General features: G+C 42.4%; 1 protein-coding gene and 1 long non-coding RNA gene across 4 annotated transcripts; one reads left to right on the top strand and one right to left on the bottom strand.

Annotated features, from left to right (window-relative positions):
* The first annotated feature begins 24,813 nt into the window (after window positions 1-24,813).
* On the top strand, window positions 24,814-120,841 carry serpinh2 (serine (or cysteine) peptidase inhibitor, clade H, member 2). 3 transcript variants are annotated; one of them, XM_063900794.1, is made up of 5 exons: window positions 24,814-24,932; window positions 107,289-107,908; window positions 112,350-112,442; window positions 112,963-113,195; window positions 119,647-120,841. In XM_063900794.1, exons 2-5 carry the CDS (start codon window positions 107,296-107,298, stop codon window positions 119,947-119,949), a joined length of 1,242 nt encoding a protein of 413 aa, XP_063756864.1. In that variant the 5' UTR covers window positions 24,814-24,932; window positions 107,289-107,295; the 3' UTR covers window positions 119,950-120,841. The 3 variants fall into 3 exon arrangements, with proteins under 3 accessions (XP_063756864.1, XP_063756861.1, XP_063756862.1); XM_063900791.1 differs by lacking the exon at window positions 24,814-24,932 and adding an exon at window positions 106,609-106,740; XM_063900792.1 differs by lacking the exon at window positions 24,814-24,932 and adding an exon at window positions 106,891-106,971.
* On the bottom strand, window positions 74,664-81,611 carry LOC134875624 (uncharacterized). Its single transcript, XR_010167250.1, has 4 exons — window positions 81,450-81,611; window positions 81,063-81,121; window positions 79,330-79,399; window positions 74,664-75,375 (listed from the first exon to the last, which is right to left on the bottom strand). It is a non-coding gene; the product is annotated as an uncharacterized LOC134875624 (long non-coding RNA).
* Window positions 120,842-134,467: the final 13,626 nt, after the last annotated feature.

Below are 134,467 nucleotides of genomic sequence, written 5' to 3'. Positions count from 1 at the left end.
CGGTTGTTTATTTTGACTTCGGTTTGATATTGGGAAGGTTTCTAATTAGAGCAGGGCCAAATTTAAACTACTTCCTGTCATTTCAAGCAGCCTCTGTAGGCCTTTTGACTTCAGTCTATGAGAAGCACAGGTGTTCATTATAACGTTAACAATGCTCTGTTCTTTCAAAGTGTCTCAGTTGGCTTCGACAGCATGACAGTCAGCCCGTGTGCAAAATACCATGACCCTGAAACTGACGCAGGTAAATGGAATCCAACACCATTCCTTTTATCATTTACACCTGGGGCTTTCCTACTGTGACACGTCAAAATGGCTAGTCCAAAATATTTATCCAACACTTCTGCACACTGAAAACTTCTCAACTACTGTTCACCTCGCACAGGTGTTTTCACTCTGCCTGATTAGACCTCTTTCCAAGACTGTGCAGCGTGTATACAAACCAGAATGATTGACATCTACTTTCACTCTCCTGTTAGTTAAGTTGCACCTGTTTTCGGGAACACCTTTATGATGTGTAGTATGTATGTGGTTAAGTGACCTCACATAAAACTCAGCGTAACTTCACCCAGCTTCAACCTAAACAGAAATTTAACACATAGCAGTAACTAAAAACACTTGTGGGGGTGTGCAGGGCCACACAGCAAGAGGCACTTTTCAGCTATTTTTATATTTGTTGAAATGGTATTACCAGACACTTACTGAAGTTGCTTAAAACAAATATTTCACACAAGAATACTGTAGCTAGTACATTTATTTACGAGACCAAAAGCTAGTCTTTTTTCTTCAAAAATTGTGCGAAATGGTGCTTAAGGAGTCAACTCATAAAATCGATTTAGGGTGGTGGTGAATGTTGTTAGTTGTTATGGTGACAGCAAAGGTCAGATCGTAAAACGTGTCACACTCACTAGTTTGAGAACTCTGTTCTTCCGTCTCCTCTAAACTTGCGTCACCCTTGTCTGACTCTTGTTGGTGCTCATCATGAACCCCGGGTCTATAATCATATTTGTAATGATCAGTTATGAAGTCGGTTTATACGGAAGGTAGCCCGGTACAACCGCGGCTACATCTGTTTTTTGCTAAGGCAACGGTACATAATAAAATGGCTGCCACTGTGACCTTTCTACTATTGTTTTTGTGGTGAAACCCATCTAGGCCAGAGAAATAAGTAACCTGCATTGCTGGTCCTTTATAGCAAGTGTACAATTTAAGGCTTGTACTCCTACAGTTTGTGGTAATCCTATTCTACTTATATTCAACCCGTTATATTCCCACAGCCTTTCTGTATTCAGAATGAAGGCCAGTGGGAGAGTCGATTAGTTACTTGAGTACCTGGGTTATTGGTATGTATTTCTAATCTGCCAAAACCATCCCTCACTGGATAGCAATAAGGATTAAGTAGCATTGGAAAGGCTAGTAGCTGCCAACAAATCATAACTCTGCCATACCAGTGGTGATAATGTTCCATGAGTGGCTCACCACTGTTGTTAATCCATGGAAACCAACAGCAATATTCCCTTCAAAGAGGAACTAATGCTAATCTAATGGCTGTTAAGCCGTAATGAGTTTGCTTGCTTCTTTCCAGTCGGGTTTAAAGGAGGCCTGTTCAGACTATCGGGACTGCCGTGGTCCCCTTATCATTACATGCTCATCATTACTCCTGCTAATCTGTTCTGCTCAATGCACACACAGATGAATATTAATGCCATAGAGGATGATAGCCGTGTGTGTGCCGCATGAACACACACAGACAGATGCAGATAGGCGGGAAAAGTTGGAACGACACACGCGGAAGCATACAAAGACGAAAACACGCGCAATCTTGCGTGCTCTGTGCTTTGTCAAGTGAGACGGCTGAGCCTCCTCTCTAACTCCGTGGAGGAAGGAAAGCTTGATACGTCGCACACACTGAAACACACCCGCCGCTTCCTTCCCTGATACTTTATCACAGAAGCAGAAGGATGGAAAGAGAAAATAATCAGTTTTAAGTGAAATCAATAGAGAGATAATCCCCTAAATTAGATTTTGAAAAGCTTCGCCGCTGATGCGCAACTTAAAACCTAAGGATTGGCCCACTTGACTTAGCCCACGAAACAATCCTCGAGTAAGACGCAGTTACCATGGGAATGAACGAAGGTCAAGGATAAGAGGAGAGTGAGGGAGAAGTGGGGAATGAGGGAGACAAGGCTCTAAATCAAAGAACCATACCCAGGAATCTGCATACTAAATCAGGGTAAAACTGCTGTGATTACAATGTCACTGTGATTAATGTAGTGTAGCGCCTTAGCACCCTGAGGACGAGAGCTGCCGCAGAGTGCGCCGTGATGGCTCGCACCTGACAGACCTGAAATGCCATGTCATGATTGGAGAGGAGCTGAAGGGTTAAAAGGTCAAGCTCTTTGATTGGATGCAAAGGCCTTTTCTGTGTGTGGCCAGACCTGGAGGCGGACAGATAGCTCTGGCAGAGGGTAATTAAAGCTCAGCAGAAGAGGAATTATCGGGAGGAAATGCATGATTTTACAGCACTGATACTGGCAGCTATTTCTCTGTACCACAAGATTGCTATTTTTGCCCTCATCTCTCCTTTCCTCTTTCTCTGCTCTCATTCTAACTCAATATTTCTGCTCTTTAGCCACCTGTCTCTCACCCGTCATTTATCTTTTTTTCTTCTCCCACTCTTTTGCCCCTCCTCCCTGAGTCTTTCTGTACCTTTCCCTCCATCTCAGAGTGAGAAAAAAGTTTCAGTTAATAACAGGCCTGATGACAAGTGCAGCTGCGATCTGCAATTGCAGAGCTGATGGAGAGAGTACTGTGAAGGATGGAAAAAACGGTTAGAAAATAGCTTGGTTGCTCAGTGGGGGGTATGGGGGGACATGTTGTACAATATGTGTTAGGCTTGAGGATATAACGGCATTAATTTCAGATGATTAACTTGTGAATATTCCTGAGTGGATAGCGCCACTGCAGACGTCGTTGCTGGAGACAAGCTAAAGTTTTGTAATGCCTCTGCTTGTCACGCAAACAGCTCCCCCCTATGGCCCCCACCCCCTCCACCACACACACACACACACACACACACCAGACACACACACACACACACACACACACACACACACACACACACACACACACACTATTATCCATGCACACAACTGAGGCCGCAGGAAATAAACAAATGAGGTTGTATTCAATTAAAAAGCTTTTCCTCTAAATTTGATCCTTAGCTTCTTTGGAAAGGGCTGATCAATATTCTGACTGCTTTCATATCATTTAAAAAAAAAATCTATTTGCATATAGTTATAAGGAATAAAATAAAATGCAAAGTATAATGTTCAGTTTTAGAGCGTAATGAAATGCAATTGTTCGTTTCCATAACCTCTTTGGAATTGTGTTTCCATAGTTAATCAATCGGGCTGCCGGCTGGTGATGCATTGGGTTTTTTCACATGTTCAAGCAGTGTGCCTGAAGCTCAAATAAGAACAATATAATCTGTTTCTAACGTTTTGAAGATTGCTGTCTTTTAAATTGCATATCCAAAACCAAAATCACAATGGCAAAAGTATAAGTAACACAGTTTCAAAGTAAGCTGCAGAATCAGGCTAACTAGCTTGCAACATACTGTAGAATTGGTATTTGAAGGCGTATTAGCTTTAGCATCATCAACTCTTTTTATGGTGTTTCTGTCAGGGTTTGGGGAAATAGGACCCAAGTGCATGGGTACAAGTGCAAGGTATGGGTACAAACAAAAGGCGAGCTTTATTCCAAAGCTGTTTTACAAAAATCCAAAGTTAGGTAAAGTCCAGGGCATGAAAAACACTTGACTTGAACACATGAAGACGATAATGAACTGACAGAGAACACAAGGGCAAGCAGGACTAAATACAAAGACACTAATCACAACACAAGCCACAGCTGGGGAGGGGAGGCAGAAACATGAGGGCAACAGGTGACAACAATCAGGGGCGGGGCAGACGCTGACAATGGCGGGAAAACACACAAAGACAGAAAGTAACAGGGCCTGCAATGAGAAACAAGTACAAGTAGTGCAAGTACAAAATAAAACAGGAAATGGAAAACGAGACACAACATGAAACACAGGGGCTTGACTAGACATGACATGACGTGAATACATGAACACCTCACTTGGTATGACATAAATAGTTGTTTAAACATGAAATGACAGACATAATAAATAAACATAACTAACAGATTTGACGAGGCATAACAGTACCCCCCCCCTCTAGGGGTGGATTCCAGACGTCCCAACAGAGTCCCAAAAAATCCAACAGGGTGGGTGGAGGGGGTCCGGAGGAGGGACGCATGACCAAGGCCACAAGGGTGGGTGGAGGGGGTCCGGAGGCGGGATTCGGGCGGACAACCCGGGGGCAAGGCAGAGGATGAGAAGGGTGTCTCGGGCCGACGGCCCACGGGCAAGGCAGAGCATGAGACAAAGCACGGACAGGCCTTGTGGCAAGGGAACTCCGGAGGCCGGAGACATGGGCGGAGACAGGGGCGGAGGCAAGGGTGTAGACCATGGCGAGGGAACTCTGGAGGACGACCTGGAGGACAGTGGAATAGCTCCGGAGGGTGGCGAGACAGTTCCGGAGGACGGCCTGGAAGGTGGCGAGACAGCTCCGGAGGACGGCCTGGAAGACAGCGGGATAGCTCCGGAGGGCAGCGAGAAACTTCCGGAGGACGGCCTGGAAGGCGGCGAGACAGCTGTGGAGGACGGTCTGGAAGGTGACGAGACGCCTCTGGACGACGGGCTGTAGGACAGGCTGGAGGACGGCGAGACGCCTCTGGACGACGGGCTGTAGGACGGCGAGACGCCTCTGAATGACGGGCTGTAGGACGGCGAGACGCCTCTGAATGACGGGCTGTAGGACGGCAAGACGCCTCTGAATGACGGGCTGTAGGACGGCGAGACGCCTCTGAACGACGGGCTGTAGGACAGGCTGGAGGACGGCGAGACGCCTCTGGACGACTGGCTGTAGGACGGCGAGACGCCTCTGGACGACTGGCTGTAGGACGGCGAGACGCCTCTGGACGACGGGCTGTAGGACGGCGAGACGCCTCTGGACGACGGGCTGTAGGACGGCGAGACGCCTCTGGAGGAAAGTAAGGAGCACCTGGAGCGGGAGGCGGCAGGGCCACCGAGGAGACAGGAGCACCAGTCGGAGGGACCCCCGACGGGACATGAGCTGTTGTCGGCGGGACCCCAGTTGGTACTGGCAAACATAGGAGTTTAATAGACGTAGCATGTTGCTAAGGAAGGGGTGCAACCTCTATTCCGACATCCCCCTATTCCGACATGCCCCTATTCCGACATACCCCTATTGCGAAATCCCTATATTCCGACTTGCCCCTATTCCGACATACCCCTATTACGACACAATTTTAGTACCGCCATTCCGACAGTTTAGTACCGCCATTCCGACAGTCTACCCACGCGCGTCGGGGCATCGTCTTCCTTTCATTTTTGTTTGTGTGTCTTTTTAACATGTACTCTTTTAACATATTCAGTTTATTTTGTATAGTATAATAGCCACTCAAAGAAAGTTAAAGCTATGCAAGCCATCGAGGCCGCTCCCAATTCTGCGGAGCTGTAGACCGGAGCCGATGGGATGACGATGGGGAGTCTTGGAGGAGCAGTGGAGGTGGATTCGGGAGGGCTATCAGAAGCGTCCATGAGGGAGGAGGGGGGCCCTGGGTGTCTTGACAGTGTCAACTACCGCTCCGAATGCTTCCACTTAAGTGGAGCTATGCAGACCCAACGCCATAGCCGTGGGAAGTAGGGGTGCTGGGGGTGCTGCAGCACCCCCTGCTGGAGGTCTGGTCCCGACAGTTGGAATATCGTAGCAGCCCCGCCAGTTGACAAAAAAAAACTAACGATAAAATACATAAACTATTAAATGCATAAAATGTCTAAAATTTAAAATTATGTTGTGTAATATGGTTTAATACAGTTTCTTAATTATTACAAAAATAATCTTCAAAACGTTTTCGATAGCGCTGTGCATTCTGGTTATATCAGATGTCATATGAAGTAGCCACGGGATTGTTTAAGCTAAAATGGCAGCCTGAACGTTAAAATGGCACAGAAACGAATTTCAGATTTTTTCAGTGGATTACCAATACCAGTGTCTAAAACCAGTAGGCTAGGTCTACACCACCAGAGTGTCTCCAGATTGGAGAAACGGAAACAAATCCAGCTAGCAGCAGCAGTTCATCCTCTGTTTCAGAAGATGCAGAGATCACTGACACAAATGATGACGGTAATAACGGCCCTCCAAAGCCCGCCACGTTTCTGCACAATGCTGCTGCCACTGACAGTGGATGTGTACCCACTGAGCCTTTCCAACCGTTGAACTTTAATTTTCCTGGTCGACGTTGTGGTTTAACAGGTGGAAGTGGCTACATTATGTTCCAGAGATAGATCGTGTCTTGTGTTTTGCTTGCCTGAGAGCCAAAGAAAAAAGACTGATCAATGCTGATAGTGTTCGTGCAGACAACCCATTTCTGTCGGGTGGTTTCGGAAACTGGCGTAAGGCTACCTCAAAATTCAACGAACATGAAAAATCTAAACTGCACACAGACTCCATTCAGAGACTTGCTGCACTGGAAGGCACACCGATTAACGCTCTCTTATCTGATGCGGTTTGCAAACAACAGGCGACTGCTCGTCATGTTTTGGAACTACTGTTCAGAAGTATTCGTTTTTTGGGCAGCAAAGGTATTCCGTTCAGGGGAGACACTACACGTGATGGTATACTGTTTGGATACATGCTGGAGCGAACATATGATCTTCCGAAGGAAAGAGAGTGGATTATGAGACGAGACAATTGGATGTCAAACACCATACAGAACGAGATCATTCAACAGTTCGCGCATGCAATTCAGAGGAACATTGTCGCCAATTCTTCCGAATCCATGTTTTATGGACTAGTTGCTGATGGCACTACTGACATTAGCACCACAGAACAGTTCTCATGTTGTTTGCAGTTTGTTGACAGCAGCCTGGAGGCGCATTGCTTGTTTTTGGGTTTTTATAATGCTCCTGACTCTACCGGACAAACTTTATTTTCTTGCATCAAGGATGTGTTTTTGAGACTGAACATTCCGATTGAAAGACTTATTGCTTATTGTTTTGATGGCGCTAGTAATATGTCCGGCTGTTTCTCAGGAGTCCAGGCCCGTCTGAAAGAACTGTGCCCTCTGTCCATGTACGTTCACTGCAACAACCACGCACTTGATTTAGTTCTCCAAGAAGTCGCCTGCGAAGTTGGCCTAGTGGCCGATACATTAAACTTTGTGCGGGGTGTTGCTGGTGTGATACGAGAGTCGTCAAAGCGTAAACAGCTTTATGAATCGCTTTTCAGTAGTTGCGACGAGGTTGCAGTTAACATCCTAGGCCTGTGCCCAACCAGGTGGTGTGTGCGGGCCACAGCCATCAGGCGCATATGTTCATCTTACAACACTCTGCTGGCCACACTAACGTTGTTGAAAGATGACAAAACCACAAGAGGTGACAGCAGAGCAAAGATTGTCGGGCTGTGGAAGCAAGCCCGTAAAGGCAGAACTCTCTTCGGCCTGCTCTGTTGCCAGGCACTGTTTGAACCGTGTGAGGCTGTGGCACGGAAGCTGCAGAGCTCCACAATGAGTGCGCTTGGCACACTTGAGTGCGCAAATGTACTGAAAAACAGCATTGCGGCCCTTCGAGACGACCCAAATGTTGTGCAGATGTTTCAGAAGGTGGAAGAACATTCCTCAAGAATGGATCTCAAAATGCCAGAAACGAGAGAGAGCAGAACCCCGGCACGATTTAGGCAAACTGCAGAGCCAGAAGCACTCACTCGCAGCGCACCAACAGCCTCTTGGAAACGGGAATTCTATGAGGCTGTCGATCTAGTTTCAGGGGAGCTTCAAAGAAGGTTCGACCAAGAGACTTTGACGCTAGCGGGGAAAAGAGAGGGCAGTTATAGCAGCAGCACAGGGAGAAACAGTGGACTTGGACAGCCTTCAGCTTCCTATGGAGCTGGACAACTGCCGCCTTGATCTCCAGCTTAAAATGCTGAACACTGTCACCAAGGAGTCTCAGTGCACCACAGTTAAAGATGTAGCAGCACGTCTTTGTAATCTCCATCCACAGACGAGAGCTCTCTTTTCTGAGGTTGAGAAAGTCATCCAGTTATGTCTGGCTCTGCCAATATCAGTGGCCTCATCGGAACGATCATTCTCCACTTTGAGAAGGTTAAAGACTTGGTTAAGGTCCACAATGACACAGAAGAGGCTGACGCATCTTTCATTGATGAATGTCCACAAAGACATTATGGACGATGTGGACATGAATGCGCTCATGAGAGATTTTATTTCCATGACGCCTGAGCGTCAGTCCGTGTTTGGAGTAGTACTGTGAAAGGCCCAACGGTAAGCGCTTGATTTGATCAGCTCAGCTGCCGCCGAGCAGTGTACTGTAAATAGTTCGACGCTGACTTTTTTGTTTTTCATGTCAGTTGAGATTGTTGAGATATAATAACTGTTCTCAGTTGTGTGCGATTCTAAGGTACAGCCTATAAAAGGTTGAACTAAATGCTTGTTCAGTAGTAGTTGATGCCGTAGTAGCTCTGACCGTGAGACTGATGTGTCAGAGCACACCGAATAAATACGCCAAGTACGGCTAAAGATAATTCACTCTCCGTGTATGCTTTTCCTCCGAATGCAACGTTATCTGTGCAACAGTAGTGCACCACAGCTCAACAGATACTAATAGACATATTGTGCATTCTTCCCTGCCCCTGAGAACACTGCAGGTTTCTGTTGATGCTTGTTTGGTTTAATGTTTTTTCGGAATTCGCTCATTTACAATACCGTCTTTAAAGCTGTAAACATTTTTTTATTGAAATAAGTAGCCTTTTGTTTTAGTGTTCACATCACAGTAGCCTATCTGGTTTACAATGAAATACATCGTGTGGTGTTTAAATATTGCGCACACGTATGCCTGTCTTTTATTTAGCCTATCGGAACACCTCTCAGTCTTCAGCACCCCCAACCCAAATCATCTTCCCACGGCTATGCCCAACGCACCATGTCAGAATGGCGGAATGTTTGAAAAAAAATTAAAGTGCCGCTACTCCGACAATGGAAAAAATGTTGTCGGAGTAGTGGCACGTTTAAAAAAAAAAGGAAATGCCGCTACTCCGACAACTAGACGTCAATGTCGGAGTAGAGGTATGTCGGAATAGCAGCATGTAACCACTAGGGAGGTGCGCATAGTAATTTGTTTAAATGCTATATATCTAATGCTGTAGTAGACAATGCTTCTTCTTTATTTGTCGTTAGTTAAACAATATATAGCCTAATAACCCATATAGGCATAGTCTTTCTGTGAGAGATCGTTGAAGGTAGGCCCTCAATTAAAATAATTCATTAAATTTAAAAAAAAAAGAGTTATGTCCTGGAGATTTCAATTGGCAGCTGTAAGAGTTAGCTGGTAATAATAAACAGATATATTATTCCCCCATTATCCAGTTTAAATAACCTAAACTGTGAACGTTTTCCCGTCATCAGTTTCTCCTACACTCACACACAAGAGCAATACACATCTCCAGCACAACCAAATATAATATACAATACATTCCACACTCCTACACAGACACTCAGAGCAGACAAACAAATCCAAGTAAACTTTTTATCACATTCTCAAAGACATTCCTATACAATCCAGCAAAACAAACCCTTCATATTTGTGTGCCTATTCGTCATGATTGAAGTTTATTTAAAAAACACCCGTCTTGTTTCATCTACCAGTATACCAGGAACCTAATTTTTAAAAATGTTGTTTTAAATCTGCTTAGATTTGAACTCCATTGTGAAACTGAAGTAGTACGCTTTCTGACAAAGAAGCTGTGTTACTGGCATCAGGGTGGTCTTGTGGTCTGAGAATCCTAGCTGAAGGATTGTGGGTTCTTTGTTCACAAACATGTAGCCTACCCTGCTGAAGTGTCCTTGAGCAAGATGTGGTAGCTTGGAGTCAGTGGTGCAAGGAGGACTAACAAAATGACCTAATCATAACGTATGGAGGAACTGTATTTGCATCCTTTGTGAAGACTTTCTTTCACAGTGTTACATGACTATTGCACAAACCCGTGAGAAGAATTCCAGCTTGTAGTTGGTCTTACAGCTCCATACACCGCTGCTGCTGTAATCTTTCAAAGGAGGAAATTTATGTGAAGGGACACAAAGCCCTAGGCACTGCCAGTCAAGTAATGATGAAACAATCACAGCATATTGAGCACAGTTAAAGATTTAATGTACAAAAATAAACATTTGTATTACTAACTGTGCGTTACCATGAAACAGCTATTGGAAAGCGTTTGATTTCATGGACATTCCTTTGAAGCAGTCACAAGTCTCTACTACCTTAACTCCAAACAGTGTTTTATATTGTGCCAGCTTATTGTTTGTTATCTATTAAACCCATATAATAAAATTGTGGATTAATGTAAAACAATATATATAATAAAATATAGATTTGTCCAATTTACAACTAAATGTTATTGTTAAAAATGTGCACAGTGACTTTAGACCTGTAAGTATCTACTTGTACTTTTACAATTCAGATTTTGACACTTCTTTCATAGCAAACCTACATCAGAAATATTTGTAGAATAGTTGGAAAGGGGCTTCCATCTTAGAACCTCAACAGAAAAAGCTCCAGTTGCGCAGGGGCTTTAGAGTGTACGGATGCCAGACTTGCTGGATTAGTCTTAACAGCTGAAGCACGCAATTTGCTTTTGCAATTGGTGATGAAGGGGGCTTTTTGGATGAGCACTAGGGCTTGTTTGTGCCACAACTTGATTTGCATATATTTCTCAGACTGCTATGATAAATCTCCACTTATAGTTCAAGCAACTGAAGCGCAAAAAATATGCAGATAGCCCTCGCAAAGCATTCTGGACGTGAATCTTTACTTCCCTGTTCTGCAGCAGAACTGACTTTTGACCTCCCTGCAATGGACTTGCTTATCAGAATCACCCTCTGTATCTTTCTGTGTTTCATTTCAAGTATCTCAGGAATTTGATAGGAATTAGTTGGAACTGTATGCACTGTAAATCCAGACTAATTAGCAACGAAAGACTCACTGTTTTGCAAAAGGAGTGTGCAATATGCAAGATACAGAACAGTTTTCATCATACCACCTGGTGCATGTCACACCTATTTCATGTCTTTAATGCATCATCATTGCAGTGAGGAAGTGTGAGCATCACAAGATGAGAGGCTGCACGAAAAAGCAGGGGAAGTTTTTCATGTTAAGTTCAAAGTTTAGGACTAACCACAGGGAGGCGGATTTCCACCTGCACACATTTCCCCGATCAAATTGTGTCATGAGACTTTTCTCTAAATGATGCCTGGCCAGAGTTCAAAGCAATTCCTGTTCAAAGGAAATCTGATTTAATTTTCACTCAGTCAAGTCTAAATGTGATCATGCCAAAGTCATCCTGGTTAGCACCACACGCTTTGAGATGCTCAAGAAGGCGAGCTTTTGGATCCCTTAAGACACTTTTCAATCCATCAAGAAGGATTTCACACCACTTGTGCTATGGCAGCCTCCCATTAGCTTCTCCAGGTGCTAGCAGTCTGTGAGAGTACAATTTTATTCATAAAGTCAGCCTCTCTCTCTTCACAGTTGTGTGACTCATTCCCTGGTTTTTGAAACTCAATGTCCAACTGTGATCCATAGCTTGGTATTTTGAAAGATATTGAATTTGATATATTTTACCTTCAGTCGCATCCCACTGTGTTTGTGATATGAAATGTATCAATCATTGTGTAAGAGTGGCATTTATGAAAAGGTTAACGTGTTATTTTAAAATGTCCACAGACAGGCATCTGTCCCTTTAGCAATTATTTTTGTATTAAGAAATGCTTCAGCAAGATTTTTGTCCAAATATTATAGAATAGATCCAAAATGACCTGCATTTCATTCTAAGTGAAAAAGGAGACTTGTAGCGATCGATTGTACTTTTTCTCGAATCGGGTGTCTGAAAAACAGCAATCTTTGAACTTTGGTAGAGCAGGGCATGTATACATAGAGATTAGAGGGTCAGGACTGATGTCATGGATTTGGGGACGTGTCTGCCTTGTAATGCAACACCTCCCTGTAGTGCAACATGCCAGAAATGTTGAATTTCCACAGTAGGAAAAGCAAAGGTGTTACTAATAACATTTACAATGGCTCTGTTCTATCTCAGTGTCCCAGTAGGACATGACAGTGTGACAGTAAGCTGTCTTGCACTGTATGCACTGTACCAGGACCATGAAACTGTTATGATTTAAACATATGCTTTACATACTGTGGCATCTTTACAACGGTAAATGCATATGGATAAGTTACATGGTGCCTTTTCAGAACATTCTATACTCTCTCAGAGTAAGACAGACCTCCTATCATCTTTTTATTGCCCACCTTAAACTCAACACTCAAACCACAACTAATGAAATTGCTTAAAGACACCCACCACGTTTATTTAATTAAAAAGAAACTTCAGTATAAAGAGGATTAAGGCACAGACAACATAGAATTTGCAGGTTTTTTATTTGCCTCTCGAGCCATACAGTCAAATAGACATTTCCATCAAATTAAAGGTAGATGGCAGGACCAGTTGCTATCTGATATTATAGGGAAAGCCAATGTTAGTCCCACAAAGGAGTTCACCGCAAAAACACGGCCAGCAGTGGAGGCTTTTATCCATTAACCCGACAGCAGATCCAGCATGTTAGCCGCCATAAATACAAAGTAGACATGGCCAAGACTCCTTTCTGGTAAATAGCTGTAACCAAACGTTTGTGTTTACATCTGCTGCAGCCAAAGAGAGTAAACAGAGTGTTAGAAAGAGGTACAACAGCCACTATTAAAAACGCTGCGAAACATGCCAAAAAACGAGCCAACCCCCACTCAAAACACCCCCCAACCCTGATGCTCTAACTCTCTTTCTGTCCATTGCAGAAAGGGAGGAAAGTGAATGAGTCACCCACCATCTCCATCTCTCCCCCTTTCTCCCTCCCCCATCTCTTTATTGAGGCAGCTGCACCCTTTGACCTTTACGCTTGTGGAATGTGTGTGTGAGTGTGTGTATGTGTGTGTGTGGACCAGTGGCTGTGAGGGCCTATGGTAAAAGGGGAGTAGAGGGGCGAAGGCAGGCAGGCAGGGAGGAGAGGAGGGGGAGGAGGGGAGTTGGTGAATTTGGGTGATGGAGGGAGCAGGGGAGAGGTCGCTTTTTCTCCCCTACTACAAAAGCTGTCAGGAGGAACAATAAGCATGGAGAATGGTGTGTGTCCAGGGAGGCACTGAGCCGTGTTAGTGTGTGAACCGGGCAGAGAGAGGGCATAGGAGAGAGTGAGAAAGACAGGAAGAGGAGACAAACGAAGGAGATTGAAACTAGATGAGACTACGGAGGAGCGAGGAAGATGATGAGATGGAGAAAGATATACAGAGACATAAGGAAGGCGGGAGGGTGAGAACGAGAGGGAAAATGATGGGAGGGAGAGACAGGGGAGAGCAGAAGGGTGTTTGTTTTGTCTAGCAGCTCTCTTAAATACTGGACTTCCGTTGCCAAAGGAAACAGAACACAAGGCTCAGTATCGGGACGTGTGTGTGTGTGTGTGTGTGTGTGTGTGTGTGTGTGTGTGTGTGTGTGTGTGTGTGTGTGTGGCCAGCATACCAAAGGGGGCCCAGCTCCTCACTGTACCAATGACAACAGCATGGTTAGTGCTTTACATTCACCAAGTCCTCATTAAGTTTATCTGTGCCAGTGAGTGTGTGTGTCGCCCCGTGTTCAGACTACACACCGCGCAGCTGGCTGCAGACAAAGGTGTTCGAGGCGCTTTGTTTCAAAGATGCGGGTGCAAGAGTGTGTGTTTGTCTGTGTGTGTGTGTGTGTGTTTGAACAGTTGCAGGGGCAGAAGAGATAGGGGGTGTGGGTGGAGATTTTGGACGTTATGTGTGTGTGTGTGTGTGTGTGTGTGTGTGTGTGTGTGTGTGTGTGTGTGTGTGTGTGTGTGTGTGTGTGTGTGTGTGTGTGTGTGTGTGTGTGTGTGTGTGTGTGTGTGTGTGTGTGTGTGTGTGTGTGTGTCTGTGTTAGGGGGGTTCAATGATAGGGTGTTTTGCTTTGAAAACAAACTGGGGAGATGGCAAGAAACACACACACACACACACACACACACACACACACACACACACACACACACACACACACACACACACACACACACACACACACACACATACAGTGAAAGTATACATTTTCTAGTGCTGTGTGAGGTGTGGTAAGTGGTAGGTAATAGCAGGAGAAGAGTTTTGTGAAGTGGTGCAGGTTAAGAAGTTGGGCTGCTCGGTAGAGATTTTATCTCTGGGATAGGGGCAGCGATGATGGGGTGAAATTGACTGGGGTCAACACACTCCAGTAGCTCTAAATGGGGAAGAGAGATTTGAAAGTCCACTAAAACCACCGAAGCAAAGCATCTCCAAAGGCGCACTATTTAAAACACACAAATGCATGCATGTAGGGCTTTGATGATGGAATAACAGAATTTCACACGTATTTTCTTTGTCACTATAAACATGCCTGTATTGCACATCAACATACTGTATATACAGAGCATTTAGCGCGTACATAATAATAGAACTTACACGCCTCCACAAAGTACTTATGCATACTTACATACACTGTAGTACACTTGATGTTGGTGAATTCACACAAACATGTCAGAATGTACACACATGATACACAGTTCAAGCAAGGGAAGGCTGTTTTGCTTTCAATACATTATGCATACACATGAACGCATAAATAAAGACACTAAGGTGCAAAGTACTTGCATAATTGCCCAGACACACCTGTAAATACACATAACATTTTATTACACTGAACACGTGGCAGTAAGTGCTTCTACATGTAACCATGTTGGCAGATACATTATGCAATTATTCCTTGAGCAAATTACATGCAAGGCAAATTACATATATAATACACACCAGGATGTATTTTCAAGTGATGTACTGTATATCCTTCAGAGACAAGGACTAGGCCTGAACAACACAAGAATCTTCAATAGGTGGCATGGAATTGCAATCTACACATGCATTATCGCATCTTTTTATAAAATGCATTCATATTAAACCACAGATATATGGGTACATTGTTCAAAAGGGGTACCCAATTTTTTGCATCATGGTAGTAGTAAAAGAAAAACAATTGAGTTGGGGCTGCCTTGTGTTGTATGCTTGTCTTAGTTACTAGAAAGATAATGAAATCAGATTCAGGAATTGAAGTTATATGTTTGTGAGTTTGAAGGTTTATTAACTGCAAAATAGTGCACAGTGTTTTACAATTACATGTTTTTCATGACATTTAACCCATCATCATGATGTTCAGTAGGTAAATAGCAGAAATGTGTATTTACGTTACAAAGTCATCTACCAGGAGTGTGCCCTATCCTCTCGGCTGGCATTAATACTTGTGGCCTTGTTTGAATAAACATTGGGCCTGTATTATTTTTTATGTTGGTTTGAACGCAACTTGTATACTGCCTCCACATCCAAAATAAGCGATCATGCAGACAGTTGGAGGTGAAACCTGGCTTAGTGTGGTGTTGTGTTAAGTTTACATTTGTATTTTATAAAGGTTTCTCCTGTCCACACTGAGTTCATCCACTGTGGAGAGCCTTTTTGAAAATAAATGTTTTTTACGAGGTAGAAAATGCCAGCTGAGCAATTGTGGAAGGCCTTATTCAACAGACCTGCTGCCAGCAGTATTGAAATGCTGTCTATAAGCACAGAGAGGAATAACATCCTTAAGACCTGTGAAATCCTCTGCTGCTTCCGTCCTTGTTTGCCGACATGTTCGATCTATGTTTTTGTTTTCCTCTGATGAAACAGGTGGTCTCTGTATAGATCCAACAGCCGTCACCCCCTCCCTACACACACACACACACACACACACACACACACACACGCTCATACATCCTTTAGGTTTGCTTCATAATGGCTAAAGGTTGCTTTTCCTCCCCAATGCTTTCATGGCATCTCCCCCAATCGCTCCTTTGCCCGTCCCTTAATGCTCCTCACCCCTCACCATTACACGCTACAGCTGCCAGTGAAGGAAAAATGATTGGTGTCCAAAACAACAGATTTCTCTCTCCCCTTCTCCTTCATTCTCCTTCTGTGCCCCCACCTCCCCTTGTCTATCGACCAGTTACTCCCTACGATCACCACCTCAGCCACCCCCTTCCCCCTTGCTCTCTCTTCCTCTCTTTGCAGTTGACGCATGTACCACATTACATTCAGGCCGGCAGAGAACAGTGGTGATGGGAGATTTCCTGTCTGCCAGGCGTGCACATGTGAGGGTCCCCGGTTACCTTATCATCTAGCCTGACAGATACACTGATAGCTGCGTGAAAGCCCAGACTTTCTCCCGCTCACACACACACACGACCGGGGTCATAAGATGCTCATTCGAGAGCAGATTCAACTGAATGACCCGGTCAGTGTGATGAGATTCTTTTTTTTTTTTCTCGAGACAAATTGTAAGGTTGGTTGTGCTCCTCTTTCCATGAAAGAATCAACCGCACACACACACACATCACAAAAGCTATTCTCATGCAGTTCTAGAGAGGAGTGCAAATCAGGATAGCATTGTGGTTATTGTTGCAGAAGAGAAGAGACACACTCAAACACACAAAACAGGGCACTGGTAGCAACAGTGACAAACTCTTGCAAGGCTTGAGGTACAATCAGAGGTCTTAAGTGTGTGTGGTGTGAGTGTGTGTGTGTGTGTGTGAGTGAGTGTGTGTTTGGGGGGGGGCACTTTTGTTGTATTCACCTAGGTGTTTAAAGGGTTTGTTAAGGGGTCTTGTTTTATTTTGTCCTCTGCGGCGGTGCGATAGGGAGAATTTCATTATGCAAATCTGTGTCTCTGCTGATGAGCATGCCCTCAGGCTTCTGTCTCATACACAATAGCTCTGACACACACACCCGCAAACACCATCCCTGCCACACACACACACAAGCTAACGCACACAAATACTCTCATCCATGCAGTCTGTGTCTCCTTCAGCCACACACACTCAGGCTCAGACACTCATGAAAACATGCGTGACTGCGTTTGTGTGGCACAGTCACGCATGTTTTCATATCACGTCTGAGACTGCAGGCACAGTAGGGGTGTGTGTGTGTGTGTGTGTGTGTGTGTGTGTGTGTGTGTGTGTGTGTGTGTGTGTGTGTGTGTGTGTGTGTGTGTGTGTGTGGAAGCTGGAAGGAGTTGCTTAAGGTTACAATCCATTTCCCCTAAATTCCCCTGTACATGGCAACAAAGGAGACCCCTCTACACACAAACAACCACACACATATGTAAGTGATATGCTCACTTGCATTATATGAAACAATACACACATTAGAAAATAAAAACAAACACACAAACTTGTAGGTTTGCAAACACACACATGAAAAATAAGACACTAATACATGTGTGTATGCAAAAGGTCAAATTACACACAGACAAAAGGGGAGCCCTGCCCCATGTGGATGTGACCCAATGACCCTGCTGTCACACACAGTGCCCATCTGCCACAGAGAGGCACAGAGGGAGGGGACAGGGGAGGGGGTTTCTTGAAGGATAGGGGGGGTAAGTAAGTGCTTGGGGGGGTTTGGGCACCGGAGCAACTTAGGAAGGAACAGAGCAAAGGAAGAATGTGTCTTCACGGTAGATTTTGAGTTCACTTTTGCACAGATGTGCTTTTTGGAGCCTGGAGAAGTTTTTAGTGGTTATAGACCCCCCTCTCTATTCTTTCTAAATGCCCCCAACACACACACACTAGCTAAGGAACAAAATCTATGCAGAGCCTTCCGTCTGCTGTCTCCATAAAACTGGAGCCGTTTCAGGCTTCCTATGGTAAATAAAGAAAATACTCAGAGAAGCAGGCTGACTACTGTCCTGAATGTAGAACAGATGAGGAACAAAGACGTCAGAAGCAAGGGAGGGCTGATGGGGGAAGGAGAAACTCGCTGTTGCCATGTAGAAAACTCAATCTCTTCTTTTGTTGGTTTATTTTATTAACTACCCCTGATGGTATTATATCAGCCTAATTCTGCAGGCTTCTCAAATCATTGCAAAAACTGCTCATTAAACAAGGAAATTAAATTTGGCTTAATGGATTTTTTTATGAAAAAGTTTTGGAGCACAGGCACAGCCACCAAACAGAGAGAGGAGGACAGGGAGGATAAGTGGTGTAGTGTTGCAAATCTGGTTAGAGTTATACGATGATGTAAGATCTGCAGTTACATCAGGCAGTAATTGCTTTTTTATTATATCATATATTGGCAATATGAGGGCAGTTGCTCTCTGATCCAACCTGCCTGAAAAAAACAGCCTTTAAAACCTGCAGTCAAGTTTTATTTTAAGCAACTATGTTTCATTACTTTGTTCTATATAACAACGTTAATTTTAAACACCACCTATAATCACACAAGATATTAGACCGTGACAACTTTAGTCTCAAAATATCAGTCCTGGCCTATGCCAACATATACAGTATGCAGTGGTGTAAAGTAACCAAATACATGTACTCAAGTACTGTACTTACTGTACAATTTAGAGAGACTTTCATTCTGTACATTCTATATTTATTCTATTTAATATTCCACACCTTCACACTTATTGTACATATAATATCCTGCTTTATATTTTGTGTACATTTTTACTACATTTTTAGTCCAAAATGTATACTTTTTATTTTCTTTTTAAATGCTATTTTATTTTATTGTAATTGTATTGCCTTTTTTTTTATGCGGCTGCAATGGAAAAAAATCCGTTGTCTGTCTGTCTGTCTGTCTGTCTGTCTGTCTGTCTGTCTGTCTGTCTGTCTGTCTGTCTGTCTGTCTGTCTGTCTGTCTGTCTGTCTGTCTGTCTGTCTGTCTGTCTGTCTGTCTGTCTGTCTGTCTGTCTGTCTATCTATCTACTTGTACTTTACTTCAGTATTTAAATGTGATGCTTCTTTGTACTTCTACTCCACTACAATTCAAAGGTAAATAATGTACTTTTACTCCATTATTTATTTAATATATTACTTTGCAGATTGGGATTAATGATATTAAATATGTGAAGTAGTAAATCCACAATCTACCCTTCAGTATACAAATTATCTCCCATTTACCAGCTGGGATGAACATATTAATTCATAGATAAATAGAATCAAAACATATGTTGTTTTTTTTATTTGGTACTTAAAGTATATTCGGACCCCAATACTTTGTACTTTTACTTAATTATCAGTTAAGTTAGTTCTGTCCCAGTCAGACTTTTACTTGTAACAGAGTATTCCTACATTGTGGTATTCCTATTTTTACTCACACAACATATGAATACTTCTTCCACTTCTACATTTATGCAGAATCTGGAGGAAGTCATTGAGCAGGAGGAATAAAGTAGATGAAAAGTGTGAAGATAGCGTCCTCTTTCTCCGGAAGAGAGGAGGAGGAGAGGGCAGGTTGTGGCGCAGAGGAGCAGGGGGTGCGAAGGATATCCAGAGGGGACCAACTGTAGTGGTGTCAGACGGCTCTGCTGCCAGCACACGTCCTGCCAACACACACCAGGAGTCACACACTCACACACATGCACACACCCCCTCAGGCCTGGCCCTAAGTGTGCGAATAAACCCTGCCAACTGTACCCCATCACCCATCCACCACCCACAGACCCTGGAGACCCAATCTGGAATCGGTCTGCAGCGACAACTGTGGTGCCAAGCTTGCCCTGCTGCCGGCCCTGCTCGTGTATGTTTCACTGAGTTATAGACGCGGGTTGACTGAGTTCTAGACACAAAGACTGATTACACATCACAGCGCTTGGAGGGTTGAAACTGGAGCTGTGAATTGTTTGAGAAAATGTGTATTCTTCTGAAACACTGGAGTTAAAAATCTAGCCGGATATTGCATAACGCTGGGAGCAGTGGGAAGAGATTGTTTTCCATAGGCAGCCATTAACCTTCCAGAACCTTTGTGTACACACCCGCAATTTATTTACTCCCAAGGGCGAAGTTGTGGTTCTGCTGACACATGTAGCACCATTTACAGCTTCTTGTTGTGGATTCAAACCTTTGTTGCATGACATCCCTGCTCTTAGATTTCCCCTCAAATGCATGCTTCCTCAGGAGAAATACCTCGCAAATCATTGTTGAAAATCCCATAATGCATCTTTAAACCTCTTCTCAGCCCAACCCCCCGCCTCCAAGCAGCACTAACCCCTAACCCTCTTAATTCCCTAATCATGTTTATGCAAATTCTGCTTGGATGTAATATGTGTACATAATGGATGCTGCTATCACCTATGGGACAGACTTGCCTTATATATATTTAAATATATATGTACATGCGTGTTTTGCTATTACAGGGAGGCTGATAAAGATTATAGGCAGTCTGCAGACGGGAGAAATTGGTTTTTTGATATTTAGACAAGTCAGGCTTCTAAATCTGATTATGTAAATACTGTACTGTAACCTGAGGTGCAGTGTAGATCCATAAAGATAGTTCAGCGAAATAATCATCCTCCAAAAGATTTGGTTTAAGCATTGCCCCTGCAATCACTCACAGCTGACAACGTTTTTTCCCCTCAAATGATGGTCTGAGGAGTGTTGAGTCTTTGCACAGATAACAACCAGGCAACGATGATAAGACACGAGTTTGCAGCCATGCTAGCAGCTCTGTGAAGCTGTATCTATCCTTAGCATGACACACAATGCTCATTGCTAACCCTAATCCCAATGCTCACAATGACAATACTAACCTGTTGTTGTTTAGCAGGTTTATTGTTTAACATGTTTACTTACTTAGTTGTCATGTTAGCATGCTAACACTTTCTAATTGGCATTAAAACAGTACAGCTGAGGCTGATTAGAATGAGTTTTTGCAAAGTGTTTGACTTAATTAATATTTTAACATGATGTTGGTGTTAAATGGGAATTCAGGGTCTCTCAAGTGATTAAAAATCATATTTAATGGGGGGGTGGATATCTGTTGAACAATTTTGAACAATCCATCTGGTGGATACATATTGAGATGTTTTACTGGAAGTGACTTTTGATCTGCCGAAGGTAACTAGATGAAAACTGAAATAGCAATCTGTCCCACCAGGAACTAACTGGCAGACAAACATTCAGAGACATGCTGCTAGTGAGGCATAAACAATAACAATACAAAAAAAGGAGTTCAGATGTTAAAAAAAACATTTCAGATTATATTATAAATAAAGTTGTGATAAAAAAAACAGATGTTCAATGACCTGAAATTCATCCTGAAATGAAAGCGTTAGAATGGATACTAAAGAAATGTCCTTGTGCTTGTTAGTCCATACAAAGTTAAAACATTTTTACATTTTATTTCAGGCTCTTTTGACACATAGTTTTGAACTTTAAAAGTCCCATGTAAGCAAACTGGATGCTGGGAACCTAGTTAGAAGTGGTTTGTCTTAAAGGCCGTGTCTACTCATCTGGTGGTCCATTACTGGGTAAAATGTATTGCATTCACAGGAGTTCATGATATTGTTGAATAAACTGTTCTCCTACAAGCCAGGGATGTTTACATTGAGCTGTCTTAAAATCAAGACAAACAAAACCGTAACTGCTTTGACTCTGAAGCTAACATCGGAGCAGGCATCCTACAATTTGCTAAACAAACTCCATCCTTTTGCCTGTAAACGATTTCCTATTATAAACACATGTTGGAGATGAATCACTCTTTAGTTCAACTCTCAGAGAGGACATTTCAGACAAGTTCCCCCTCCTGTTTTCCATTTGGCTGTTTAATTGTCTCCACGCTGTCAACAGACTATCAAGGTAATTAGCCATGACTGCACAACAACACAATCAGACAGACAGGAATGAACTGCAGCCTCTGAACATGATACTTAGAGAGGGAATGGGTGGGAACGACTTAATGTGGGCGCATGTATGCACACACACGGGTATGCACACACACGGGTATGCACACATCCGGGCGCACATATCCACCGACACACACAACCTCCCGTGCACAGTCATTACCGTACCCTGAGTACATAGTTCCATGCCACACATTATATTTCCTTCGCCAACCATAACCCTCCACCCACCTCCTCTTTAATCCCTCTACCTCTTACAACTCTCTCTCCCCCTCTCACACACACACACAGTTACAAAACCAAAACCTCATTTCCTCTGTGCCCCGAGCTATAGGAGCAGTGTTAATTGCGAGAAGGTGGGGAGTGAGCAAGGGTGTGCTTTTGTGTGTGTCAGGAACATGAGCTTTATAGGTGTGTGTAAGCCGTTGTAACTGTATACTTGTGCGTTTCTATATGTGTGGCTCATTTCTTTTAAGTGTGGAGGCAGTCTCTCCTGTGCCAGTCTGGGCGTAGCTCCAGGGTTTCCTGCACCACCTGGGCATCTGTGAGTCCTAGTGCCTGTCATTGGGTATCGTCCCAGCTGGAGTGTGTGTTTCTCTGCGTGTATTTGTTTGTGTTTGTGTGCATCAGCTAAGGAGGGGCCGCCCATGATGAGCTTTTAGTGCCAGCAGCAAACACCATTGTCTTACCCATGTCTTATCCCTTGAGCCACTGGGCCTCCGAACACTCACATTCAGAGTGTACATCTGGTTCCCACCTCCGCCTTCTTCTCTACACACTGAGTGGATTCTTCCCTTTCAGAGCCATTTCCAATAAAAAAAAAAGACACAAGGAATTAAGAGGGGGAAAAGGAATTTGATTAAACAGCCACCATTAAGTAGCCAATGAAGCTCTCGGTGCCAGCCTGCTTAGACTACACATACACCATTAGTTGTCCAGGCCATGGCAGACTTAACAGTACCCTGTCTCAAAGGTCATCTACCTCCATTGAGCAGAGCTAATATTAGATTATCTGCAAAGCACTATGTGAGTAAAAAAAAAAAAAAAAAAGGAAGAGCATTCAGGGCAGATTGAAAAGGAAGAGATTATATTGACTGCGGTGGCCATTGTCTCTGCTCTGTTGAAACACAAGTGAATTTACAGCGATGATTTATGTTTACGACCGCGTTTGGTAAAAAGATGTAACAATAAAGGCTGTGAGGGGAGGTTAACCAAGCACAACTTAGTGAAACTGCCATTATATTCTAAGGAAATAAGTAATTGCACATTGTGTGGTTGATGCATGGAATATTTTATGGCTTTACCGTCATTAATGCAGTCGATGGCAAAAAGCTTCAAGGTGATTCCATTCAATCTAAATTCAATCTTTTCGTAACCACAATGTTATTTGGAATTGGTAGCTGAATAAGAAGTGAAGTGTGAAATGATAAGGTAACAAAGTTAAGAGACAATAGAGCTAATACATTATAAAGTGTTAATATTGCTGTCAGCATGGGCATAAGTAACAGGGACAAAATTAATGATAACAACAACATAGAGGAGAGAGAAATAAAAGTGTAATAGCACAGCGTCCTTGGTCCTATCTGTCGGTGAAATTGCCCTCAAAATGATGCATTCTCTCTAGGTGATTACGGGAAAGTGTTCCAAAGCTTTGGTGGTGAAAACAATTTTAAGAGCATTCAGGTAGGGGTCAACAGATTGCTGTGTACAGAAACACTTTAGGGTTGAAACAATACACCCACAACACACAATAACACTTCTGACCTCAGGCACCACACACACACACACACACACACACACACACACACACACACACACACACACACACACACACACACACACACACACACACACACACACACACACACACACACACACACACACACACACACACACAAACAAACAAACAAACGTACACTCCTATGTTCCCTGCCCACAGTTGCCCCAAGGTTGAAACTCTAAACCAAATCTCTCTGTACTCAGAGGAGGCTACACCACCGACCTAATCCCTGCACACATTTCCTTTGTGTGTGAGTGTGGGTGTTTGTGTGCATCTTTGCGTATAAGCAGATGCCCTGTACCTTTAGAGGAGCATGTCTGTGTGCTTGGGTAATTTCTCATTTCTTTTCTATCTCCCGCTCTTGCATGAAGATATTAGAGCCGTGGTGTAGTGAAGCATCAAAGTAAAGTGCGTGAGTGTGCTGCTGAAATACTACATGTGCTTTCATGTGGGTTGTTTGTATATAGTCCTTATCTGTGGGTACATAGACTGAAGATAAGAAAGTAAAACATAGAGCAATATTGAGAAATGTTATCATAATGGGTAAAGAAAATCATATAATAATCATTATCAAATCAAACAAAAAAACATGCACAAACTATAATATAATAAGAACTGTATCTTAGGTCTGTTTATGTTTGATAATTTTTCACATACTCCCAAATATTATTGGAATTATTATTTTCAACTTGAATAATCGTATATTCTTTTTATTAACACATTTTATATTTAACATACATTGTCTGTTTAAACTAACATTTAAATAATAACAAATACAAAACAATGAATCCGATCAATTAAATATAGAGAAATATAGAAAATATACAGAAATATAGTTCTTATTTGTTATAAAATGGACAGACTAATTAAAAACAATTCAAACGATGTTTTTGTGTAATTTGACTTGCATTATAATGACCTTTTGTTGATTGGCTGGTTTGCTAATTAAATCATGCTGTTGTGCTAATGTTTTGAGGAAGCTAGCTGCTGTCGTAACGGGGATATTAAAACAAACAATATAGCGTAGCGAAATAAATAAAACAACAAACATAATGCAAAAGCGAGGGGCAAAGAACAGCAACACCTAAAATGATTTGTATTGTTTTTTCAGCAGCTTTCATGTCGGAAAAAGATGCCTTAACACACTGACGTCGCGAGGGACTAGCTTCAGAAAGTGGCTGTCAACGTTGCTGCTAAGGCTATCCAGCTAACGCCATTTCTAAAAGGTAATTCATCTTTTTTCATTTACGTTATTTGGACTGTTGCTGTCATTACTGGCGTGTAATGTATCTGTGGTGTTTGGGAGTGTTTCCCATTCATCGAAGTGGCATCCCTGTATAGTTCATTGTGCTTTTTCTATCCCTCTGTGAGCGTGGGCCCGCACGCATTCTTCTTTACAGAGCTCGCTTGGTTACTCCCACCTCTCTGAAGCCCAGAATCTATTAAGTGCACTGTTTTTTGAATGTGTATACCCTTTACTGAGGGATTACTTAATCATGACGAGTACTCGTGCTGTGAGGCTTGATGGGTTTTAATTCCAGCCTAATTTTGTGCATCTCTGTGATCCTGTTGTTGGCATGCCATTTCTCTTTAGGTAGGGCCTATAATGACTTAAATCCCAGGGGCCCCAGGCATCTCAAGGCCCCCCTCCCACTTCCCCCACAGTGAGTCGGTTCATTGTATACAGTATGTGCACTTAAGCCTTTTGGAGGACAGTTCCAAGTAGGTTTTTGCATTAAATAGATACAAAACATATACACAGTAAATACATACATACTCCGTCTTTGTGTGTGCTTGTGTCCTTGTATGCATTGAGGTCTTGTGTATAGGTGGCAGATCTTAAAGTATACATTTTTCTTTGTAGTGGTAGTGTGGGTTGGGTGTGGGTGTGGGTTGGGCGGTTGTGTGTGCGTGCATGCAATAGGTTTTGGGAGACAACAGGGGTCTTGTGAGGCTGATTAGTGGACCCTACCAAATGTCATTAGGGTGTAATGAAAAAAGCAGCTTTGGTTCTAATGCATAATAAAGTGAATGGGCTGTTACATTACCGCAGTGTCCAGACAAAGCTTGTTGGCACACCAGCACTTCATTGGTTTGCCTGTGTGTATGTGTGAAGCAGCCCTACATGAAATATCTGAGGAAAAGATGACGGAAACAGAGTGAGCGCTGACCAAAATGTATATGTGTGTGTGAGAGAAAAACAAATGAATGGGGGCTTTAAGTTTGTTAGAGATGTCATGTGTGTGTATCTATGCACTAATCAACAAATTAGAGCCTGCATAAAAGTCTGAAAGTTAGCGTCCATTCATCTTAAACTTATTTTATCACAGTTTCCTTGCCTCTATTTGAGCGCATCCGTGTGTTTGCGTGCCCTAAAGTGTTTGCAAACTGCGTGTGCGTGTCTGTGTATTAGTTCTGTGACCTCATCTACTTTTTCCAAGAGCAATATTAGTGGCAAGGCCAGAGGAAGTGCTTTCATTCAGTGGTTGATACAGTAATCACAGCGAGGGAGAAGTAATAACTGTCTACTACGCCGCTACTTAACTACTGTGGCCTTGACTTCCCTGTTGACTGAATTTGAGGCGTCACATTCAGCTGCGTTACACACTTTTGTGCGCCTTTGTGTGTGTGTGTTATGGCCCTATGAGTGGTGCCGTGGAGTGCAGTGACTGGTTTCTTATTGTGAAGGCAGTTAAATATAAAAAGTGTTTAAAAAAGCCCCGCGATGCTCTGAAACGTTAAACGGCTGTCTGTCTTCCTTTTTTTTCTTAGACAGGGACCTCTGTGAAGGGCATACGAGGATGCGTTTGTAATCCACCCCCCCCCCCTCCATCTCTGTCACAGCATCATCTCTTTCTTTTTTCTAAGTCCCTTCAGAATCATTGAGTATTTACTCTCGTTTAATGTTACTGTCCAAAAGACATCGGGCAACAGAGACCCACACATACACACATCAACACACTCACACTGTAGTCTACCCATTTAATTAAGCACTCTATGAATAATTCAGTTTGAGCCTCTGGGCTGAAGATAATTATAACGATCAGGATAATAATGTTTATTTTGCTTTTTATTGTATTAAGACATCAATATCTCTGCAGTGCAGTGTGGACACTCTGCAGCTATACTTCTAACGCCGGAAGCACCACCTCTGATATCACAGTGTCTGTTGCAAAGGCTGCTACTTAAATATGAGTGAGATAGGAAAGTTTTTAGAGTTGGCCTCCTTTATGATGGCACACAGAAATGTATGTAGCTGCTTTATATCCCGGATCTAACATCTCTGCTTCAGTGCCAGCTCTGCGTCTGACCTTGAAAATTGTGACTTCTCATTCCCAGTAGAAATATCAGAACCCATAATCCTCAGTTGCGTCGATCAATGATATATAATGTGATTACAGTTGGATCACTGGGCACAGCAGCTGTTCACCACCCTATGTGGCCTCTATCAAGTTCTGATTAGTCAATGATTGTCTATTCTTTCCCGGGCATATGGAATCAGCAGTCTATTCGCTGTTACTGTATAGTCATTGATTAACTCTGGCAACAGATGTAGGAACAGTGATTGTGCTGTATTGTTGCTCTGCACCCCGGCATTTGTAACACACACTGAGCAGTCTTTTCCAAATGGCTGCAATTTGCTATTCTTTCTGAAACTTATTGTAAATACTTTGTTCTTTATTCTGCAGCCGAGCGGTTGGAAATTGAAATGACACAGAACTGAATCATGAGCTACATTCGATCCCATGACCGACTTGTGCTGTAGTCTTCTGTAACTGCAGTTGTTCGTTATTGTTCATCACCATACATGTAATGCTTTTTTTAAAGTAGCAATTATCTTCATCTTCTCGTTTTTGCTGTAAGCATCATTGTTATTTATCTATACATCCTATCCTTCCATCCATACCTATTCTCATCCATCATCAGCTATCCCCCATGAACACAGAAACGCCCATCGCATCCATTCTATTAGGCCTGAGATCCTGAAAGTGTGCCATTGATCGTTCCCTCTGTCACCCTCAAAAGCTCCAGGGCTTCTGTCCAGACACCCAGTCGCGCTGAGATGCCTGGCCCAGTGAAGGCTTCTCCCTGTGGGCCTCAGCAGCAGGGGAAAAGTCCATCTGCGGACCTGCTGGAGTTAACCCATCAGTCACTGGGGTAGATGGATGGCCCAGACAGACAGGGAGGCTGTTTTGGTATATGGAGACACACACACACACACACACACACACACACACACACACACACACACACACACACACACACACACACACACACACACACACACACACACACACACACACACACACACACACACACACACACACACACAAGAAGGCAAAAGGAACAGCAGATTGATAGAATTTCTGTGTATATGTCTGTGTGTGTGTGTGTGTGCATGTCTGGGTTGTGTACAAGTCTGAGAAACTTGAGAAACTTTCAAGTGCCTCTCTTGTGTCCCCTCAGCGTCCGCCTCATTTGATTAGTGGCCTGAGGGGCCCAGTGGATCAATAACTGACTTGAGTTGCCCCTTCAAGCTTTACACACACACTCACACACACACACACACACACACACACACACACACACACACACACACACACACACACACACACACACACACACACACACACACACACACACACACACACACACACACACACACACACACACATACACATACATACATACATACATACATACATACATACACAATCAAAAGTACACACATGCACCAAGCTCTACAAGCAGTTCATTTAGGCCAAGCCGTCAATCGTCAGAATGTGGACGGGTCCACTCTATCCCAGCCTGTCTGGGACACTGGAAGGGGGCTTATGTTCATGTGTGTTTATGCGGATGAGATATTATGTGTCTGCTCGGTCCATCTGTCTTGTGCATGTGTGTGTGTGTACCAATTAGTTCATGTTCCTTGTTATCCCCGCCAATAATGGTACACCAGTTTAAGCAGGTGGGTGGATGTCAGTAATCCAGTCAGACAGATTGTATCGCTTTAATCTTTATTTAATTTGCCATGATAACTTCAGAAACACACTTTTTGACTTGTAGGTCAACTACACACAGGCTGCATGATGTCACCACACAGTATGACCACAACCCCCAACCACAGAGTTTTTGGTTAACTGCTGTTTTCAAGGGCACTTTGACGTTAATTGTGGAGGGAGGTTAGATCATTTTATCATCCAAATTTTCCCATGTGGTCCAGTAATTGGAATGGTTGGAACAAAAGAACCATTAGACGACCACCCGCAGCTTTATAAAGAGGATAAAAGACATAAAAATGTTTGAACATAGTCTTTGTACATGTTGAATAAACACAACAAAGGCTTAAGTTTAATCATCCAACAAGTGATGAGTCCACTTCTATAGGTAGTTTGAAACCTCTAAGTAGAATGTTTAACATCAATAAATCATTAGGACTAGTTGAGTCATGCCCCGCTTGATCAAGTTAGCAATCTGCTTTAAGGCACAAATAAGGGACGTCTTTCACCATATAAAACTTGTTTCTGATTGACTGCAGTGGCTTCATTTCTCGCAATGTAGTACGGTTTTTGCTTGTTATTATTCTTTTTGCTTTGTCCTGTGACAGGAAGTGTCAGTGTATGAGCTTGTGGCTTATTTATAGGTCTGCAACATGTTATTGATAGATAGAAAACGTATAAATAGTTGGTAGCAAATTTTATGTATTTTTTTTAGGCCAGTGTTAGAGACAAGGTAACAAATGAGGTGAGAAATCTCAACAAAAGGTGCAAATGAATCCAGACTGAAGCTGACCTCGGGCCTGGCATGTCACAGGAGGCTCAGCACTCAGTCCCTGTGGTCATTTTAGTGCCCTTTGTGATCCACTTGTCCAAGCTAAATGGAAACGCTGTTCGACAAACAGCCTGTCCACCCACGTGTGTCTTTAGCCGAGAACCTTGTAGACGCCACCGCAGTCGCCCGCGTTGCTACACACTCAATTCTCACACACACACACACACACACACACACACACACACGCACACACACACACACACACACATACACACACAAACTGTCGCCTTCCCTGGGGTGCTCTCTGGCCAGCGAAACACAGCCCAACGCCCACGCCACTGTCACTCACCCGTAGCTCCGCCTGTCCACTTTGCCTTCCCACACACACACACACACACACACACACACACACACACACACACACACACACACACACACACACACACACACACACACACACACACACACACATAAACACAGTCATTGGCCACCCACACGTGCCAGTTAACCTCATAATGAGGCGGCATAGGTCGTGGCGTGTTCCGCTGCCCCCACGGGGCCGACCGACCTGTCTGCACGTCAGTTTTATTCCCACCCACGCCTACTGTCTGATGGACTGCCTTGCCTAATTGACTGACTGAATTACAGACTGAATGACTGACTGGATGAACATGTTGCATGCTGGGATAGCGTGGGCGTGGGAATCTAAAGCGATGGCAGTGGGTGTAGACTGAGGTGCGAAGTGACTCTGTAGCTGTGAAAGACTTTGGATCAGACAATCATCAAAAGATTCTTCTAACATTCCTCTATGGATTCATAGTGTTGTTATTGTTGCTGATAAGTGGCTTTTGCCCCCGACATACCAATTGGAGTGCTTCTGATGTTTTTCAATCACACTTGAATATTTCCTTGACATTCCTGTAGGGCACAGTTCTGCTGCAGAGTTTAATACTCGTAAACGATCAGACTCTCTAAACCATTTATAATATTCATTATACCCAATTTAAAAGTTCTTTTTTTTTTTTCTTGAGAATGAGAAATATTCAGTTTCCGTGTCAACAAAGAGGATTTAGAACATAATTTTATAGATGTGAATGTTATAAGCCCCGAGCTGTGTGTTCCTCTGGTCCATATTCACCTATTGAAGTGTTGGCAGAGTGTTGGTTTGCTCTCTGGTTTAAGTGTGATAGTGAACACATTGTCAGCAGAATGAAATAGATCTGTGCAGGAGGAGTTTATTCTATTAATTTTCCTCACATTAAACATGTTACACACCTCCTGTTTCCACACTGTCAGAATAATTGCTGGGAGTACTCAGGCTTAGCTGTAACAATTAAAACCAAATGGAAGTGGGGTCCTTTCTCCGCAGAACTGATGGACAGTTATTTTAGTACCAATTGATATGCAGCACCTGTTTTGCTTTCCCTTTGAGCGAGTGTATGGTGTCATGTGTTTCTGTCTGTATGGGTGTGTGTGTGTGTGGGTGACTCATGCCAGTCCCTGGTTGATGATCATCCATTGTGAGCATGGCAGCAGCCCGAACACTTGACTGCACAACTGTTAATTTCTCTCTCAGAGCATAAATTAATAGTTCATAAATAAGTGAATAAATTAAAGAATGGATGGGAGGAGAGAGAGGGAGGATAGGAATGGGGGCAGGAAAAACTTTCTCATCAGAAAAATTTAATTTCTCACTCCGACACCCACGAGAATGGGGGGAGGGAGGCGGGGAGTGGATGTGAGTGTGCACGTGTGTATGCGTGCAAAAGGGATTCAATTTCAGCCTTCCTATCACACCCCTCTGAGCACTGACATGCTGGCATGTTTGTTTTTTCTTTTCCCGAGATCCACATTGGACTAACATCTGTGCTTATTACACACACAACTAAAAGGCTTCTCTTTATTATTGTTAGGAGCCACAATGTACTTTTACAGGAGATTGTAAAGCAAAGTTGGTCAGAGAAAATTGTAGATGAAATGCAGAGCGTGTCATACCTCTCTGACAGTTGAAGAACTTACGTTTATTTAATTTTTTTATGTACAGCCCCCGAAAAAAAACGAGACCTCTTCAGCATTATCAGTTTCTCTTGTTTTATTATTTATAGCTTTGTCTTTGAGTTAAATTATTTATTCATTTTTTATTGTATTCTATAAACTACTGACAAATGTTCTCTGTGTTGGAATTCAACAGACACTGGAATGGCTGCCATACATGTAGAGATAAAGATTTACAAAACATTTGGAGTGGTCTGTTAATTTTTTCCAGAGCTATAGAAAACACAAGAAGAAAGTGTTGTTGCAGTCTAAAGTGTGCTGCTGCCTGAACTTTAGCTTTAAGCTCCATTTTTGGTAGGTAGTCGTTAAAGAAAATTGCTGAGAGGATAAACATTAAGACATATCAGCCCAAGTTCTGATCAATGTTTGATTAGCAAACGTAGCATTCAGCTGCTTGATCTAGTCTTCGCCAGACATCAGTGAACTTTAAAAAGTTGTTGCACAAGGTTAAAGTGGCGTGGCAGGCTCTTTAGGATAAAAAATGGGTGACATTGGTGTTTAGCATTGCCCTTGTTGAAAAATCATCTTATATAGGCTCAGAATAGACTATGTGCAAGGCTCTGAGCCACTTTTAATATTTGTTATGTACCCTACATCCATTGTATGTCTGTAGTTCCAGATGAAAGAATGTTGGGCAACAGCAGCAAGACATTTGATTAGCTGTGTACCATAAAACAACGTGTCCGCAACATGAGATAATGTCTGTAGTTCATCATTTGTAATATGCGAAAGCTGATTTCCCTTGCTAGTCATGAGTGTTTCCAATAAACAGGGGATTGGCCCAGTGCAGATACTTGGCCAGCTATTCAGGCTTACGGACGACTCCTTTGGGTTGGAACGTGGCCCGCTGGTGAACAGCTATGTTGGTTTGTTTGTTTTGATCCACTCCTCAACACAGCATGCTTGGAAGACTTTTCCCAGGATTACATATACTATGAAAAGTAGTTCACTACACACACTGGATTTGGACCAAAGACTGCGAAGAGATGAGGCCTGCTGAGGACTGCTATTCTGATTCAATTATTTATTTTTGCGCCCAGCTTTTGGAAGTAGGAGTGAATTCCTGAGACGGCTCTTTCACTTTTCTTTGTCTGGAACCCAAAAATGATCATACGCTTGGTGGAAAAGAACAGAATAAATACCTTGAATCAATTACAAAGACACAAGGAAGAAGCTGAATCCACTTAGATAGATTACTGTGGAAGAAAATACTAAAAATAGTTTTAATGTCTTAGCAACAGCAGGAGTCGAAGGCGTTTTGGTTTGTCTGTAGGTCAGCACTTGCATACTATTCTAGTGATTGAAATGTCTCCTGAAGGAAATCTGTTCCAATGTCCTTGAGGATGAACTGATTTTAAATTTGATGGACAAAGGTCAAGATCACTATGGCTCATAAACTCAATAATTCATATGCTAATAATGACCCAATTTCACACAAATGTCAAATAGGATACACGGTGATGACTTACTTGGATGTGAACTGCAAATTCAGTGGCTGGGATATTCGTACAACTGAAAGGCGACAATTCTAGTTTAGGGATGTTTTGCCGCAATGCTTAGCCATTTTAATTTCTGTGCAATGTTTCAAAACTCTTCCTCGGTGTGATTGTCCTGAATGTGCCCTTGACGAGAGGCGCGCACAACAGACACTGCAGAGATATTTCCTGTAAAAGTGTTTTTAATTATTAATGCTGGCCCTCCGTACTGGCAGTACTCCAGGCTGCCCGTGGACGGCCCCCACATTTGACGCACTCACTGCCATGAATTATTCTCACAGAACATGCTCACACACACACACACACACACTCAATGCATGCCTGTACACAACACACAGGGACGCATGAAGGCAACCCACAGTGGACGTTTGGAGCTCACCTAATAAAACATGACCGCACACACTGCCTGCCGCTCACTAGTGAGGCAACGCATCTACAGCACAGGTCATTTGAAGTATTTATCGTGTAGGAAAATACAAACACACAGTATTTATGCAAGAATGTACGCAGACCTACATACAGAAGCACTCCCCCACACTTCCATCTGTATGTTATCTGACACGTTACACACACACTTTACGAGACGCACAATGGATCCCCGAGCACACACACAGGCCATTTGCAGTATTTCTTCTATTCAGTGTATTTGGTCCAGCTGTCAGCAGGCTGTCAGTGTGCTCAGTCGCCAGGCAAACAGCCCCGCCTCCTCCCAATAATAAAATATGCCTTTAAAATGTCACCCTCTCCCCAAAGAGCAAAAGCAGAGGCAACAAATCGATTCACATTAGTTGTTCAATTGACTTTGGCTTGAACTTAGCTCCCAGCCTCCCTTTGTCTCACCCATGTTGTTTCTTTCTTTGTTTTTCTGTCTTTTCCTTGTTATTTTTCTATGTTTTTACCCCATGTCTCTCTCCAGCTCCCTTTTTTCTCACCTCCTCGTCGCCCACTTTCTGTTTCCAGGTCCATAGATCTCTCCCGCTCCTTCCTCCCTCTCATTTCTCTCTCACCTCTTCTCCATTTTCTCCTCCAGCTAATCTAAGTGAATGAATGCAACGGCGGCACTATTCACTCTTCCCACCGACCACCGCCGTGGCAGCACTCATTTCAATTTTCACCTCGTTTTAGACTTATCACATTGACATCATTAAGGCTCCCTCTCAGCGGCGCACTCATTCGTTATCCTCTCCATTTTACACCTTTCTATCTCTCTCTCCCGCTCTGTTTGTGTGTCTTCCTTGCTCTCGTCCTCACTCTCCTTATCTGTCCCGCTCATTGTCAGAGGATTTAAAAAGGCTCTCTATTTGAGAGCGGTGAGTGTCTGGGCTTTGGTTTTTCATCCCAGTGACAGAAACCTGTTGGAGTCTTCTTATTCACAATGAAAGACTCGGACATGTTTGCCTTTTTAAAGAGGATAGAAAGAGCGGTGTTGGGCTTGTAAATCTGAAAAATTGTCACATGAATCGTTCTGCTTGCTCTTTTCAAAAGTGAGAATATTTATGTTACTTATTCAACCTTGGAGTAGTTTTTTATGTCCATTTTGAGAGAACCGATTTTAAAAAGAAATAGGAAAGAATGATCAACTGTAATACTGTACCACTTTGCAAATCAAATAAATACTTTACAAGAAACTACTGTGCCACATTTCTGGCATGTTATTGATTAGTTCATGGAAAAAAATCACCAGCCTTTTCTAAAAATAAAAAAAGAATGGGAAGTCCTCGTAGGGTTGGAAAATGTAAATGAATTTGTCTCTTTTTCTGTTGAGGAAGATCCTGTGAAACAAGCTAAAGAAGCTAACAGCTAGTGCATTAAGCAGCTTTGACATGAGATACGTTTTTATTTGTCCTTAGTTATACTTTCCAACATTGGGAAGATAGATATATAGATATGACTTTTATTGATCCCAATTTGGGAAATTCTTTTGTTCCAGCAGCATTAGAAACATAGAGAAAATACAAAATATACACAATAAGAAATAGTAAAATATAAGGATAAACAAAAACAAAAAATTAAAAAAGAAGAAACTAGAGGCTGATAGAGATACATCCCAGTTTGGCAAAATCCAAATGAAAGTTAATAAAATTAATCTCTTTAAAGTCATGTAACGGCCCGTGGCCCTTCCTGCAGCTCTCTACTGTACTTGGTGTTTATGCATACAGGCTCCAAGCTATATGTTTCCCCGACTACTTGAACCAGCTTATCTTCCAGCCAGCAGCATCTTGTTATCTGCGACTTGGAAATGAACAGAATCATAAGGTGTTGTTCAGCCTATCTCCGTACAATGTTTTTTCAACATAGAATCAGGTTTGCCACAGAGTTGAGACTTCACTGAGCTTATCTCATTGTATTGGCCGCATTAGAAGAGGCCTGCCGGGCAGTTTGCTTCATCTCAACAACGTCTCCTGGTTGGCTCTCTCCTCACCTTATGTGAACAGTGTTTTCACAGACGGTGTTTGACACGGAGGACCCTATCGTTAGCCGGGAGCAAGGGGTCAAGTGAAGTGAAACTGGCAAAGGGAGAGGTCAGGACAAGGGGAAGAATAGAACACAGGGAGGGGAGTTGGAGGTGAGGGAAGGTTAAGACCTCACTGAAAAGGAACCCAAAGTTAATATCCTCCGCCATCCCCTGTGCCTTAACCTGGGGCTAAACTAATATGGCCTTTGGTAATCAACAACGGTGGCCCACATCTGCATTGTTAGTCTGGAACCTGCCCCATCATCTTGGATCAATTTGAGGGCAAATAAAATCAGAGTGCCATGGCCATTCCTAGGTCTCCAGTGTCCCGCTTACTGCACCACAGGCTTTTCACAAGGTGGCAGTCACAATGTGAGGCTGTGCCACATGGGAAAGTGAAAGCTTTCCCCCAACACACACACAGTTTACCTCCCATCTATAAACAGAGGCCTGGGTTGGGTGCGGTCCTGCGGCCAGTGTTGGGATGGTGTGTGTCAGGGTAGAAGCTACAGGTTAGAAGCTGATGGCGACAGTGGCAGCGCCGCGGTGAGCCTTACGAGCTTGGCGTCATGCACTCAGCGTGTCGCACCTCCCCGCCACCAGAGCCTGTAAAGACGCTTTCAAATCCTACAGCCCTTCTCAACAGGAAACTGAGGTTTGCTGATGGAATTTCTTTCCCTTTCTTTTTATAAACATCAAAACCAACACGTCCTAATTAGCATCCAGCGTGCGTATGCATACTCGAGTGTGTGTGCATGTGTACGTACGCACTCGTGCACATCTGTCTGTCAGTCCGGCGTGCATGTGCTCATGCTTGCGTAGATGCACACTCTGACTGCAGTATTTTCACTGTGTGGCTGCGATAAAAGTCAAAATAAGGACGCCACATGGGATCGTTTATCTCGCGACAGACCACTTCTGTCTAATTAGTGTGAAACACAGTAGAGAAATATAGGCAACTGTAATTAAAGTAGGAGACCAAGATGTGTGTGCATATATGGTGCATGTGAGCCTGTTTTCCCCCTCGCAATATGCACTGTTTGAATCCCTGAGCCGCTGCAGGTAAAGCTCTGCTGTCAGAGGTAATGTGCTGCATATGTTCGACGGCTTTAACCCCCCACGTGTCTTCTGTATGCAATAAACTGAAAGGAAGGTTTCCTGTTGTTGAGTAAGCCTAAACCCTCATTTTCAGACTGTGTGAGTCACTGGGATGTTTGAGGTTGTGTTTACATTAAGCTGTAGTAATATATCGCAGCACGTTTGAAATCTCAAAGTGCTTAATTTGACTGTCCAGGTGAGAATGAAATATGTACACAGATAATTACAGCTCTATTTGTCCTCTTCCCAGTCAGCTGCAGCATGTTGTGGTAGGAGTTAGAACATAATCTGAACAGGAAATTGCCATTGAACGCAAGGCTTTATGGGTATATGGAGACAGATTATAATTTCCTAAAGCCAAGTCAGTGATGCTTGGAAAGCGTGGCATAAAAAATAACCAAGGGCATATTGCAGTCTGGGCTGACGCTTAGATTCTATTTTGAAAATGTTTTAACGGATTTTCTGCAGAGAAGGTTAATTGGAAGAGCACAAGCCCACTCTGAGATTAAATTTAAGGGACTAGAATCAGATTTGTTTTAAGTCCCCTTAGGGTCAAATAAACATCCTAATAGGAAGCCACAAAACAATAATACACAGGATACTCTGGTTTATGATTGTGATGGATCTTGGTTCAGATGTAGTATTAAAATAAAGCACATGTTCTCTGCATGTGTTTTGAGAATGCTTATTTTGTTGCTCTTGTTATCTCTATGGTTGTTTTGTTGGACTAAGTCTGTTAGTTTAAAACATCTTGCCAAAGGAGCTGCAGTTGAAAATGAGCGTGCTGGACATGTAAATATATTCGTGTTGTCTATTTAAATAAATACATGAGAGGAAATTAGAGTCTATGAGAAACACAAGCTCTGGTTTCAAGTCGTTTTCAATAAAGCATAATTATCATTTAATTATCATGGTTGTTTTTAAGAATAAAAAAGTGCCATGGCTACTTTGTGACTTACATAGCAACATTTCATCAGAATAAAGACCGTCTCTCCCCAGTGCTACCCTCTCAGCCGAGTGCGGTCACTACAGGCTCCATAATGATACAATTGTGACGGCCGAAAGGCCAAACTCTGCTTTTATAGAGTCTATTTCAACCACAGGATAAAAACCACTATAATATGATCGTGTTTAAAAGTGTAGTCTCCTGCACTACAGGCTTTAGAAAGGCGCAGCCGAAGCATATATCCTGACTCGCCTCTCAGCTCTCTTTTCCCTTGTTGTGACATTTCTTCTTTACCTCATCCTTACTGTTCTTGTTGTGTAGCACACTGAGGTTTTGGGAAAACAATTTGTCTCGGCATAGAATGTGATAAATGAGATCCATATGCCTTTGCGAAAAACATATTGAGCCGTGTGTGTGTCGACAGTACATTTTGTCCCAGTGGGGCTTCTACCAAAGCCTTGACATTTTCAGACAATATTGCGGTGTTGAGCCACAGTTAGGATTTCATAAGTCAGCTAACACTAGAGGTGTGTGTGTGTGTGTGTGTGTGTGTGTGTGTGTGTGTGTGTGTGTGTGTGTGTGTGTGTGTGTGTGTGTGTGTGTGTGTGTGTGTGTGTGTGTGTGTGTGTGTGTGTGTGTGTGTGTGTGTGTGTGTGTGTGTCTTCTAACATCACCATCATCTCTTCCCCATGTCTCAGTGTTTCAGTGTCTGTAAAACAACACTTATTACTTTCTGCAGCATTTGTGTAGTTTTGGTGTACGTTTGCGTGCATCCGTCTCAGAACATACTCCCCAGTCTCTGAACGTGTGTTCCTTTGAATCCCTTTCCCTGTCACTCTGTGTCCTTTGTTTCATAAGCCTGTCTGATTGTTGTCTGGGGTAAACCGCACATTATTTTTCATATTTACCTGTCTGTGTTTTTGCCAATCTTGTCCTTTTATCCAGTGTTTTTCTTGTTTTTGGCACAATATCGGTACCATTAGGGTGCCCAGTTTCTGAGGCCTTGATGCTATCTGCCGCATGATATCTGAACTAATGCTGCACTTTTGTACCATCCCCTTGAGCAATTGCCTGGTAATAAAAAGGCTTTCCTCTCTATTCAGCTGTCAGAAGTCACAAAGAATTGCCTGATAGGAGGCTGAAAGAAGCTTCAGTTTTATATTTCAATATACTTATCTGCCTCTACTGCCTTTACTACACAGCATTGAAGAAAGAACTGTCAGAAGTACAAATGCATTATAGATGCTGGAGAAAAGCACAAGGGGGGGGGGGGGGGTGGAGTCTAGAAGTTACAACTGTCTATATGACTTTTGATTTGTATGGTCCCTTGAGCTATATGTCCTGTGTCACACATATAAGACGCTGACTGATATTGGATCTTAAAGCTGCTTCTGATTTGAGGAATCATTTCAGATCAAGTTATTCTGATATTTTAAATAAAGAAAATAATGTAAACAAAATGTTCCAATAAGGATTCCTTATTTTTGTCTATATTTGGTTGTGTTAAGTGATTGCCCTTGATGATGGATAAACACATATTCTGTTTATTATTGAAGCCAAAAGATTAATAAAAAACTAATATTCAGTAACTTGACATACGCATGTGACTAAGTGATGGTGAGAATGTTGCTGATTAATGTTCTATGGATATAATGAAGTTATCAAAACTTCACATCTTTAGTTTCTTGACAACATGACAGATGGCAGCAGATTTTATTTACTGGCTTCCTATCCAAACTTTTAATTGAACAATTATGTGCAGTAAAATCTCAAGGCGTGAGTTTTACACACTTCAGCATTCATCAGATAGTTTAATACACACAATAAATCCATTCTTCATCAAGATAATTCGTTTTTGTGAGAACTTTATCCTCATTTTGGAAGCTGTTTGTTATTGCTGTTAACTCACATCGTCTACCTCCAATTATCATTTATCAGATTTGGTGGACAAAATATTAGAAACACTGCCTACTAACAAGCAGCATAAACTCCCCTCATTGTACTCTTTTCTTCTTGTTATGTTCCAATATAGGAATGTGTACAGCATTATTACAATAGTATATAACATTACATAGTATATAGCACGTCACACTGAGGGCTTTCAGGGGTGTGATAGTGTTTGTTCGCTCTGGCGGAAACACAACAGAGAGAGAAAGGGAAGATGCGACTCTGCACTTTATCCCCCTTTCAATATATAATGCTCACTCTGGGAATTCTTTGAGCCGCAGTCACAATCATCGCCACCCTGTGCCCCCCCCCTCTCAGTCTGTCCTGTCTTTGTTCCTCTTCCTCCCTCTGTACCCATCATGCTACACTGTTGCTTTCTTCCTCCTTCCTCCACCTGCACAGCATGTGTCTCTTGTATCAGAGTATTACTCAGGTTTATTCATGGATATATTTGAGATGTTTCATTCCTACGGTCGCCTTCAGAGCTGTGGTGTGTTTGTGATTGTTTGCATGCGAGTGTGTGTACTCCACTGTATCTGAACAGCATGTCTCGTGCATCTGTTTTTTAATGCACATGATTCTCAATAGCTTGTGTGTGTGTGTGTGTGTGTGTGTGTGTGTGTGTGTGTGTGTGTGTGTGTGTGTGTGTGTGTGTGTGTGTGTGTGTGTGTGTGTGTGTGTGTGTGTGTGTGTGTGTGTGTGTGTGTGTGTGTGTGTGTGTGTGTGTGTGTGTGTGTGTGTGTGTGTGTGTGTGTGTGAGCTATTGCAATTAAGTGGATTTCTCCTGGATATGAATCTGATGCATGTCCTTAATTTCTGTTATGCACTTCTGATTTCATATTGTAGTGTGTGTACATGTCACGAATATGCTCTCCGTTTTCAATCTCTTGCATGACTTTGATGTTAAACGTACAGAACAGTATGTCAAATGTTTCCGCTTGTCTCGCTAGGTTTTGTCTTCCCATTATGAGCTTGCATGTTTGCCACTGTGTGTGCATGCATGTGTGTGTGCCTGCCTGCTTGTGTATTAATATGCAAGGGAAACAGCTGGCATGGCTAATGGCTGTCCCTCCCCACGTCCCTCCCAGATCCCGTTCTCTCCTCAACACTCTGCTCACTCAACTGAAAACTGCTTCTTCTTCTGCTGCTGCTGCTGCTGCTGCTGCTCCTCTTCTCTCCTCCTTGAGGCCTCAAACAGAAGCAGATGTGTGTGTGAGTGTGTGCCTGTATGTGTGGGTAGGGGGTGTTACAGTGGCAAGAAGATAGGGGGAGCAAACGCTGAAAATAAGAGAAGGTTGAAAATAGGTGAATGTGGGATTAGAGGAATTATTTACAGTAATGATGAAAGGACAGACATTGCATTAGTGTATGGAACAGTACTGTAATCACCATGCAAATTTAAATTAAAGCTAACAGCTCGGTCTTGAAGTCCAGAGAGAATGAAAGGGGAGTGGAGGAGTATGAGGAAGAGAGAGGTTCAGCATAAGCGAGTTCAATTAGCAGAATTTAGCCTATTAATTAGTGCTATTAGCAACACCACGCTGGGGTGTTTCTCACTGAGTGTGTGTGCGAGTGTGTCCGTTTGAGATTTGACATGAAAGGGACTTGTTAAGAGCCATAAATGGGAAGCTTTGAAAGTACCAGACGCAAAGACACGCACACACCAACGCAGAGATGTGGTTTGCATTAATGTGCATTCCTGCGTGTTGCACAAACACACATCCTCTTCCCAACACCCACACACACGCACGGAACTGTTGCAGTGTGTTCAGCGGTGCTTCACGCCGAAGTGAGTGTGTGCCAGGCTGTTGTGAAGTGGGCACAGTTCTGCGTCCTGACTCGCATGATTTTTTTTCTTCATAAAAATGCCACTCAACTCCTCTGCTGAGGAATCAGTAGCAGCTGGCGGCATATTCTCTCCTTTTCAGCTTCCTTTCTCTCCTTTTCAGCCCCTCTTGTTGCCTATTCACATGTCTCGTCTTCTATTTTTAGTTTTTGCATTCATTGGTGCATTCCTTGGTTTATAAACCTCACTGTCTGCGTGCCTCTGCTTTGTCCTTTACTTTTTCCCAGTTTCTTTCTTTTCGTTTCAAAACTCACCGGCTTGTCCAAGTTTCAAGGCCGGGCGCTTCACTTTTCAACAACCACAAAACACATGAATCATTTTTATTCATGATCAGACAGGCCTCTGAATGACGCCGCTGGGGGCTTCAGGGGCCAACTGTGTGTTTGAGCTCGGCGCAATGATCGATGGTGAGAAACAGGGTTGTGCTTTTTGTAAACTATTTTCAGGATCAGATAAAAATAAGGTTGAGATCCTGAGAAAAAACGAATGTACATATAAGCATATACAATCATACTCGTGTTGTAGTTGAAGGAATGATGGAGAACTAACAAAGGAAGCATCAGCCCACCCTCCTGTGCTTCCTCTGAGTGTGTAGCCCATCAGCACCCTCTGCTGGCAGGAGGCGTCACTCCAACGGGCCACTTGTTGCCTCCCCTCCACTCAAATGGTTTAATTGTGTTCTTATTTATATATTTCACCAGTGATTTCTCCGTTGAGGCTGACACGGCTCTAATCAAAAGCGACTGGCTGTCATGGTGTGATGGATGAAACAAAGCCAGTAGGCAAACACAATGCAAGGCAAGTTTGACGTGTGTGTGTGTGTGTGTGTGTGTGTGTGTGTGTGTGTGTGTGTGTGTGTGTGTGTGTGTGTGTGTGTGTTTGTTTAGGTGTGTCTGTTTGCAATTGCATCTCTATCAAAGTGTGCCTGCGTACAAATTTGCCACACTATCTAACCGTGTGTGTGTGTGTTTGTGTGTGTACACATGATGAGCATGTGGTAGCTGCTGAAGAAAAATGGCAAGAAGCAGGACAATGTGTCATAATTACGCTCGGGGTGTCACCGTGAAAACAGCGTTAAAGCCAGATGAGGTGCTGTTTACTTGTATGAACAGACAAATAGAACACCATATTGGTGTCATCCCCCCCCCCCCATGCCCCCTTCTCTCCCTCTCACTTTCTCTCACGCACTCAACTCTCTCACCCTATCCCTTGTGGCCGAGCCTGCCTTGTCTGTCACTTCCTGTGTATATTTATGGGAGTGTGCCAGTACAGTAAATGTATGCAGTGTCTGCCCCATTTCTTCCCCTTGCTTCGGATATGATAGAGGGGAATAGAAGTGGGGGGGGGATGAAAAGAAGTCCAGCAATAGATTCAGGCAGGGAAAGAAGGTCAGTGTATTACTTATCAAAGAGGGAAGAGACACAGAAGCACAAAAACCAGAAATAACAGCAAACAGGAAAAAGCCTGTATGATGATATGCTATAATATAGGAAAGTGTAGGCCAAATGCAAACATGTATGCACTACAGGAGATAAAACGATTGCTGAATCTTGTTTCAATCGCATTTTATTGAATGTGATTTAGTTTTCTCACCTGCTCATCTCACTCAAATCTCTTTTAATCCCAAATCAAATCCTCTGAGATGAAGCTAACAACCTTTAGTAGTGAATTAGAAAAATTCCATTGAGATCTCGCGTCGGTGTTTGTTTGGTTCCAAAGCTTTACAGACTAGTTTGATAATGTCCACCAGCTGTAGCTACAAATTAAAAAATCTGGTGTTAAAGAAGCGCCACCGTTATTGATACCTCTGCTCCTCACAAATGAAGTCAGTTGCCAGCTTTTAAGTGCAAGTTTAGCTTGTTTACTTTAACCACAGTCTTTCTTTTACTTTATCAGAGTTCACATTTGCAGCAATTTTAGATTTAGCCTCGCTTTTTAGACAGAAATGTGAAATATTTTAGTGATGTTGTAGACATTTATATCCTTAGAGGTTTAGCTCATTTTACCTGTGTGCGCATGTGTGGAGTAGATGGAAGGTGAGAAAAATAGGAGCATATTTTGGTGATGTTGTTAGGTTAGAAGTACATTTTTTAAAATCCACTACATCACAGTTGGTGTTTTGTCTTGTCATTGTGTTATCATTGTCTTGGTCATGGAAAAGAACATTGAAAGACATATTACTGCACTCTCTGTTTCTAGAACATACTGTACATACTCTTGTATACTTGTATGTTTTACGGGATGGTGCTTTAGTGCCATTCTTTTCTGGCACTGTTGGACAGCATTTGGCATTTCCTCAAGTTGCTTACAAAAATGTTAAATAGCTGCAACTGTAATAATCTGCCACCTGCTATGTTTGTCATTTTAACCTGTGAAAGTAAAGAAACGTTAAGATATTGTATTGTTATACTTGATTTATATATTTTCCAACATGGAACCAGATCGAAAATATGTGTTAAAGAGAGTTAAGTGCAAAAGAGAACCTGACAAAGTATATCAGGGTCTCTAAAGACTACGAAAGAGGATGAGAAGACAAATAGAGAAGAGATTCAATTTCAGACATTACAATTCAATCATCATTATTCCTCCCCAGGCAGTAATAACCACAGCAATGCATTAAAAACACATAAAAACTTCACAGAGATTATATTAAACACTCGAAAGGTCAGGACTATTTCAAGATAGTGTGCTACACCTATACTATATCATGTCGGCAATTCAAAATGCATAAGTACATAAATGGTGAGAGTGTAGTGGACTGACGGTGAAAGAGTGTGTGATTACTGTGAATGAGAGTTGGCAAAATGGGGACATTGACGAAAGGGGGAGATGTGAAAAAAGCCTGTACTTAGCAGAAGGAGACGAGAAAACGCTTGTTAAGAGGATGGAGCGATAAAAAAAGCTGATAAAAGGACAGAAATATGCTTTAGCTGGAGCCTGTAGGAGTGAGAAATTATCTAAAATTATATAAAAGAGCTTTACGCGCGCTGGCATAAAGGAAGGAACATGCTTACTGCGCGCTCCACACTTCCCTAAATCTCCCTGAAAAACATTTCGTTCAATGTCGTCCTCTCTAAGTTTACTGTCAAGCTCCAAATATCATAAAAGGGGTGTGCGTGTATATTTAATTGATGTTATCTGTGTGTGTGTGTGTTTGAGTGTGAGCAGTAAGTGAAGTTTGCTATAAGCACTCGCTGACAGTAAAGTGGTGTAATGCATTGCAGTCCATCCAATATCCAATAAAACCCTTATTCCACTATCCAGCTACATGGCTGCAAGCTAGTACCCATTAATACACTCACTCACAAACACACAGCAAAGGATACTGTTGTTTTTTTTGGTGGAGTTCCACATGTTTATGTTCAACTGAATAAACAGACATTTTAATTTACTCGTAAAAAAGTATCATTACCTTTAACCTTTACACTCAACCCTAAAAAAAAAGGCATTTTCTAATAAATTGCTGAGTGAAAGACTCGCAGGGGAGTACTTTTTTACGGTTATCTACTCCCTGGGGGCGTTATTTGGCGTCACATGATAGTAAAAGCCCAGTCCTCTGGCACTTACACAAACAGACACAGACACGGCACACTAAACCAAATTTACGAGGGTTCAATATATACTGTAGTTCCACGCACAGCCACACACAGCTCCACGCAGGGTCACATTCATCACACACTTCATCCCGCAGTGCACACTTCACAGTTTGTAGAGGAGGAGTAGCATAAAATCCAGCCATAAACTGGATCTCTCTCTGATGTCATCGTGGATAGTCATAAATATGGTTGATTGTGGCTGAATTCTGCTTGAAAACCCAGAAAATGTTGGCCTGCAAAGGGAATGTGAAGGACGCTGCTTTATGATGATGTCACGATGACTTCATGAGGTGATGCCACCACCAGCTAATTATTATCTCATCTTTTGTGTCTTAATCGATCAAAGATTTGTGTCTTTGGATGTTCATTTCTACAAGATGGTGAATCACGGTGAGCTCACCTTCCCTGTTTAATAACTCAGAGGGTAGTTGTATATTCAAATCAAACTGTTGCCTCGGTACAAAGCACAGCAGGAGACACATAATAGTTACAAACACTTTTTACAGGTCTATCTTCTACAAAGGCTCGCTTGCAGTGAATGGCTGGAGACAACATTTGCAAATGAGAAACATTTGTTTGTGATTACCCACTGCAGAGCGGGGAAATGGGACGCTATCTGATCATTTTAGCGAACGCTCATATGAATATTTTTTTAGCAATGCTTGAATTGATGAAGAAAAAAAACATGGGCTCATATCGTTTTTAAAAAGCAAATCATATTCTTCTCTGAAAAAGCTTTTTAACATGATTTATGCAGGGATGATGAGGGAAATGGGAAAGTGTGAGCAACATGAGACTAACAACAAGCAATATAAAGAAAATTCAATTTCATCTTTCCCCCCTTAAACAGCCTATCTTCATATAACTTGCATGTGTTTGATGATGCTCACTATCATGTAGACAACAAATATATCTCATAAATATTTATGTCAGCCTCTGAAGGTGGGTAAACTATTCTGCAAATAAGGTGTGTACTGAGATTAGGGTTTCATTTTGATGTGTACAACAACACGTATCAAAAGCTGAAATGACTGCCACTGCCACAAAGGTGGCAAACACACATGGAAAATGAAGTAAAGTAAAGCAAACACACTGGATAAAACCAGACCTTTTCTTTCTGTGTGGTCGTCTCTCGGCGTGAATAGTGCCATTACTTGTAGTTTTCGACAGAGTGGAGCCCTGGGTGGCTCCAAAACACACATTTTATGAGTGTTAAAAGGGCTGAGAGACGGAGAGATGGATTTGCACACATCTCGCTTTGGCCTTTAAGAGACAGAAGCTGTCTATGGTTTGTCATTTAGTGACGAGCACGTGAACAGAATAGGGTCGTGACATTAACAGAATACTGAGGGAGAGCGAAGAAGATGGAAGAAATGACGGAGATAGAGGAGATGCTCAAAGACGGAGGGTAAAAATTGGAAAAAGGGCAAAAAGGAGAAATGTGGGGGGAGAGAAAGAAATGAAGGGGAACAGAAAGGACATAAAGAAGGAAAAGTGGGCAGGACCGAGTCATTTTACAAAGGAGGAGACAAGGATGGTAAACAAAAGGACGGATGGTGTAGATAGCAGAGTGTTTAATGGTGCTTCTGGTCATTATATTTCAACTTGTGTATTCTGTCGGGGCAAGCCTAAATGTGTGTCCGTGTGTGTGTGTGAGAGAGAGTGTCAAAGATTGATCAACAGTATCATCCGGAGACGGATGTGAGTTCACACATGTATATTGAACTAGTAACACTTTGAATGCATGCCACACACACACACACACGTTTACACACTTGGTTTGATGACATGCTCACGTGACATTCACATCATCTAGTGCTCTCGTCCTTTCAGCCACATACTGTACCCTCACTTAATCTCACACACACACACACACACACACACACACACACACACACACACACACACACACACACACACACACACAGACACACACACAATCAAATGAAAGAACACAGCAAGCGTCCCACAGCTGGGCACTGATGACAGAGAGAGAGGGGCGTTCGACCCGCTGTGTGAACAGGCAGTATTTCCATACAAATCAATGGAGCGTCAGGCTAAGCTCGGGGGACACATTGGGGGACAAGCCTGGTCACACAGGCGATGAAGCTGCACACACACACATCACATCATGACACGCAGGCACAGGAAACCGCAATCACCTGCCCTTTACACTGACACACACACACACACACACACACACACACACACACACACACACACACACACACACACACACACACACACACACACACACACACACACACATAGCCAGCTGGCTGAAGAGAGCTCATCTAGAGGATGGGTGAGCAGGCAAGGTTACTTCCACAGTAACATATGCTGCACTGATTACTCTTTGAAAACCCCCATTTTGTGTTAAAAGATTGCATTTAATTTCACCAAAGATTACAGAATTAGGTGCCAGAGTGTGTGGACACTTCCATTTGCACACCTTGATGTCTTTGGTAATGGTTTTGGTGAATTAAAATCACTTTGTCATTTCTGGAAAATTACTTTTCTGCAGAGTTTAGAAGAAAGATGCTTCTCTTTCATTCCTGTCCAGTTAATTTGAAGCAGCAGCAGCAGCCAGTTAGCTTAGCTGGGCATCAAAGCAAAAGAATTTGAAGACTGCTAGTGGCACCTCTAACGTACATGTTATATTTAGATTATTTATAGTGCTGTAAAATAGTGTTGATAGGAGAGTTATGAGTTATGTATACCGGTACACACTATTTCACTTTGTACAGAACCGTTCTACCCATTTCCTCATTGTCTCCTGTGAATGCCAAATGGCTGTAGCCTCAGACTGAATGTAGACATTACACTAGTAAATGTGTTCTCATCTAACTCTTGGCAAGAAAGCGGATACTCCAAGTTCATTCCTCTAAATGTCAAACTTGGAGTCAGACCTTACAGCCCAGCATCAGTACCGAACTTCACTTTTGTGGCTGAAGTGATACAAATAGTCAACATTTTTATTTGGCCGTAATGTTTTGATGTCCACAAAGTGTATATTTATCATTCTCATAGTCTCCACCAGCTGTTTAATATACACTAAACACATTGCTGGCCTTTTTTGGCAGTGTCTTAACACCTAAAAGCGTTTCTGTGTTTGCAATAAATACACTTTGTGTTTCGAGTGTGGCTGTATCTGCGTCATCTGGTTGTCTGATACCCACTTGGACTGAACAAGCACATCAGCTTGCAATTCATGCCTTTGATGGGAAATGAGATACGGCTCACAGTTTAATTAGTTTCCACATGTGTAGATATCTCTTCTTCTTTCCCATCAGTTTTACTGTATAGAGGTTGGTGTCACATCTTGAAGCCTCACATACAGTTCTGGGAGCAAACACTTGTTACTTTTATCTTTCTGGCCCGAAGACTGTCAAATGTAAAATGAATTTCAGCCAAAATACAGTCTAATGGAAATGGAAATGCCAAAAAATACTCATCAGTCTTTTTTTTAAAAAAACCCCATAATGTTCAAACCCTACTGCGCGGCAATTTTATCTGCCAGCGTCTTTCTTTGTGATGGGGAACAGGAATTAACTCTCCCATTAGAGTTAGCATATTAAAAGGATAAGAGCATCACTACAAGCCTGACAAAATTGTCCAGTGATGAGGAGAGAGGTGGACAAAGGGAGCACAGAGGATGGAAAAAAAAGGTTACCGCTGTAAAAATGAAGAAGAAAAGGGGGGGCAGATGGAGAAAAAATGAGGAGGTAGGAGGCTGAAGAAGGTTGAATTACCCTGAGTGCCAGAATGAACAAAGACGAGGAGGAGAGAGCCCGGGCGAGGGCCATTCATGCTCTGCTGTTTGGTGAAATAAAACACAAGGATGGATAAAGCGCGAGATGAAGAATTAGGAGGGGGCTGATCAAACAAGCGGGCAGAGAGGGAAATGAGAAAAGAAAGCAGAGACAATTCATTATTAAACTGGGCAGACTGGACAGCCGAGGACGAGATGGATGAAGGGAAGAGAAAAATAGAGTTGAGGACGGAGAGAGAGTAGGACAGAGGGACATAGGAAATGAAAACAAACAAGCCATCATCCATCCCATCCCTCCATTGTGGCTCAGTTCCACTTAAAGGTCGCCGGACAGGAGGGAGGGAAAGAAACGCTGAAGATTTATTTATCGAGGGGAGGAGGAGAAGGAGTGGCAGCGGCGGCGATGGCGGCGCTTCAGAATTCTTGATCATCCCCACGGCGACCAGTCACCTGGCAACCGGGTACACAATGGCTGCGGTAGCCTTGGCAACAGCGTGGTCCCCGTCGGATACACGGGCAGGATGATGAGGCGGGCAGGCAGGCAGGGAGGACAGGTAGACAGATGGAGTGATAGGGGGAGAAGTGTGAGATGGAGGGCAGGGGGGTGAGGAGGAGGAGGAGCAGGTGTAAACAGAGAGCCTGTATATCACACCTCAACAGGTGCAGAGGATCAGCCAAATGTGTGTAAAGATATAATGAGAAATGTAATGAGCTACTGACCAGGAGAATGGCCCACCATATGTGACCCCGCATGAAGAAAGGGTGTGTGTGTGTGTGTGTGTGTGTGTGTGTGTGTGTGTGTGTGTGTGTGTGTGTGTGTGTGTGTGTGTGTGCGTTTGAATAAAAGGTAATAGACAGCTTTCCAGCTTGCATACACACACATTCCTTTTTTTATGCTATATGTTAGCCGCTAGCTCGATTCAGATGAAACCCCTGACACCGCCGCTGAGAGGATCTTAGTGTGCTTGTGAACGCGTGTAAACTGATGAGTCACATTTGTAAACACAAAAACACTGACTCATATATCAGGATCCACTTAATTTTTTACCTGGCAGGACTTAACAGTGATTCACATGTAGGTCCGATGAAAGCTGATATTGCATATTCATGTGAAACACCCACATACATGCGCACACCTCATGATGCAACACCAATGCAAACCGTAATGAATAAACATGCAGGACAAAACGGCATAATCACACACACGCATTGAAGTGTGCATGACAAACTTATTGGTGAAAAACACAGTGGAGCAATACATCGCCGACACCCTAAATTAGTCAATTTTTAATTTGAAATTTAGCATGGACATGATTTAATAGTTAACATTTCAGATAAGGCTTATTGAGGCCTTGGGGCCCAACATTGCAGAAATGTGGTTATGTTGTGTGTGTGTGGGAGCATTTGGAAGGGCAACCAAGATTGAGTTTCTGTGTGTGTGTGTGTGTGTGTGTGTGCACTGTAGTACAGCCTATAAGCCCATTAGCCCCAGGTTAAGTGATTTACAGCTTCAGCTTTAAGCCCCTCCTGCAATCTCATCCCAAACATCCCTGTCTATCTGCCCGCTCTATCTGCCTACCTTATCTTGGAGATTACACACACACACACACACACACACACACACACACACACACACACACACACACACACACGCACCTGTCAGTCTGATCGTGGAGACACACTACCAGGCACAATTGCGAACAGATACGCACTTGTCGTGTACAGAAAACAAATACAAGACAAGAAATCTACTAATCGCACGCACACACACACACACACACACCTCCTCATTAGAAGGTGTTGTGCTCCTGGAGCCACACACAAAGGAGGTGTTTCATCTACTCTGTATGTTTGTTCTCATTGTGGATTCTCTTTGAAACGAGCGTCCTCATCAATGCTTCTAATAGCTCTATCCACTCTGTCTCTCTGTAATGGTGAGTGTGTGTCAAAGTATCTTTGAGAGAAAAGAAAGTATGTGTGTGTGTGTGTGTGTGTGTGTGTGTGTGTGTGTGTGTGTGTGTGTGAGAGAACGATCAACCTAATAAACTTCATGACTGCTCTCTCACGCAGCCACTTTTACGGGATCGACGAGCAGCCTGCAACCTCGGAGACTAAAGGAAATGTAGAAAGCTGCTCTAAAGACGGATAAAAGCAAGAGAGGGAAGTGCTAAATGATTGCTAGAGCTCCTGCATCACCCCTCCCCTCCAAACCTTCCTTCCTTACCTCCTCCTCCTCCTCTTCTTCTTCTCCTCCTCTCCCCCGTATGTCGACCCACGTTTTTTATTCTCTATTTCAAAGGGACAAAGAGGGAAAAAAGGAGAAACCAACAGCGGCAAAGCAGCAACTCCACTTACAAACACGCAGACATTATAATGGGGTGGCTGCGGCGTTGCCACGACAACACACAGGGAGGTAAGGGGGGGATATGGCGACACTGAGGCAGGGATGGGAGAAAGGAGGAGGCAATAAAGAAAGGGAGAGATGGAGGTTGTTATCTTGGCTGTATTTACCTGTAGCTCTCGGTGCTGTTTGGCAGAAATGTCTTTTGGTCTCGCCACTGATCCGCCGTGCCAGTCAGCGAGTCGATGTGTGTATCATGCTGCATTTTATCGTATGGGAAAGACGGCAGATAGAGATCCCTGCTTGGTACAGCTCACATCTGCAACCAGGAGGAGTAAACTTCACCTATATTTGCAGGGAGAATTTGTTTAAATAGCAATTTGGCTCAGAACTACTTGTTGAGTTTTGACTCAATGTGTCCCAGCACATCTTTAAATAAGACACTAACCTTGCATTTGGTAATACAGTTTTTAAGGTGCATTGTTTTGTGAAATCATGGCCTAAAAAACTCCTTTTGCAACAATAAGAAGAGGTTTCTTTTTAGCAATTGCCATGCCCCAGTGATTTGTGTGCGTCTTTGTGAATATATCCCAATTTATGCATGACATTTCAGTTTGAAAAGAGTGATCAGTGACAGCCGGCATAAGCAAAAAAGCATTTCCATTTTGCTTTAACGGATGGGGTTATTACCACAAGATAGTATTCCTATTCCACTATTCTGCACTCCATCCAAGGCCCACCTTTATTGCCAATACACAATCTGCTATGTCCTTTATCGAGTGTGGAGGCCAGAGTGGGTGGGCGCAAAGGGCATCCACCCCTCATGCTAAAAACAGAAATGTGTGTCTCCTCACAGACAAAACAATGAATATGATCTGTTTGGCGATGGGCCCAGTGATTCCGACAGTTTTTCCAATATGACAAGATTGCACCATTGGCCTGTCTGTCCGCTGCGCGTAGTGTCTGTGCGCAGTGTCCCATGACGAACTGTCTGTCTTTCTCAATAGTCACACTTACCATTTCACATGAATCCTAATCCCCTCTGGATATTTGTACTAAAGGTGAAAGCCAAGAGCACTGCACGTGTAGCAACCTGTTACCTTTGCTATTCAACACTACGGAGTAGGATGTCAGTCAAGAGGGTAATGCTGTTGGAGGTGGATAGCATGAGTCAATGGCGTCTCTCGCTTTTCCCCTTGGAGCAAAGAAAGGGCAAGTCAAAAGCGGGAAATAAACCAACAAGTCTAAGGAATGTATGTAGATCATGTCTACTTGGGTCTGGCGATGTCTACCAAATTGGACAGTCTGCTCTCAACAGTTAAATCACAACGTTTCACTATCAGTGGATAATGGCTTTGGCCATCAGCCCAAAGTCTAATGTCTACTCAAGTGTGTTTTAATAAGTGTAGGCTATAAGATGTCGTCATAAACTACGGTCAAATATACTCAATCATTAAGTTAAAAACTCCTCACGCTGTTTTGGTTTTATGGTAGCATCACTGTGATATTAATCAGATCAATCAACTACATACATCACTAACAATCACATTAAAACCAATAAGCTGTGTCCTGCTGATATGCATTACATGAGACCAAACTAGTATATCATTATATAGCAGCTTGCTTGGATTTGGTCCAAAAAAGTTTGATTAACATGATAACGTTATGATATCATTATTTTGAATTATACTACAATGCTATTTATATCGCATTGGAGCCCACTCCAATTCGTAAAACAAAAAGAAGCCTACTGCAGATAAAAAAGCCAGTGAACCCAGCTTTAGTAGCTTTAGCCTCCACGAGATCACAGAAGATGACATAAAGCACAGCCTTGATTTAGGTCTTAGCAATCCTAGTAGCTAATTCACCTTTAAGAACTGCTGACACATAAAATACGACAAACTATAGTTTCAGCTTGTAGCTGCTCAAAGCTGAGCCTTTGACATAGAAAAACACAAGTCACAGCAGCTCCCAGCTTTGTGGAAAAGGATTTAGGTTGTTGCAGCTTTTAGTAAAGACATCTTCCGGAGAGTGTCTGCAGAGGTGGATAGGCTGCGCTGTGATGCCGGTTGTCAGTCTGTGCATGGATCCAATACCTTGGGCTGTGTAGACAAACACGAGATGAACATGATGTCTGAATATCAAGTCGAGGCTGAAGAGAGGGTCAGAGAAGTCAATGATGGAGGCACTGAAGTCAATGAAGGAAGAGGGAACATATGAATATAGAGGATGGATGAGAGAGAAGGAGAGAACAAGTGCAGAAAGCATAAACACACAGTCCATGCAGGATGGGAGAAATGATTGGTACGGGGAGTTAGGGAGTGAGACGGATGTGGAGTGCAGCATCAGGCAGATGGAGCTGGTTAAATCCTTGTCCTGAGTATTGTACCAATTGTGGCAGAGAGGTAGACACAATAGCTGAGCGGTCTCCTGTCGCTTCCATAAACAAGATAAATTGATGGGGCTCCCCCGCCCACTAACATCCACACTTTGTTTTATTGCCTTCCAAGAGAACGGAATGGAAACTACGTTAGTAAAACAAAAAGAAACCCTCTGCTAAATATTCCTTCTCCACTCTCTGAGGCTCTCTCAATAGCATCATGGATGAGTGGCAGCATTTGATGCCATTGTCTCATATGAGCAGCTTTAGCTCGTATTAGGAGGAAGCACTTGCAGTCTGGCTCCCATGTTGCTGGGATCAAACTAAAAGGGATGTAATTCAATCAGTTAGGTTTAAAAGCCGCCTCTTTACAACATGATTTCATTATATATTTTTGACATAAGATAGACGAAACATGATGGACCATAAACAGTATTGATTTTGAATACATTTCCTCATGTTTGACAATCTAAGGGATGTTTCCCCTGAATAATATTTTATTATGACAGACAGGCATGTTTTACAGACACAGCAAGCTCGGAGGAACACAAAGCATGATATTGAAAATGGGATTTGTCAGCCAGTTGGTAGAGAGATTACAGAATCCCACTGCTCTCAGTATGGATTGCAGGATAAAAACAGGAAGGAAAAAAATCATTCATAACAAACCAGCATTGTATTGAACTTTCCTAGATCCGACAGTCTTTTCAACATATGTTAATTCCATCCAGGTAAATCTCTGAGAAGAAGAGAAAACCTGAAAATAAAACAATCTCATCCAAACATGAAATGACCTTTAGAAACTGACATTTTAGTGGTGAGATCAAAAAGAAAAACATGTTTATTAAAGTTGCTCTGTCTCCTGTGGTATTTATTCTGTGCTTGTCTACTTGTTGATGCAGCGTTGTTAGCCGTGATCTATGCTGCCTTCAGCGGAGTCTGTGATTTAGTGTGAGCTCTGACTCTGACACGGGCCGGCAATGGAAGGGAGGGGTCATGTTTAATGGCTGTCTGACCACCATCCATCTTCCCCACCAATCCAATCAAAGCAGCCCATATGTCATGGTGGGATGTGAATGGAGCAAAAAGGCTGGTGTGAAAAGACAAATGCTTTTACAGATTATAAGGAGGTTTATTGCATACAGTATAATCAACCTTACATTGATGGGTACAGCAACCATAAACCAGCAGCCTCTACAGCAGCAGTCCATATTTGTTGTTTATATTGCACCATGTTCTGCAATGAAGTCCTTTCCAAACATGTAGTATGTAACTTACTTCATCTGTCTCTTATACTGATTGTGTAACCGCTATTTAGTTAAGTTTGACCATTGTGGCTTTGGCCATTTGTTACAGTCCGATTGGCCACATGACACACAAGACAAGAGTTTAGCAATAACGCTTCATCTCTATAAACAGATATCTACATATGAATTCAGATAAATAAATACATTTTAAAATGCTAATAAAAAAGCTAAATTGGTGGATGTTGGGCAATGTTTCCACCTCTTTTGCTTTTCACACAGACTGCTAACCTTCATACAACCAAACACCGTCCAGGGATGTACAAACCTTTTTCATTTAAGGCCACATACAGAAAAACATATGAAGGGCTGGGCTCCTCACTTGTTAAGTTGTAAGTTAGCAAAATCAATCAGATGTAGGTACATTATTCTTTATAATTGAAATGAAAACAGCTTACTGTGCATCACAGCTTTCCATTCACAGGATTTTATTGTTTTCATTTTGTTACAAAAAGTGTTTTCAGCTCATCCCTTAAAACAGAAGCCTCAGATTGTTAATAACAAGGGGAAATATTAAGGGCATATTTCAAGCTGGTTATGCAAATAAGTTATTGGGCTTTTTTTAATCAATTCAAATTTGTTAGAAGATGTTTTCGACTTGAATTGACTGAATTTATCTGTGGGCTTATTAACACATGAATACTACTGTATATTCTCTCTTAACATATATTTTAAGAAGAACATTTGTAAGTGAAGCACAAGTTTCAGGTTAGGGCCATATTCCATTATAGTTTTTTAAACAACTGAGGGCCATCCAAAATGGACAATGGGTCGCATTTGGCCCCCGGGCCTTAGTTGGGACACCCCTGCATCTACTCAAAGACGCGTGTCTGAAAATGCGGTAATTGCATACGTTTCACTGTTTGGTAAACCAACCAAACATAGTATTGGCAATCATCTATATAATCAAATGGTTGTTTTTGAATACTTGCTGATTTTTTTTTTTTGTCCCCTGTGACTAAACTTCATAATTTTGGACTGTTTGTTTGACACAAATAAATAATCGAAAGACATTGCCTTGGGCTGTTGGAAATAATACCTGGAATTGTCATTACTTTCTGACATTTCAGAGCCAAAAAGATTATTCATTGAACAAAGGGAACCACTCTGAAGCTTAATTAATGACAAAAAAGTTATTTGCACACCAGTTATTTCTGAAAAGTTCACAAGCTCAAAACTCAACCCCAGTACACCACGAGGCAAAGATTTGAATAAAGATATTGCATTTCCAATTTTAAAGTTTGCTCTAATGCACCAACAGGAAAAAAAAATGATAAAAGCAGAGCGGCTCACAACTGCATTAGTGCAGATGTGGGAAATCAATCTTGGAACCTACAGTGTGCATTGTAAAATGGTCAGCACTGATGTGAAGTATATGTGATTTGTAGTTAATGGACTGAAATGTGCAAAACTGCCAGTATGGTCTTTTAAGCTAATAACCCCTCCGAGAGGCGTCCTTGTCAATCTCAAGCCCATAATCCATCTGTGTGCCCGGAATGGCTCCTATATTATTCATGGAAAAGTTTCCCTGTTCCTTTAAGGTAATTTATTTTCACTGAGTTCCTGCTTGGGTTTGTTTTAGTGGCCTCTGTGGAAAGCATTTCTGTGGGAACAGACATTGTTTTCACATGTCTTTATTGTTTTTGAGATACAGTATAAAAAATGTGTGCTTATTTAAAGTGAATAGCCTCAGAGTAAAGGTATATCGAACCAAATCTTGATGAAAAGCATGGAAAATGGCACATTTATGGAACATATTTCTATCCAGCATGTAGGAACATGATTCATATTGCCGTAAACTAATATTTTAAGACCATAGATAGATTGGCTATTGCTCAAAATAACTGGCAATAAACAGGAAGCATTTTAAATGACACTCCCAGCGTAATCTGTTATGCACGCCACAATGACTTATAACATTTGCCAAGTCACACCCAGGCTTGTTGCCCAATGCCCTTGCTTCGAAAAGTAATCCTTGCCTTCAAAGTCAGGCATTTGCCACAGAAGCACATGGTCAGAATTGTAAATAAATCATCAAGTTGGGCTCAGACATCCCACTGGGAGGAAGCCACACATTTCGAGTGGTAAATGATTGGTGTGTGTCTAAGCCAGGCGCCTATAGAGGAGGAAAGCAGGCCACTGATGAATGAGAGCCTGTGGTCTAATGAAGTGGGTTTATTACCGGGTGATCAGTGGTCAACGGATAGACCTTTCTCGGCAGTATACTGAAAGCACATTACCACAGACAGACAAGGAGGAGGGAGACAGTTACAAATGTACCGAATTGGGAGAAAAAACATAAACACATAGGCATAATAAATGTCTGAATTTCAGCATTTACATTGCAGGTCTCCATTTCACTGCAGTACGAGTTGCATTACACCTTGCCAGACTTTACACACACACAAAAATAGACATATAAACACTCTGTCAGCTCATTACCTTCACTTTTCATTGTTGGTTTATATACAGGCAGTTGTGGGAATTCCTCTCAAGGTCATTTTAATAGACTTTCTCACACAACCATACAGTATACTAGCCCCGGTGCCATTAATCACATTCACACGCTCACGCACATCCATCACCATGAGCCAGTCAGAATGACAAATAATACCTCCAACAATAGGTCGTATTCATCAATATCGCCATATGTTTTTCAAAAGTGAAAAATGCTGGGATAATGGACCAAAACGTATTCAAAACAAACACGCGTGACAAATGTTTGAAAAACTTCATCACAGGCCAAATTGAAGCATACTATTTTTGCCAGCGGTGAGCCATAGACTCTGTATTTCATATAGCTGTGTTCTGGGTTATGTATACTCAAATGAAACACATCTGCATTGAGAGTAGACGTGTGTTTTTTAAGAAGCAGAGAGCTGCTTTGCATCATTTCAATTCGTGCTCTTTATAGAGAAAACAAGGTTTGTGGAGGAGGAACTTTTTTTTGCATAGTTTATTACAAGATGGGTTTTATTTCTACAGTTATAATTGACTTCCTATCTCTACTAACAACATGCGTGAAAGTAGCCACAGTAGAAGTGACAATAACGATTTGGAGCAGACGCAGCATTTGGAAACAGTATGTTACAGGATAAATAATATCCCCAAAAATAAACACAGATTCATAAACCTACAAAGTAATTGTCTTCAACTCAATACTATAAATAAACAGTTGGTTGTATAAATACAAATGAACTTTATTTTCATGCAGTAACTTCAAACCACAAATTTGACCGAACAATCACAAATGATACCCTCTGTCCTATACCAGACCACATACACGTGATTTTAATGTCCGTTGACCAACCATGTAACCTCCTATTAGAATCAATTTGAATATATGCAATCAGAAATGTAACAAGGCCAAATAAAAGCGAGATTGGGGCTCTGATGAGGTTCTTAGAGTTAAGGCCACCTCGCCATCCAGCCCTGTCAACAATCTGCATTCAGGCACAATGCTGACTGATTACTAATCAGAGACACTAAGAGCCAGCCAGCTGCTCAGCCTATCACAGCTTTCCCACACACACACACACACACACACACACACACACACACACACACACACACACACACACACACACACACACACACACACACACACACACACACACACACACACACACACACACACACACACACACACACACACACACAACAGAGTCAGAATCAAACAGAGAGCCACAAAACTGTGATTGCAGCTACGTAAGGAAGCAGGCATAATGCACAAGATTTACGCGCACACAAAAGACATTCACACAAATATCCTGCCTTACTTTTTCCCCTGTGTTTTTTTTGCACAATCACAAGCATACACACACACACACACACACACACACACACACACACACACACACACACACACACATACACGTAGCCTCCAATCAGCAGCAGTGCCATGCAGAGATGAGAAGACCACACCTTGTTCTGAAAACAACTGAAATCAGTTTAAGGACACGTATTACCACAGTGTGCCTCCCCCCTCCTCACCCTCTCTCCCCCCTTCCTCGCTCCCTCTCATACGCTTTCTCTCTCTCTCTCTCTCTCTCCCTCTTCCTCTAACTCCTGCTTTTTTTATTTTTCATTGTGCGCCACCTGAGCTCTTCAAGGTTGCCGCCACAATTTGGGTCATTCAGCTCAGCCCCATTTCAGCCACCCCGCGCAGACACACACGCACATGCACACACACACACACACACACACACACACACACACACACACACACACACACACACACACACACACACACACACACACACACACACACACACACACACACACACACACAATCACACACCTCCCCCTCTGTGTATTACCTGACACCGCCAGGTGGGAGAGACTCCATTACTGAGTTGAACTCCGACCCCGCCTCGACTGCCTGGCCAGAGAAGAGAGGTGTGTGTGTGTGTGTGTGTGTGTGTGTGTGTGTGTGTGTGTGTGTGTGTGTGTGTGTGTGTGGAAGAGACAGAGCAAAAAGAGAGAACGAGGTGAGCCACTAAAATGAGGCCAGCCTAAATGTGTGTGAATGAGCATACACATTTGTTTGTCTGTGTGTGTGCAGGGGTTGGAGGGGTGTCTCAAATGACACCCCCGGCCATTATGAAGTCCACTCTACTCTGCGGTCTCTGGCATGTTTTCTACTCTCCATATGTTCACATTTTCCTCCTGAACCCACTTCCATAACAATGCTCACTGACTCGCACACACGCCAGAATCTTATTATAATTCACAAAATGCAACGAGTGTCTGAGTCTGGAGCTGGCAGATCGCACAACCATGGAAAATGTTTTTATTTTGATTATGGAAACCCACAATGTATCATGTTGGATGTTGATATTTGGAGACTCATAGTTTCCCCTCATCCTTATACTCCTCTGTGTTACTTTCTGTATTATGTTCTTTATATTTCACCTTTTTTTATTTAGACGATATTCCTACTTTACCACAAATATATCATAACTATCTTGTTGAACCACTAGATGTACATAGCCATGCAGATACAGTATGACACTTTTCAGAACAGCGCAGGGTTGTGGGAGTGTTTCTTACTGTAAATGGCCATGTTGAGTTACACTTATTTGATTGTTGTGTTTGATTTGAATGGGCCATTGATCGCTGGTTACCTGATTGGTATCAATAATGATGTCTGATTGCGAAAAGTTGATTTGTTCAAACTTTTTGACACAGCCCGCTCCTTTATTCCCCCCTATTTACTAAGACAGAGCTGCCATAGCCCCAACACTGACCACATTCAAATGAATTGGAGGCCCAATATTTTCTGTAGATAACACCTGTTGCTGCTTCTACAATGAGCTATTCTCCTGTAATGCATTTAAACATGATGGAATTAATGTTTCAGTGGTGCATTTGGAGAAGAACATGGATGTTGAACAATGCTGAACAGTTAAACTCTGCAAAAACTCCAAGGAAAAAGCCTAGGCTACTGCCAGCACTGCTTGACTGACGAGTTGGAAATGTGACGCCAGAACAACATTTTCTAATTAAAGGCTAAAGATGGAGAAATTGTTGAAAAAGATATCGAGCTTTAAAAATCTAATCGGGACAGGCGCTGCCAGCCAAAATGTTGTGCCTTTGTGTGTAACTCTGCTCCGCTCTGTGTACAACAGAAACCCCTGAAGCAGCGTACTATGATTTGAGACAGAGAAGAAGAGAAGTGGAAATTTGGCTAAATTTTGGTGTGAGTTCTCCATCGAAGCAGAGCAACAGCCCCCTTCTGTTTTCTAAATGTGGCCTCCTGCCTCTCTCTACGGCATGCCAAGGCTGCCGTGATGGGCGGAAAGAGGGAGAAGGGTTTCGTGTGTGTGTGTGTGTGTGTGTGTGTGTGTGTGTGTGTGTGTGTGTGTGTGTGTGTGTGTGTGTGTGTGTGTGTGTGTGTGTGTGTGTGTGTGTGTGTGTGTGTGTGTGTGTGTGTGTGTGCCAAAAGAAGGGTGAGATCTGCTGCATATGGATGTATCTTTGCATGTCTTTGTCATTATGCATTCTACATCTCTAGGAGCTTGTGTGTGTGTGTGTGTGTGTGTGTGTGTGTGTGTGTGTGTGTGTGTGTGTGTGTGTGTGTGTGTGTGTGGATATACGTGTGTAAGTGTGTGTATGTTGTAAGTTAGGGGGAGGTGGCTGTGTGACAGAACGCATTTGACAGAGGCAGGAAAAATAGTAGTCGGATCAGTCACTGTGGTAATTGGGCGCTTTTGACATTGTCATGTGCAGTGCCTTGAGCTGCCATTACAGCGCGTATGTTTGTCACTAAGTGTGTGTGTGTGTGTGTGTGTGTGTGTGTGTGTGTGTGTGTGTGTGAGAGAGAGTATGTGCTATATGTCTTTGACTGACACTTCACATTAGGTACACAGCCTATCTCTTAAACATATGGCTTATGCATCTAGATTTATCTTAGCAAGGAGGACTGCGATGAACTGCCTGCCTAAGAGCACACACACACACACACACACACTCACACACGTTTATGCAAATCACTTTAATAAATAATGAGACAAATTCCATGCATGAATATTTAATCATAACATGTGTCCCATATGGAGCACCCACCACACACATGCATGCTTTAATTGTCACAGATATGCTCCCCCTAAAAAAAAATCATTACCACTCCCCATCTCACACACCTACCTCAGTAACAAACAGCAAGGTAGAGTTTTTTTTAATTGATTGAGTGTGTTCAACCCTGTCTTTTTAAAAATGACATTCATATACAACTAATTTCCATCCGCACAAATATTTAGAAGAAAACAGAACCCCCAGATAACGTTTGTTTTAATACCATAATGATTATTCTGGTAGTATCTGCAAAAACACTCACTATCAAATGTATTGCGTCAATGGGTTTCCCTCCAGAATGTGCGTCTGGCAACACGCTGTTGTAGTCATTTTAACAAAACTCACAGCACTTGGTTAGGGGGAGAGTGTGGTCCAATGGATAATGATAAATGTAGCTGACATAGCAATGGATGCAGTGAATGATATTCAACTAAAACCACAATCTTTTTCCAAACTCAAATAAGTATTTTATCAGCCTAAAGCTGTTATGATACACATTACAACAATCGACCTCCTCCCAGGCCATGACTACTTCTCACTTTGTTGTTTGAAAAGAAAATGCCAGTGGGCCTACTTTCTATGTGCATTAGCTGTGCATGAACATTGTGTGTAAGGAGAGTTTTCATTAATCATATATGAATGTCCTCACATAAGGAAGACATATTCTGTTAATTTTCAGGTTCATATTAATATTGTGTGCCTCTCCTGTGACATGTCGCCATGCTTCAATGTTCAAAAAGCTCTTTCTCATACTGCCTGTGCTGCATCACTGAAACGTTGCCAACTCTTAGCTGTCTGGCTCTGTTGGGATTGGTCAGCACGCCCCTTAGCCTATCATGTTTAATGAGTTGAATTTCTAGCCAAGTGTTGCATGATGGTGTCATCGTGTAAATGAAGTAAACAAAGGAGTCCAATCGAGGTCTTTAGGAGGGGGGGAGTGTGTGAGAGAGGAACTCCCTCTGGCATGAACTTAGCAGTTTTAGCCTTTTTAGACCATTAACATGCACACAAACCTTTATAACAGACTACAGGCAAGGAAAAACCCTAAAAGCACATTAGGGCTCAATCTATTTATGTTTTCGTGTATTGATCCTTGCCTCCAATTGTCCTCCCGGTCCACTCACTGACATTTGCATAGGTGCCCAGATACAAACACAGATACTCCACCAATTTTCATTCCCCTTCTTTCTGTCTCTCGACTCCCTCCTTCTCTCTATCTGTGTGTTTCATAATGTTGAGCTGACATTTTACCGTTCTCTCTGTGCCGGCCTGCCTCTCCCTCTCTCCCCCCTCTGTAATTTCCCCACTGACTCTCTGCTATCTTCCTGTCTGTGCCTTCCCCTGCTCTCTCCCTCTATCTCTGCTCTCCTATATGAGATGGCATGCCTCAATCACCTCCATTTTGTCGCCATGACCTCAATAAAGTTCCTCCACTGCCCGTATTTCTGCAGCTTGTATGTATACTGGACTTCCTGATATACAGGAAGTCTGTCTGTCTGTCGCTCGGGCCTTCTGTCTCGCCTCTCTCTCTGTCTCTACTGATAATGAGCGCTAATCAAATCCTTACTTTGACTGACCTTTACAGACCGACTGTTAGTCTGGCGTCACTGGATGGGAAGGGATCAATAGCTGTCCGTCAATGATTAAATATGAAAAAAGTAGAGAGCAGGGTTGAACTGCTGTCTTTAATGGCCTGTAAAAAGCTAATAGCTGAAATATATTCTCTACTTTAAATCCAATCATTCAGAGTTTTCCTCAGAACTGTACCAGACTAGAAATGCCTCTGAAGCAGCATTAGACACGGTCCACGGCAACCTTCTGCAATAAATCCACTGATAAGTGGTAATCATAATAATAATTAATTCATGCAGAATTTCCTGATTAAAACATTATGCTACAGCTCAATTGAAAAACATCTCTTTATATTTCCTCTCTGGAGGTTTACTCTTTTCTTTTTCTCAAAGGTTTTTTTCTTGTCTTCTTATAATCAAGTAAGACCTGTGTTGTAGTTCATCTGATTAAAACCATGCTAGCTGGCCAGGGTCCATGCCCCGGCTGCTTAATTGTAGATGGACATCACTCAATTCTGGTAAATGGCCACAGGGATTTAAACTTATCTTCAAAATAATCTCTTTGAATTGTATTATTGTCAAGTCTTGGGGAGTTTTACTGCCAAGCCGCCCTTTTGTGACTCCAGAAGAAACCATCAAGTCCGATACTGATGTTACATGAGTCGGTGTCAGCTGGGGCTAAAAACGACACGTTTGAAGGTGAAGGAAATCTGAAACAGCTTCAATAGATTCTCTCTCCATCTCTGCTTGAGGCTACCAACTCAAGGCTACATTTGTCCCTACTAGCATGACTAGCATGACAAATCTCTGACAAAGGAAGATTTGATTGTATAATATACATTTTATAGATTAATATTGAGATGAATGTTCAATTTTACAAATGTAGAACAAGTATAAAGATGCTAAATGATCACAGCGGTTCACAGCCATCTCTTATAACTTAGTCAAACAAGCATGTAGCAGACCAATGTTATACAACTGCTTAAAACTGCCCATTGCCTTAAAAATGGGGTTGGGTGTAAAAAAAAAAAAATCCATTAGGACGCTGAATGAGGTACAAATAAAATAAAACTGACTTGACAAGATTGTTATGGTCAATACCAATGGGTGATCAATTATTCATATATGGCATCAATCAGACGGCATTAGCTTGAGATAAATATGTCACTGGAAGTGTATCAGTAAATCAATAATCACCTCAGCAGAGAGTGATGTTGCTGTAACTGATTACCTGCCTTATCATCTCATGATATCTTGAACCCTGAAGTTTCCATCTATTTCCTCTACTTTCAATCCAGTTTGGCGTATTTGCTCCTCCACCTGTTTGTCTGTGTCTGTTTGCATTCGGCCGCTCTTACTCTCTGTTTATTGACCTTTGCTTTCCGTCTGTCTGCTCATCTGTCTCCCATGTTTTCCTCTCCTCCAGTCTCCAATTTACTTTCTATATCTGTACCATCCAATCACACACCTTCACACATGCCTTCTTTAAACCTACACCTATTCTCCGCTGGGGACCAGACCAACCACCGGGCCCCATGCTATGAGTCAACGGTGTGTGCAGGTGTGTATGTGTGTATCCATTGTTAATTAACCCCCTTCACCCCGCCGTAGCCCCCCAGGAGTGGCTGTGTGCTGAGCTCGCTCCCAGAGCCCCATACTGCTAATCCACACCTGAGTCTACCACACACACACACATCACATAGGGACTGGTTTAGGGTGTGAAAGATATGTAACTTGTATAAATCTGTCGGTGTGTGAGAACACAAAAGCATATCAGCACTGCAACACCTGTGAAACACTGGTTGGAGTGTGTATCTGCACGTGATATCACACAGTCTGAGCTGGAGCACACATCTGGGATGATTTCAGAATCAATGCCACATTGCTACACACCCAACCACGGACAAAAAGTATACACACACCACAACTATGCAGACACACACACACTGTCCCAGCCAGGCACACCTCTCCAGGCCTGAGCGCTGGTTGTCTGGCTGTTGCTGGGGCATGTTGTGCCAGAGAAAGAGGAACGCGGGGCTGAAGCGTGCTGTTACGCAACCCACTGAGGGCGACGACTGTGTCTCTAGGTGACACACACACACACACACACACACACACACACACACACACACACACACACACACACACACACACACACACACACACACACACACACACACACACCAAGGGCTAGGTCTGGATTACAGCTCTCTGCCTCTTTGTGTGGATACCAGACATGGGTGTCATGCTGCCAATGCAAAGCCAGATGCCAACCAGTGTGTGTGTGTGTGTGTGTGTGTGTGTGTGTGTGTGTGTGTGTGTGTGTGTGTGTGTGTGTGTGTGTATTTGTGTGTGTGTGTACATGCATTTTGGGCAGTAGAGTGACAGCTACAATGCACACACAAGTGGCGTGTGTTTGATTGGTGAGCAAACAAGTAGACTGGCATGCATACATACAGGCGGCTGCAAAGCGCGCATGGAAACACACACACACACACACACACACACACACACACACACACACACACACACACTACACACTTTGCCACATGTATGCACACTTACACAAACAGCCACATAAACATTCATGAGCACATACACTCCAACACACACACACACACACTCCATTGTGACTTTTTATGCAAGAGTTAATTGTCTCTGGTGCTTTTTGTTTTTGCCATTATGTGCTCTCTCCCTTCACTCCCCTGTTTAAATTGAGATACTGTCCAACACTGTGTGTGTGTGTGTGTGTGTGTGTGTGTGTGTGTGTGTGTGTGTGTGTGTGTGTGTGTGTGTGTGTGTGTGTGTGTGTGTGTGTGTGTGTGTGTGTGTGTGTGTGTGTGTGTGTGTGTGTGTGTGTTTGTGTGTGTGTGAGAGAGAGCGCGAGAGAGAAAGCATGTGTGCCATTTCAATCACCTCACTTGGACGCCCACAGAAACGCTTGTCCTGAAAGAGTCCTGCTGTTGATGTGATTGTTTTATGGCTTTTTCCATATTTGGGCAGATTCAATATTCTATTCCACTGTCTCACTTTGCCAGCAGCTTTGACCACGCTATTTGCCATTCCCCCCCGCCATCCAGGAATGCTCAGGCCCGTTCTAACCTAAACACAGCTTGTGTTTATACCACCAGGCTCGTGAAACACTGGCCCGTTAATACACTTGAGAATTATCCTTAAACAAATAACTTTCAATCGTCAAGGTCAGGGGACTATGAAAATATGTGATCCCTGCGTTCCTCCCGCTCCTCCCGGCGGTGATGTCGAATGTTATGAGCTGGGCCGGCAGTGGAGCATTTTATGGGGGCCATATTCGGTTGGAGAGTGATCAGGATGTTATTGAATGTGTGTCTTGCCTGCTAAATCCGTCGGCTAGAGCCAACGCCGTCAAACGGGCTAAACACCTCTCACAAGTAGATATTGCTGAGCCATAGCTCCCTCTACACTCAATTTCACTTCATTTTAGAGCTGCGCCAGCACAAGTGACAAAGTCATTGTCAAGTGGAAATAAAGGAGTGTATTACTGTGGCCAATCATAGTCCGGGGAGGCATCCAAAATTGCTTTATGAGCACCGTCTCTAGGAAACTATCCTCTGCTGAACCTACACTGACCAGACACAGGTGTCTCAGATTTAATGAAGAGGCTGTGAATGGGCGGGCTAAGACAATACAGAAAAACCTACAGTGGTTTTAAACCGTAAACTACAGTTGAAGAGCTCCAGCATTTGTCAGTACGTGAGCAGATTCAAATCTCCATGACAGAAAGCAGTCCACCAGCTGCTTTTTACTACAACTATTGAATTGCTGTTATCTTTGTGGAGCTGGTTTGCTTCACTTTTACTTGTATTTTTCTTTCTAAACAACCAGCACACAGGATGAAGTGAATTTGGAAGCACTTAGCCACTTAGCAGTAACAGCTTAGCCACTTTAAAGCTGGTTTTAACATAGTTACAGAATATTGGACAATACATTACAGAGAGGGGCTGCTGTTGGAGAAGCTGCTATTGTGAGTGGATAAAATAGTAGTGAGAATAATACACACACACACACACACACACACACACACACACACACACACACACACACACACACACACACACACACACACACACACACACACACACACACACACACACACACACACACACATACAGTTTTATTTATACTGGTGAAATACCTATTATCATAAGTACATGTGTTTTCCTCTCATACTGAATGAATGTATTTTGCTGTAATGACCTCCCCCGTCCACCTATAGAAGTGCTCCCGAGCCTGTAGCGTGATCCCATCATTACGTGTGTGTGTGTGTGTGTGTGTGTGTGTGTGTGTGGGGCCATGACTCTGACACATGGGTTAACATAATAACTGCTATGATAATGAAGCAGTAATTTCCCCCCAGACCCCATGCTGCTCTCAGGTAATTGGAGTGTTTACAGACAGAAATGTTAGGATGTGAGAGGGATGCAGTTGCATCCATTTAGCCCGTGTGTGTCTGTACATGTGAATGTGATGGTTTTTGGGTGTGTGTGTGTGTGTTTGGGACAGGTGGGCGGCCGCGTTTGGACAGTTGACAGTTGAGTGTGACAGATGACGTCTCTATCCTGCTATTATTCAGCGATGAGAGTGAAGGACGAATGTGTGTTTGTCCATGTGATTTACTGGAGGTGGGACGATGGCTTGCAACCCGCCCCACACACTCACACACATTTCAGCCAGCGTGTGTTTCTGGGATTTCTGTGCACGCGCTGGCGTACATGTGCATTTTGATGTTGTTGTCGAGACGCGATGGGCGTAAGCTGACAACCATGACAGATGATGTCTTTATCCAGCTGTTTCAGAAGACTCTGTGTGTGTGTGTGTGTGTGTGTGTGTGTGTGTGTGTGTGTGTGTGTGTGTGTGTGTGTGTGTGTGTGTGTGTGTGTCAGCTTCAGGGTCATATCTGCCCCCAAGCATTTTAGACCTGATTCCACGCAGCATAAAAGGGAGGGGTTGTAACTACTCACACCCCAGGAATGTCTGTACTCCTGTCTGTTCTGCTGGGAATTTCCTCTTCCCTCACCCTCTTTTCTCCCCAGCCCCCCTCTCTCACTCATTTCTTCATCCCTGAGGTGACAGGTAGAGGGAGGGAGATATACACCACATGCACACCTGGTTTATTTTGGTGAAGAGAAGGAGAGGTGAACAGAGAGCGACACGGACAAAAGAGAGAGATAGTCCTTGAGTTAGACCTCTGAATCACTGCTTTATTCATTCAGGATCTGCTGTGTGTGTGTGTGTGTGTGTGTGTGTGTGTGTGTGTGTGTGTGTGTGTGTGTGTGTGTGTGTGTGTGTGTGTGTGTGTGTGTGTGTGTGTGTGTGTGTGTGTGTGTGTGTGTGTGTGTGCGCTTGCTTGCTTCAGTGTCCTTGTTGGTTCGTGGTTCACTGAACTTATATGTCCTCTATCTCGCATGCATACACAATATATGCATAAATGCTATAATGTGCTTGGCACTCTAAAGGGCTTGGTGGGAGCGTGCATACATTTTTACAGCCATTTTAAAGCGTGGCATACTCCAGATATAAAAAGATACTTTTAAGTTTTATAAGAAGCTTGGAGTTAAACTTCTTCTGATCATTTACCTATCCAATGATGAATACATTATTTATTCCAGCCTTGCCATGCCAACTATTTAACTTTGGCAGTGAAAACAAGCATTTTTCATTATTTGAAATGTTGGCAGTCGTTTTTCTTTCATCACCTATTAACAACAAGATAAATAATGATCACACAGCCAACTATATGGAAAGGTGTTATTAGTTTGTGAATTGAGATGTAACCGTTTGGCATGTACACTCTGACCTCATCAGTGCCTGCAACAAATACTTGGAAGAGGGCGTGACAGTAATAAATTCCACCCTTCAGGGCAAACTGCACCCAGAGACTGCAGGTGAGAGCTGCGGATAAAGTGATATTAATTGGACTCTTTCTCACAATATAAGCAGTCCGGTAACCTTAGCTCCTGACCACTTCTTCTAGGCACCGGATATCTAGAACAAATAAATCTTTAATTCAATGTTTTCTCAGTCTCTTCAGTGGGGAGATGTCATTCCAACTACTGTATGTGCAAACCACAACTAAGATAGTCAAGCTTGTGTGAAAGAATATCAGCTCTGCAACTTTCTGAAAATATCCAACTAATTATAATAGTACAAGGTAAATACAGCCGCGGAACAAATTAAGAGACCACTTCATCATTATCCTTTTCTCTTGCTTTATTATTTATAGGTGGGTATTTGAGTTCAATTTTTATTATTTATTTATTTATTGTATTCTATAAACTACTGACAATTTTTCTCTGTGTTGGGATTCAACAGACACCGGAATGGCTGCCACACATTTAGAGATAAAGATTTAAGAAAAATGTGGTCTCTTCATTTTTCCCACAAGAAAATTAGGGATGCAAAAGTGTGTGAAATTTCCCACCACTTAGTCATTATAAATTTGTGTATTTGACTTTGGACGCTGATGAACTAGATTTATTTGATAAAGAGAAACGGCCGACAGTACATGCTTGGACAACATGTAACACAGACCATAGTGAAGGTGCAACAGTGTGCAATGTGTTGCTGCCAGCGTTACTGGCTGTGTTTTGAGGGAAAGACAGAGAGAATATTTTAGATATAAATACTACCTTTAAGCCCTTTCCAATGTCAATGTTGTTCTCCCCAGTGTCTGCTTTCTATTGGCAGTTTTACAGCCTAACTACCAAACAGATAGCTGGAATTTAAACAAGCAGAAGAAAAGGACTGCACGGCCCCTCCGCACAGTTGTTATGTTATGGGAGAAACCTAGGAGACTGTGGACAAAGCCAATCTGTTTTATAGCATCAAACCCCACACAATAACAATTAGAGGCAGCAATCAATTCCCAGCTTCCTTTTAATGGCCTGCAGAATATTTAAACTCCCGTTCAACACGCAACTGTCGATATAACTGCGATGGGAAGAAGCAGTAGGGCGACCTGAAACCTTTAGGAATCAGGTGACATTGTGATCACATTTTGGACTCCTGTTTTTAGAGCATGCATTTGTTGACTAAGTATTTTATTCTACTGTACACACACATTTACTCAAGTATTCTACGTATGATTTTGTGGCACTAAAGTACAATACTTACTTAAAATACTTACAGTACTTTACTTTATACTTCTACTTCACTACTATTTGTTAAAATGAGTTAAAAGTTACTTGACATATTCAGATTATAAATGTAATACAAAATACAAATAAACTGTGATTTACAATTAAAGGTTAAAATATCCAGCTGTGGTTTATAAATGAACTTAAAGTAGCTCCACTTTTACCATCTGTGATGAACACATTAATGCACCAAAAATATAATACATTAATTGAATACATGATTCTGAAATGGGACATTAAGCACAATAAGTGCTTTTCCTTTTGGTACTTTAAGTATTTTTAAATGCCAATACTTTTGTTCTTTTACTTTAGTGAGATTTTAAATGCAGGACTTTTACTTGTAACAGAGTAATTTTACACCACAGTAATTATACTTGTGCTTCTTTTACATTGGAAATACTGCCTTTATTTGACTTTAGTCTATTTTACTTGAATATAATTTACTTATTTCTGCATTCATTTGCACATTGGTCACTTGTAACGTTCTCTCATTATCTGTGTTTCTTCCCATGTCCTATTTAAGTATATTTATGCTGCATTGCTGGAGGAGCCTGGACATAAACTACCCTGTAGCTACTGGGCATTTGACAATAAAGCCTCTGAAATCTTAGATCTTCGAACACTTCACAACACTTTGAGGTCAGCCATATGACGCCTGGAACATGGTGGACAGCTGAAATAACCCCCCTACACTGTTTCCCAGCCTGATTGACACCCCTGCCAAGAACAGCGAGGCTAGGATTCTATTACTGTGCCAAATTTAAAACATGCACTTTTTCTGCTCTGAGCGTCACCATCACAAACAGAGATACGACGGGTACAGTGTGTTACCACATGTGGCACAGACTGATGGAAAAAAAGGTAATATTGTTTATTTAATATTGTGTGAACGGCTTTAAAGCCATGAGGGAGCTTCTCTATGAGGAGAAATAGAGCAAGGGACACATTTGCATTTGGGTAAAGGTGCATGTGTTCCTTGGGCTGTCTGTTCTGAGTGTGCAGTCTGCCTCAGATAAACTAAATTACCAGAAGGTCACACTTCTTACTTTCTACCACTCTGCTGTATACCAATTAATGTATACTTAAAATGTGAGTGAGTGGTTTACAGGTGATACACAAGTTTGAATCCTTCTGCTAACAGAAAATCAGACCTTGGGGAAAAATGTTTTACCCTTTTTAATTTAGACATATTTGTTGGACAGCTCCGCTCATTGATGCAGAGTCCCCGTGTTTTCTTTGTGCGGATAAGTGGCCAGGACTTGGGCACTTGTATTTTAATTAGCATCAGGTTGTATGAACTCGACATTCATGAATCGGCGGCGTAAGATCTGTCCTTTTGCTGAATGCCTTATGAAGAGGCTTTGTCGGAGATGGCAAAATGGCCAGGGCAGCCAAGGGAGAAAGAGCTTTGAGGACGAGAAAACAACCTGAAATGGCGGCGGCCGCTGGGTTCACCGCCAGAGCATGTGTGTGTGTGTGTGTGTGTGTGTGTATGTGTATGTGTGTGTGTGTGTGTGTGTGTGTGTGTGTGTGTGTGTGTGAGCAAGAGACATACAGAAAGCAATAGTACAGGGGGAGGACTAAACACGAGGCAGCAGAAAAATACAACCTGACAAACACAAGTATTGATTTGAATGTCCTCTCTCCGTCTCTCTGCCTCTACCCCTTTCCCTTTTTCTTTCTTTTTTTTTCGCCCTCACAATCCCTTCAGCTTTATTTTCTTGTCTCTCTGCTCCTTTTTTTTCCATCTGGAGAGCCGGCTGGAGGACTTTATTTTCTATCCGTCTTGAAGTACTGTAAGGATGGATGGAGGACAGGATGGAGGGCTGGAGAAGAGGATGAGTTTTAGAGAGAGAGGCAAAAAATGGATTGGAGAAGAAAAGTGGAAATGGAGAGACGGCGAGAGAAAGAGGGAGTGTGGGGCGGGTGGGTTGGAGGTGGAAATGGGGCCGGTAGTTGTTGAAATGAGTGCAACCGGTGCAGCTGAAATGGAAAGAGAGGCTCAAAATGGAATAGCTGGATGGCGAGGGAAGAAGAATAAGAAATAGGGGGAGCATGAGACGGGAAGAGAGGGTGAGAGGAGGAAGGAAGGGAAGAGGAGCAGACAGAAGGAGTAACGTAGCAAAGGGTGCTGGGAGAGGTAAAGGTCTCCCTCTCTGCTCCCCCCTCAGCCCCCCCTCGTTATCCCTATTAGCACCTGCTGGGCTAACGAGGGCCCCGCTCCCCGTTGCCAAGGCAACTCCTTGCCAGCCTTCGCTCATTCTTTCTTCCCTCCTCTCCTCACTCACCCCACACACACACACACACACCTCTAACTCCAGCAAGCACTAACTACCTTCAATCTCAACCCCTCCCTCCCTCCCCTCGGCCGCTGCTTCCTCTCCAGGTAATGAAAGGAAGATATGAAGCAAAGGGTGTGTGGGGATGAGAGGGGGGGGGAGGCTGGAAAAGGGGGAAAAAGGAGATTTGAAGTGAACATGCATTATACCCCGTTTCCCTTCCCTCAGCCATATTATGTGCCGCTGAATCCTATTGGCTGTTAACTGCATTCAGACTGTGTCTCATTGATGTGGAGTGGACAGTGTTCCTGGTTTTATTGCAGGAAACCAATAAGAGGCAGAGCTGATGTAGTGCATGGCAGTCCTTGGAGTTGGCTTTGTTCTGTACCATTCCAATATTTTTTATAAACTGAATCCTCAACACATATTTATCGTAGTGACCAGTTGATATGTTCACCAGTAGTGTAAGAAGTATCCTTTAATACAATGAGTCATACCTCGGTTTAAAATGTTATAGTAGAAAGTTGATGTACATAGAGCTGTTCACTGTACGCGTGATTAGAGTTAAGGAGTCCAATATTGGTTTATGCGTGTCGAAAGCTGAAAAATTAACGGATTGATCTAGCCATCTTAACTGCTTGCAGTCATTGGTCCTGAGAGGGAGGGTTTGTTTTCCTATTATTTCTGTAATTTGTGTTTTATTTGTTGTGATTGTACATTGCATTTTGTAATTTGTGTGAATAAAAAAAACAAAACATGTTATAATAGAAAGGTGTAAAAAATCAAATGAATTATTTCGTTTTGCTTCTTCAGTTTCAGAGTTTTTTGTTCATTACAGCTCATGACTAATGTATAAAAAAGTACTTGTTTGTACAAATTTGGCCTCTGTTAATGTTATATTTATACACAGTGGTAGTATATAATCAATTGACTTATTGTTGATGTTTCGGCCGGTTGAGCCGGAGCTTATTTTGATCATTTCGGTAAGTTAGTTGAACAATAATTGAAGTTTTTTTCTGCTAAGAATGTGTTAGAGGGAAAGTACCATATTTTGAGAAAAATTGGGTACATTTTATACTATCTCATAAGAAACTTAAGTGAAGTACATGAGTTAGTATCGATATTGGCCTTCAAAAACTGTATTCAATTTTGATTCCCACAAAAGCATTGAGGCTTTGTTGTTGCTCACAAAAGACCATTTTGTTTTCTTTCCCTTTCCTTCCTCCTTTCATTCTCTCCCCGATCCTCCTTGATCGTTCAATTCTTTCTCCGGCTCTCAGAGAGATGTCTCAACATTCGCGCTCATTAATTCATGGACTTACTGTTGGAGAAAACAGTCATTGTGACTGCTTCGGAGGACTGCAAGGACACATCCACAATGTGCACAGGGACACACTATCATACAAACACAAATGTTACGTTCATTGAAAAGTTTTCAAATTAAATTAATTTGTCTCTCGTATAGATTGGATTTTGGAGTCGACCCAAAATAACCAGATTGAAACCGTCAACTTGAGAATCTCCACCAGACTTCGTTTAAAAAGTAATGTACTCCACGCTCATAGACACACACACGTGCACACAGCCACCCACACACAGGAGGAAGTGGTTGTGAATTCAGCGTGTGTCCAGTAAGTGCTGATAATGAAGCTGTCTGTGGTGATCAATAGAGATCAGCTCTCGTCACTTCTCGCCGCTTTGGCCCTCTCTGCTTCCCTCACCATGTCTTATCGCAGTCCTGCCTCTCCATTTCCCTCTACACCCCCTCACTACTCCACTGATTTGTGTTTGCTCCATCATCACTCACTCTCCACCTCGGTCTCAACCAACCCCAGCTAGAAGGCCTGAAAGTGTTTGTTCCGGCTAGACTGAAATAGGGAGCTCTCTGTCTGAAGGGTATTGCTCTTCTTAATACACGTAAATGGTCAAAATGGAATTAATTTATATACAAAAGTCTGAATTTAGTTTACTATGTTTTGGTCACAACAGTAAGTGATAATTCCTGAAGGTCAAAGTGACGATATAAGATAAGAGTGAGTTAATAAAAAATACAGAAGCTATTTCAAAAGAACCAGGAAATGTATTTTTAAAGTTGCACCAATCAATATTTTCATAAAATGATGGATTGAATGGTGAAGTGTAATTTTAAAAGAGTGCGTTCATAGAAAAATATAAGTTTTAACAGAGTTAAAGTGCCTTTCAGCATATTGTTTTGGTCTTAAATGGTTATTAATTCCCTTACGATCACATCATTTTACTAAAGTTTTGAACGGTTGTTATCCAAATCATTTATTTAGAAGTCAAAACAAAGGTCATCCTGAAAATTGTGTCTCCAACTGTGTGTTTTGATTTGGGAAAGCTACTTCCTGGTTTTGCAAAGGACAATAATAATGTATATTATTAGATGGAATTACTGTACATTCTGCTCACTCCTTAAAAAAGTAATTTAGATAAATTCCACATGACTGCAATTAAACTGGTAAATACAAAAAAATGTTATCAGAGCTGATAGAGAGCATATTTTTTGCCATCAATTGCCTTCCTCGTCTCGGCATGCTTTCAAATTCTAACTGCTGAGATCACAATTTGGTTTAATTAAAACAATCTAAGGTTGAGTGAAGTGAAGTCACACCTCACCAGTAATTCCTCCTTTTTTCACATTTGGCATCAAAACAATGAAGAATCTGCCATGAAGTGGGATTTCTACCTTAAAAGTTTTGCAATTTTGTGACCCGTATATATCCAAGTCAAATCCTTCCCTGTGCCATAGGTACCCACGAAGTCCAGTCAGTCTCAGCCTTAAATGTCAAGCCGCTGCACTTTACCATCAATTCCATTAATATTCCTCCCTCTGTCCTCCTCCTCCTCCTCTTCATGCTCTCTGCACCCTCTCTCTCGGCTCTCTGCGAAGATCTCGGCTGATTGTTGTGGTTGATGGCTGCGAGGAACGAGGGAAAGAGGCGAGATGGAGAGGGAAGATGAGCGGGTGTTGCAGAGAAATTACGGGGTGCCGTTTGCCCCCTCGCACACATTTCGGATTTTCAGATGTTCACTCCGCAGCTGTGAAATGGATGAGAGAAAGATGTGAGAGAGGTAGAATGGAAAAGTGAAAAAGAAAAGAACTAACTGACGTGAAACCTAAAGTGGTGGCAAAAATAATAATAGTTGTAGCGGACGTGCAATTGTTGGAGGTGTTGATAGAAGTTGAGGATGGTTTTCCCGCTGTTGCTATGGTGGTCAGTGTAGCAGGTTAACACTCACTTGTTGGTATTTTGAAATTGGATGTAAGAACGTCAATAACTATTCCCATAATGGTTAATTGCCGTTTGTAATATAAAATATATGAACTAATAAAGCCCAAGAAGATGGGCGAATGTGGTTGTGCTACAGGTAAAACCCCTTCTGTTTAATGGGACTGATTTACAGGTGTGTTTGGAGATCACCATAAAGGGCCCTATAAACTGTAAAACACCTCCCTGCCCTCCAGGAAGACAAACATCTCAGCGTGCCTCACCACTCACTCACAGTCCTGTTGAACCACTCTGAAGCACATTGTGAAATGTTCACAGTTTTTGTTTTAGCTATCTGAGGCTATGCTAACGCTCAACCAGCGTTTCATACAGAAGCAGCTGCTCGGTAAGAGCTGAGCCGACAGCAGGACTCTAATTACACATGCTCCCCACAAAATGAGCACCCAAAGTGAAGAAGTGTCTTAGCCAACACTTTCTTTCTCTGAGGAAAAAAAGCATTTTAGCGTTGTCAGGTAAAGGGACAGATAAAATCGGAGCGACAGTATTCACAGCTGGGCAGATGTTCCAGCAGCTGGGCATACGTTGGCTGCAGTGAACCCCTCTCACAACAATCACTCCGTCATGCCGATCAGGTCTGCAGATTACTTCAGATAAAACCAGGCGCGCTGAAGTCTAGTGTGATTTAATTAATGTCCTATCGTGAATGTTAAAGTTGTGCAGCGTTCTGTTTTCAGATTTTTGGAGAATTTTTTGCACCATCAGAGAGGAGAATTTTGAAGTCATTATGTTCTTTTAATTGCTTTTATCATTGAAATACCTCTTTTTCTGTTCTTTCAACTTATAATGTGTTACCAACTCTGATTATCCCTTAAACAGACATCATTTGCTCAGTGTAAACTGTTTTTCTAGTATTTCATAAATGATGACTGATTAACAGATAAAGGCGGCAGACTATCGCTTCAATTATTTGCTTAAAATGTACATCTCTAGGAGGATGTGTTGGGTTCTAGTTGGTGTGTGATCCTTCTTTTGTGCTGGATGTTACTGTTGTCTCTGCTGCCCTTGGTGTTGCCTGCACTTGGTGGTCTTTCCCTTTTTCTGTGGATATCTCGGTTGTTTATATTTGTTGTTTTTATCGGAGCAACTGTTGTCATAGTTGTCACTGCTGCGGTTGTTGTTGTCGCTGTGACTCTACTATTTTTCATCCGTGTTGATCCAGCCAGCTGGCTGCTCATTCTGTGGCCCTGTGTCAACAGATAGGCTCGAGATGGATGCCCACTGGTCTTTTGTTGGAGGGAAAGAAAGAGAGACCCCCACTATTGCCTCCCCTCCCTTTTAACATTCTCTATTTCTCTCTTCGCACCGTCTCCCTCTGTCCTTTCAGTGTTTCTGCTGCTGTGATTTGTGGCAGCGGGCAGTGATAGGGGAGGAGGTAACTGTTGGGTGGACTCGTATAAAAGGAAGGGAAGAAAAAGAATGGAAGGAAAGAGAGGCGGGGAAGGACACAGGGCACATCGCCGGGTAAATAAAGGGATGTGAGCTGGGTAGCAGTTTGTCAGGCCATACACACTGTGCCAGCGTGTGTGTGTGTGTGTGTGTGTGTGTGTGTGTGTGTGTGCGCGCCTGTGTGTGTGTGTGTGTGTGTGTGTGTGCGTGCCTGTGTCTTTGCATATGGGTGTGTGCACAGACCGAGTCAGTAAATCTGCATGATGCATGTGTAGTGCAGTGTGTGTGTGTGTTTGTGTGCATGTCAGAAAGACCTCATTCATATTAATGAGCCGAATCTATACGCTGAAAATGTAATGCTATATTTATGTGCACTTTTAGTAGAGGAATTGTTACGTAAATTTGTTTATTCAGCTCAGTGACACATTTAAGATCCAACATCACGTCTTTACTAGGTGTTGTTGCATCACAATGCTTCGTAAAGACAGACACTTACAGTACATCATGTTTTGAGGACGGTGCCTCTCATACTGTAGCTGTTGTGGTTCATGTGAAGGCTATAGCACATGATTCCCATTACTGTATGGTCATGCCCATGAACGTGTTCCTCATGTGCATCATTGTGCTTCATCAGCATTGTGATGTGTGGAGCATTGTGATGAGGGAGGCAAAGGTTTAACAGCAGATCAATAGTAACTGCTTTCCACTAATTACCCACAAAGCTTCATTGTGCAAACAACGCTCATGAACCACCTGACAGGTATTACAGGAAATACATTACAGCTAGATTCTTACTTTATCACACCTTCCAACAATTGATTTTTTACATTTATTTTTTTATGTTTCCTCTACAAAAGAATCGATATATTTTATCTTCTTTGGCTGGGATATCTAGAATGGCTTGGTGTGCATTCCTATATTTCTTTAGTGTTCTGTACATTTTATATTTAAATTATATAGTTTCTAAGAAATAACAAGACGGGTATCCTCAACTGTTAGGGAATATTTTGCTTAGGTGTTTAACCTTTGACCTGGTTCATCATTTTCTTCTTCCTCTGTCTGTATTGCCATGGCATAGTTTTTCAGCCTTGCAGGTGCTGTTATCTTCATTAAGGAGGGGCAGCCTGGGCTTCCGAAGCCTTGTTGTTCCCACAGTGCAAGCTCACGCTGACCTAAGATTGGCTTTATTGTTGACGGTCAGCTGGGCGCCAGTTTATCTGGCCCCAGATGCTCCGGTAAACACCTTATTTGTGACCTAGCTGACAGTTTTAGTTAGACGTATTGTCCGAGCTTGTTTAGTCTGCCGTTTGAAGAATGTTGATTATCCATTTGGAACTAGTTAAAACCTCTTCCTATTTTCGAGATTTTCAGAAGTGGTTTGGCAACCGCACTGTCAACTCGTGGCTGCAGCAAATGTCTTGTCAATTCCCCGGCCGTTAACTTCATAATAAACCTCCAGTGTTTGCATTCAAAGTTCCAGCCCCCCCGATGTCTCTCAACTTACCAACTTTATAAATGCAACAGACAGCTTTGGTATTGTTTTGTATACGTTGTTATTGTTGAAGACACTGGGAAGTGAGACATGCTTTTTAGTAGAAAGGGTTTATTTGGGCTAACTTAGCATGAATAGCCTTTTATTGCTTTATAAACTGAGGTTGATGATGCTAACTGTAGGTGTGCTACTGTCCTTATTGCAACATATGCCACTATCAATTCAATCTTCATCATTTTCTAAATGTATTGTTATATAATCTTTTTAATGTCACCGCACATTTCAAATCTTTGCTTGACATTTTTCTTAAATTATTTTCTCTAGTAACCCTGGCCCCATATCCAATTGGTAGTAGTCACAGCTTATTTCAAAAATATTTTGCCGAGGTGAATATCACAATTTGAAAATGCTGACGTGTGTGTGTGTGTGTGTGTGTGTGTGTGTGTGTGTGTGTGTGTGTGTGTGTGTGTGTGTGTGTGTGTGTGTGTGTGTGTGTGTGTGTGTGTGTGTGTGTGTGTGTGTGTGTGTGTGTGTGTGTGGAATGTGTGGGGTGTTATTACATGTTCCCGTTCTCTCCCATAAGGCCTCAGCTATGTGTCACAATCTACCTCTCCATGCAACACTATCACCCGAAATAAACCGGCAGAAAGTTTCTCACATGAAGGAAAAAGCACACACACACACACACACACACACACACACACACACACACACACACACACACACACACACACACACACACACACACACACACACGTACACACACACACACACACACACACACACACACACACAATATTTTAAGTTCATGCGTGTGCATCCCACCTGCGTTTTTTCTTGTCGATGTGTCACCCCATGGCACGCTGGAGCGGTTGTTTGGCAATGATGGTTGTTCCTATCTCAAAACACACACACACACACACACACACACACACACACACACACACACCTGATACCCTGGCCAATATCAGTGTAAATTAGACAGGAGGAGCACTCTGGTGCACACAGCACTCTGTGTCAATGTCACCGCAGAAGGAGAGAGGGCAAGGAAGCAGAGAGTCAACAAGATACAAAAAGGATATAAAGGGGAGGGATAGAAACAGACTAAGAGGAGGGCAAAGGAGCAGTGGATACTGCTCATGCCATCGTTATTCCCCCCTGCAGAAAATGGCTACCTCCATTAAGCCACTAATGATCCCTGCTTTGTGCTGTGGCAGTGTCGGTGAGAGGGACTGAAATGTGTGAGCGCAAGTGATGCAGAGCTGAAATAATGGAGTGAGTGATGGAGGGGGAGAGAAACTGGGAAAGACAGAGGGAAAGGAAGTAGTAGAAAGTATGAAAAGAATTAGGGGATGCTAAATGGAAGAAGCAGTGCAGTAGAGTGAAGGATGGTGCTGCGGAAAGACCGAGTGAACATGGGTGTGACATTCACTTCCCATAAGGCACGGCTTCCCAATGTGGCTTCCCCCTACCTCTGAACGCCAGCGTCTGATCCGTCATGTCACACACTCAGCGGCACCGGAGCGTGACATTAATGGACATGCTGGGTACAAGCAGGCACATGAGAGCGCGCACACAACTCACACTGAGACTGCATCCACACATGCAGATCCATTTTTTAAGGCAAGGACGCAGAGATGCTCCCTCACATGCTCAGGCACACACAGAGTATTAACACATGCATCATGATCCTGGCAGACCTAGAGGAATGGTTGGAAATTACTCTTGAAGATGAAGCGGCGTTCACACAAATGTCAAGGCTGACTTATTTGAACTTGGGCAAGTTTTGTGCGCACACATATTCACCTGTGTGTTTGCTACTCCCTCAAAATCCTCAAATTAATCTCCTCCCTCTACGCCTCGATGAACACTAGTCACGCAGCAGCGTCCTGCAGCCAATCACCGCAGAGATGTGCTTATTGAAGAGCGGGCGATTGCCATGGCTAGTTGTTTGATTTGAATTTGAATTTTAAAACATCTCCCTCATTACATTTTCCATTATTTAATCAATTATTCATGAAATCCACAAATGAGCAAGGGTGCTCAGATGTCGAGCAAACACTTGGACAGCCCTGAACTTGATTCACTGTCTCTCCTTCCTAACCTCCAAGCATGTGAGTCCCTGCCGCGTCTACAAGTGTCTCCTAAGGACACTCCACAGGGAGATGGAGGAAGTGCGGGGAGGACGGAGAGGCATGGCTGACAGGAGAAAGGACTGTCGGAGACAAAGGGACAGAGTTAGAGGAAGGCTAGCAGAAGGGGATTGCAGAGAGGGGTGGCAGATGGAGGAAGAAGAGAAGTGGGTCGCTTGGTAGAGGCATAAGGATGGAGGGGAGACAAAACAGAGAGGATGAGAGACACAGACACAAGAGGAAGAAAGGCAGACGGCAAGACAGAGGGCAAACTGAGTTGAAACAACCAAGGCATCCAGCAGCATCTGTGATCAATAACATGTCCAATGTGTGACGCTAAGGACTTGGATGTCACATGACTGCCACCCACAGCAGAATACTCGTGCAGCAGGATATTGTGCTTAAATAATAAAATAAACCGCTTACTTTCCCTGCTCTTCACATCCGTCCATGTTATAGGATCCTCATTCCTCTGTGTCTCTGTGCTTGCAAGATAAATAAAAAGATGTAATGAGAAATCTTACAACCTCGTGAGAAGCAGCCATTGTGTTCCTATATTGCAGCTCGTGAATAGCAAAAAAGGCCCTAGCTGTCTCGCTGTAGTCAAGACACAATCCGGGCGAAGACAAATAGGCACTTCGATAAAATAAAAGGTGGGACAGGGGAGCTCGAGGATATTGAAAAAGCAACAAATGACCTTCTCCAAGTTTCATCTCTTTCACCCCGTCTTTCTCGCTCTGTGTATTTCATTCGCTGCCTCTGCCTCACCATCTCCCCTCTTTCCCACTCACTCACCCACTAATGGTTATTTACCTTGTTGGAAAGGGCTTCACTTTCTCACCGGAGAGATCAACAACAGGACGTGAGCAAGAGCCCAGTGGCCTCGCAGAAGAAAGAGGACAGAAGAAACGGGAGAAAAGCACGAAAAATATATCATTCATGTCGGTCTCCCCGGTGACACCCGCTCTCCCTCCCACTCTCCCTCACAGCTGTAATGGAAGTGAAGGCCTGGTCACAGACAGAGAGGGGAGAGAAAAAAGAATTACATGTCAATATTTGTTCCCACCGGCCGTCTGGATTGAAACAGATACATTACATTTCCTTAGTCTTCCCCCCCCCAAAGCCAATTCAAAAGCTCTACCTTTGTTTGGTATCAAGAGGACTTCAGGGGTCGCCTGGGAGAAGCAGACATGGTGAGATAGTGAACGAGGGCAAACCGAGGAAAGGTGTGAGTGTAAGGGAAAGGGCTGGAGGATAACACTGACAAACAATGGTTTTATGGCCACGGAATGAGAAGAAGCCTCAGAGTGGACATTTCCCATAGCAAGTCTTCAGAATACAAACAATGAGTCAAGTCGCTGTGTATTCCTCCGTCTGATTGACTACAGGCTGTATCAGCAGCACTTATTGCTCCTGAGCCACAGGCTGTCCTTTACTTAGAAATTGCATTGGCTTGAGGAATAAATGTTTATTTTATTCTAGTTACAACAGAATTGTTTGCTGCACTGCATATTGGATGTAGTACTCTTTGGAATAAACAATGCAGATATTATCCCATCTACAGTTTCCTCTCCAGATCACAAAAGGAAAGTTTGTTTTGTTAAGGGCGACAATACCTCATAACCAGTGAGCCGTGGCTTGGTAATATGCAGTCTGTTTTATGGCATTTATTAATCAGTGCATCTCAATAAACCCACTGTTGTCTACAGATTCCTTCTCTCCTGCTGAAAGCATCAAGCTTTATTGGACAGAGATTTAACAATCCATCATTCCCATAAATCAGAGATGTTGGCTTGTGTAGACGGACCTGCCTGTTCTTGTTCTTTGGCACAAGTTGTGAGAACATGAAGAAGCAGCTTGATACGAGTTTTAATCCAAACTGTGGTTTCCAGCTGAGGTTGATGGAAATGTGTTTAGCTTTGCAGATATTTGGTTGGACAAATTAAGATGTTGACATGTCAATATAGAGCTACATGATAAGTTGTTTAGAGGATTTATTCTTGGCATACATTTAAAGGTCTACTTTAAAGGATACTATATTAGAACAACATATTGTAGGGCAATGTCTATACAAAACATGTCTGTGAAGTGTTTTGCTCAAAATACCAAACAGATCACCCATTGTAGCATGCCTCATCCCCCTCTATTTCAGCCCTGTTCCTGAAGTGCTGATTCTGTGACTGTCACTTTAAATTTGAGCTGAGCTGAAGCTGGCCACGCCCCTTTGCAGCATCATGCAGCTCTCTCTCCTCTGTGAACGTTTTCTACTGGGAGAAGGTACTCAGCTAAACGCCATGTTATGTTCAAAAACACATCAAGCAATATTTCTGAAACTCTTCTCAGTGTTTACCACTAGAACAGAGACATTATATGTGTTATATATATATACAACAACACTAAATCCCTCCTGCAGACATCCTGCTGAACACACAGAGACACAGAGGTGCTGCTCGAGGGGATTCAGCTCAACTGTATATGGGGGACGATAGGTTGGGACGTATCACGTGGGCGGGACGTTGACAGGAGTTCAATGTAAAGCCAGCCCACATTTCCGATATGACGTCATAACCGAAGCAAATCTGGATCAGCTCGTTTGTATCCCTGTTTTTAGAAATGTGGGTAAGGAGGAAAAGAGAGGGTTGTATTTTCTGACACTTAGTGAGTCTCCTTACACAACCGGGGACACATTCATGTATAAAGGACAGCGAAAAGTGCATTTTGCATAATAGGGGACCTTTTAAATAAAATATCTTTTGAACGTTTGTGTTATGCCTTTAGAAATGTGTTTGTTACTCTGCTATCATAGTTTAATGCGATTTGTTTATTTTCGCAACCATGGCAATATATAAGCAGTGCATGCTGGGAGACAGGAAGTACATTTGCCATGCCTCGATCAGATACAGGTGAGCACATCCAGTCATCAGCTCCTCAGTTAAAGGCTACTCTTTCTCTCTCTTTGCTAAGGCAAAGTCTGTAAGTATTAATGCATGTTATAACATTACGTCGTCAAGTATTTTGAGTTTGCGAGTATATTCAGACGGCTAAGACGCTAATTGTGTTGATTAGGCTAAGTTAGTGCTAGAGTTAGCTTTCTGCTTTACCATTGCTTGCTATTTGGTTAGCTTGATCGTATCTCATTGTTCTGTGTTTACAGTTTCACAAGATTCCCAGTAAACTTCATGGAAACAAATCATCTGTGTCCTGGGGTTTTTGGGAGTGTTTAAACTGAATGGAAACATAGCCCATGACAGTTTGGCTTGGGGGGAAGGGATTGGTTGGTAGTATTTAAAGTCAAGTGATTTCACAACTCATTGACGCTGAAATCCAAGTTGAGTTGTCAAGTTGAGTCTGAGGTCATCAAATATTTAACTCAAATCGAAGTAATGTGACTCAAGTCCACACTGGTGGTTCACAAAGGCCTAAAGGCTACCTGTACTTAGTTTGATTTGTATTTAATGGCGATTGACTGCGTCTAAATAACGCAAACAGACCATACAAACGTAACTTAGGTATTAGGCAATACACTGGAGTGATTACACTTGTTGACACCCAACACGTCATACCACAAAGATCACAAGTATTAAAGGGTCACGAGCAAATGCCCTTCCGTGTCGATCACATTAACCTTCCTATGTCACAATCCATATTCATTTTGTAATACCCTCTACATAACATAGGGCACCAGAGCTTGTAGACACACGCTGTATCAGTTTGTGTCAGGACTGATGACATGTGTGACACCACGTATTTATTTGGCCAGAGGCAGTCAGTCAGCCCTTTCACAAACAGGACTCGCTAATCAATGCGGGGCTATGTAACAATGTTCTCAACCAGTGGAATATTTAAAGGGACACGTATCGTTAAGGTTATCCGGAGTACAGTGAGAGCCAGCAGCCAATGTCTGCTTTAATTATGTGTCCCTATCGCACTGAGCAAACATTTAGAAAGGTAGTGAGAGTAATCTGAAGCAAAAACAACTCAGGCAAAAAATAATTAAACAGATGTGGAGGACCCTTAAGGGCTCTAGGTTGGTGGTGAAGGAAACAGGTGTCACGTTTGGTTGTATAACTCTCAAGTTTTACCCAACAATAGCCCTCTTACCTATTCTTTATTTTAATTTTGTTTCTAAAATCAAGTCCAAAGATTCAAATCAGGCCGCTTCAAACAATGCTGTTGATTATGACAGAGGCAACAATTTTCTTGCTTCACCAAAGGCGTTTGATTCTGAGATTTAAAATGGCAGTGGGTTAGCACAACCTCAATAAAAAGCTAATTTTGGATATAGATAACAATTATCATGGCATTCAAACTAATCCGTGTGGAATTAGCTGTCTGTTTAGTATCATAATAATACGCTTTTTGCACAGAATTTGTATCACCTCAGGCCACCATAGGATTTGTAATAATTGCACCAGTTGTATTTATTCTTAATCCCATACGCCATATCTGTAATCTGGCAAAATGTTTGATGGAATTTGATACATTATCAAATGTCCATCTCATTCTGCATCTCATTAATTTGGGCCTTTTTATATCTTCTGAAATCAAATCCTTCTCTCTTTATTCCTCTTGTAGGCTGCTGTGGCAATTCCTAATGAAAGCCTGATAGTAATTTGGTTGCAAATTCAAGGAAGCTCATCTTGCTGCTCTGCATGAGACCCATTATGTTTCTGCCGTCTCCAGAGATGATCTTTGGGATTAAATTAGAGTGAAACACTGACTTTGTTTATGTTCTGGAAACATGTGAAACACAGACGTGGATTAGATCCCTTAATCATACCAGGTCCCAAGGTCTGCCGGTGCAAATACGGGAAAATCAAACATATGGAAAGAAATCTGATTATCCGGCAGATGTGAGGAAAATAATACGGCAAAGCAGCTGTAATTTTACTGCGATCAGTGCTGATTAGCATGAGATCAGTAATCTGAGACGGATTGTATGTTACATTTATATTAGAGGAGCATTTTGTTGCTTACATTATTGTACAGTTCACATTTGCATTTCATATTGTGAGGCTTCTTTACCTTCAATTTGTCAAATATGTGTTCTGAAATACATAGCAATGCTAAAATGTAAATGTCATCACCAAAGTGTACCCGAAGAAGGTCAAATTAAAGAAGCTTCCTGAAATGACACCTCCGGGTGGAGTCAGAGCGGTTGGTGGTGGTTGTGCACTTTGACTGAATGTGACTCCTGTATGTGGCACGCAGTCCTGAAAGCCCTTTATTCGGGGACAGAGTGCCCTTTTTAAATAATGTAACCTTCAGAATGTGAGAGGTGACTGGTTGTGCTATTCACTGTACTCATTTAAACGCTCACTTCAAAACATGGCCCCAGGGGACTCATTTGAGTATGGACAGCACTTCACAGTCCACATTTGACCTTTATAGCCCCAAATGTTTTTTCCCCTAGTTATTTCACTGTTGCATATGCACATTTTCCCAGAGTAAAGGGATGGCAGATGGAAAATAGGTTTTTGGATTGTTTTATTGAGATTTTCCCTAATTTTTTCAGTCGAGTTCAAAACTTGATTTGTTACTGACAGTTTTCAGAATGAGATGAATATAAAGCAGACTTTAAAGACTTGAAAACCCCTTTTTCTCAATAGACAGTCCCTCTAGTAAGAGTTGTGCCATCAATTGTGAAAAAGAAAAGGCTTAACATTTTATTTTGTCATTTACGTTCATGCATTCAGTTTGTGCCTCATGCACTTTTGTCACCTCATCAGTTATAGTTATTCTGTGTTTGCTTCCTGTCATATCACTGCAACTGTTTAAGAACATAAAACAAAGAGTAGTGCTCAAGGGAAACACTGCGCTGGATATTTCCACATGGAGGCTATTACACTTTTTAGAAATTGCACTTGTAATGGATGGAAACTGTAATCTCTTTCTCAAAAGTCAAAGATAGTCATGTTTTCTGTTAGGGAAGGAGATTGACCTCTCAAACCCTCCCTGGCATTTTGGAGGAAATAACATTTTGGGCTTATCACCTCTGCCCTAAAGAGATTTGCACGCCAGTAGGCCCATGCAACCCTATGATTTCAATCTAGTCTGATAAGGATCATCCAAAAAAAAAACACATTACACTTAATATTGCAGCATGCTGTAGCAATCCCATAATACAGTAAGATGTTCTTTTCCACACTGGGGGAAAAAAGCAATCACCACAAGGGAAAAAAATAGTTCTCATAACCAAAGACGGTGTTTATTACAGATCTGCAGAGAGAAATGGATTTACAACAGCCACGGCTGAATCTGTATGCTAATTTGTCTCAGAGCGCTAGCATGAGGCATTCCCTCAGATTCCGTGAGACAAACACCCCCCTTCCTGATGGCCTTGATGTACTTTACACTGCAGAAATAGCAGCGCTTCTCATCCCTGCAAAAGGCCTTATACAAAGAGGACACTCTGAAGACACAAAGAGGACACTTTGAAGAAACATTTATACAAAAATGCATGGATAAATGATCAAACCCAGACTGAAGTGCATTCCTTTTGATTAAAATGTATTTATGTTTACTAGAAGGTGTCAACAAGGTGTCTTTATACATAGAGAGCTGTGTTTGAGTCTGTAGAGACGGTGTGAGAGGGTATCTCATATATTCTCTCATTTGACCTTAATGGGGTATGGTTTTTAGATACAACCCTTCAAAGTATTTTACTACAGCACAGAACAATAGAGGAGAATAGAGTTTAATTCATGTAGCTCACAGAAATGAAAGATTACATTAAAAATCTAAATAAACATGTAGTCCCGGTTACTCTGTAGACAGTATTTTCAAAGGATCTATTTTCAAAAGGTTTACTTTCCTCAAGAAATATTTCCCATGGTGAAAAACTGGTTTTCGGTTTGTGGATTTGAATTATTTAGACACTACGAACTTGCTCTTTTAAATACTTTCAGGACCATGAACATAGTTTATTCAACACTGGAGGCAGACATCTCATTGACAAATCTGGGTAGTCTGGGTAAATAAATCCAAAACAACGAGCATGGCTTTACGCTAGATGTGAGAAATGTTTCTTATTTGGGTGAATCGACCCTTTAACTCCAGGTCAGTAGCATCCTAATGCATTGATGGTCAGCATTATTAAAAAGCTCAGGTGCCTCATGACACATGACTGATTATACTCCTCTGATACATGTGCTACGACAAAGACTTATAGAAACGTAGTGCCTATAGAATAACCCTGATTGGCAGACTTATTAAGAGGCTCAGGTGCGGGGTGGTGTTCTTAATAAATGAGTCAGAGACGTGTCAGATGCCCATCAGGGTACAATGGAGGAGGGGGGGGGGGGGTGGTGACAGGGCTGGGCTGTCCCATCAGTCATAGTGCAGCGGGGGGTCAGAGGTGACCCTGGCATCCCATCTGGTTCAGGATACACACATTGGGAGGAGGAGGGGGAGGGTCTGTTGAAAGGAGGGATGGTGGTATGGGGCCCAGGGACGCTGATGCAAACACAGCAGGTACATCAGAGGTGGCAGAAGTACTCAGATCTTGTACTTGAGTAAAAGTAGAAATACTCAGATCGTGTACTTGATTAAAAATAGAAGTACCACAGTGTAGGAATACTCTGTTACAAGTAAAAGTCCTGCATTCAAAATCTTACTGAAGTTAAAGTACAAAACTATTAGCATCAAAAAGTACTCATTTTGTACCTCTGAATTGTATTGCAGTAGAAGTACAAAGTAGATCAAAATTGTAATACTCAAGTAAAGTACAGCACTTGAGTAAATGTACTTAGTTACTTTACACCACTGATTAACACAGGAACACACACAATCTGTGGTGTGTAACCAAAGCGACACACAGTCTCTCCTCCAGAGGGGTGAGGTCAGGGGTGATCTGTCACACGACATACTGCAATTGTAACAGATGGACACACACACTCTCACACACACAGTCCTGCGTCCCAGTGAGGCTGGCAGGGTCCCGACCTGTGTGACCGGACTTGCAGACCACGCAGGCATATGGGCCAGGACCCTGGGGGCCGCGAGCGAGACCAAGAGCTGGCTGGCACCGTTAGAGGATAAACACACATAGTTTATCTGGCGTTTAAGTCGTGTGATGCAGTTCACACTCCTTTTTTGGACAGCAAATAGCTTTTTTTAGATGTGTTTTCTCCATCAGCCCGGTGTCTGCTCCTTGCCATTATTGGTTTCTTAAAAGAAAAAGTCAAGCATAACGCGATGCTGATAGGAAAGTGTTTTTATTTGTTCAGGCAGGAGCTGGGAGGAAGCAGGTGCTGGCGGTACTTGGCATTGTCAGCTTGGACGAGGAAGGACATACACGGGTAGGCATGGATGGCTCCAAATTAACATGGGCTGGCTCACCTGCTGCAAGCTGTGTCATTTATATTGCACGTCAGCGAGTCTAATTCCTTTGTACTTATTTTTGTATATAGTCAGTTTGTTTTTGCTGTGGGGTTGTTGAAATGGCAGATGGCTGAAAAACAATCTCTCTTTTTTCACTTAAAGGTGTATGCAAACCCTCATACAGCCGCAGCACCTGTAGCAGTATGAACACTTGTTTTATCTTGTTGAATACGTCACCCTAAAACAACAACATAATAACCAGTCCTGGAAAAATAAGATCTGTTATGACACAACAATAACACCAGTCCAATGGCTTTCTCTCTAATGATTTGGAGCTTTTTTGACGATGGAACCTGACTTAAATATATCTTTGATTATCTTGTGAAGACAGAAATGGGCTTATTCACAGTGTTCAAACACTAATCCACACCATTAAAGATATTGATACATGCTTATTTGCTTTCTTGCCAAGAGTTATATGAGAAATCAATACCACTTTCATGCCTGTGTGCCTGAATATAAAGATACAGTCAGCCTGGCTAAGGGTATTTATAACGTTTGGATGTATAATAATACATTTTATTTATAATTTCCTTTTGGAAACAAAGTTATAAAGTGCTTAATAGTGCTTGTTTAATAGTTGCATGAATCATATTGAGCAAAGGAGCAATGGAAAAAAGCTGCCAGTAAATAAAATCAGATAGAAATTATTTTATTGACTCAAAAAATATCGTATTTCATCCGCTAAGAAAAAAAACCTCTGTTCCAGGGCGCAACAACGGCTGGAACTGCGACAACAACAACTACTTTACGGCTGCACTGATCGAGGTTTTCAGTAACTGTTCAAGTCTGTTCACAGTTTCTGATTCACTAACAAGTCCTTAAACACTGCAGGGCCCATACCGTGATCCTGTAAGTCTTTACTTCCCGTCTGTCTTCTTCTTGTGATTTATCTGACATCCAGCTCTCCGTCTTTTAACTTCTTTTCCTTTCTTCTCTTTCTTGATCCTCCTTAACAACGGTCAATAAATCCTTGACAGCGGTCCACACTACTGGATTAACAACGTGTCACATGTTCTGAATTGACCAATCAGAATTGAGTATTCAGGTAATTTATCGGTAAAAAGAGACAGATGTAAGGCAAGCCCACCAGCCTGATTTTATCTGAGAGGATGTTTCAGTGAGAAAGAGGGCCTAACAGAAAAAAAAAGCTATCAATTATATCTGAAATCCACTCAAATTTACCAGGAGCTGAAGGGACACCTAAATAGGAGGAATGTGCTATCGTAATTTGGTTTTCATGCCGAGTTATGATGATGACATTTTTGGCAAAATGTAATTTGTGTAAACTTCATGGCTCAGAAATGTGGAAAGAAAGTGACAATGAATCATCTCTACTGGATACAATTGAGCTGATCCTTGAGAAAAAACAAGACTGGAAGAATGTCTTAATAAAAAAGACAGTATGCAGTTGTTGCAAAACATGTACAACACTTTCCCCTCTCTGTACTTCATTTTCTCTGTTTTCATTTGTAAGGTGCATTCCCCAGTGCCTCCTGCCTTGATTGTTTTTAGAGTAGCAACCAGGTCTGCCTTCTACTGATCATCAGCAACCTTCGTTTGTGATCTTTCCTCCCTCATCAATAGAGATTAGCCTTCTCCACACATTTACAACCTATCAATCCCTCTATCCCCTGTTCCTCTCACACACCTATAGCTACATGTGATATACACACAGTCGATCAACTTGAAAATCTCTTCACTCCCCATTTACCCCTGACTCCGTGTGTATGCATGCATAAAAACACACACGCGGGCCTGTGAGATGTGCACAGGGACAAATCACCAGCTGCCAGCGGTAAATGAAGATATAACCACTCCTGGCCGCCATGTCCCTTCAGCAGTGGCACTTAATCCTGCCATAGAATCTAATGTGGATGGACACTCAGTGATGGAGAAAGACATGCACTAACAAACACATCCACTCCAGCTAACAGTGATTGACACGAACCCGCACAAAGCTCGCTCTGTCTTTAACACACAGTCAACCAGGCCGACATGCACAAACATACAAACACACACAAAACAGTGCGCACACCATCTACACATCCTATTACAACCACTGCAGTCACTCTTTGTGTATCTCGAATAATTAAAACCACACATCTTTTTCTTTTTGAAATGCTGCCAGATCTTTGATGTCTATCACTAAGTTACAAGTTGCCGTTTTGCATTGCCACATACACCTTTTTCCTACATATTCAAACAATAATCCTAATTATGGAGATATCATTCAATTTCCATGATGGCTGTGACTGTGAATGAGCACATGGGAACTACATCTTTGTTATCAAAAGTACTCATTTGGGAGCGAAGTACAACCGAGGCTGTATGAATAAATTACACATTTGAAAGTTAAAGACTCAAGTTTACAATTTATCCTGTTAGACATATAAATATCTATATTACATATGGCAATTCCCTTATTAGCTGTTGTAACTCAAAAACATCAAAAAGTCCCCCTCAATGCAGACTGAAGAGGAAGTATTAAGGGATCATCATAGGATACGTCTTCAGGGAACCCCCTTCCACTCAAAATCTAGCGCCAAACCATCCTTAACATGTTGATATACTGGATCAGTTCTGGGCGCATTAATAGATGAAGAGAACTTTTTATATTTATGTTATATTATATTTTCTGGGAACCCTTGCTGCTCAACTTTATGTAAATCCATCCAAAGGTTGTTGTCAGTTTAGACCAAAGTGGTGGCCAAACCGATAGACAGGCAGTAGCTGGGTTTCTATCCAAAATAATTGTTAAAATTGTTCCTGAAATTCAGAGGGAATTGGCACATGACAAAGCAAAAACCATTGCATGATGATTAACTGCTGTTCATTGAGGTAAGCAGTAGTCGGTGCCATTTGCATCTCCATCTATCTCTCCCCCTCACCCTCAGTCAGGGGTCTGTCACCGTTGCCTCCATCTGCAGAGAGCAGTGATCATGGTTAATGACAGGCGGGCTGTAATTAACACACAGTAAACAATTAACACAACACTGAAGAAGAAAATTCAATGCAAAACACATCCCGCCATGATGAAGTGCGGCAACAATATCAATGAATACATTTGCCTGTAATTAGAAATACCTTCCAGGTTATTTGTGTGTGTGTGTGTGTGTGTGTGTGTGTGTGTGTGTGTGTGTGTGTGTGTGTGTGTGTGTGTGTGTGTGTGTGTGTGTGTGTGTGTGTGTGTGTGTGTGTGTGTGTGTGTGTGTGTGTGTGTGTGTGTGTGTGTGTGTGGGTGTGTGTGTGTGTGTGTGTGTGTGTGTGTCTTAATACCTTCCTTTTAAAACTGTTTTCCTTTCCACTTTGCTGGCTTTTCATGTGACTCACTCGTTAATGCTCATAGAACTGCTCATGTATTCCACTAATAGAAAGCCATAGAAACTGTGATCAAATGAAGCTGAATGGGCTGCAGATGAATAGGGAAACAGGATACAGTGAAATATCTTTCTCTCTCTGCCTCTCTCTTTGCTTGACATGTTTTTAACACATCTTTTTTTTAATTTTCAATGTGAAGTAGATTGGTATCTGTATAATAGACCTGACAGCGTGTGGAAATGAAGTAGCCAGGAATAGCATACTGTACAATGACGCCATTTACAATGCACCCAGCCTCGAATCGCAATTAAGTAGTTAAATTCGGGACAAAGAATTACAGGCCCAAAGAATTAAGTCGTATTAATCCATCTGTCAATTATGGGTTGTCAGGCGCGAGAGGACGTCTTCTCCCTGTTGGTGATTTGGTTTGGTGAGCCTCTCCGTATGCGTCACACTCCCCAGATCCCTCAGTCACGCATGAATACTGGACTCCAGCATCCCAACACTAATATGATGTCTGGCTTACAAATGAAAGACAGACAAATGGCATCGATCCTCCAATGCACTGGCTTTGTGTTGCCTCTGAGTGAGTAATTGGTCCTGGCTAAATCTCTGCTAAAGGCCATTTGCACGTAAATGATGAAAGTTCCCACCTGGAATGGAAGATGGGGCTACACTGGCATTTTTCACATTCAGTCTTCCTTTTTTACAAGGGGCTGCAGAAAATGGAACAGAGGGAATATACTGCCGTTGACACAATAAATAATTTGTCATCTTCCAGAGTTGATACTGTGTGTTTAGTAAATTGAAATACCTTCTCCGCTGTAACAACACACCAGCTGATAGACCTGTTACAAACCAGACAATAGCAGAAAATGTCATTTCCAGTAAACGCTGCTGTACTTATCTGGGTCAATCACTAACAAATATGTCACCTTGTTTTGACCTGTAATTGTAGAGCCTCCCTTTGGGCCTGTCACTGTGATATAGAAAATAACAGGGGCCAGATGTACAAATGATGATTCTGGACAGAAGAAAAACACTTTTCAGCACAGAATCTGGTATTTATTGTTAGAAACGTGCATACCTTCACGCATGCGTTGCGCCTTGTGTGACACTTATTTGAAACCACTGGCTTTTTCATTACATCATAGCTTTCAACAACAGCATAAACTCAGTTTTGATAACATTTAAAGCTGTGCGAATAAATACCTCTTTCTCCAATATGTCCAGCATGTGTTGTATATAGGGTCAGGTTACCCACCCAAATTATAAAGTATTGTGAGAATAAGAGAAATGTCACACACTTATGTATCATTATTCTTATTAGTAGGCTGTTCTGGATCACAGTGTACTGATGCATATGGCTGTGTGTAATTCCATCTACGTGGCCAATGCCAGATCAACAGTGGAATGAGTCTGGGTTTTGTCCAAACAAGATTAAACAGTGGAATGTTGACGTAAATTCATAAATAATTCTGGGAACGGGCGTCTGCCTTGCACACATGCAAACACTTTCGCAGTGACTCAGATGTATAAATCTGATGTAAAGATCTAATATGCAGATGTTCAGTCACAGGTCTACGTAGTGTCTTAAACACCTGGTCCATAGGAAAACAGTGGTGAGGTCGGCATTTTACAATCTAAAATCTTGTCTGCTCTCATTGTGAGGATGTTTTTGTATCCCATTTTGGGCCAAACCTGTGTTGTCTCCATCTGGATCCCTGTGCTTCCAAATGGATTTCGCATTGTTAAAATTACCACTCTGATTTTGGCCAATATTGGCTCCATCTCTTTAAGGGCTAAAATCACTCTCCCCTTCCCTCTCCCCTCCTTTTTATTCCATGTTTCTCATGGCGTTTCCATTTTGGCCCTGTTCTCCCATTTTATTTCCCCTCCTCTATCCTCTCTCTCCAGTTCTCTCTTTCTCCATTCTCTGGAGTAATTGCATTGATAGTGAACAGTGCTGCTAATTAATTATGCAACAGCCGAAAATTGAGGTGAGAGCGAGGGATGAGAGGAGGAGAGATGAGGTTTGTGCCAAATGGTCTACGGTAGGGAGAGAGGAGAGACAGGGTGAGTGTGTGAAGTACTTTGAGAAAAAAAAAAAGAAGCCAGATGGGAAGCAGAACAAAGGAAACGCACAAGAAAATGAGGAAAGGAGAAAGATGAGAGGCGAAGAACGTAACAACTGAGAGGTTATGTTTGTAACGAGGATCTGTCAAAATGTGAAGATCAACAGTGCCGAGGCAAATCAGGGCTCTCCAGCTGAGGAAGATCACAAGGATGGAGGCAAGCACTGCTGGAAAAGCCAAAGGGAAATATCATTATTCCCTGCTTTCCTTCAGTGAGAGGCACCGATAACTGTCTTAAATGTTCCTCATACTTTAACTCATGGGCCTGCTCTCCAATGAGATTACCAGAGCTGATGGACCTGCGGGGTCACGTTAAAGAGTACCGATTAAAAGACCTGAGTAAATATATTCTAAAAAGATGAGATTATCTTCTAATGAAAACATCTGTCTGTTCCCTGTGTGTGGGATTAGCTGCTGGTCGATTTTAGCAGATGGTAGGTTTTCTATTCAAGCTTTACTCATTGGTTTACACAGAGCTGAAATACTCTTATATTAATTAACATTAACCTTTTCACACAATTAAAACTAAAGTAACATTAGAAATGTCATTGTTATATTAGTCTGTAAAAATAGCTTCAAAATGAAAAAAGCAATGTACGAATCTTTTTTTTTTGTACTGTATCAAAAATGTTCTTCTGGAAAAACAGCTTCAGTATTGCAATCTTTGCCTTAAATGATTTTATCTTTGACCTCACAAGGCTCTGTGTCCAACCTCATGGTGAGCAGAGAATATCGTGTGTCATGTGAATTCAGCTTTAGTGAAAAAACACCACCTATACAACCTGTTTCAGGGAGGGCTGTGAAGCTTGTGAAGTGTTTAAATTGACTTAATTGTATTTTCTTTAAGTAACTTAATTACAAGCTGAGCAACTTCATCTGTTGATGAAGTCTACGAGATAGTTAAAACCTCAGCAAAAAGCGATCTTGTGTACCTTGAGTCACGATTGTTTCCCACCTTCCTGCTCATGTTCGAGTTCAATATACAGTAATGAGCTAGCAGTTTGAAATAGCTTTAACTTAATGCCGTTTCTTTTAATGGTGCCTTTTAATGCGGCTAAACTCTTCCTTGTAGATTAGCATGGTTAGCTTGTACTCTAGCTGTACCAATATATCCTGTTTTGCATTCATTCAGGTTGACATTGAACTGAGCCACCTGTCGCACATCCCTGTCAAGTAATTGCTTTATGAGTTTAAGTGGAAATATTTCTATCAGTGTCTTTCACAAGTCATTTTGAACTAGTCACTATTTTTAAACAGAACGACCTGCTTTGACTATTTTATTTCAGGTCACATATCACGCTCCCTTCCTATGTATTGCAGATGTTGCTGTGTGCATTCATGTGTCACTTATTCCCTGCTTTTCCAAATAATATTCAATAATGCCAATATTACAATAAATTCCATCTATCTACTTTTGTATTTCCTCACTTTACGCCTCACCTCAGTCCTTCTCCACAGCCTCTTCCAATTTCCTTCATATCCCCCCACCCTCTCCCCCTTTTCTCTCCCACTGTCTTCTCCATCTCTGCCGCCCTCTCCAGCTGAAGTGCTGGCTCGACTAATTAAAAGCCTTAATCAGGATTCATAATTAGCTCTAATCAGTGCCTTGTACATCATTCCCTTGCATTCTCACTTCGCTGGTGGTGTAGGCCGAGATGCTTATGAAATAATTTAGGCAACTTAATGCTTCCAAATGCGGAGCTGGGAGTTTCAGTGAAAAGGGAAGAGAGGAACATGATTAGAACCAGGCGGCTGATTGCTTCCCCTTCTTCCCTCCCTCCCCCTCTGCTTCTCTACTTCATACATTTTGGATTTGTTCTGTCTCATTCTGCCCTTTGTGTGTGTGTGTGTGTGTGTGTGTGTGTGTGTGTGTGTGTGTGTGTGTGTGTGTGTGTGTGTGTGTGTGTGTGTGTGTGTGTGTGTGTGTGTGTGTGTGTGTGTGTGTGTGTGTGTGTGTGTGTGTGTGTGTGTGTGGTGGCCTCATGACAAGACAGTGGGGTAATAAAGCAGACAGCCTCCCAGATTACAGCTCCCTCCTCTTCCTCCACTGCATCCACCTGTTTCATTACAGCTGAGGGCACAGCACACTAAACCCTGCAACAGCCCCTCCGCCTTTACTGCCTTCTGTCCACCTGAGCTCTCATCTGTTAGGATTAACAGGCGACACAATATAGTACAGGACCAGGAAATAATTATACTGTTCATTATGCAAAAAGGCCTCCGCAAAAGCTAAGACTACAGCCTCCCGGTTTATTACCATGTCTCTGTGCTGCTATCATCACGCCTACAAAGTCGGAATATGATCCCTTTGCAAAGGAGCTGCTCCTTTTGAGTTTCACTGGTGTGTGCCATTGTAGCTCATAGACTCCTGGTGGCTCAGAACTTTTTTCCTGTGCCACTGTGTCAGCCTCCTGCCGCCTGAATAAGAAATTGGTAAGAACGTTTTTTTTCAAAGTCGCTTTCAAAAAGAAAAACAGCAAACAGTAGGAGACTTTTGAAAGTGCCGAACAGAACAGATTTCAGAACGGCACATATTCTGCCCTCTTTGTCTGGGCTGTCAGAACAGGACCATTTGAAATAAATATACCAGGTGCCCAGGTACGCGCTCATGCTGCGGTACACACATGTAATCGCAATTATGATGACAATTTTCCAGCCAGCCGTACAGACATTTCTCAAAAATATGACATGCATTGTTCTGTGGAAGCTATTAGGGTTATAATGCAGCGGTTACCTTGGCGACCGTAAATCAAGCCAGTGAGTGCAGGATGAGGGTTATTGAGGGCAGAGGAAAAACTAGAATTGGTGTTATTTTCTGAAAAGGTGGCTTTATAATCAGGGATATCCTGCAAGGCTGCTCTCTGGATGTGAATATGTTCTGTGCACAAAGGAAATCATCGCTGTACTTCTAACATACGGCGTAATTAAAAATCTATTTCATTTCTAATTATTAGCAGAAAGGAGCCAGGTGCATCCATTCTTAATGAAGAGCAGATGACCTTTCAATAAATCTGGACTTTTGAAACACCTGTAAAGAATCTTCAAGTCCCAGGAAATAGGTTTCTATTTGATCAGTACGCTGGTGATTTAGCGTCTCGGGGCAGCAGCTACTATTTTGGCATTTCTGGTGGATATGCAAGCCAAGCCAAGCCCTCCTTACTGCAGGACGTCTCTCATTATGTGTTATAATGTTTTTTAACGCATGTTGTCTGACTATATAATGATATGCGCCGTCCGCTAGAGTCTGTTGATCTCCAGATTACCAGCAGCATGAATAACCTGCCGATGCTCCATGCTGGAGATTTCCTTTTTTACACGCTTAATGTCTGACCAATTGTTGAGCAGCTTTTCCGTTCACATGACTTTTGTTTACAGTCTGTCTGAGTTTTGCCCAAACCGAACCTTTTGAGAAATGAAACAATATAACACACTTGGTGCACACTACAGAACCGCACTATTAGGCTGAATGCGACCTTAAGCAACCTATTTAACCTTGGATAAATGTTGCCATGTTTGTTAGATCATGAAACAAGGGATTTAGTCAGCTATTTCTTACTTTGAAAGCTTTGTTACAGCATACAAAGTACATATTGGAATGTCAAAGGTGTTGTTATGAAGGATAACTCTTTGCTAATTGAAAAACCTTAACTTTATGCAGAATTTGTACTCATTATACCAAATAAATCTTTACATATCCATCCTCCAGGAGCATTTCTAAATGCAGGAGTCCAACTTATGGTGAAGCATTACTGCATCATGACAATATAACTTTTGTTTTGAGGCTCTGAATATTTTTCCACCTTCAGTGTGTGCATTATGGAAATAAAAAGCAGAACATCTTGAATGTGAAATACAATGCAGGGCTACCTTAGGTCATTTGCATATATTAGACACAATCAGTAAGTCTTTGAAGCACCTCTTATAGCTCGGTAGGACAAAAACATCCAAAATGTTTCCTGTCCTAAATGACTGCATTTGTGTAAAAGTTTAAAAGCTGATGTGACTAGAATTGTTAATCATAACTATACAGTTATCAAATTATGTATGTACAGTACTTTAGTTTAAATGCTGTAATCAGTTGAGACAATGGAGGAGATGATTGCTACCCTCCGTCTCATGGCACAAGTATTTTTAGCGCGTGCCTACATTTCCCATGATTGCTGTTACTTTTTGTTGCAAAAACAAAATATTATGGAGCACAGAGGCTTGTAAAGACCGCCATCAAACTCTGCTGAGCATCTTTGGGTTTATGGTAATTGTTTTTATGTCTCGGAATTAATGCGACACTGAATTACTAATGTCTTAAATTCCACATGGCAACAGTAATATTGCGATACTGGTCTCTTCAGTCTCGAAAATAAAACTCATATAGTTAAAACAGATCTGGCTCAAACTCGCCTCTGTGGAAATCTTCAAAAATGTGGAAAAATTGTATTGCTCATCCCAGCAGGAGGGCGCCACATGAACTGGCACCCCAACACAATGCAATTCAACTGTTTAAAAATGCAAATGATCTTTTAATAAATGCATGAGCGCTGCACCTGTGGCCACTTTGGAATTACAGAGAAGTAATATTTACAAGCCTCACAGCGTGCGTCTTTGGACTTCCCACAGAAACTAATACAAATTTCATGAATGCAACTGGAGTTAATTTATTCTCCCCTAACCAGCGCTCTCACACACTTCGACTTAGTGCCATTAAAAGTCATTAATTGGCTTTAAAGTTGCCCTGTTTATTTATTTAGTGCTTCAGAGAAAGTAAAGTGGAACAACAAGTAAAGGTCAAAACTTTACAGAGGCTTGCTGAAGTGCAAACGAATGGGCAAACGTGTGTGTGTGTGTTCATTTCCACAAAAAAGAAATCTTTGAGTTGGAATCTCAAAGATTTGAAAGAGCATTAGTCATGTGACTCACTGCAAGGTGGTCTCATGGCCTCTTGATGTGACACACACACACACACACTCTGCAGCTGTCTGAGCAGTCGTTTCCAGGGATATTAGGGTCCATATAACACGGTGGGCCATTAACGGCAGAATAATATCACAAGTTGACCCTTGACATTCATAGCAGCTTATATCTCCCTGCTGATAGATGCAGGCGCTGCATATGGCACTCTGTACTGGAAATGAACCCACACGGATGGAGAAGAGGGTGAAATCCCTCCATCTTAAGCCTCGCTGGAGCGAATAGCAGAGCAGCTTAGGGGAGGGGTGGGGGGGGTAGAGACAGAGAGGCTTTGATACAAACTGGAGAGAGAGGCAGCGATGATGGGATAATGAGTATGTAGAGAGCAGACTTCTTTCGGTCTTTTTACAAGGTCGCCGAAACACCTCCTCTTCCATCTCAACCCTGTCGCCCCAAACCCGACACGACGGCACTCAACCACATGACATCACCTGTTGATTTGGTAGCACTGATGTATTACACCCCTCACTCTTTTCTGCTCTCTATTATACGCTTTTTTGAATTCCGCCCGTGCCCGCCACTCTTTCATTCTTCTTTCATTCCTGTGCCATTACTCATCGACTCATGTTTTGCCTGTTCTTACCAGAATTCCCCTATTTTCACCCCATGTTTGTTGCTGTGATTCCCCTGCGTCTGCTGCACCTCCACCTCTCAGAGGGAGTGATTAGTAAAGCAGCGACACCGTTCATTTGCATCTCTAAGTTGCTCAGATCCCCCAATGTGCACCATATTTTGACCTTTTCCCCTTTCCCCTTCTGCCTTGCCTCCCTTTCCAAAACTATTATAGTTTCTTCCCTCTGTCTGCGTGCCCTTAAGCGGCAGTGTAACCTGTTTCCCATGAGGCCGAGAGGCAGCCTACCTAACTTCATCTCTTCCACCATTTCCTGCCCCCAAATTTTCAACCCGCTTCACCTCCATCCTTCCACCTCCTAACACCTGCAGATGACTCAGTACCCACCTGCCCCAGGCATCATCTATCAGTCAATCCACAGACAGACACACACACACACACACACACACACACACACACACACACACACACACACACACACACACACACACACACACACACACACACACACACACAATAGATGTCTGTGTGTGCTCCACGGGGTACAGTAATGCTGGGAAGGACTAAAATGACAGCTCCAGCCCTCAGGGATAGGCTGAACTTCTGCATGTGTGTGCGCACATGCTCAACAGTGTACATGTAAATGCAGTTTTTCTCTTATAAATATGTATGGTAATGCACAGGGAGGGGGTGGTGAATAAAACATGGGGACAGGTGATGCTGTCTGCACTTTACTCTTTATGGGTGTTAATCTCTGAGGCTGTGATTGTGAGGTCTCCACAATATCCTGTTCAAATGTCACCGCATTCGCCGCCTATTCTAAAGTGTTGTATTACTTTTCTTTAGGTATGGAATTACATTACCATGACAATGACTTTTGATTATATAAACCATCTGGGAGATCTGTTAAAGTTCCACAATATGGTTTCAAATCAGACATTAAAAAGTTTGGCAATAAACTTGAATTAAAGGTCAGCCATAAGTTATCTTTTTATATTAACACTTTTGTATTTCAAGACATTCATATGCAAACCAACATCGTTTAATTCTCATTTTGACAGAATTGTGTTTTTGGTTGATGCTTGTAAACATCATAACGTGCTTTTAATGACCCAGACAAAAGTTTCTCCAAGTTATGAAAAATATCATTAACATATCTGGGATACATCACTACCTTATTATACCGTGATACCAATATGGATTTTGTTGTAACATTTGGTATAGGGATATCATAAATAAAAAATTGACGGTGAAAGTTCATTGTTTAATGTATTTATATATACGTATCCTGTACCAACAATACAATACCAATGTCTCAACTCTTAGAAGGGACTTTGTAAAGAAATGTGTGTTACCTTTAGGATGAACCTAAGTTACCTTTAGAATTTCCTGTCCAAATAATGACTTTTGTATCCAATCTTAGCATGCACAGTTACTTAAGGTGGTAAACATGTTGAACTTTACATCCGAAAAACAAAAGCATATTACCATTGTCATTGCGAGCATGTTAGCATGTGAAGCAAGCACAGGTGTCCAGTCTAGCATATCAAAATACTGGAGTAATATTACTGCTTTTTTGGCTATTCCCATCAGGGAATAATTGCTGAGTGATTTCTCTTGATCCCCCTTTTAATTATTGTCTTGTAGGGCAGAAAATAAAAAGTTGCGTTTATTAAAAACATCATCTCTCACTTATACAAAGTGACAATGCACGATTCCTCCCTGTCATGATCATAGTTAAAAATGACGAGATTAAAGACACGAATGGAAGGTCACTCAAGAGAAGAAGAAGGCGGCAGACAGAGAAAAATGTGGTTTAGTTAGCGGATTGAGTTGACGGGGGGGAACTCCCTGTGGACTGAAATGAGACAGTGTAATGAGTTGCCAGGGTTTGATACAGTTTTCCCAATCTTACTAATGCATTCTGCTGTCGACATTTTCCCAGCTTGCCTCCCTCCTTCCTTCTCTCCTCTCCCGGCCTTGTCTCTGTCTCTCTCTGTTCCAGCCTATCAGACATGACAGTACCAGCTGGCTGCTGGCAAACTCACAGCCAGAGGATATAAGCTGTGTGTGTGTGTGTGTGTGTGTGTGTGTGTGTGTGTGTGTGTGTGTGTGTGTGTGTGTGTGTGTGTGTGTGTGTGTGTGTGTGTGTGTGTGTGTGTGTGTGTGAGGGTGAGGGTGTCAACATATCGGTCTTTAAAAGTGTGTCCACATTGCTGACAGTCTTAGGTGTGTGTGTGCATGTGAGACACATTTTAATAGGAGTTTGTGTGTGATGCATCAAAAAAGTGAACATGTTGATTTATGGATTCTGAGCCTGACTGATGTGAGTCCCAGGTGTGTGGCGGTTACTTGGGGGCGTGGTAAAGAGCAATATTTAATTCCTATAAAGATACTTGTCAACACTTGCTTGAAGCAGCTGTGTACTCTTGTGGGTGCTTGGCATTTTCTTTCCTCCCTGACTCACTGATCACATTAAAAGCCACTTATTTGCCTTCCTCTCTGGGTGCATGTGTTCCTGTAAAGATGTGTACCCTTGCCTTTTTACTTTTGTGTATCAAGTTTGGTTAATTTATAGGAGCGTCTAATGAAAAAGGGGAGAGATACCAACTATTTTTTCAACACGTAACGGCACACAAAGAAAATCAAACACCACCCCCCTCTGTCTTGGCAGCTCAGTACACTTTCACAGGGCTTCAGGAAACATTTAAAGCTTATTGGAAACATTCGAGATGAACAGCAGATGTGTCTGTGATTTTGGCACTGTTCAACATGTTCACCCCGACCCCAACCGCCACTGCCCCCCTCACCTTTCTCTCCCACTGCTCCCTCTCTCTCTCTCCCCCATCGATTAAAAACACATATTCCTTTCCCTCCATCTGTCCAGCCATACCTCGTGTTGCCTTATAGAGTTTTGCCCTAGATTCAAAGTGATCTAAAAAACATCCCAGTTGGGGGACATGTTCATTCCCCTCTCCTCGAATCTCATCTAAAATGTTATTTTTAGAACCTCGGTTTAGAACTTTCTGTGTTCCAAAATGATTTATTGATATTTCTACTGTGTTTTTACTTAATTTGCCTTAGTTGTTTGTCAGCAGATAACAATTAAGAACATTTAAATCCTATACACAAGTGCAAGGGTCAAACTCCTGATGACCTTTAAATATTCCTGTATTATGTTTCCCAGCTTTTGAAAAGTCAAAGTTTGGCGCAAGATCTCCAGCAATGGTTAAGCTAGGGAAAGGCTTCAAGAAAAATCATGGTTGCAGCTTAGCAGCTTGGCCAGACATTAAGTAAGAGCCCTAATTTGAAAGGACCACAATGGAACTTGCTGTAAACTAACAGGGCCCTGTGGGTTCATGGACGGGGCCCAAACCGGCTCTGTACTAGTTGAAACAGACCTGAGCTGATGACAGACAGGCAGACCAGAACTGACGAGAACAGGGGCTCCCATGTTACATACTGTTTGTTCTGTACTGACTCCAAAAAGTGCGAGACACGGAGGGACGGGACGGCATTTAGACAGCGTTGGAAAGCGAGAAGGAGCAGGGGAGAGATGGGAAAAGAGTAGGAGTAGGGGTGAAAGGAGTGGAGAACTAGAGAGGAAATGGGTCGACAGTGAGTAAGGGGAGGTGGAAGAAAGGGTGGGAGAGGGAAGCGGCTGTGGGAGGACACTTTAATATATTCATAAGAAAAGTTTGAGTTTTTGTTTTAGGTACTGTAAAGGGCTTCAGTCTGCTTTATGTTTCAGAAATGTCACTTGTCTTCCAGGCAAGGGAAAGGGAGGAAATATATGTGTGTGTGGAGCCCCCAGAGGTTGGAGGAGTACAGAGGGAACTACTTAAACCTCAGGCACAGTGACAAGGAGGGATGGATGAAGGGAAAGAGGAACTGAGTGAAAAGGATTCTAAGAAAGCAGGGCTAATGTATTGCAAAGTAAAATATTCAATTTTAGAAACAGTGAAGGGATAGTGAGGGGTAGAATAAAATAAAGCTGTAATATGTGTTTTGAGGAGAAAATGAATAACGCATGGGGAAGGACAGTATAGCTGTAGGCCAGTGTGCAGTGACCGTAACAGCCTTCATTGAAAGGTGTTGATTCTGAAAGCGAGCCTAAGAGCCTCAAGCGTTTGACCTCAACAACAACCTAGAACAATGGCCACATAAACTGATAACACGTACGGGGAACTGAAACGTTTACTGCCCGAAACAATGACATCTTGAGCTGGAAAACTGAATCAGGGCTCCAGGCTTGAACGAGGTGAGGGGAGGTGAGGGCGAACATTAGGGCATGGTGCGATGAGATTTGGTGGTGCATTGTGGTGAAAGTGCATCCCTTTATAAATCCCCAGATGCACAACCCACTGACCGGGAGTCTTCTGCGGTTACCAACCAATTCCCTCAGGGACTCGTTAATCGGCGGATCAAGCCCTGTTTTTTATGAATCACCTGCACTGCAATATATGTCACTGCTCATTACTGATGAAACTGACTTTGATGTTGCGCTGGGGGGTCCCAGGAGGGGGCTGTGACTCCTGCGGTGACGGTTAAGACCTTTGACGTTGCACACATCGACTCATCTCCACTTACATGCGTACATGCTGTGGATACAGCCTCAACGCCATTAACCAATGTGTGTGTTTCTCTTAAGTCCAGCAGTGGCTCAGTAGGGGCTTGGACTGGGAATCGTAGGGTCACCGGTTCAAGTCCCCAAACAGACTTGAAATATGGAAAGTGGACTGCTACTTGGAGAGGTCCCAGTTCACCTCCTGGGCCCTGCTGTGGTGCCCTTGAGCAAGGCACCGGACATCTCCAATCCCCCGCTGCACGGTAGTTGCCCACTGCTCCTAGTACTAGGATGGGTTAAATGCAGAGGACCAATTTCACTGTGTGTGCTCTGCTGTGTGCATGTATGTGACAATAAAGAGGGTTTCATCCTCTGATTCTTCTTAAGGGATGCAGTTTCACGTTTGCTGTAAGCACAGTTTGACATATGCTGTTTTAATGCCTCTCTTTTCAGTGTAGATGTCCAATAATTAAATAATCTGTGTCTTATTTCCCAGGAAGTCTGATAACTACGTGTCTGCGATGGAAGCGTGTGTGTGTTTGCAAATGAGACAGAGAGCAAGAGTGGCAGCTCAGTGTGTGTTTGCGAGTTCTGCTGTGAATGTGTTCCAGATAGTGCTGCTGATGGTTATCTTTCGGAGAGAGCTCTATTGATTTGGCTAGGGTAAATAATTGGTTGGGTCTACAAGCTGTCATGTTCGGGCTGATTGCTGAGCATTGGTGGTCTCAAGCAGTTATCTTCCTCCATATCCCTCTTTGATCCTTCTCTAGCCTCCTTAGTCTATCTCTACATTTATCGATTAAGACCTCATATGACCATTCTCCATCTTTCAATTTGGACAATAATCCTTGTCCCGAAGCTGTGGGTAACAAGTTATCTGCTCTACACTCCTTGTCCTGCTGTAGAGGGAGGGAAAGTACAATTTGGGAAGGCGAGAAACAGGAAAAATGACGAGAATACAGAATGAGGACATTTGGAAGGGTCAGACGAACAGACTTGCATGGTCTGTCCTACTTTTCCTTGACAGTGGACCACATTAGTATGCAAAGTGGGCTGGGGCGAGTGTAAGGGTCTCCTGGGAGTGGGTGGAAGTCACCTGCAAGTGTTATTTCATTAGGCTAACTAAAAATAAATAATATGGAAGAGCTGTTTTAAACGTTAAAGTGTACATGCCCATTCCCTTATTAGTATCACACTAAATGTTACACTAAATCCCATCTTAAAACCCCTCATGTGGATTTGCCTGGATCAAGCTTCTGCCTGCTGGCTCTGTGGTCTATTTCCTCTCCACTGGGAGGGCTGGGTGTCAAGTTTGCGAGTCCCTGGCCCACATGCTGCAACCTCTCAGGGTCACTGAGCTGAGGCGATGAGAAGACCATTAGCGACCCCGCTTGAATGGCTTTGGGAACTACAACCCCCACTGAGCCAGGAACAAGAGGCTTTATTATCCAGGCAAACCCACAAACCTTGCGTTTAAAAATGTAGGGAGAAACGCCTCATTTATTGCAACTGGTGGATTTTTGTTCATTTAAAAAAACTATAGCAGGCCCAACATTACATGCACATAATTCCTGCCAAACTCACAGGGAACCTCTGTAATATACCCCTACAGGGACTTTGACATATTTAATTATGGTTTTGTAAGGCATAAATGTACCGCAGCTGACTTTAAAGCGACCCAAGATTTTCTCTTGTGGTTAGCTTTTATAATAGATTCTACATATTTTTTTATACACGAAGTTGCGTATTAAGCCAAGTATTGGTGCAATAAAATTGAGTTAATGTAATGCTTGAAACATGGGTTCGGCTTTGAAACAGAACGGGCTTTTATAGTGCTTTTATACAGTATGAGACTCAGCCTAAAACCACTGTGGTTATGTACCTATGTATTTTGGGTCGTATTTAGTAAAAGTTATACGAAATGTTTCTTAAGCTTTAATTAGCACCGTTAAACTCAAATAGTGCTCAGTGGCAGTTTAAACAGGACTCGTGAACGTTTCTGGAAAAACGGAACTCTTTCCCGGGATGAAGTTGAGGGGAGACGGTAAACTTCCTCCGTCAGCTGCCACGTACAAACTCACTCACAACCCCACTTCCTCTGGAGGACGTAGCTTAAAAAAGGAGCAGCAGCGAAGGAGAGGGATACACTTGAATTAATTAACGGTAACTTTAAACAAATACGCTTTTTCCGTCTTTCCTTTTCGCCTGGAGGTCTTGGGAAATCATAACAGAGTGGGCTGGACCAGACGGCAGATGTTAGCCGTCAGTCCTGTCACCGGCTCGCAGATGAGTGTTTTTTTTTTTTTGTAGTAAGGCACGATAGAGAAACGCCAATGCTAAAAAGCTTCCTTCGAAACTTCAGAGTTAATTGTCACACTGGTTTTCCCGCAGCGGGTGAGATAATAACCGTGTTGCCAAGTGGGAGGAATTTACAAAATCAAGTTGTGGCTCTGTAGGAGCTGGTACTGCTGTTTGCACAAGTAGTTGTCTTTTTACAGCAGAGAGGGAACCCTTAGGCTGTGTTTATATTGCTTTATCTCAAATATGAACAGAGCAATAACAGCATGACTAGCAATTACACTGTTAAATATCCGTTAAAATATAGGTTTTAAATATAGCTATATCTTGTTGTTATAAAAGTAAGGAATGCATTCTCTTCATGAATCTCTTTGATACTCATTATTTTACTGACTCTCCTCTCTTTCCTCTAGATCTACCATGTTCCTCAGGCTTCCTGTCTATATCCTCATATCTTTGCCAGTTCTTCTGGTGCAGGGCAGCACTGCTGTTTCATCCAAGCAGAGCCCTGCACCCCGCCCGCCTCCCCCCCTTGGTGACCCCAGCTGGGCTCTTGGTCTGCACCTGTACAAGGCCCTCCGCTCTGACTCCAGCTCTGAGAACGCCGTCTTCTCCCCTCTGCTGGTGGCCTCCTCACTCGGCGCGCTGTGTGGAGGCTCAGCAGGCACCACTTCCAGCCAGCTCAAAGCCCTCCTCAAGACTACGACCCCCGCCAAGGCTGGAGCTGAAGACCTTCTGTCTGAGGCGTTGAAGAGCTTCACTAAAGCTAATGGTACCAGCTTTCACCTGCACGTGTCTTCAGCCCTGTTTTCAAAGCAAGCTCCTCCAGTGAGCCAGTCATTTGTGAAAGAGAGCCAGGCCAGGTTCAGACTGCAGCATCAGTCTCTGGGAAAAGGAGACTCCAAAGCTGACCTGAAGCAGCTCCATGGCTGGGCTAAGGCTGGGCTAGGGGGGCAGGAAGGAGCTCCTTTGGCAGATCAAATCCAGACTAAGGCTGGAGCTCTGATACTGGCCAATGCACTGCGCTTTAAAGGTATGTATACACAATGCAGAATAATTACATATGTTTACGAGTTGACCTCTTCTTACTCACTTAACCATCCTCATAGGGCTGCAACTACACTTCCTATTGTTCGAGATTATGAATTTGTTCATAACATTTTAGAAAATAATGAAAAATTACCATTTTCATTTATCAAAGTCAAAAGAGATATATTTAAAGGGCTTTTTTGTTACCCAAAGCCCAAATATATTCAGTTTATTAAATTAATAAAACAGAGAAAAGCAGGATATCCCATAGTTGAGAGACTGAAATCATGATGTTCTCCTTATTTGCTTGAAAAATTACTATAACAATTATCTTTCATCAAAATAGTTGACGATTAATGAAATCTATTTGTCCACTAAACTCTGCAGCTCTAACCTATGTTTGATATAACGGTAGCGGTTGAGAAAAGATTCTCATAAAAGAAAATGCAAACAAGTCATCATTCGTCACTGTATCCAAAACAGCCATGACCGTGACTCTTAATGATTCAACTTTTATAGCCAAATGAATATTTTATTATGTTGCGCACCCAGTGGCATAACCGCCTGGCTGCAGACCCGTAACACAGCAGCCTGGCTGGACTGAGTAATGCTGAATTAGACTGGTGTGCGTGGTAATTGTGGAGTCATTTCTAATTATGCAATGTCTCTGTATTGATGTTGTTTGCTGCATTGGATGAGAAGTCTTAGAATATTAATGTGGCGTACAATTTCCAGTGTTCAGACAGCACTGATAGCCTACACACCACTTTGCCTATTACATTGTGTGTGCCAGCATGCCCACCTGAGTGCAGCGTGCATATCCGTGTGTGTGTATGCAGTGGACTCCAGCTGGTGGACACAGCAGATAAAGGATGATTCCGGGGCCTATCACTGAGAGCTTATTCATCTTCCATTGGGGGGTGATGTGTCTTCTTAAATAATTGAGTAACAAGTGTCCAGACTCTCTCCCTCGGTGTCATGCCTAGCATCTGTGCTCGAAGCGCTCCAAGTCTGCAGTGGCACGGCTTGGCCCGGATTTGTTCTTTGTTGAGCGCTGCAGTAGTAGAAGAAGAAGTAAATGTTTCCATTCGGATGCATTCAGTTGGAAGACACAATCTGCTTTTTATCAGTTGCATCTCTAAAAATCCATATAATCTTAAATTCATTATTCTGCCCTTTTCAAAAAGCAAGGTCAAAGAGTCACTAACTCTTCGAACTTTGATTGTAACTTTTATATCACTGTTCAAGGATGTCCGTGTTCGTTCAACTAGACGTTATGAGTCAAAGAAAAAGCAAATAGCCCATGTTCAAGACAACTTTTCAGGGATATAATCTACCATCTCTTTCTTCGTCTGAGCACAGCCAAAATTTCCATGCCTGCTGATCTCATTTTTGTTTGCCGTCTCCACAAAGGATGATGACGTGTTAGATACATCCTTCTGTTTCACTCGTTCTTTTTCTCTGTTTTTGTGCTTTTGTCATTGTTTTATCACGTGTCGGATCTACCCCTGTCTCCTCTTCCTCCACATGTCTCCTGTTCACGTCCTTATCTGCCTCCATCTGCCTCTTTTCCTTCTGTTTCCTCCTGCAGGTATTCTTTTTATTAGGTGCAAAGAAGGCGAGGCGGCTGAAGTAAAAACAGGCTGCCAACAGATAGACAGCCTTTTGAAAATAACATTCCCTGACAGACTATATACATTGATAAGCAATTTAATTAATTTCTCTTTTGTTTGATGTTTTGACTTCATTACCAAATTAGTTTTTTCTGTGAGCAGATTCTCAATGGTCGGTTCATTAATTTTGTGAAGGGAAATATACAAATTAGATTATACAGCAAATTGGAGCACACAAATTAGATTACGTCAAATTGGATTCCTTTAAGTTTTGATTCGTAACTCACAAGTGGTCGATAGTTTGCTCATACTAGCTCCCTGTGGATGCTTGTAACTTTTTTTATTTGTCTTTGATTTCACGGTCCTTAGGCAATTCATAGTGTGTGATAATGTAATGGTTTCAGAGATGTCGCCGGGTTTTCTTTTGGTACTGAGCAGTCGCCTGCTTCCTTGCCCGTTCCTGTTTGTTTCACTTCCCTTTAGTTAATTATTGAAGGGGATGAATAAAAAAAAAAAGCTCTTTGCTGTCCCTTCCTTCCCCGGGCTGTACACAGCATCCAAAGAAAGGGAAGGTCAGGGCCAATTAGTAGTGGAACATGTTTACAGTGGAGAGACGTTAAAAGCAAAGAGAACTACAAGAGCACTGCAGAGAAAGAGCAGCGCAGGGAGAGATTTCTGGGTGGGAAGGGGACAAAGAGACGCAGGATAAAGAGATGGGAGCAAAGTAAATAGCCAAAAAACGGAGGAAAGTAAAGAAAGGGTGGCCTGCTGAGAGAGCCAAGGAGATTGACAGACAGTGCAGGGACCTAAAAAGGCCTACCTTGGGAGTTCCAGTCCACACTAGTTAATTAATTCAGGCTTTGTTCCTGTTTTAGACAAACAAACACTGGAGACGGAAGAGGAAAACTAAGATTGTGAATGAAAAGAAAAAGGGGAAACTTATACACAAGATAACACGGCAACGCGGGGAACTAGAAGAGGAAAGAAAAGGCGAGAGAGGACAACAAGTCCCCACTTATTTTACCTCTAATAATAGCTTCTGAAATACCACAACTTCTTGTAATCAAAAGTTGATGAGGAAGCGAAGGGAGCGGGTCTGTCTCATCGATCCTCCTCTGGATTTGGCTTCAAGTTTACAGTATGAATTGGTTAGTCTGTGAGCTATTGGATTTCTTGGCTGTGCATTTTTCTCATTGTTTATCGTTGATGGATATTAATGGATTCAGCTTTCGAGGGATCTCTCCGCTACAGTGCTGTCCTATAAAAGGGGATAATGTAGTGCAGGCCCTTCCGGTCCAGACACAACCACACACTGAGTTTGCTGTGCAGCACGGTGAGGTCATTAGAAGCACACAACTCAAGCATGTATACATACTGCGGAGGGGTTATTCCTCATTATGACATCATTCCAGCAACACGGCTGCCACTTCAGGTAATCTTCAACCAGTTGTTTTTGAATTCCAGCACGATCATGTTTCAATCTCCGATGTTACAGGAAGCGGAGCGAATGTCTGTGACTTGCGCTAGCATGCCTGGAAGGGGAACTCACATGTTGGAGCTGTAATGCTGTGATTTGTTATTGGCTGAAGCACAATGAGGGCTGGGGGCTTTTTGGGAAGGGCAGGAGCAAGAAGTCTTTTAATTGATCAACATAATATTCATCCACAATTTGGGAAGTCTATTTAAGGTGGCTCCAGTTTAACACAAGTTTAGTGTAATCAGCATAAAGATTTCCAGTCAGCCCATAAAAACTGTTTTATTGCCTCTGGAGCTTTCCAAAGCCTGAAAAAGACATCACGGATGACTCAATCGGGGCAGTAGGAGTTAAATCTTTATAATTTCAAAATGTTTTTGAAAAATATACTGAACTAAACATGGTGTCATTCATTTTGAATCTGCGATGTGACCTCGCCTCAATTAAATGAAGTGCAGTGCTTAATATAGAGTATCTTTTGAAGTCATTTATCCAGCGAACATTACAAACATTTAAATGACAAAGCATATTTGGCATGTCTGGGTTTACTCTATTTAATTTATGACTCAGAATCCACAAAAGGGCTTCGTTTTATATTTACTTTTAAATTGAATTTCTCCACTTGAAGCTGTCTCTGGGTTCTGGGAACATGCACGTCATTTTCTCTGTTTTCTGACTTTTTGACGCTTAATGGATTATCGATGGAGAATAGAAAGCCTTAACAATAGATTCATTGACACAGCCAAGCATTAAAACTAGACTTTTATCAGAGCAGATGAACCATTAGATTTCTTTGGCCTTCTTGCACCTTAGTATTGTGTCAGAAGTGTATTAATCGATAATTGATGATGAAAATGATCATTAACTGCAGCGTCAGACGTCACTCAAAGAGTGACATGAGTACAAGTCATAATCTGTCGACCTGCTCACTCCATACCTGCACCATTGAATGGCCCAGCGGCTTGGGGAGTGTATTGTGAGGTTATTACAACAGTAATTCCACCACTCTCAGCCTCTCCTAAATTGACAGCTGTCAGGGGGTTAGCAGGGCCAAGTGGGCTGTGGTGAGCAGTGAATAGGACCATGTGGCCTTAAGGACCTCATAACTGCCTCAGTATAGCACTCCGCTCGGCAGCTTTGAGAAGAGTAGACGCTTTATGAGGGGCAGTACATATTGATGATTCATGAGCAGTGTCAGCTGTCACCGTGCGTGAGGTCGGAATGTATTTTATGAACATGGCATTGTTTAACCTAGCATCCACTACTTTACCGCTTTCAATCATTAAGTCTTTCCTCACAGGCTTACATGTCTGTTGCTCTGCATTCAAAATGTCCTCTGCTTGTTTGTGTTTGCTCAGGGCTGTGGGAGAGAGAGTTCAGCGAGGGGAGCAAAGATCTTCGAACCTTCCTGGGGAAGAAGTACACCAAAGTGGTGATGATGCACAGAGCAGGTAAAAAAAACACACACGGTCTGCTGCTACTGACCTCCTGCCAGCAAACAAATGCAGCAATTTCACTTGTAAAATGGTTTGAACATCTGTGACATCCACATCTGCGGCTTTCCAATTTTTCACTGTGTGTCTATAATTTATTTAACACGCTTTTAATATTTAATATATTGTCTAACAACAAGGAGGAGGACATTCCTGCAGTCGCAGCAGTAAAAGATGTTAGGGAGCTAACTTTACTCTCCATTCTACTTATTTTTTATGTAATGTAAACATTATTTTGCTCATCTTTTTTCAAGCTGTCTAAGGTTGCATTCACATTAGTGGTTTTATCCCACCTCTGTTTGGTTTTTTTCTGCTGTAGTTTCATATTTTTAGGCAGGTGAGAACTCGCTGCTAAACTTCCAAGAGAACCGCTGCTTCACATTTGACTGCTGAAAAGCAATAATATAACTTTATGGCAGATGTTCACCTTTCCTCTCTGATCTTCCTGTGCATGCATCCGCCTGCCACTGTCTTCCAGGTTTGTACCATTACCATGAGGACGTGCAAAACATGGTGCAGGTTCTGGAGGCGCCCCTATATGGGGGCAAGGTCAGCATGGTGCTCCTCATGCCCTTCCATGTGGAGGATCTGGGGAGGATGGAGAAGCTTCTGACCCCCGAGCTTTTGTCCAAGTGGCTGGAGAAGACCAACGTCACCAGTGTGTCCATCTCACTTCCCAAGGTCAACATCAGCAGCACGCTCAGTCTGCAGGTCAGTTCAACACACTTTTAGTTTAGTAAAAGGTTTAGTAAAAGGTATGTTAAACTTACAGTAGTTTAATGTCGTGTTCTTAGTATAAAAAACACAGCGGTACCTTAAATTAAGATGGAATAAACTTAACCTCATCCCATCTTTCTAACATTTTGAGTCCCAGGCTAGAGCGGTATCTCTGATGCTGGCTGTTCTGATATGTTTGAATGAAAGCTGTAGCCGATGTCTTTTTACTCACCTGATAGGCTGAGAAACTCTGCCAGGGGCTTCTTTGTGTCCCTGACTTTACAATGTAGCCCATCTGTGACTCCCAGCTTTTTAATACTGTCGTGGGATTTGACTGGATCCCTGCAGCAGCCTCAATTGTTTTCTATGTTATTACTTTCTATTTTTCATTTATATCCAGTGTCCACACACTGCATCAGCCTTCAATCCACCTTATACGGTTCCTTATATCTCCCCGATATCCATTCTCATTGTTTCCTCTTCATCCTCGCCTTTGGTTTATCTACGTCTCCTCTTCTTGGTTTTACGCTTCTGCCATTTATGTCCTCCCTCTGCCTCACTACTCTGCCTCCATGTTCATTTCTTCCTCTTTCTTGTCCATCTCAATACATTCGTCACCTGTGACCTATGTTTCTTTCCTAAATTTCTCTCTTCCTCTGCCTCTCAGTAACTGAATCAGTGGCCTGACTTGCCCCTTCCAGTTCATTGCGGGCTGACTTAGGCGAGTTTAAATGTCACTCCTTCCCACGCGTCTCCTCTCTCCCTTGAGGAGATGGGCATTGGGCTGAAACATCTTTCGGCAGGGAATCAGACCCTAGTATAAGGCCAAAAGGAGCCTGGAGATGACTATACCTCCTCAGTGGGCTTCCAAACCCTCCCGCAGACTTCCTTTCTCAGGAGCACAGAGGTCACGCCACCTGCCCAGCTGTTAGTCTGTGCTGCCCTCAACCTCAGAGCCAGCAGGAGGAGCCAGGAGGAGCAGCAGACAGACAGGCAGCAGCTTAGTGACTGCTGATGCTAATGTAAGTGCATGGGGCTTGTTAAGGTTCACACAGGCCAAACCAGAGGCTGTGTCGGTGGTCCTCAGACTGAAAGGTTGGAGATTTGTCGAGCTAGCATAAGAACACGTATCTGACCAGGCCACAGGGTCCTTAACACGGGGTGAGGTCACAGACAAGTTGCTACAATCACGCAGCATCCACACCGCTGAGAATATCCTGCTGATCTGGGTCAAGGCCAGAAGGAAGTTTCATTTTCAAGCTTTGTGCGCTTACCTTTCTGCAGTCATGGTGCGACAGGTTACCTTTTTTCCTTTGCAGTTTTATGTATGCGTCTCCTGATTTTTCGTAAGCCACATGATTCAAATACTTCTGGACCTTATCCCACTGAAACACTCCTACTTGCTTTTGAACTGTGGGTTCACTCAGTGGAGTTTCTTTTCTCACAAATCATATTCAAAGGGCAAGATTTGCCATTTTATCTGGCAGAAATGTTGGTCAGCATTGCCTGTTTGCATCCTGTTGCATCTTTACATTGACTCATACAGCTTCTAAAATGTGCACTGAGTCTGGACACACTCTTTGAGTCAGAGAGAGACAGTAGCTGGTTGGGAAAACATTGTGGATGAGTGAGAAAGACACAGTGAGAGAAAGGTTAGTTGAACCTGACAGACACACAGCATGTCAGTAAAACCCATTTCCTGAGGACAGGGTGCGCTGCCTGGAATCTATTACCACGGCCTCTGTAGATGTACATTGTAACCTCATCATGGACTGATGAAATCCACTTTGGCCTCTTTCTGGTTTAACAAACATCTCTGAAGAGTTGTGCTGCCATGTTATGCTGCTCGCCATGCCCTGAGGAACACGCTTTTGACATTAACATTGTCAGGGCGCTCTGGGGAAGGACGCTGTAATCTAGAACTAAAGCTTGAAACAACTCCCTTTGACACGGCCATGACTTAGCAGCGGAAAAACAAAATCCTCTTTTGTCTCTACGAGGGAGTTTGCCAGACGGAAGAAAAAATATTTACTCCTGGAAATAACTAAAAGCAGCTTTGCTCTGATTATGTAACCTAATCATGGATACGCACTTGAATATTTTGGCCTCTATTTCTCCGACTCTTCGAGAGTTGTCCGCCTCTGTTTGCTCTCTCGAGGAAAAGAAGGTGCATTTGAGGAATCATTATGAAAGGCTCTGTACAAACTCTCAACCCACTCCGATCTCATTCCATCCGTCTGTCCAGCCCCTGTGGCCAGCCTGCCATGTCATCCCTGACGATCATTTTTCCAATTGGGACGGGCAAATAATTGCTCATCACCGCGCGTTAACACTGTTTACCACTCTGTCTGTCAGGGCCTCGGACGGCTATGGACTCCTGGGATGAGAGGGCTGCATCTAGTCAAACAGATGATCATAGTAGCGCGTGTGTAACGTCTACCCTAACGCAAGTATATGCTGTGCAAGGACACAGATAAGAACAAACCAAATGAAGCACCTCTGGGTCATGTGGCACGGATTTGCAACTTCCAAACGCACCCATTCCCTCCCTCACCTCTGTCCTCTCCCTCTTATCAGTGCCACAGATCTAATTCCTTTTTGTAGGTCTCACATGTTACTATAATACTCCATCAGTCAGCGGCTGCACGTTGGCTCTGCTGACCTAAATAGGATTGACATTCGGATGGGAAGTGAGCAGGAGAGGTGGAGGATGACGAGGGGGGTCAATGATTGCTCGGGGACAAGGTTAAAAGTGTTTGAGAGTACTATAAATAACTGCAGAAATCTGCCTTTTCTCCTTCTCTCCGTCCGCCTATTTACGGTGTTCTCCTTCACTGAAGGGCAGACTTTGTCGGAGTCTGTAGTCGGAGAACTCTCTTAACAAGCCTGGCCCGGAGGTCACTGGATAAACCACCCTCATCTCTCTCTCTGTGTCTCTGATGCAGTGCTGACCAGGCCACACACACACATACACACACACACACACACACACACACACACACACACACACACACACACACACACACACACTAATGGTGAAGCTTGAGCTCCATCCTGGCTGTATCTCCAGCCTGTGACTAAGACATATGAGCGTGCACCGGAGAGCTCACTCAATCACGGATAATGAGGTCAAAAGGCCATCAAATATTTACAAGAGCACACTCGGCAGTATACAGTGTCGAGGGACAGCTGTTTTAACACAGCTACCTCAGCCCTGCATCATATGAATAATCAGTAGTGTTTCACGGCCATTAGGTGGATATCGCACACAAAGCTGCGGCTCCTTTTTTCCTTTTTCATTTGTGCTTAAGCAGCCCTGTGGAATGAAAATCATTACACGTATACGATTGAGTGAATGAGACACAGAGAGCCTGTTGTGCAAAAGAGGTAAAAGCCCATGTAAATAACACACCAGTAGTGGTATTGCTGACGAGACTCGATAAAGAAGCCTCAGGAGAGCTCATAGAAAGAGAGTTTTCTTCTTTCTTTAAAAGCTTGCATCAGATGTGTCCATAAAATGGAGCTGTTATGAAGCCAGGGCTATAAACTGCATGTTTCCACCCACACAGAATGTAAAGGGCAGTATTGATTTAAGCAGAACACGTCTGTAGTTGTTTAAGGCGGCGACAGTCTGCAAGTGTGATTCGTTAGCCAGAGGAGGAGTAAGCTGATGAGAGAGACACTGGTGAGAGATGAGAAGATTTTTACTCTTTTTCAATTATTGTTTTGTTCAATCAAAATGTTCAGTAGGTGTCACAGTTGGTTTGTTCTGGCTTATATTGACAGTGGATGGAAGAAAGCGTACTGTTTGTGTTGTTTAATAATGTATTTCTGCACAAATGAAGAGGCAGACAGGAAATGCTGTAGCTAACAAACAAAACAACAACACAAGTCATTTGATTTGCGAGTATTTGACCGATTTATTGTTTCAGACAGCTTTTTCCAGCTTCTTGTTTTTGATGATTTTCTATTTTGTACCCGTTGTGTATCATTGTAGACTGGATATTTTGGAGATTTAGACTTTTAGTCGTCAAAACAAGCTATTTTTAAGATGTCATATTGGGCTTTTCATAATAATAATTGGTTATTCATTGAACTATTTTCCAACAAATCATATACATAGTATTGTGTGGAATTAACCTAGTGCTGACTCGAATCAGTCTGTGGTCCTTTTTAATCTATTGTTAAGCAGGTGCTCCATTTGACTGTTCAGAAACATAACTCTTATGTTGGTTGAGATACTTACTATGTGCTGTGTGTAGTCTTCCCTCCTTTGGGTCACCCTACTGCTCCTTTCCCAGTTTAAATCCCTGATATAAAAAGTGCACAATTTAACAATAGTCTCCCTGTTTTATCTCCATTTTTCTTCTCATCTCTCTTCCTACAGTCATTATAAAGGCCGCTCTTACTTGCAGTGACTCCTCACAGATAGAGCTGTAACATGTCCCGGCTGCCACAACCTCTCTCCTTTAAACGCCCACTGGTTCACCCAACACGCTACTTAGTGGGCTCAGCCATCGAACTGAAATAATGTGATGCGGACTGGAGTAGTACACACCTGAGGGCCATGCTATCTCAGGCCCAGTTGGACTGCAGCACTGTAGGCTAAGTAAGACCTTCACACACACACATAGAGGAAACCACTAGCTGACAATGCCTGTGGCTGTAAATTCTTAGACAAATAGCTCATTGATGCTGTGCGCGACGCATCAGCAGTCCGCCCAGTGATGTTCCATCTAAGATTCATGTGGCGCTTCAGAGAGAAAGGGCACCTCCCAAAGGTTTTTCACACCATATAATGCAGTGCCACATCCCTCACGTGGCCTCCATAGGATCCTCTGGCACCTGGTCTGCTTCCCAACGTGCTGCCACAGGGTTCCTTCATTTTTAAACACCTTATAGCCTGAACAAAAGTTACCAAGTGTTCTTGCCCTGACAGGAGTGTTGGGGAGGTAGGTCATGTGGGGTTGGTTGGTACTATTTATATGCTTTACAGTGGCACCGGCACTACTGTGACACCCAGAAACCAGCTGCGTTTCCTCACACACTCGCACTCATTTGTCTTTAACAATTTGTGGAATCCACCCGGCTTCTGTTTCCTCGTTAGATAAGGGGTGTAAAAACCTGGAAATGATTTCAGATGGAGATCGAGAATTTGCCGAGAGCAATGGATACCGGGCCCCAGCCGAACTGTCAGACACAGAGAAGGATGAGGTGGGGAGGAAAAAAGACTGAGTTAGGAGCAGAGAGAGGGGATAAAATAGAGGCAGATGAGGGATGGGGACGCCAGGCTAGTGGCAGAGCAGCAGAGGAAGACAGTGATGTAGTGGTAGCGAGTGGAAGAAGAGAGGAAGAGTGGAGGAATAATGGATGAGGACAATAGAAGTGCATTACAGCAGGAGGTGTGTGTCTGTGTGGAGCGGGAGCTTTGCATGCAAACACTCAAATGGGATTGACAGATGCATACAACTGTATATACATCTACTTATTGCGTGTTTAGGCATAAGCCGACACGATCCAGCCTAACTTCCTTTCACATGCACATCCCAACTTTTAAGTAGAAAAGCAGACATTCTAAAAGGATTATAACAATTGTATTCTAGCATGTGGAAGAGAGCAGTTTCATACTGAGCTACAACAATGTGGTTTTGAAAAACAAAAGGCTTTCACCTAGTCAACTCTTCGACATGATTTACTGTTCGTGTCTGTCTGTAACACATACATCCAATAAAAGAGTTTAATCAGCAAGAAGTTGAACAATGCTAGACAAAACACAATCTTCACCCACTCATCTCCCTCTGCAACTTTTCCTCCAGTCGCGGCCTCCCACTCGCCCGCACAGTCTCACGCTCACACCCACACATGCTCTCATCTGGCCCCTGGAGGAGCCTGTCACCGTGAGTGGCCCTCTGCCATGGGAGGATAAACTACCTGTCATGACGACGGCTTTCTGTGGAATTCATATCAGAGCCAAAACAAAGGAGGTGCTGAGGGTCACGGGGCATCACTCTTAAATTATTCATCCACCGCTTCCTCCTTCCGTCTCCTCTCTGCCTGTCGCCCACTTTGTTCTGCCAGCTCACAACAAGGGCAACTGTCAGCCGCCTTCCCATCTCGAATTATTGGGATGGAAAGTAAATAAACAATACTATACAAAACTTCTTTAGAGAGGTTCCTGATTGACTGTTTTGGTGGGTTTATGTTTACATTCAACATGTGGCCGGGTTCAGTGCGGTTCCCCCGCTTCCGAGGGTCACAGCGTTATGACATTTTTAAATATATTTCCCCTCCTACTCGTTGTTTGGTCTCTTGCGTGCATAATTGATCAGTGTCCTGGCAGCTGCTTGATCGCACACACTTCTCTATTTAGTACCACCTCAAAGCTTTGGGGTAATTGATTCTGAGCAGTCCATAAATTCAATCACTCTGTGTTTCCTTGTTGCAGAAAGAGTTGTCCGCTCTGGGTTTGACGGAAGCATGGGACCAGAAGTTGGCCGATTTCTCCAGAGTGTCAGACAAGGGCAAGGGGAAACTCCACCTGGGGGGTGTCCTGCATTGGGCTTCCTTGGAGCTGGCTGCTCAAGCTGGGAAAGGAGGCACCAATGTAGACGAGAACGTAGAGAAGCCCAAGCTGTTCTACGGCGATCACCCCTTCATCTTCTTCATCAGAGACAACACTACTGGAGCCCTGCTGCTGATGGGAGCTCTGGACCAGGCGGAGGGAGAGGCCCTGCATGATGAACTGTAACACCCACAAACCTCTTTTCTTTTTCACGTCTTTATTTAGCTCTGTTTCCTACACACTCCTTCTCAAAGTCTAGGTTTGTAAGTTGAGACATTGTCATTCACTGTGGCACGCTATCACATCAGACTATGGCTGCCTGTCACACATTGACACTGCAAACTCTCGCTCTGACTGACACTGACATCCCCGACACCGACACACATGCTGACACCTACATGGCACGCATAAAAATACAGTAGAAGACGTTACTAAAGTTGACGGATTCAGGGGAAACACTAACTTGGAGAGACTCCCTGTATTTTGTCGTCACCCACAAAACAAAATGTCAAACAAGAATGCACTCACACACACTCACATGGTAGTAGTTACACTCAACACTCTGCAGCAAAGAACGTCAAAGCTTAATAATAATACCAGGCCAGGTGTGTGTGTGTGTGTGTGTGTGTGGGTGGGTGGGTGGTTGTGCGCTGACCCACAGATCAAGGGGTGCCCATTGCGGTGTTCTCGGGATGGCAGGGGCCTGAGGCAGGGTCCCCTGGGCTAGATCAGCAAAAGACTGATGGATCAACCGAGTGCTTATTGATGAGCCAGCTTAATGCTAATAGCCGTAATGAGTCTCAACGCCTGTCAACAACACGTAGAGGACGGGGATCCTTTTAATCTCTTAATACCAGCAGGGATCAATGACAGCGTTGCCCCAAGAACATGACTGACATCGCTTGACTTAAATGTAACGACTTACTACGTTTAGGGTGATTACAGCAATTCAAAGAGGTATTGATTTTTTTGTATATTTGTTTTTGAGCTCCATTGGGGATAGTGTTGATATGGGAATGACTGCTAAGGTGTATTATTTGAGGTGCATTTATTTAAAATAAATATTTCTGGAAATGCTTTACTGATATGTTTGTATTATATCCAAATATAATTTGCTTTGACTTCCACTGCTCCATCTTGCTTGACAGCACAGATGCAGGCTAAGATAGGAGGCTAAAAAAAACGTGCTTTTACCCTGAACTGAGTTGGCTGACATTGAGCCTCAAGGGTGTATGAAAACAGATTTAAAAACCCTGAAGCAGTTTCAGTTATTGAATTTTGAGGGACAACACACGATAGACACGCAGTGCTTAGAAAGGGCAACAACAACTTTGTCAACAGACTCAGCAAAAATGCTTTACAACTAGCAAATATAAAAGAAAATGTGTCTCGTATCTTGTGTATCAACACTTGATTCAATTATCATTTCAATTTCTACATTCTGTGGTGTTACGTTGTTATGCTGTCAAAGTCTAGTACCAAAGAAGGAAGTGTTTTATTGAATGTTAAATGCGTTACAGTGTAAGTAGGAGCCTCTAGAAACACAGCTGGCCCATCAGCACATCATTCATTCTCCAGTAACACCCCCATATTACAGCTTTGTTCCTAATTTAGCCCTCTGCACAGGTCTGCTCGGCAACCATAGGTGTGTGTGCTCTTGAACTGTTCGTGTGCGTTAGTATGTGAATAAAGCTACTACAATGACCTCTGCAGGGGCCTCCTGTGCGGCAGAGATTGTAAAGGGCACCGTTGTGCAGGTATACAGCTCACTGAATAAACCCAAGGGCCCCGTTCAGACAGGACTATGATGGATCCGAGGCCGTCTGCTGTGAGCACATCAATCCTGCTCGTTCCAACAGCAGCTCCCCGCTGACTCACCTTCACATTGCATTCAGTGCAGAACACTGACTAACACATACATGTCCATGTCTGCTCACAAAGACCAGGTAAGAAGGCCACATCTCTATGCAGAGTATATAAGGGTTTGTAAAACACGTCAATGTACTTATTGAGTGGTATTAGAGGGAATTTGCACATAAAAACATTCTTTTTCTGTCCTGTCTTTCTGTACACATTTTACAATTTTTGGTCCAGACACATTCTTTTTAGTAAGACTTCATTTTTATTAAGGGCCAAAATGTACAGCTATATTACAGGAACATCATGAGTTTCCAGGGGTCTGTGGGGTGAACCTTGAAATGCACACATGCTAATGTCTTAATTGTCCAGCTTAGACATGTATTATGTTTTTCTTGTGTTTTCATTTTTATTGAATTGATGTCACTAAGCCATACTTTGCACAAAAGAAATCTTTTATCTCCAGATTACAGCAGGCAGGGAACATTTCCAACTAATTAACACAAAGTAATTGGTAAACTAATAATTTGTGAAAGACCCTATAGGTTTTTGAATACAATTATCCATAAAATGAGTTATTAAATTTGTTTTCAAAAGGAGCATCTGTGGAAATGATCATGCCACCACGCTTGATATATACCACTATGAAACTGAGTTGTATTCAAACAGTTTTTTCGATTTATGTTGACAATTGTGTGTGTTTCTCTCTTCAGCACCCGGGAGCACCGTTTGTCCGATAGCAACAGAAACATTTTGGACAGGTAATTGAGTTGAGCTTGCAATACAAGCTGTGATGACTTGAAATCATCACCAACAGAGCTGCATCTCACTCTCACATGGAAGAAAAGGTTTGAAGAGAATTTAATGTTTATTCTCCGTTTTTAAATAAAACACGATTAAAGTGGGACCATGAACTCTCTGTCTTTTCCTGCTGCTGTGTATGACTGTTGGACTTCCAAAGTGGCAGAAAAGAGGGTGAGACCATGAAAGAGCACTCAGAGCAGTCAACCCAGTTACAGTACAGTACTTACCCTTTAGAGGAAATCATAGAAGTGGCTCGGCTCAACTAGGGGTCAAATGCTGACAGAAATGCTGCAGAGGCTTGTCTTGCTCCTGTTAAAAGCTTGAGATAGGTCAAAAATAAGAGGCAGGCATGTGATACATGGAAAACAGCAATGTCTTTTACTTGTGGTCGACCGTGGGGACACACACAGCCGACTGCCCGAGATCATTTTTAGATGTGGATTGAAACCTACCAGGGAAATTGGGAAAAAAAATATAATCTCACATGCACTTTCTCTGCTATTTAGATAACAAAATGGCCTTTAATGATCATAACAAGTGTTAACATAGCTTCAGCAAGGGTTCAGATTCTTAAATCTAGGACATGCCTTCCTGGTACTGTTTATTAAAATAAACCTAGTTTATTTTGTATAAATTCTGTAATTTTAGCAAATCTTATAAATAAATAATATTATTCTAATTTATTCTGAGATGCCAAAAATAAGATATCGTCCTGAAAACAAAATAGAAGCGATGCTGAATGAGACCGAAATGCAAAAAAACAAAGTTGTTGCATAATCAAAAATATGCCAAGGTTACAGACTGATACCTGAACTAATAATAAATCCATTTGTGTGCAAGCACAAGTGGATGAAGTATTCAGATCTTGTACTTGAGTAAAAGTAGTAAAACCACAGAAAAGAAAGTCATCCATTCAAAATGTAAAGGTAAAGGTATCAAAGCATAAATATGTAAAAGACCTCTTTCTTTCCAACAGCCAACAATCATATTGTAATATTATTGTGATTCATATCGTTATATTATTGTGGGCTAATATGTTGTAGTGATCTAATACCTTTCATCTTAACCAATAATATAACATGATCAATAATATATATATATTTTTTATTTATATGGGTCTGTAAAAGGTTTAACATCACTACAGTGAGTCCGTTTTGAGTTGTTTGAAAATGAACAAACGTTATGAGACGTATTTATAAAGATAGCAGTACGGTGGCCCAGAGGGATCAAGCCACTGCACCCGAAAAGACAAATCACGAGCATGGACACATCTTGACCGATTTGGCGACAAATGCGCAGGTGAGAACATTATTGTAGTAAAAGAAATAAAGAAACATTACAATCGTCTCGCTAAATAACTAACTTGACCGATAAGGTGGTTGCAGTGAAGTAGTAAAAGGCGATAAAATAACTATGTTTGCCTCGTTAAGCATGTGAGTTGTATGTTGGCTTATGTTAGCTGCTAGCTACAGGTAAAATAACAGTTAAGTGGCTAATAATGTTGGCTAAACTCATCACTCTTAAGCTATACTAGTCCTGTGTACCTTTTTATTTGGAGTAACCATGTGTATTATATCATTATTTTTCTTATATAAATACTTAGAAATTAGGTTAACTCTAACTGCAGACATAATTTGTATTAAATGGTTAATACAATATGAATATGATCCTTGTTATTGTCGATAAGGAACCAGACAAATAAAAACTCTTTCCGTTAATAGTTAAACATCTGAGAAATCAATAGTGGCCAATCATTCTCAATTCAGGCACCTCAAATATTCGAAAACAAAGGTCATGTGTCAGTACAACTTAAACATCTCTGCTTCATTTGTGTGTCCCTTTTATACATTAAAGACAATAATAGCAGACATTTTGGGATAATGCAGAAGGTAAGGTGTAATTATTAGATACCATAGTGCATTTTAGCCTTAGCCAACTTTGAGTGTCTTGAAGTCCTGGCAACCTATGTTTTTAGCAACATCAATAGGCTTATCACAAGGGCGGGACTAAAAGCTATTAAAGCTATTCTCTATGCTATTAAAGAGAATACCTAACATGCTATTAGATCTGTTAGTTATTATTATTTTATTATTATCATCAACCACACTACACAAACTGTCATGACAAATTACGAGACTAAGATCCTATGATCTAGCCCATATACTTCAATTTCTAAGAACATTTCTTATAAATACATGAATTTATTTATACATTTAATTTATTTACGTCACTTTCCAACCATAATTGATAAGCAGGATCAACCACAAGCCAACCCAAAAACTTTTGAAGGCAAAATATCACACAATAGCTTTACTCTGTCACCATTGTCTTGTCTTTTCCAGCAGCAGATAGTTAATCTGCCTGAAGCAGCCTGTCTGCAGCAGCCCATATTAATGTTATTGATCATTGTCAACTTTTGTGCTGGCTAGCGGATCACACTGTAGCGTCAGGCTTTTGGCTTTTTTATTTCCAGCAAAGGTTTCTATTTTCATTACATCCTTTCTCTGTTCTTCTCCCCAATAACCTGTCTCCTTTATTGCACACAATCCTTAGAAAGTGACAACTTGGGAAACTGAATCAAAGTTTCAATAAAAGCCGGACTGCTGTGGGCTTTGACAAGTGAGGTGGCTGGAGTGGAACAGTACAGAAAGAGACTGAAGGAGGACATATCAGTCCAAGGAAGATAAATAGTTCATGAAGCTGTTGACTTCACCATTTTATTACTTTTGTCTCCAAATGTTCCGTCTGCCTGCAGCTCTTTCTCCCACAAATTATTCATCGTGCTCCCTAAAGGCCGCAGCTGTCAATCCTGGGATTAGGAGTTTGTGGGGAAGATGGTTGTTGTAAGTTTGTTATGAGCTCAAGCTGCATGCATACTTCTTACGCTCTTGTAAAACTGTAAAAGCTAATATGATTCCTTGTATATTCATTTCAGAAAAATACAAAGCTGTGGCACTGAATAGTCTGAACCTGGACAAGAGCACTTAAATGTTTTAGTTCTTTGACTCTCACCTATTTTTTTTGTATCTGAATCAGGAGGTCTCAGGAAGACAAGGTAGGGCTGACGTTTGATGACCTGAAGTCCAATCCTCACTACAGGAAATCCAACCTGAAGGTAAATTAGCTACAGTACACACAGGGACATACTGTATATACACCATGCAAGCAATTTGATATATTTAATATAATCAATTGAGAGTGTGTGACATATTTTTTGGGATAATGCACATTAAAAATGTATACATGCAGGTAAATACTTCTGATGCATTGACTGAATGAATTCAAGATGCTATGATCGTGTGTGAGCAAGGTGAAACTCAAATCCTTTCTGCATTTCATGCTATGAATGGTTTTTTTTATGTGGTGTCCAGCTAATCTTTAAAATGACAAAGCATCTTGTAATTATCCTGTATCTTTTCTCCTCCAAGATGCCTCATTTTGTAATTATGTGATTACCTCTGGGAGGAAGTAATTGTGTGATTTTTCCTCAGGAGTTTGGATTTTCACATTCCATTTATACAAAAGTCGGTCTCATCACAGTTCCATCACCCATTAAGTCCAGGCTACTGTCAAAAGTAATGACAGTGTTCAAAATAACAAAAAGGATAAAGAGAGAATAGCAGGATTAGATTATTCGGTCAATGTGAAGCAGATGTAATTATAAAAAATGGTGTCCTTCAGAACTGTATTTCACTGCATTTCAAAGGTCTATTAAAATGTTCTGGGTGCATGTTGCTGCATATACACCACAAACCTCATTACAGGAAATGTATCTTGAATGAGCCTTCAAAGATAGGAAAAATACTTTCTTCCCATTACAGAAACAATTCCTGAACTCATGAGTCCCATCCTTTCTCAAACCCTATATTTCATGTTAACAAATCCAAACTGTAAATCATTATTTATTATTATTATTTGAATTAAGTTTTAAAAAACACAGCTAGGTTACTTGAGATGTAAAAGCCATGATATGAAAGTATCTAAAGACATATAAGCAACCTCAGTCTTTAAGGCACCCATAGCAAACAGTCAGTACCACCAGTGGCTGCATTCCTCCTTGTAAGCCTCTACAGAGACGGATGTAGCACCTCCATCACATTCAAAATGAATCATCTTGGCAGTTGATACCTTTTTCTAAATGAGCTGGAGAAATGTAAAGTGTCATCAAATGGTTTCAGTATCCTTTCAATCATTATATCTCGGTGTTAATGTTACTCCCCATCTTCATTGTCGTACAGACCCCAAGGCTGCTGCTAGATCTATGCCCTGCTCATTTATGCTTTATTTATATAGCTAAATTCCTATCCTAAAATAATACAGGCTTTTTTTTTTTTTTTTGTGAATGCACTTGGGAAACGTGTATCGGTAAAATCAAGAATCACAAACTGGGGTGAGATAGGATTAAAGATTATTGTTTCTTTACAAAAGTCTCCAGTGAGGCGCCTGTACAGCATGTGGTATCGCTGCTTGCTTTCTGTTTACCTAAGCAAAACTGAAGATGAATGCTGGAGAATGCTTTAGTAGAGGAACATGTGCAAACGGTGAATCAGTTAGCTGGTAAAACATTCCAACTGGTTAATGGAGTCCATGTCAGTGATGAAGAATTATAGGTCAGGGACTCCCAACCACCGTCAGTGGTACTCTGCAGGGTTACAATATCTACATTGCAGATGGACGTTAAACTGGTATACCACTTAATGCAAGACAAATGTTATTTTTGGGTTCTACTACAGTCCAATCAATGTCTGTGTACATGAACAACTCTTATCCTAAGCCAAAAGACATCCTGCCATCCAGACTAACTGTCTCAGAATGCTTCACAAGCAGTGAATGGAAGTTTGATTTTGTTTGCCACCAGATGTTTTCTCATTCTTTTAGAACAAACTGTCCTTTTCCAGGAATTAAAAGTATCCATTCATCCAGTTTCTGATTGTTATTGTTTTGTTGTGTTTTATAATTTTAACTTTTTTTCCTGTTGCATAGGAACAGCATATTTGTTAATTGTTGACTCATAGTTCAAATTCCTGCACTAGAGAATAATTTTGTAACTCTCTTTGTTTCAGCATAGCAACCGCTCATCAGGTGAAGGCAAGGAGTTGGAGAAATAATTGCTTTAATTTATAAATATTCTTCTCTGGAAATCATCTTATTTAAGTCCATATTCTAAAAAATGGAGATCCTTGACCTTGATATACCAAAAAGTGTTAGCAACATTTTTACATAATTACAAATATACTGGCAACCGGTGATTAGACTGAACATAAATACAACAACAATGCTAAGTGCTAAATGTGTTCTTTTAGTTGTTTCCCTGTAATCTCTCTTGCCTAAATGAGTTGCTGGCATTTGTCTCTGTAGTGTAAATCAATGTTTTGTTTTTCAATAGTGCAAACAAATTATAATGAAGTAAAAAGCCACTGTCCTCATCAGTTCAATTAATACAATTAATTATCACTCCCTGCCTTGGAACACGCAGCATCTCCAATGACACACACACACATGTAGCTGTAGCCGCCTGTTAGCAATACTCAACCAGACAGCTTCGTGTATAATTGGCATATTGATATCATTTAGGTCGTATTGGAGTTAGATTAGGCTCCACTTGCTTGTGTGTTTTCATTTCTTCAGAGGAATAGCGCCCAGTGAGTTCTTCTTCGACTTATAACACTGCCCCTTCCAATGATTTCCATTGTCATAATTGGGGGTTACAGGTCATTGGGTATAATTGCTCAAACTTTTCCTGCACAGCTGATAGGTTCCTTTTTCCTTTGTCCTCAGAGCCACCACGGATCATTTCTGATGGTACCAAGGACCTGTTGATGGGTAACGAATACAGGCTGTATAATTCCACCAAGGACAACTCCATCATCAGCATGGTAGCGGTCAGAGTCCTCCCGGCCCTCGCAGGTGCAGCCGACGCCCCCTCCCCAGACAAATGAGGCTGCAGTGGAGTGCTGCACGGACAGACAGCAACTGAACCCCAGTGAGACGTGTTATGAAGCCCTTAATGAAAGAGTTGTGCCCCATTGAGCCCTATAATGAATGTTCTGACATTGAAAAGCCCTGGGGGGCTGCTTAATTCCTATGAGCAAGTTCAAGTAGCTAACACATTTTGATAGGGAAAACAGTGAGGCAGTGATGGACGAAACAATGTAGCTGTGATTCCTTTTTTAATTGGCCATGTGTAGTTAGTCTGATATGTACCTGCATGTCCTCATCAAAGAGAGGTGCTCTTTATGCTGCCTCGTCCAGCTTGTCTGATACCTGTTAAGCTTTCATTCCGACTAATGGAAATGTCAAAAACACTGTAGAAAAGCCGGACTGCCCATTCCTCTCAGAAGCCAAAAGATGTGAAGCAGAGATTGCTGCCTAGCCTCGTCAAAGACACAGACACACCCGTACACACATGGGTGCAGAGCTGTGCAGTATTATCCCTGATAAGAGCTTTTGTAGATTTTGGTAATGATGTCCCTGAATACCAAGTGAGCCGCAACTAAAGAGACCCACAGGAATTAATAAAAATGTCTCCCATTTCATGGCCGAATGTGGTTTCCTGCTTTCTAGAGATCACAAAAGAGAATCTCTGAATGCCTTAATTTAATGATGAATTTCAGGGTGTATGTTTTTTGTCTTTACCAAATTTTGCATCCCTATTATAATCTTTGTCTTTGCCGTATCCCATTTTCTATGTCACCATTCTTCCCTTTTCTTCCTAATTTCCCCATTTTCCTCTTCCCTTTCTGTCTTTAATTATTTCCCTCCTCTCCCTTCATCCCTTTATATCCACTTCTCCTCACTGCTGTGATTAATTTCTCCTGTGCTTTACTCTTTTTCAGGGACAGGTGGCAGAGCAGCTGGCCTACTACGTCCCTGTGTCAGAGCCGGGTACTCACAGAGGAGACGTTTGATGTGGCCGTACAGTTTGGCACGGAGCAGGGTGACCCCACCCAGAGCGGAGCAGGATGACCTGTTTGCATGCCCTCTTGGTTGCCCTCAGCACCTACTGGGAAAAGAGCATGAAAGACAACCACAGCAGCGACATGTAGCGCCACCAGTCAGCCGCACAGGTGGGTACCTCAGCGGGAGAGAAAAGGGCAGGTCCCCATCAAACATCAATAAACTGGAGAAGAAATCCTATAAAGATTACGTTAATGGGTCTCCTCTTTACAACATTAATCAGCCACAGATATTCATATCCTCCATTAACATTTGCTCCTCCTGAAGTTTGGCACATTCCTAGATGCTGGTATAACATATTCAGAGATAACTCTGATCAGGGTTTTAAAAAAAAAGAATTGCTTTAGGAGAAAAAAGGGTTTTCAACATCCCACCATGTGTGGTCCTGAGTGTCATTTACTAACATGTTTTGCTTTGACATAGTTTTTATTCTTTCTTTCAGTCCTTCATCAGCTCACATGTGTTAGCCATTACCTTCCTAACAGCAGTTTAACGAAGCGGCTCACTAAAGCTACCTCAAAATGACACAGTCGTATGCATTAAACATTCCCTTTTGAAAGAGGAGTGCTCCACAATAAAGATTATCCCCTTTGACACAATTTCAGTCTGACAGCCACCCATTGATCAGCTTCATGTGGAACGACAAGCTCCTCTACAATTTGGACTTGTTCTTTCATGTTGCAGCCAAAGATACGCTCTCTGTTGTTTGAGAATCCAGAAAGGTAAATGCTCACGGACTGTTTGAATCGAGAGACACACGGGGGTAATCACACAGCGTACTGGTGCGTTGTGATGGTTCAATTCTCATGCTAATCATCTCAATCAGTGTACAAAACGCCACTGCTTTTCAAGGAGCAACACACACTCGTGCGCATGTGTACACACCCACACTGGCAGTAAACAGAAACTGTACACCCACAATTACAGCCGCCTCTACCTGACACAGCTCCATGTTTCCCGGGTAATCAGACAAAGATTGGATAATCCTGACAGAAATCCTTTTCATTCCCTCAGCCCCCTGCAAATTCTCATTTTGCTATATCATTTTCAGTCAATAAACCAACAATCTAAGACATTTCAAGGATTTAAAATTCCTAGACTCTCAAATCTGGCCTGGGAGGAAAACCTTGATTTATTTTTTGCTTTCTCAAAACTTTATTCTAAACTTCCCACATTCAAGAACAAAAAAGTTGCAATGTTTTTCCGACTTTGACTGCAGATGGTTGTCTCAGAGCATAAATATGTAAAGGGAGAAAAACAGGTAATGGTATAGCTCTTGGGTATACAGATTTCCCTCCCATGTCAGATTGACTGGAAGCAATCATGCAAAGCACTTATTTGGCTCTGAGCAAGGCTTTACCTCAATCAATTTGTCTTCAAGGATTCACTGCAGCCTCACAAAGGTTAGATGACCATAGAAAGCATCCACATAAAGCACCAACAGGGATGGGAGGAAATGTATACCCACTGGTTAAATCTTACACTTCCACTCTGATTCCTGTTATGGGCTCTTGAGCTGTTTTGCTCACCTCCTGTGCTTGGAGTTGGCTCATTATCCCTCCACGTTTCCTGTCCATGTCTTGTTTACCTCCTGTGTTTAAGGCTAATGAAGGGCTGCATGTTGCTGCGACTAGGCATGAAAGACGTTTTGATGATGCCCAGCTTTCCTTTTTGTTGATCCTTACTGTTCCCTGATCGAGGGATACTAACACAGGGAGCTGTGGTCTAACCGGTACACCGGCCTTTCAAGTCCCTCGTTATTCATTATGGCTTTAAAACCTTGCACTCACTGTTCCCTGTGCTTTCATCCATGTACCTGTTTCCTTCATTTATGACTGATGGTTTTCCTCATGTTGGTGTGTGATGTAATTCTTCACCTCGTGCACATTCCTAAGTGGTACATACTGTGTAAGTGATGTACCATTTGAGGTTTTTCATGGCTTTCTCCTGTCCATTGCTGTTGAAGTTGTAAGCACTTTACATTTCTCCCGCTAAGGGTTGCAGATAGAAATCCATTTGATCTCTGTGCAAAGAGTGAGTTGCATATTTCATTCCATGAAAGACTCGTACAGCTCTTTATGATTGTAGACACAGAAAACCTAAAAGAGTGCAACTCTCTTGATACTTACCACTTTTATGCACTTCCTTTTTTCTTGCACTAGGTACAAAAACCTTCAGCGTAGTGCTCTCCTGAGATGATATATATGACTTTACCTCATTTTCTGTATTTTGAGAGGAAAACAAACATTTTTTTCTGCATAATCAACATTATCTCGCCCCAGAGTATTCCAGTGAAAGCCTTGGTGTGGCTGTGTGATGTGTAATGACTTATATAATTTAGTTTTTTGAGCAGATAATGGGGAAGAAAGCCCACAGCGCAGCCCTGAGGTGGCCAGCAAGGACATGAAGCCAGTACAGAGAATTGAGAAGAAGCCTAAGGGTGTGTGTGTTTGTGTGTTGATGCCTTTGTCTCTGCATTGGTCTCTCTGGGGAGGCTGTCTAAAAGGTCACTCAGACTTTATCTTTTTATCTGTGATTCTCTGGTCCAAACGCCATTGAAGCTGCAGCATCTGCCTCCTGACTCTCACTCTTTAAAGTTTTTATTTAATGAGGCACTGGGCTCTTCACCCCTCACCTTTATCCAGCCACATTCTCTATTTATTTTTTTGTCTTTGGCTCTTTGTGCCTCAGCCGTACCTCTCCTTCCATTTCTAAACAATCTCTCTCCGTGCGTTTACTTCAACCTTTCATTGTGTCCATTTTTCCACTCTTTCTCAGCTCCCTTTGTCCAAACTTGATTTCTTTCACGTCTTTATCTTCCCTTTTCTGCCGTCACTTCAGACTGCGGTGCCACTGAATGCCCACAAAATGATGAGGAACACTGATAAATCTGGCTTCCTGCGAAAGATAGACTTCTCGAGGAGCTACTGTGCCAATCTGTTGGTCACATAAAATAAGATTTGCACTGTAAACTCTTAGCCTAAATGTAACAGGCAGAACAAACTGCTGTATTTTGTAGGTTGCTGTGGGGAGTAGTATGCAACAGAAATGCATCTTACATCATTCTTGGTATTGGAAAAGTTATGCAGCATTTTCCTATTTAGTAAAGCCCCCTTCACTTTAACAGTGGTCACTATTGTTAACTTCCTCTCTCCTTCGAGTCGCCTTTTTTAAAGACGTCTTTCAAAGTGAACGTGGCTTGCAGCAGTTTGCAGTGTGACACAGCACATAACTTAGGCCAGCACAGCATATCGGCTGGTATAAAGCTACCGTAGAGGCACGGTATGATGAATTATTGGCAAACAGAGAATATTGAGGCTTTATCCACTGTGCTTTGCAGCTCTGACTTGGCTTAGCAAGCTAAACAATCCATTTAACACCGCAGGGCCAACTCTGCCCACCAGCACCTGCCTGGAAGTGGAATTTAGGCTCTCCATGACTGATGACACTGGCTAATGCTCATAGCACACAGTTACCTCTGCAAAGGAGAATGCTGCCTCTGCTTTGAGTTTAATGAGCGTGTGTAGCAGGGGTGTGAAAATATCTGTAAAGTTCAGTACTGCGTGTGTTTTGTGATGTGCATCAAATCATATAAAACTGAAGATTTTTATTCAGTATTACCTGCGACATTTGGCCGGACAGATTGCACGTGTTGTTGGATGTTACAAGGACTGTGAGAAATGCAGAACCCACAACTCTGAAAGCACAACAACCGACGCACTTTTGTACACAGGTATTATCCATATGTCAGCTGTGAATACTATAACGGTTTCCCTAAATGTCATCAAAGACATTTTTCTTTGCTTGCAGTAACTTATATGTTGAATTATATCCCTGGTATCATGACCTTGTGATGTTTTCACACAGGAGCCAAAACTGACTATGGGTTAGAAGCACACTACGCTCTATTAATGTTTCTCTTATATTTCAAATGTGGAGCAGCGTTTGATGTCTGCCTTTAATCACCAGCAATACAATGAAAATATGTGTAAAGCACAGCCTGCAACTGTCCTTGAAAAGAGCGTACAGAGAAGAGAGAAGGAGGATGGATAATAATGGATACGTGATATGCTTCACTGTAGCTTTACCTTGTTTGGGGTGAAGACGTGCTTTGCTTTTAATGCTTTTGTTTGTTTTTATTTATTACGCCCAGATTGGCTTTTGAGACACAGCTCAACCTGGCCTACCAACGTAAATTAAAGGAGTCATGTGAAGAGCTTGCCCAGCTCCAGTTGCTCTTAAGCTGCGACACATCGTTTCTGGGTCGTCTGGGTCAACTCCTTCCACTACAACGCAAGGGAGAGGATCCCTGCTCTCTTCTGCAAGGTACATGCATCTCACCTGGTTTCATTGCTCCGTCTTCTCATGCTCAGTCTTAAGTCCTCTCACACGGATGCTCATACCTACATGCTGCAGAACACAGCCTTGTTTTCTGAATCCACTTCTAATATTCTGGACACATTTGCTGTAGATTATTCATAGATGTCCTACAGTGCAGTACCCCATGGTCCTTTACACAAGCCATCGTGTAAGAGATGAGTCAGCTGAGCAACATTAACAGACAACCTTCACCCATCAGAACGTCCTTGCAGCTGTGGGTTAGCTCTCCAGTTGAATTAGGTTTGAGAATTCTTCTGATAAAGCGTCACCATTACTGATGCTGGCTCCCACTCTTCATGGGCGTTGATGCTTCAGAGTTACAATACCCTGAAAGCGAAGGCACCGAAAGGGCCTGATCACTGTTTTCATTACCCCAGCTCTTTTTATTCCAATTGACAGCTCCACAGAGCAATTGGAAAAATGTTTAACCTCGAATAATTATGTTTTGAACTCTCTCTCATTGTTGCGATCCATTGCTGCCCTGAATTTTCGTTTTCTCTTCGTCTTTTATCACTATTTCGACATGATTCTCTTCTCTGCCGTCTCTTTTACTTATTCCTTTGATAATACGCAGAGGTGTACAGGTTCAAACACTCTTATTCATGATTTTATAACTAAGGATGTGGCTACAATCATCTGACAGCACTGTTAGATGGATGCTTCTTTCAGAAAGACCTATGAGTACCTTTTTAAACCACACCAAGGA

This window comes from Eleginops maclovinus, chromosome 14 (assembly GCF_036324505.1).
Source record: "Eleginops maclovinus isolate JMC-PN-2008 ecotype Puerto Natales chromosome 14, JC_Emac_rtc_rv5, whole genome shotgun sequence".
NCBI classification, from domain to species: Eukaryota; Metazoa; Chordata; class Actinopteri; order Perciformes; family Eleginopidae; genus Eleginops; species Eleginops maclovinus.
The sequence above is the reverse complement of the archived record's forward strand: the minus strand, read 5'-3'. Positions and strand labels throughout refer to the sequence as shown.

Excerpts from the sequence above, each read along its gene's own strand:
- serpinh2 (XM_063900794.1), top strand. The coding sequence starts at position 107,296 with ATGTTCCTCAGGCTTCCTGTCTATATCCTCATATCTTTGCCAGTTCTT. Across the intron at positions 107,909-112,349 it reads CAATGCACTGCGCTTTAAAG|GGCTGTGGGAGAGAGAGTTC; the intron begins GTATGTATACAC and ends GTGTTTGCTCAG. Across the intron at positions 112,443-112,962 it reads GGTGATGATGCACAGAGCAG|GTTTGTACCATTACCATGAG; the intron begins GTAAAAAAAACA and ends ACTGTCTTCCAG.